Source organism: Armigeres subalbatus, chromosome 3, assembly GCF_024139115.2.
Source record: "Armigeres subalbatus isolate Guangzhou_Male chromosome 3, GZ_Asu_2, whole genome shotgun sequence".
Classification (NCBI taxonomy): domain Eukaryota; kingdom Metazoa; phylum Arthropoda; class Insecta; order Diptera; family Culicidae; genus Armigeres; species Armigeres subalbatus.
Window position 1 is genome coordinate 393,738,741 of NC_085141.1, and position 141,612 is coordinate 393,880,352.

At 41.5% G+C, this 141,612-nt stretch overlaps 6 protein-coding genes and 3 long non-coding RNA genes across 15 annotated transcripts; 4 read left to right on the plus strand and 5 right to left on the minus strand.

Moving 5' to 3' along the window:
- Positions 1–23,414: 23,414 nt before the first annotated feature.
- Positions 23,415–24,103, minus strand: LOC134223949 (uncharacterized). Its single transcript, XR_009982782.1, has 2 exons — positions 23,799–24,103; positions 23,415–23,717 (listed from the first exon to the last, which is right to left on the minus strand). It is a non-coding gene; the product is annotated as an uncharacterized LOC134223949 (long non-coding RNA).
- A 3,934-nt stretch (positions 24,104–28,037) lies between these two features.
- Positions 28,038–30,456, minus strand: LOC134226816 (F-box and leucine-rich repeat protein 13-like). 2 transcript variants are annotated; one of them, XM_062707826.1, is made up of 4 exons: positions 30,078–30,456; positions 28,810–30,015; positions 28,555–28,755; positions 28,038–28,502 (listed from the first exon to the last, which is right to left on the minus strand). In XM_062707826.1, the coding sequence occupies exons 1-4, from the start codon at positions 30,213–30,215 to the stop codon at positions 28,173–28,175; spliced, it is 1,875 nt and encodes a 624-aa protein (XP_062563810.1). In that variant the 5' UTR covers positions 30,216–30,456; the 3' UTR covers positions 28,038–28,172. The 2 variants fall into 2 exon arrangements, with proteins under 2 accessions (XP_062563810.1, XP_062563811.1); XM_062707827.1 differs by having other exon boundaries at positions 28,367–28,502; positions 28,559–28,755.
- Positions 30,457–30,605: 149 nt separating this feature from the next.
- LOC134226814 (F-box and leucine-rich repeat protein 13-like) lies at positions 30,606–50,789 on the plus strand. 3 transcript variants are annotated; one of them, XM_062707824.1, is made up of 5 exons: positions 46,849–47,099; positions 47,172–48,380; positions 49,966–50,169; positions 50,235–50,441; positions 50,507–50,789. In XM_062707824.1, the coding sequence occupies exons 1-5, from the start codon at positions 47,043–47,045 to the stop codon at positions 50,597–50,599; spliced, it is 1,770 nt and encodes a 589-aa protein (XP_062563808.1). In that variant the 5' UTR covers positions 46,849–47,042; the 3' UTR covers positions 50,600–50,789. The 3 variants fall into 3 exon arrangements, with proteins under 3 accessions (XP_062563807.1, XP_062563808.1, XP_062563809.1); XM_062707825.1 differs by lacking the exons at positions 46,849–47,099; positions 47,172–48,380 and adding exons at positions 48,432–48,644; positions 48,702–49,898; XM_062707823.1 differs by lacking the exons at positions 46,849–47,099; positions 47,172–48,380 and adding an exon at positions 30,606–32,334.
- A 325-nt stretch (positions 50,790–51,114) lies between these two features.
- LOC134226825 (F-box and leucine-rich repeat protein 13-like) lies at positions 51,115–66,304 on the plus strand. Of its 2 annotated transcripts, none has more exons than XM_062707847.1 (4): positions 51,115–51,368; positions 51,441–52,949; positions 65,810–66,016; positions 66,104–66,304. In XM_062707847.1, the coding sequence occupies exons 1-4, from the start codon at positions 51,270–51,272 to the stop codon at positions 66,188–66,190; spliced, it is 1,902 nt and encodes a 633-aa protein (XP_062563831.1). In that variant the 5' UTR covers positions 51,115–51,269; the 3' UTR covers positions 66,191–66,304. The 2 variants fall into 2 exon arrangements, with proteins under 2 accessions (XP_062563831.1, XP_062563832.1); XM_062707848.1 differs by having other exon boundaries at positions 51,116–51,368; positions 66,093–66,297.
- Positions 66,305–66,537: 233 nt separating this feature from the next.
- On the plus strand, positions 66,538–93,706 carry LOC134226824 (F-box/LRR-repeat protein fbxl-1-like). Of its 2 annotated transcripts, none has more exons than XM_062707845.1 (5): positions 66,538–66,964; positions 67,028–68,221; positions 68,579–68,782; positions 68,841–69,133; positions 93,562–93,706. In XM_062707845.1, the coding sequence occupies exons 1-5, from the start codon at positions 66,743–66,745 to the stop codon at positions 93,584–93,586; spliced, it is 1,938 nt and encodes a 645-aa protein (XP_062563829.1). In that variant the 5' UTR covers positions 66,538–66,742; the 3' UTR covers positions 93,587–93,706. The 2 variants fall into 2 exon arrangements, 1 of the variants encoding a protein (XP_062563829.1); XR_009983565.1 differs by having other exon boundaries at positions 66,544–66,964; positions 68,841–69,220; positions 93,562–93,689.
- LOC134226827 (small ribosomal subunit protein mS31) lies at positions 93,673–102,360 on the minus strand. The gene is made up of 3 exons (XM_062707849.1): positions 102,205–102,360; positions 101,547–102,139; positions 93,673–94,270 (listed from the first exon to the last, which is right to left on the minus strand). Exons 1-3 carry the CDS (start codon positions 102,234–102,236, stop codon positions 93,726–93,728), a joined length of 1,170 nt encoding a protein of 389 aa, XP_062563833.1. The 5' UTR covers positions 102,237–102,360; the 3' UTR covers positions 93,673–93,725.
- Positions 102,361–112,905: 10,545 nt separating this feature from the next.
- LOC134226819 (E3 ubiquitin-protein ligase mind-bomb) lies at positions 112,906–133,247 on the plus strand. The gene is made up of 5 exons (XM_062707831.1): positions 112,906–113,406; positions 128,645–129,745; positions 130,135–131,199; positions 131,273–132,247; positions 132,452–133,247. The coding sequence occupies exons 1-5, from the start codon at positions 113,257–113,259 to the stop codon at positions 132,590–132,592; spliced, it is 3,432 nt and encodes a 1,143-aa protein (XP_062563815.1). The 5' UTR covers positions 112,906–113,256; the 3' UTR covers positions 132,593–133,247.
- LOC134223951 (uncharacterized) lies at positions 122,656–123,783 on the minus strand. The gene is made up of 4 exons (XR_009982783.1): positions 123,537–123,783; positions 123,338–123,468; positions 123,170–123,272; positions 122,656–123,111 (listed from the first exon to the last, which is right to left on the minus strand). It is a non-coding gene; the product is annotated as an uncharacterized LOC134223951 (long non-coding RNA).
- Positions 133,248–136,930: 3,683 nt separating the features above from the next.
- LOC134223952 (uncharacterized) lies at positions 136,931–138,697 on the minus strand. Of its 2 annotated transcripts, XR_009982784.1 has the most exons (4): positions 138,575–138,697; positions 138,083–138,137; positions 137,372–137,477; positions 136,931–137,285 (listed from the first exon to the last, which is right to left on the minus strand). It is a non-coding gene; the product is annotated as an uncharacterized LOC134223952 (long non-coding RNA). The 2 variants fall into 2 exon arrangements; XR_009982785.1 differs by having other exon boundaries at positions 136,931–137,477.
- Positions 138,698–141,612: the final 2,915 nt, after the last annotated feature.

A 141,612-nucleotide genomic window follows, 5' to 3' on the forward strand; every position in this document is an offset into this window, starting at 1 on the left:
TTCTAGTTACGCTCCTGGCTCATCACAGTCGTCACATTTTCACGTTGTGATTGATCAATGGTTCTCCCAAGAATTGATGTAACTCAATGTACCGACTGCCAAATGCGACCCACAATAGGGGAAGGGTCGTTTGGGCGAAACCCAATCGGCCGAAAACCATTTGGCCGAATGCCACTAGGCCGAAAGTTGTTTGGCCGAATATACCATTTGGCCGAACATACCATCAGGCCGAATGTCATTTGGCCGAATGGGTCATTTGGCCGAAAGCCCAAGCAGCACAAGTCTAATGAAACTGGTTACAGCAACCTAATTGTGACTAAATCGGGTCACTGATAAGCTACTGTGATCTATGTACAACATGTGTGCTGCCCGGGAGGGTCGTTTGGCCAAAAGGGTTGTTCGGCCGAAAGAGTCGTTTAGCCGAAAGGGTCATTTTGGCCGAAAGGGTCATTTGGCCGAAAGGGTCATTTGGCCGAAAGGGTCATTTGGCCGAAAGGGTCATTTGGCCGAAAGGGTCGTTTGGCCGAAAGGATCATTTGGCCGAAAGGGTCGTTTGGCCGAAAGGGTCATTTGGCCGAAAGGGTCGTTTGGCCGAAAGGGTCATTTGGCTGAATAGGACATTTGGCCGAATAGGTCATTTGGCCGAATAGTTCATTTGAAAAGTGAGAAATTAAGAATGAGAAAAGAGACGTCTCTCTTCTCAATCCTCATTTCTCACTTCTCGCTTCAAAAGTGAGAAGCGTGAAGTGAGTAGTGAGACGTCTCATTACTCACTTCGCGCTCCTTTTTTACAGTGAGAAGTAGTAAATGAGGAGTGAGAAGTGAGACGTCTCAGTTCTCAATCCTCATTTCTCACTTCTCACTGTGATAAATTAGGAGCGCGAAGTAAGTAGTGAAACGTCTCACTACTCACTTCGCGCTTCTCACTTTTGAAGCGAGAAGTGATAAATGAATGAATGATAAATATTTATTATTCTCTTCTCACTGTAAAAAGTGAGAAGCGCGAAATGAGTAGTGAGACGTCTCACTACCCACTTCGCACCATTCACTTTTCACAGTGAGAAGTGAGAAATGGGGAGTGAGAAGTGAGACGGTCGTTTGGCCGAAATAGTCGTTCGGCTGAAAGGGTCGTTTGGCCGAATGGGTCATTTGGCCGAAAGAGTCGTTTGGCCGAAAGGGTCATTTTGGCCGAAAGGGTCATTTGGCCGAAAGGGAGATTTGGCCGAAAGGGTCTTTTGGCCGGAAGGGTCGTTTGGCCGAAAGGGTCATTTCGCCGAAAGGATCGTTTGACCGAAAGGGTCGTTTGGCCGAAAGGGTCATTTGGCCGAAAGGGTCGTTTGGCCGAAAGGGTCATTTGGCGAATAGGTCATTTGGCCGAATAGTAAAGAGTAAAGAGTAAATTGTAGGAGATTGCGACTGGTAGAATGGATATTTTGACGTTAGCTTTCTCAGTCTAATTTAATTAAGACGGCTAGTTTGGCATAGCCCGACGTTTCGGTCCCGTGTATAGGACGTTTTTCAAGGTAACGTCAAGTTGTGTATGCGTTGTGTCTATGTGCAGTGAATATTGTCTTCTAATAATTTTTAATATCAAATGTTTAATTCAACTACAAGAAGCTCCAACAGCCCAGTTAGGACATTCATTCCATATGTAACGAGAGTCGGCCGACAGCTTATCCCTTGAAAAAGGTTCAATACACGGGACCGAAACGTCGGGCTATGCCAAACTAGCCGTCTTAATTAAATTAGACTGAGAAAGCCAACGTCAAATATGTAAAGAGTAAAGAGACGTCTCTCTTCTCTCTCCTCATTTCTCACTTCTCGCTGTGAGACGCGCGAAGTGAATAGTGAGACGTCTCATTACTCACTTACATTACGCTCCTTTTTTTTACAGTGAGAAGTAGTAAATGAGGAGTGAGAAGTGAGACGTCTCACTTCTCAATCATCATTTATCACTTCTCACTGTGATAAAATAGGAGCGCGAAGTAAGTAGTGAAACGTCTCACTACTCACTTCGCGCTTCTCACTTTTTTCAGCGAGAAGTGAGAAATGGGGAGTGAGAAGTGAGACGTCTTACTGAACTGTACTGCCCATGATCGCATATTTGTAACATCTGCATTTCGGTTGAATTTGTAAATCGTTTGTCAAGTAAAAGAATCGAAGTCTGAACTTATTTCAGAAACTTCTTCTAAGGAGGAGGCTCCACGCCGTCTTGTACATGCCGGATCGGTAGCGAATACTATCTTTGCAGCGTTGCTGTCCGGCATTCTTGCAACATTCCCTGCCCATCGTACCCTTCCGGCCTTAGCTACCTTCTGGATGCTGGGTTCACCGTAGAGCTGGACCAGGTCGTGGTTCATTCTTTGTCGCCACACACCGCCAAAGATGGTCCTAAGCACCCATCTCTCGAATGCTCCGAGTGATTGCAAGTTCTCCTCGAGCATGGTCCAGATTTCATGTCTGTAGAGGACTTACTTCTTACTTCTTACTTCTTACTTCTTACTTCTTACTTCTTACTTCTTACTTCTTACTTCTTAATTCTTACTTCTTACTTCTTACTTCTCACGTCTTACTTACTTCTTCTTCTTCTTACTTCTTACTTCTTACTTCTTACTTCTTACTTCTTCTTCTTACTTCTTACTTCTTCTTCTTACTTCTTCTTCTTCTTCTTCTTCTTACTTCTTCTTACTTCTTCTTCTTCTTCTTACTTCTTACTTCTTCTTCTTCTTCTTCTTCTTCTTCTTCTTCTTCTTCTTCTTCTTCCTCTTCTTCTTCTTCTTCTTCTTCTTCTTCTTCTTCTTCTTCTTCTTCTTCTTCTTCTTCTTCTTCTTCTTCCACTTCTTCTTCTTCTTCTTCTTCTTCTTCTTCTTCTTCTTCTTCTTCTTCTTCTTCTTCTTCTTCTTCTTCTTCTTACTTCTTCTTCCTTCTTCTTCTTTTTCCTTCTTCTTCCTTCTTCTTCTTCTTCCTTCTTCTTCTTCTTCTTACTTCTTCTTCTTCTTCTTCTTACTTCTTACTTCTTCTTCTTCTTCTTACTTCTTACTTCTTACTTCTTACTTTTTACTTTTCACTTCTCATTTCTTACTTCTTACTTCTTGCTTCTTACTTCTTACTTCTTACTTCTTACTTCTTACTTCTTACTTCTTACTTCTTACTTCTTACTTCTTACTTCTTACTTCTTACTTCTTACTTCTTACTTCTTACTTCTTACTTCTTACTTCTTACTTCTTACTTCTTACTTCTTCCTTTCATTTTTCAAAAACCGTTCAATTTTGGAAATTACCTTTCGAATATCCTACCTAATATCAATGCGGCCTAATGAACGATCTAATTGGTCAAAACTGGTCATACGCGTAAGCGCGTAACTATACATAATTAGATTAATTGCTTTTGGCAAACTTTGGAAAAGCATCACGCAGTACCCATATTAGAGGTTGTACACTAATTACGTAAGCATTTAGCAATAAGTACTTATATAATACATGTGCCATATTAATAAATATTTATATGAGTGATAAAACAGTAGAATTTACGTTAATAATTTTTCAATTTGTCAGCGCTTGGTTTCAAACCAAATGGCGTTTAATTAAAAAAATATCAAAATTACGTAACGCTCATAAAAAGGGGGAGAGTAAATGTGATTTATTTGAAGGCTTCTACCTTGTAAGCTAAGGACTATATCATTCCATTCTTATAGAAGGTTGTGAAATGTTGCACAACTATTAGAAATGGTTTATTGCTGATGTACAATGTGTTCAAGAGTCAAATTCCTAAACGAGAAGCGGAAAGCATCCATCTATCGGTGGCGACTTGTCCTGCTGGTGGAAATTCCAATGTGCATAAAAAAATCCGAGATTTAAACAGAATGGGGAAAAAATCAAAATGAGAAAGTTATAAGTGATGAGAAACAACAGTGGATTTTTTTAAAGCAGTTAAGGAATTGACTGAAGTGATAAAACGAGAAAATAATGCAAAAAAATTAATATCGTGATTGAAATATCCAGATATGTTATGCGATTGTTTTTGGTTTAAAGCTTACAAAGTAGGTTCAATCCCAGGCTCGTTGCTATTAAAACATGTAGCAAAGACTCGTGAATATCAGCTGGTTCAGATTAACAGTATGGGAGAACAGTGCGAAATGATATAACTCATATAATATGTTGCAGGACATTTATGAATGCATATTACCGTTTGAATTCATAATTAGTTATCCATTATTGAGCTCCAGTGGAAAAAATAACCAAAATCTCTTCATGTTCACTCAAATTTAACGATTTGCGATTCTTCCACCTCACCCGTAAGATTGTAGTTCATCCATTAGGAAAAAAAACGAACAACCTATTATTTTAGGGTAAGGCGATATAATGCGCTCCACCTGGCCAAAACGCCCCCCTTTGATTTCTAGGAAACTGTAACTAATTAAGGGTCAAAATCAGTTGGTACTGTTGTGTACTCTACCTGTACTCGCAATGCATATTGATATTGTGCTCACATATACATAAGCAGTGATATACTCGGCTGAGCCGAGAAGCTATCAATATGAGGATTAATAAATATACTTCAGTCTGATTTATAAGTTGAAACTATGCGGTTCATTTCATTTCACCACCTAATACGCTACCCTTACATATCACGGTTTGAGTCTCCCGCCTTCGGCAAAGAATCTCCATTAGCTCCTAAAAGCGGACATAAAAGGTAGGGGTAATGACGGCTTTGGCAGGTTTTGTTCTATTATTGGCAGGGGTGTTTTTTATGACTGATTATGCTCAAATTTGGCCCAAACATTCTTTGCATATCAAAGAATATTGTGGCCAAATTTCATAAAATTCGGTCGACAAAAACCCCCCTGCCATTAATAGAACAAAACCTGCCAAAGCCGCCTGTTCCCCTACCTATAAATATTTGTAAACTCATCATACTATGTGAATGTGGAAGTATTTTTGTATTACCTAATAAAAATAATAGCAAACTACAAAAAGTGACAATTTTGATGTAACTTTTCATGTTTGTTTGCTTAACATTCTGGAGCGACGCTAGCATTATATAAAATTGCTTCCATCTTCAAAAAATGTAACATTTTTCGAAAATATGTTTCACTGGTCAAAACGCCCCAGTGTAGGCAGAACGATATGCCCTTACCAACTGGACACAAGCGCGGCGAGCTTGCAACAGTTGCTTCCAAATTATATGGAAAATATTGAAATGTATTTCGAACCTGCTCAAATGGACTTATGTTGTTTTTTCAATGTCAAGCGCATAAGGATTTGTAACCTTTTTATTATGGGATTGATAAAATACTAATGAAGGGATATGAAACGTCTTTGGTTAAGGTGGGGCGTGTTGCCCAGGCTCTTTTTGAAATCCTTTTTTTCACGAATTTTCAAAAAAGCTTTATTACGTGTTATCTGTAATATTTTTATATGACTACTCACGGACAATGCATTTGCGACTTCCTGGACTATCCAATAACAAAAAGTTTGCATAAATTGCTTTGAAAAGTAAAAAGGTGTTGGTGTTGCCTTAGGGGCATATTTTACCGTCTTACCCTACATGCAATTGGGCCATTTTATCTCACCATTCGGCGTTTTGCCCCAGGCCTATTTTTAAAATATTTTTAAATGCGTTAGAAAGTCATAAAAACCTTATTGTTTTAAATAGGAAATCATTGTGAAATGTAGCTGGATTTGTAAATCTTGCACCAACACGTTAATATGGTTCGGTATTCTTGTTTATATTGGTGAAAACATCGAAAAAGCTTAAGAGGTGAATTTTGGACCGTTCTCCGCTACATCTTGATGGAAATTTTCTTGGACACTATCCTTGCCAGCCAAAGATTTAGAAAAAAATATAACTATAGAAAGCATTTTCAATCGTTTCGTAAACCCTATCATACCACACAACCTGCTCACAAACGATCACAAAGCCACACCTCTTTCAATGAACATAGCCGCTGTCATCTCCAGTGCACTAAAACCGTGTGCAAGAAAGAGAACACTCCATTCACCGCTACGCACAGGCAGCAGCAGCGCAATCAATATGAATGGCACCATAAAACCATTATGGCTGGCTCTCCGCAGTCGCCGCCGGGACGGTCATGTTTGTGGCTTCTGTTTTCCTACAATCATTCGCTAGATTTTCGTTCGGTGTACTGGCCCTATAGGAGCAATGGAATGTTTTTTACTTGGATAAACAGTGCGCAAGTTTTTGCGTTATTCCAACGTTGTAATAACCTGATATTTATGACTGAATGATTTGTAATCTACAACTTCCCAACGGTCCTTTGCATCTGTTTTTGTACTCAACCAAACAGAGCACCGTTATTATATGACTGTTTTATGAAACTAAATGAATATTAAAAAGCATATAGTGTTTCAGAGGTGAAGATGTGGTTGATTATGTGTCCAAAAAAAAATCAACAAAAATCCTCGATGAAAAAAAACTGTGGTGGAGGAGATTTCAACGCGTAACAAGCGACGAACCGCGCAATAATGCATAACCAACCGCCGACAAAAGGCCATCACAAACATCACCTCGTTTCAAACCGTATTTGCACAATTTCGTTCGAGCTATCAAACAGAAGTAATGCAGTGCATTGAATTGAATTTGTTTTTCTAAGGATTTTCTCTTTTTACCGAAAAAAAAGTCATATTAGGAGAACCAACAAAACCAACAGCGTACCCCTTCATCTAATGGACAGCACAATCACGACGAACGGAACGGAACGCTAGTTGATTTTTGTTCAAACATGATACTGTTTCTTAAAATTTCCTAATTTTTACCGCAAACATTTGATGTCACGAAAGCACGTCGCCTTGTTGCGCTGCCTCCACTCAAGCGAGGAATTCGTTGCCCTCCACTTCGACGGCCATTCCGCAGTCCGGTATTTGATCGATCTTGCTGGTAAAAAAAACTGATTTTTGAATCCTAACATAATGCTTTGAGAAACATGTTTGTTGAAGTTTTCATCACTGATAAGATTTTCATACTAATCTTTCCTGTTACAAGTCGCTGAAGAAGTGCAAACACTGACATTCGTCGTTTGTATATCATCAGCGATGGTTACGGTAAAAATCAAAATAATCAGTTTGATCTGCATCAGCTGTAAATGGAAGTGAAGCACTCTACTGTTGAGCACTTGTCTAAAACTAACTGTTTCAATTCGTATAGTTGAAGCTAGAACCACATTGGTCTAGATTGCGCAATGCGCATCCGCCAGAAGATGAGAAGGAGAAAACGACTTAGTAGCGATGGTTTAACTGGTGGTATAATCGCCTACCCCCGCTTTATGACAATTCACATCTACTCAGTGAGAGAACAATAACCTTAAAAAAGTACGGCGCCTAAGCTGTTGAAAGACAGCAAATATGAATCCACAATATCCTCCCAAGCTCTACATCAATTATATCTGGATCACAAATAATTAGCTACTGATTTTAATTTAAATTAACATATCTTACAGATATTAGTTCTAAACATAAGATCATTTCAACATAAGAAAGGCGACATCGCCGCTGTAGTTGTTTTAATTCACTATTTAAAATTCCAGCAATAATGCCGCAATAAACATTTTCGAAAAAACAGACAGAAGGTTTAATAAATAGTTAGTAACTTTAGGTTTCTAGTGATGTAAAAAAATCATATTTGGTTGTAATGTGTCTTCATACTCCCCATATCTCATAACAAAATGTCCTTCAGCAACAATAAATATTTAATATTTCCCAGTCATATAGAGACTGCTCAAGAGCCGCTTTAGGTCCAACATGGCTGAACAATTTCATCCAGCCACATAGAGCAGATGCCCCACCGGGCAGCATCTTCGTCATGAGATCGCCGCCGCACATGCCGAGTTCGACTACGCTTACCCAGATAGACCGTATCGGCTCACTTGAACAACGCTCAACCGGACCGGCATCAACGATCTTCGACCACACGCTAGCTAGTGGACCGTTCCATCATCTCGACGATGGACAGTTCGTGACACACAGTGGTGATCAAGCGCGGTCGAGTCGAGTTTTTTTTTTGCTTTGCCTCTGTGGAACCTTGAAGTACGGCTCGGTGAGGTGAAAACGCGTTCATTCCAGATTTGTTTGAGTAAATAATAACAACAGTAATAGCAGACAGTAACGAAAAATGGTGTTCCACCGAATCAGTGTACCAACCCATCCATGGGGCTTCGTGCGCGTTCCTTTTTTTCTTAATTGTTATTTTGTGGAAAATTAAACAAAAGTGGTCGATTTTTACGATCCACGATGGCCGCGCTTGGACATGGTTGGATAACGCACGGGTTACCGCGCGAGTGAAATCAAATATTGAAGTCATATGAACCTTTATGCGACGCGGGTCCAGCCAGCAACTGACGATCAACGGATGACGAATGGTAAACAGAGCGAAGAATTTTATTTTTTGGGGCAAATAAAATGTGAAATGCCGATCATGGATAATGAATGTTAGGGAAGATTCGATTAGAACTATTCGGTTCAATTCAAACATTAGAGAAACTCTTTGAAATAAAAACGATACTCGGCAAATGTATTAAACTTAGTGATGAGTGGGAAGAAATATATTTATACAAACGTAATTACAAACAAAACTTATCTTGTAACATCAATCATTAATTGTATGATTGCCTTAAACAAAGGAAAATATTGGAGAGTTAAATTTAATAAAGTAAGTCGACTATGCAGATTGTAGGTACGTTGACTAATACACATAAGCTGCAACGGAAAGTTGTGGCGCTTGTAATAGCAATGCTACATTTACGTCATTTAGGGGTAATGTACTAATCAACTGTTCAAATCCAGATTTGTTTGCTCTTGGAATATGTCTCAGGAGGTCTAGTAGTATACTTTTCAATTTCGATTTTTAATTAACTGCATTGTCTATGATGCTGCTTTACCGTCGGTGCTACTCCTAGCTTATCGTATTTCTCTACGGACAAGCAGTACAAAGCTGCACTTTCGTCGAATGATGTCCCGAGCAAAGTCTGAAAACATTATGAGAGCATATAGAAAACATATTTTGATATTGATATCAAATTGAAATCATAATTTGTTTTCAAATATAAATCATCATGACTGATTACATATTTTGATCTCATTTTGCTGTTGATTTCTAAATTGTATGATCTGACATCAAACTGTGTACTTATTTTGTTATCGGAACCAATATCAAAATTAGTTTTCGATTTGCTGTCATCGATAGCAGGAATAGTTTTTGATTTGATGTCACAGTAAGATTTTTCTGCTATAGATTTTGATCTTTTAACCGTTAAAACGACCAAAAGGATATCAACCTGAGTAATCAAAATTAAGCGATTTCACAATAACAAAATTAGTTATCGATTTGCTCTCAAGCTTTGCTCAGGATGCCACTTTCAATTTCTGCATGTAAATGATGTCTTCGGATAGGAAACATTATTGACTCCCTGCGCATAGTGTAGTCATTGCACACAAGATAGATACTCATGCATTGGCGAGCATAGAAAATTTTCAAATAATAAATATGAAAAAGCTAAAATACTAAGTTGAAAAAAAGCCAAATTCCAGTTGAATGGCCCCTCAAAATGAAAATAATTGTTTCGAAGCCATTTTCGGTCTTCGATTCGTTGCTTCCTGAAATAAATTCACTAAAACTGTTGAATCGCCGATCAAGAAAAGCCCACACTGTTATTTGAAAAGCTTTTATTCTTGTAATTAGGGGCAGCAGGGCTATGTCCAAGGGCTTGACGATCCCTCCCCAGGCCATCTGCGAGTTATTGGGGCTTGCCTAGGATGTGGTGGGGTTTGACAGTGGGCCCTGTTAAACCTCTATAAAAGCTGCATGTATCCGCAAGTAGGCCCCACCAAAGCGACCGTGTGCCGCTCAAAGCGCACAAGCCCAAGTCCTGGTGTTAGGTGGGACGCTAAACAGCCCTGACACGACGGCCCTCCGACGAGACAGGAGGTTTGCGCTGGCCCAATAAGCCGCCTAGAAAACCAATCATTACGAACAATATAAGAGATAATGCGACTCGATATAATCGGCAAAGACCTAGGCGACGAATACAGGATCACGATTGGAAGCTTGGAACATGGAATTGCAAGTCGCTAGGTTTCGCAGGTTGCGACAGGATGATCTACGATGAATTACATCCCCGCAACTTCGACGTCGTGGCGCTGCAGGAGATTTGCTGGACAGGACAGAAAGTGTGGAAAAGCGGGCATCGAACGGCTACCTTCTACCAAAGCTGTGGCACCACCAACGAGCTGGGAACCGGCTTCATAGTGCTGGGTAAGATGCGCCAACGCGTGATTGGGTGGCAGCCAATCAACGCAAGAATGTGCAAGCTGAGGATTAAAGGCCGTTTCTTCAACTATAGCATCATCAACGTGCACTGTCCACACGAAGGGAGACCCGACGACGAGAAAGAAGCGTTCTACGCACAGCTGGAGCAGACATACGATGGATGCCCACTGCGGGACGTTAAAATCGTCATCGGTGACATGAACGCACAGGTTGGAAGGAAGGGAATGTATAGACCGATCATCGGACCGGAAAGTCTGCACACCGTATCGAATGACAACGGCCAACGATGCATAAACTTCGCAGCCTCCCGCGGAATGGTAGTCCGAAGCACCTTCTTTCCCCGCAAAAATATCCACAAGGCCACATGGAGATCACCTAACCAAGAAACGGAAAACCAAATCGACCACGTTCTAATCGACGGTAAATTCTTCTCCGACATCACGAACGTCCGCACTTACCGCAGTGCGAATATTGAATCCGACCACTACCTCGTTGCAGTATGCCTGCGCTCAAAACTCTCGACGGTGTACAACACGCGTCGAAGTCGGACGCCGTGGTTTAACATTGGGCGGCTACAAGATGGTAGACTAGCCCAAGAATACGCGCAGCAGCTGGAAGTGGCACTTCCAACGGAAGAGCAGCTAGGCGCAGCGTCTCTTGAAGATGGCTGGAGAGATATTCGATCCGCCATTGGAAGCACCGCTACCGCTGTACTTGGCACGGTGCCCCGGATCAGAAGAAACGACTGGTATGACGGCGAATGTGAGCAGTTAGTGGAAGAGAAGAATGCAGCATGGGCGAGATTGCTGCAACACCGCACGAGGGCGAACGAGGCACGATATAAACAGGCGCGGAACAGACAAAACTCGATTTTCCGGAGGAAAAAGCGCCAGCAGGAAGATCGAGACCGTGAAGAAACGGAGCAACTGTACCGCGCTAATAACACACGAAAGTTCTATGAGAAGTTAAACCGTTCACGTAAGGGCCACGTGCCACAGCCTGATATGTGTAAGGACATAAACGGGAACGTTCTTACGAACGAGCGTGAGGTGATCCAAAGGTGGCGGCAGCACTACGAAGAACACCTGAATGGCGATGTGGCAGACGAAGATGGCGATATGGTGATGGACCTGGGAGAACGCGTGCAGGACATAATTCTACCGGCTCCGGATCTCCAGGAAATCCAGGAGGAGATTGGCCGGCCGAAGAACAACAAAGCCCCTGGGGTTGACCAACTACCAGGAGAACTTTTTAAACACGGTGGTGAGGCACTGGCTAGAGCGCTGCACTGGGTCATTACCAAGATTTGGGAGGAGGAAGTTTTGCCGCAGGAGTGGATGGAAGGTGTCGTGTGTCCATCTACAAAAGGGCGATAAGCTGGATTGTAGCAACTACCGCGCAATCACATTGCTGAACGCCGCCTACAAGGTACTCTCCCAAATTTTATGCCGTCGACTAGCACCAACTGCAAGGGAGTTCGTGGGGCAGTACCAGGCGGGTTTTATGGGCGAACGCTCCACCACGGACCAGGTGTTCGCCATTCGCCAAGTACTGCAGAAATGCCGCGAATACAACGTGCCCACACATCATCTATTCATCGACTTCAAAGCCGCATATGATACAATCGATCGGGACCAGCTATGGCAGCTAATGCACGAACACGGTTTTCCGGATAAATTGACACGGTTGATCAAAGCGACGATGGATCGGGTGATGTGCGTAGTTCGAGTTTCAGGGGCATTCTCGAGTCCCTTCGAAACCCGCAGAGGGTTACGGCAAGGGGTAATACGAAGAGCAGGGATTACCACGAGTGGTACGATTTTCAATAAGTCCGTCCAGCTATTTGGTTTTGCGGACGACATAGATATTATGGCACGTAACTTTGAGAAGATGGAGGAAGCCTACATCAGACTGAAGAGGGAAGCTAAGCGGATCGGACTAGTCATCAACACGTCGAAGACGAAGTACATGATAGGAAGAGGTTCAAGAGAAGACAATGTAGGCCACTCACCGCGAGTTTGCATCGGTGGGGACGAAATCGATGTGGTAGAAGAATTTGTGTACTTGTGACTCACTGGTAACTGCCGAAAATGACACCAGCAGAGAAATTCGGAGACGCATAGTGGCTGGAAATCGTACGTACTTTGGACTCCGCAAGACGCTCCGATCGAATAGAGTTCGCCGCCGTACCAAACTGACAATCTACAAAACGCTAATTAGACCGGTAGTCCTCTAGGGACACGAGACCTGGACGATGCTCGTGGAGGACCAACGCGCACTTGGAGTTTTCGAAAGGAAAGTGCTGCGTACCATCTATGGTGGGGTGCAGATGGCGGACGGTACGTGGAGGAGGCGAATGAATCACGAATTGCATCAGCTGTTGGGAGAACCATCCATCGTTCACACCGCGAAAATCGGACGACTGCGATGGGCCGGGCACGTAGCCAGAATGTCGGACAGTAACCCGGTGAAAATGGTTCTCGACAACGATCCGACGGGCACAAGAAGGCGAGGTGCGCAGCGGGCAAGGTGGATCGATCAGGTGGAAGATGACTTGCGGACCCTCCGTAGACTGCGTGGTTGGCGACGTGTATAGCCATGGACCGAGCCGAATGGAGAAGACTCTTATATACCGCACAGGCCACTTCGGCCTTAGTCTGATTAAATAATAATAATAATTATTATTTTTGTAAAGTGCTACAAATTTGCAAATTTATTCTAATTTTTCTTAATCTTGTACTAGTTTAAGGTTGTTGCTTGCTTACAATTCAGTGCCCGGTGTCTTTATAGCCTGTCCGCTTTGGCTCTAGCACGTCGCAACCTTCTATTAGCCCGGGCCGGATTTAGCCAAAAGGGGGTCTCGGGGACGATAGTGTGTGGGGGCCCCAAAATGTACAAACGCCAACCCCCCTCTCTTCCCCGAAGCTCTTCTAAATCCGGCCCCTAAATCCGGCTCCCTGGGAACTTCTAAATTCCTCCGGAAAGTTATCCACAAATTCCTCTGAAAATCGTTTGAAAATCCTTCTCCTGTAATTGTAATTTCTCCTTATCTAGAAACCCCCAACTAATTTTTTTTCAGGAAATTCAAGAGGAAGTTTCTTGAAGATTTCTTTTCTTCCCTTCAAGTTTTATTTCTAGACATTTCTACGGCTATTCTTCCAGGAAAATCTCCGGCATTTCCTTCAGGAATGCATTCTAGAGTTCCTCCAAGAATACATTACGGAATTTCCTCCCTAAAATTCCACTAGAAGTTTCTTCAGTAATTTATGACGGAAATCCTCCGATTTTGCTCCATAATTTCATCTGCTAATCTATAAAAAATTTCTTCGGAAATTCTTCTAGAAACTGCTTCGGGCATTCCTCCAGGAACTCTTCCTTAAATTCCTCCGGGATAACTTCCAGGAATTTTTCCGGGAATACCTCTATAAATTCAATAACGATATTAGAAATTACATTCTGGAATTCTTTCCGCAATTATTTCAGAATATTCTTCAAGAATTCCTCTAGAAATTTCTTTAGGAATTTCTCCATGAATTCGTCCAAGTATTTCTCCGAAAATTCTTCCCTTCCTTCAGGAATTTCTCCGGGATTTTTCCGGGAATTTGTCCTAGAATTCTTTCCGGACTTCACTCGGAATTTACTCCAGAATTTCATTCGAAAATTGATTTGAGAGTTCCTCCAAGATATATTCCAAGAGTTCTTCCAGGAATTTCTTCAGAACAAACAAAGATCAGCAATTCATCTGGAAATACTTTCCGGATTTCATCTGGGAATTACTGCAATAATTCCTCCTGGTATTTTTCGGGAATTTCTTCAGATATTTCTCCAGAAATTCCTTCATGATCTTCTCCAATCATTATTTCAGTACTACCTTGTGAGAATTCCTCCGAAAGTTCTTGTGGGAGTTCCTCCGGGAGCTCCTCCAGGAGTTTTTCCAAAAGTTCCTCTGGTAATCACTCCAAGAACTTCACAGGGGATTCCTGGAGGATAATTGGCAGGAATTTCAAGGGAAATTGGAATTTGGAAGTTCCTCTAGAAATTCAACTCCGGGTATTCCACCGGCTGTTCCTCAAATTCCTCCAGGAGTTCCACTAGTAGTTCTTCCGGAAATTCATTTCAAACTTTCTTTCAGGAATTCATTTAGGCTTTCTTTGGGAATTTATCTACAAATTCCTTCAGAAGTTCCTCGAAAATTCCTCTGGGAGTTCTTCCGAATTACTCCAGGAGTTCCTTCTCAAAGGAACACCCGGAGGAACTGCCAGTGAAACTCCCGAAGAAATGCTCATAAAATTGCTAACGGATCTCCCGGAGGAATTCACGTAGGAACTTCCGGAGGAGCTCCCTGTAAGAACTCCCGGATGAATTTCAGGAGAAACTCCTAGAAAAATTCTTAGAGGCCCTCCGGAGGAACTCCCAGAAAAACTATAGGAAGAACTTCGGGAGGAATTTCCAGCTAAATTTCTGAAGAAAGCCTAAATGATTTCCTGAAAAAAGCCTGAATGATCTCCTGGAAGAGCTACTGGTGGAACACCCGGAGGAATTTCTGAAGAAACTCCCGGGAGAATTTTTAAATGAACCCCCGGAGGAACTGCCAGTGAATCTACCAGAAGACTTCTCGGAAAAAAATCTTGGGGAATTCATCTTATAGACAAATCTCGTCTAGCTGAAACCTTTGTAGGGGTATGTAGCAGGACCATCATCATCATCAGAGGACCTCCCGGAGAATTCCTTGAGGAGCTTTTGGAGGAATTTCTGTATAATTCCCGGCGGAAATTCTGGAGAAATTACCGGCAGAATTTTCAGAGAGCCCCCGTAGGAACTGCCGATAGAACTACCGGAATAATTTTCGGAGATAATCCTGGAGGAATTCTTGGAGGATCTGCCGGTTGAACTCTGGAAGAACTCCTGGAGGAACTCCCGGAGGAATTTCCGAAGTAACTTCTGGAGGATGTCCAGTGAAAATCTTGAAGTTTCCACCGGAATTCTTTCATGATTTCTTTAAGAATTAATCTAGCAATTCCTCCAAAAATTCCATTGTTGATTTTATTTTCGGTATAATTTCTGTATAAATTTTCGGTGGAATTCCTGGAGAAATTCTTTGAAATTTTCACAAGAAATTATTTGAAACTTTCACGGAAAAAAATATGGAATTTACACAGGAAGTTCGAAGATTTTTCGCGAAATTCTCAGGAATGTTTATTAGAAATTCTTCGGAATTTCCACGGAATATTCTTAGGAATTCCAAGGTACAATTTTTCAGATTTTTTTTTTTGTGAAAAACAGCACGAAAGAATTATCTGAAGGATTCCCTGCAGAACTTATAAAGGAATTTGTGGAGGATTTCTTGGAGTAAATAATGGTGGAATTTTTGGTCAACTCCCGGCGAAATTGATGGTGGTATTCCTGAAGACATTGCCGAAGAAATTGCTGGAGGCATTCCTGAAGAATCCGGGCGTGAATGCGTCACGTTTTTTGGCATTACGTTTTAGTACAAAAGGCTGACTTCAACGCTGACGCGCAACGCGCTCTTGTGATTCAGCCTTTACTGTTGGTTGTGGATTTGGTTTCAAAGTGTTTGGAGCTTAGAAGGAAAAGTACCAAGCACTAATATTCCCCTAATCGAAATCCACCGATCAGGTGGCAGGTAAACGACTCAACACTGATGTGTGTTGTGTGGAATTTCTACGACAACCCACAGCTGCTCAAGTGAACTGGAAACGGTGCGGGATCCAAATATCACGTAAAATTGGTTGATACAGCAATCAGGACGCCTCCACCTCGTGCTTTTTGACTGTTGAGGGGCGATCATCATTCATTTATTTAGTTAACATCTAAACAGATAACACTGAATCAACAATTTGACGCCACAATGCACGGTTCGAGGCCGCATCTCTCCATCCTCGGATACGCCCCACGCTCGCCAAGTCGTTCTGCACCTGGTCTGCCCATCTCGCTAGCTGCGCTCCACGCCGTCTCGTACCTGCCGGATCGGAAGCGAACACCATCTTTGCAGGGTTGCTGTCCGGCATTCTTGCAACATGTCCTGCCCATCGTACCCTTCCGGCTTTAGCTACCTTCTGGATACTGGGTTCGCCGTAGAGTTGGGCGAGCTCATGGTTCATTCTTCGCCGCCACACACCGTCTTCTTGCACACCGCCAAAGATGGTCCTAAGCACCCGTCTCTCGAATACTCCGAGTGCTTGCAAGTCCTCCTCGAGCATTGTCCATGTTTCATGTCCGTAGATGACAACCGGTCTTATAAGCGTCTTGTACATGACAAATTTGGTGCGGTGGCGAATCTTTTTCGACCGCAGTTTCTTCTGGAGCCCGTAGTAGGCCCGACTTCCACAGATGATGCGCCTTCGTATTTCACGACTAACGTTGTTGTCAGCCGTTAGCAAGGATCCGAGGTAGACGTATTCCTCGACCACCTCGAAGGTATCCCCGTCTATCGTAACACTGCTTCCCAGGCGGGCCTGTCGCGCTCGGTTCCGCCCACAAGCATGTACTTTGTCTTTGACGCATTCACCACCAGTCCAACTTTTGTTGCTTCACGTTTCAGGCGGGTGTACAGTTCTGCCACCTTTGCGAATGTTCGGCCGACAATGTCCATGTCACCAGCGAAGCAAATTAATTGACTGGATCTGTTGAACATCGTCACACGGCTGTTACACCTGGCTCTCCGCATGACACCTCCTAGCGCAATGTTGAACCCCAGGCACGAAAGTCCATCACCTTGTCTTAGTCCCCGGCGCGATTCGAACGAACTGGAGTGTTCGCCCGAAATCTTCACAGTTTTGCACACCATCCACCGTTGCTTTGATCAGTCTGGTAAGCTTCCATTCTCGTCCATAATTTTCCATAGCTCTACGCGGTCTATACTGTCGTATGCCGCCTTGAAATCAACGAACAGATGGTGCGTTGGGACCTGGTATTCACGGCATTTTTGAAGGATTTGCCGTACAGTAAAGATCTGGTCCGTTATCGAGCGGCCGTCAACGAAGCCGGCTTGATAACTTCCCACAAACTCATTCACTAATGGTGACAGACGACGGAAGATGATCTGAGATATCACTTTGTAGGCGGCATTAAGGATGGTGATCGCTCGAAAGTTCTCACACTCCAGTTTGTCGCCTTTCTTGTAGATGGGGCATATAACATCCACTCCTCCGGCAGCTGTTCGGTTTCCCAGATTCTGACTATCAGTTTGTGCAGGCAAGTGGCCAGCTTTTCCGAGGCCATCTTGATGAGCTCAGCTCCGATACCATCCTTACCAGCTGCTTTATTGGTCTTTAGCTGTTGAATGGCATCCTTAACTTCCGTCAAGCTGGGGGCTGGTTGGCTTCCAGCGTCCGCTGAACTGACGTAGTTATCTCCTCCTCTGCCTTGACTTTCACTGCCTGTACTCTCAGCGCCATTCAAATGTTCCTCGTAGTGCTGCTTCCACCTTTCGATCACCACATGTTTGTCCATCAAGATGCTCCCATCCTTATTCCTGCATATCTCGGCTCGCGGCACGAAGCCTTTGTGGCATGCGTTGAGCTTCTGATAGAATTTGCGTGTTTCTTGAGAACGGCACAGCTGTTCCATCTCCTACCACTCCGCTTCTTCCAGGCGGCATTTCTTCTCCTGAAAATATCTGCTGTCTCCACTTCCATCTATAACGTTCCACGTTCTTCCGGGTACCTTGCTGCAGCGCGACCGCACGCGCTACGTCCTCTCCTCCATAATCTGGCTGCACTCTTCGTCGAACCAATCGTTCCGTCGACTTCGACCAATATACCCGACGTTGTTCTCCGCTGCGTCGTTAATGGCTGCTTTGACTGTATTCCAGCAGTCCTCAAGAGGGGCCCCATCGAGCTCACCCTCTTCCGGCAACGCTGCCTCGAGATGCTGCGCGTATGCAGTGGCGACATCAGGTTGCTTCAGTCGCTCTAGGTCGTACCGCGGCGGTCGTCGGTACCGAACATTGTTGATGACGGATAGTTTTGGGCGCAGTTTAACCATCACCAGATAGTGGTCAGAGTCGATGTTAGCGCCACGATATGTCCTGACGTCGATAATGTCGGAGAAGTGCCGTCCATCAATCAGAACGTGGTCGATTTGTGATTCTGTCTGCAGTGGTGATCTCCAGGTGTACCGATACGGGAGGCTGTGTTGGAAGTAGGTGCTGCGAATGGCCATATTCTTGGAGGGCGATCAATCAGTCCTCAATACGGTATATCGCGATCCGAAAAGCTGAGTTGAGCCTAGGCGCTCGCCCAACCAAGTCTCTGTCAGCACCATTACGTCGCCCTCACCCTCCCACACCGCCAACACAAATAATTGATTTTGTTCTCAGTCCTCGAACGTTCTGGTAGTAAATTCGAAGACCATTCGAAAGTCGCTTCCTGAAGCTAGAAACCGAAGAAATTTCAGGCACTGCATGTTCTGAATTGACAATGTACTCGCCTGAGGTTGCAGCCCGGAAGCCCCTAACCCATCACCGACCACAGGACCGAGGCGATGACGATGGCTTGTGGCAGCACGTAGCGCGACTGGGTCGGTGTTTCGGGGCTTATCAGGTATCAGGTATCAGAACGTCGGCTCAGGAGGCACGTTCCCTTCAATTTGGGAGATTTGTGCCATCGCCTTCACTGGCCTTTCTCATCATTTACCTGACGGAAAAGGAAGTGAAAAGGGGAAAGGAAGAGGATGTGAAGTTGGAAAGGAGAATGGAACCATTTTAAGGAAACCCAATTATGTAGGATCACACGCATTCAGCTAGGGACTAAAGAGAGGTGTCACAAAAACACAGAGGACGTAACAATGGACGAACGTCAAAGACGAAACACAGAGTGCACTGTGAAAAACGCATAATGCGAATCCATGTAGGTGACAATCACAAAGTACATTGTAAAAATCGCATAATGCGAATCCATATAGGTGGCAATTTGTTGAAAACTAAGTAAAACACATATTCATAACCCCACTCTTATTTAACCTCACGTTGAGATTGAACAAGAGTAACCGAAGCCGAACGTCAAGGACGAGACACATAGTACACTGTGAAAAACGCATAATGCGAATCCATATAAGTAACATACACAAAGTACATTGTAAAAAAAACGCATAATGCGAATCCATATAGGTGACAATTTGTTTGAAAAAAAACTTAATAAAAAAAAACATTTTCATAACCCCACCCTTATTCAACCTCAAGTTGAGATTAAACAAGAGTAGCTGAAGCCGAACGTCAAAGACGAAACACAGATTACATTTTGAAAAACGCATAATACGAATCCATATAGGTGACAAACACAAAGTACATTGTAAAAAAAACGCATAATGCGACTCCATATAGGTGAAAATTTGTTGAAAAACTAAGTAAAAACATATTCATAATCCCACCCTTATTCAACTTCAAGTTTAGATTAAACAAGAGTAGCTGAAGCCGAACGTCAAAGACGAAACACAGAGTACACTGTGAAAGGCGCATAATGCGAATCCATATAGGTGACAAACACAAAGTACATTGTAAAAAAAAAAAAATGCATGATGCGACTCCATATAGGTGGAAGTTTGTTGAAAAACTAAGTAAAACACATATTCATAACCCCACACTCACGTTGAGATTGAACAAGAGTAGCCAAAGCCGAACGGCAAAGACGAGACACAGAGTACACTGTGAAAAACGCATAATGCGAATCCATATAGGTGGCAATTTGTTGAAAACTAAGTAAAACACATATTCATAACCCCACTCTTATTTAACCTCACGTTGAGATTGAACAAGAGTAGCCGAAGCTCAACGTCAAGGACGAGACACAGAGTACACTGTGAAAAAACGCATAATGCGCATCCATATAGGTAACATACACAAAGCACATTGTAAAAAACGCATAATGCGAATCCATATAGGTGGCAATTTGTTGAAAACTAATTAAAACACATATTCATAACCCTACTCTTATTTAACCTCACGATGAGGTTGAATAAGAGTAGCCGATTATCTCGGAGAAGTAAAAAATCAGAAGTGTTATGTACAAGACACAACCGCCCAACGTAAACTACGTAAGGCAGTTTTGTTCATTGAGGATTATAGTATACTATCATGCATGAATATTTTTAGAAAATTGATTTGATTACTTATGTCACTGGTTTCCAACAAAACTAGCGTATCTTAAGATATGAAAATTGTTGGATACGACAATTGTTTAAAAAATTTACTATGAAAACCCAAATTCAGTCCTCAGTGGTAATGATGCCTTTCTTGGATCCGAATTGCCTACATTTGGGTTTTGAAGCATTTGATGAAATATTTCTATAGAAGAAGCCCTAGGAAGCATTCTCTCTTTTCCGTTTGCAACATTTATTATTCAGAAACATTCCAATCATAGGCATATCTTGTTTTCCGTGCATCACTAGAAATCATAAAATGTCAATCATGTACCAAAACCCAATTAATTTGGTTGTGGTGCGCGCGAGTAGTAAACGTTGCGGACAGGAAAAGATAGTGTGTGTTATTACATTCTAACTCCTACTGTCAGGCAGTGTTGGTAAAATCTCAAAATCTTAAATCTCATCGGCGATTCAAACCATGCGTGAGTCAAATCCCATCAGAATTATGACCGAGAGATTTGCTCATGATTTGAATCGCAATTTTCATCATTGCATGATATTTACGTGTTCTTCATTGTTGAATGCATTGAATTAACTATTTTTCGTCTAAAACAATGGCTAATAATTATATATAAACAAAACATACGTCTCGATTGCGTTTCGACGCTTTTAAGAACGAAATCATTTTTCGGTGAGTGAGCGAAGCGATGCGATTCTGCCCGAGAAACTCAAGCGCGATGCTTCCCCTACAGAATCGCAGGCGAGTTAGCTCGTGCATGAAACCTCGATGTTTCAGATATGAGTATGATTCTACCATTATGGATAACATATTCGTGCAAACATTTTATTAATATCATTGCAAGACTTTTGAATCAGGGAACAAGAAGGTGATAGCTCTATTGTATCTCATATAGCCTGTTTCAAGAGCGTATGCGTTCTGAAGCTTTTGTCGTATACAATAAGTACCGCATTATTGCATCCACGTATTATAAAATATCTTAAGTGCATTCACACTTCCTGAATCAAAGTTAAATCCTTCTGATTCAGGTGGGCATTTAATTGGACAAAATATTATTAGGCCGATATAAATATTTTTTAAATATGTCTCACCCACATTGTTATTTTGCTCAAAAATAACAACTTCAGGTAACAACAAAAAAAAAATTCCGGTAAATTTTGAGAACTTTCAATAAAGAATTGATTTATTCTCTGATTAATTCTCGAGTTATGCAGAAATTTTTGGTTCATTTGTATGGGAGCCCCCCTTTCCAGAAGGGGGAGGCGTTGCAAACCACCACAGAAACATGTCTTCTCTTCCAAAACCTCCACACCTCAGATTTGTTTCCATTTGCTTGATCTCGAGTTATGATGAAATTGGTGTTTCATTTGTATATGAGCCAGGTTTCAAAGAGGAGAGGGGTCTCTAACCATCTTAAGAACCTTCCCCGGCCCCAAAAACCTCTGCATTCAAATTTTCATGCCGCTAGATTCAGTTGAAGATAAGAAGATTACCTCCTCCCCCTTGACATTGCGGAGACCATAATTTTGAATAAATATGTGTAACGGCCTTATTAGTTTTCAGTTTGCAAAAAAAATGCATTTTCCAAAGTCGTTTTTTAATATAAATTGATTGCATTACTAGCAAGGGCATTGGCATTGATAACAATTGATCGTCTCATGCCTGCACAAACATGCCCCTATCTGGATCACTTTTTATACACCATGCACTACATTACGCATTTTTGTTACATTTGTTTCGACCGCGGTCACTGGTCCGGCTCCATTGTTCTACTTTTTGTGCGAAACACCGCACAAAAAGGAGAGTCCAAAAGCCAACCGCACTGAACGGCGACGGCCGTAACGAGACTCTTGCGGACAAGAAAAGAGGGTGCTGCCAAAATGATCCGATACCCTATTTTAACATTCATAACCCAAAGTTTCAATATAATTGTCAAATTGGTAGAGAATTTCCGAATCGATTGATATATAAATCTCAAAAATCCATCGGAAGATAAAGGTGCTATTAAAGTTCAAAATCTTACATGATTTCGTGACGGTCTCGAATTTGGAAATTTTCATTTTACACCCTGTATCCGAGTCTTCCCCTTAGACGTAGTTTACGTCAAAAGTCAACTACGCCATAGCTCCGGTTAGCACAGCGAGGGCTCAATACTGTGAAGGGTGCCCTGGTGCTTCACAGGCTCCGTTAGCGGTTAGGTTCTTATTAGACCCCTAACCACCATTCATTCTTAGGCACGGTAAGCATAAAGCCGCACCACACCGAAAATTAGGGTCACCTGTATGGTGGACTTTTACCACTGGAACAGGCAATCCGTAATGTTATTCTTAGGGTCTGTTCAAATATTACGTAACGCGAAAAACGTTGTTTCAAGGAACCCCCACCCCCTCGTAACGAGCTGTAACAAAATTTAGAACTACCCCACCCTATGCGTAACGCGTAACAAATACTTTTTTAAATCTTGTTTTTGGTACAATGTGTACCGCGATACAATGAATTATTATTTTTTGTGTATTTTATGCTATTTTGAAGACTATTTTTTGAAAAATTTAAATATTTTTTCTCAGTTGTTACGCGTAACAATTTCTCAAAGAACCCCACCCTATATTTTTGCGTAACAAATCGTAACAAAAAAATAAAACAACCCCCACCCCCTATTGCGTTACGTAATATTTGAACAGACCCTTAGCCAGATAACCAGCTGCCGACACCACACGGCTATCTACACTGAACCAAAACATCATCATATCAGTGTCTGACAGCTGATTCGCTCGCGCCCCTTAACGAAATGCAGTCGGAGATCGGATGACGATCGTATGGTGGAATCCAACGATGAATGACTCACAGACGAATGACAGTAATACGTGAATAAAACTACGGTCATCCAATGCGAAACTGGTTACCATTCGGTTACCACATACATATCAGTTACTGTTCATCTTATTATTGAATCGCAGTTAGCAAGATAGAAAATTCAAGGATTGGATTAAAACAAAAGCCAAACTGAAATATTATTTATAACACACATGTTGTTTATTTGTATCTATCACAATCAATAGGGTTTGTTGTACAATTGCTGCTCTCGTTACCGAGCTCGTCAATGCCACTAAAGGGGGGTAAAAAAATCCATCGTTTGCACCGGTTGTAGTTCCTGCATTTGGTTGGTGTTCCTGCCGACTGCGTTCCTCGGATACATTTTTCTTTCTGCGAACAACCGGATACATTTCTCGGCAACACACCTACAGCTTATAATTTTGAAGGCCGCCATCAGCATAATCGGGATGAAATCCAAATCTTGTTAGATTTGCGGGAGCATCTACATATATAGAAGTTCATTTTCAATTAACGATATTCAGCATTTATCATACATTCGAAAAATATCTTATTAGTTTCTTACCTGGTCGTCGTATTTTTCAGGCCGATAATTATGCAGAACGTATAGATATCCGATATTTCAAATGTCTTTGCCACCAACGAAATTCTTCCATCTCCCAGTTGCAATTCGCAAACGTTTATGACAAATGGCGTCGTAATCGATTACTACCAGTTCCATTGGAAAACATATCGTGGAATATTCAGTTCATCATCAAATGATTTGCGTTGTGGGGCAAGCTTGAAACATTTAGCGCTTGTTTTCCGGATGAATTTCTGACATTTTGGCATCATATGATAAAAGGATGGACGATAATTCAGAACCCGTATGAAAATTAGTACATTTTGTCATTCGCTTTGATTTGTCATACGTTTTCGGTAGTAGTCATTATACCGACAAGGGTAATGCCGAATCAGTCAATTCAAGGAGGATGATTTGGTTCAGTGTACACACTCAGTTTTTATTTCTGTAGCTCAGCAAAAATCCGCACAGCCGTGCGCCAGCAAAATAAATAACTGATATTCCGGCAAAAATAGCGTTTGTTAGCTGATTTTCGGCAAATTATTTGCTGATTATCAGCAATTTTGACAGAAATCTCGGCAAAAAAACATGTTTGCTGGGGCACGGCTGTGCGATTCTCGGTAAAAGTTCAACATTTTGCTGAGATCCCAGTAAAAAAAATTAAGTGTGTAGGCTGTTCGTGGAGAGAAGTTGACATTGACTTTACGTCAACTCTCAATGTGGCCGAACAGCCTACACAAATAATCGATTTTGTTCTCAGTCCTCGAACGTTCTGGTAGTAAATTCGGAGACCATTCGAAAGTCGCTTCCTGAAGCTAGAAACCGAAGAAATTTCAGGCACTGCGTGTTCTGAATTGACAATGTACTCGCCTGAGGTTGCAGGCCGGAAGCCCCCTAACCCATCACCGACCACAGGACCGAGGCGATGACGATGGCTTGTGGCAGCATGGAGCGCGACTGGGTTGGGGGGGCTTCCTCAGTGCCTGTGGTGAGTGCCGCCGGAACCGACGAGTAAGCTGCAGCTGAGATGACAGATACACATCGACGGCTAGAAGGTGAGGTTTGGTCAGGTACCGGAAGCTCTGAAATACAACTATACTTGCCTGGAGTTGCAGGCCGGAAGCCTGCGTTGCCATCACCAACTGCAGGACCGGGACGACGACGAAGGTGAATGTTAGTGGAGAGCGCGACTGAGTTGGGAGGCGTTTAACAAATTTGGATGTAATTTAATTGTGCACACATCATTTAAAGTTTCTATGGAAATTACTGTGAAAATCGACCCTTATGTGAAATACCGTTATATAAACTCATTATTTTTTTATACTTTATTTGGTTTCAATACGGCATCTCCGACATGGATGTGATCAGGAGTAGAAAAAATCGATCATTGTCGTTGATCTGGGATCCTTTTAAGGAAGTTTTATATACAGGGGTAGACAAAAAGTTTGAGATAGGTAAAATTTGGTTGAAATTCCAATCAGCATAACTTTGCGTAGAAAAATCCGATTTTGCTAAAACCGGGACCATCGGACGCGGAAACTCTTCTAGTATACTGTCCTAATGCAAAACCTCAGACTAGCCCGCCAGCCACCGGAGATGTTCCGGTGGCATTTTGTCAATGCTTGTCATTTTATGTGACGTTTACTTCAATCATGTTTTATTTTTTCTCCAAAAACTAGAACTAATATGCCGACCAATGCTGGCTGTTCCGTAAAACAGTTACAGGAAAATGATGAAATGATAACAGATCAGAATAATTCAAATATGGGTATCTATTTTCATGGCTTTGCAAGACGATGATTACAGAAATATTTCTAGGGTGATAGTATCCATTGCCTTCTTATAGCAGGTTCCAGGGGCCTTTGAGGAGGGGCCGGTTTTTAAACCATATAAAACCATGCATATACATTAGGGTGGCTTTAATACACTTTTTAAATTTTTTGTTGGGCCGCCCTCTTATTCGGTTCTATTTGATACCCTGATGCTCTGGACAAAATTTCAGCCAAATCGGTTAACGTTTGGGCGGTGTTAAACTCGTTGGAAGTTTATATGGAAAAATGTATGCAGAAACATCCAAAAACAGTGATTTGCAGCTAGACGGCACAATTTACGATCAAGAACCATGATACCATTCAGTTCTTGTAGAATTAAATACAGAATGTTATGCTGAAAACCGCGAGAAGATTAGAGTTTATTAGTCAAAGATATTAACATTTAGGGGTAGGGGTGAATTTATTTCTTTTCAAAGGTAAAAGAAACGAAATTTGCTCAAACATCAATGCAGAGAAATGCTAATAACTTAGCCGGACAAACTTTAATCTTCTCGTGGTTTTCTACATAACATTCTGTATTAAATTCTTCAAGATCTGAATGAGTATCATAGTTCTTCATCGTAAGTTATGCCGTTCACCTGCAATTCACTGTTTTGAATGTTTCTGCATACATTTTTGCATATAAACTTCAACGAGTTTAGCACCGCCTAAACGTTGACCGATTTGGCTGAATTTTTCCAGAGCATCAGGGCATCAAATAGAACCGTATAAGAGGGCAGCCCATAAAAAAATTGTAAAAAGTTTTTCCTATACTAACTTGAGCCACCCTAATATACATATGGGTGTTTAAATTCATATTTTTCCAAGAAGATGAATATGAAATTTATAAGATAAACTTTAAAGATAAATATTTAAAGATAAATTTTGAGGACCGTAAGACTTAGTGGCCAATTTGTAACAGGTTCCGGGTGTTCTGCGAAAGTGACATCTGTTTAAGGTGCATGGCCAACCCCGTACCGTTTTCACTGAAATGGCCATATCTCATTCTATGTATACCTGACGGATTTTTGATCTACAGTCAGTATTGATCAGCATATTAGTTCTAGTTTCTGGAGAAAGTACAAAATATGATGGAAGTAAACGTTACATGAAATGACAAGCAGAAGAAAAAATGCATATTTAACATGCTTCAGAAAACCCGGAACATCTCCGGCGGCCAAGGGCTAATCTGAGGTTTTATACTAGGCATAGTATACTAGAAGAGATTCCGCGTCCAATAGTCCCAGTTTTATCAAAATCGGATTATTCTACGCAAAGTTATGCTGATTTGAACTTCGACAAAATTTGAACTATCTAAACCTTTTTGTCTAACCCCTACCTTCGAGCAATATTCATAAATTGAATAACAAAATATAAATAACAGGCACATTACACCGATATATTTTCCTTCTTTTGAAATAGAAGCAACCACTCAATATATAGGGGAACGGTTTGCCACTTCATCTCATAGCTCCTATTTCCATCCCATCAAAAACAAAAGAAATGGAAAGGAATTTGTTTTGTTTATTATTTTGTGATTTTTTCAGCAGTGAGCACGCACGTTGACAAAAAGAAGCGACGAATTTGGTGGCGTATTTCTTTGTTTAGCGATGAGATGGACAGTTCCCCTATATGTATTATTTAGTTATCATTAATAGCCAAACCTTGTTTAATGATATATGCTGCAGGAATTGACTTCTGTTTTTCAAGGTCGTATATCCAACAATCGTCCAAGTCCATATGTAACTCGTTTCGCTATCATGACCATGATTTACGGAATTACATAGAAATCACTTAGTTCTGGCCGGCCAATTTCATGCAGAAACGTAGTGCAACGAAAAGTAAACGAAAACAATGATTGATCCCGACCATGGGGTTTTATTTTATAAATCAGATAAAGTCATGAACGGAAGTTTACTCTGGGTAAACAAAACCTGTGCCTGTGCGGTCCAGTCTATCGCTTTAGAAGGTATCCATCATTTTACCGGACTAATTGCCCCATCAAGGACTTCCCACCGACAGCCCAACCGAGTGCAATAGAACAGCCCTCTATCCATTGATTATGCGCTTTGAATTTTCCTTACCCTTTCACGACCTTTTTCAACCACACACAAACTCCGCCAGACCAAGAGGTGGACACTGCACTAGAGCAAAATGACCAAACAGCCATAGGCGCAATGGTCCATCAGTCGGAAGCCGCTTGATTAGTCCACTTCGTGCTCAACATTTTTTTTTCTTTTCCAAGATCAAAGCCCAGATGCCGCCGCAACCACCTCGCCTGTCCGGTGGAGAATCCCGCTGCTCGCTCAATGAGAGGTGAAGGAAAAATGGGATTATCTCCGAGTGCAAAGAAAGGTCGATTTCGACGGACGGCAATAGCTGGTAGTCGTCGGCAGCGTTGCAACCTCGGAGGAACAACACAGAGAGTAAATTTATATGATTTAATAATTTTATTGCACACATCTCCGGCGTTTTTTGGTTTTGTTTTCTTTCTACAAATTTTACCTTGGATTTTTTTGTTTAACATATCTTTGCATTCGGCCGGTGTAGTCTACCGTTTATTCTTCTATTTACTGTCGGAAGCGGTTTCTTCCCGCTCGTTGGCCAGTACGTGTCTCAGTGTTCTGATGGTGACCAAACTAGCTTCTGCCTCGGCGGAGATTTTGTAGCAGCCGCGAATGTTCAGGTGCTTCAATGTGGTGCAGTGTTTGACCAGGTGATCAATAGCAAGATCGGTAATTTCGGCACAGTTTTGTAGTTTCAGAGTAGTCAAGCGGGTGCAGGTCTTCGACAGTATTTCTACGCACCGATCGTTCACGTTTTGACATTCGCTAAAATCGATCATTTCGAGTGAAGGACAATTCGAAGCTAGCTTTTCCACGCCATAATCTGATATCTAAAAATAATGGAAGTTAGAATATTGAATTTCAATACAATGCGATAAGTACCGGCAAGCGATTTAAAATAAGCTCCTTTAACTCTTGAAATTGAAATCTAATCCTTAATGAGTAGTTCGTAACTCGATAGCATCCGGAGAGATTCAATGAACGTAGCCTTTTCAGATCAGCGATCGAGAAGGTCATCTCGAGATCCCAGATGGCAATCGCGCACTCGGGCAGATCTACTCCTGTTAGACCAGCATCCGTTAGCTAGAATAAACTCGATTAAAATATCAATGTTTATGCATGATAATCAGGGTTCACCTTAGCACAGCAATCCAAATTCAATTCCTGCAATCCTGTCATATGATAGAAAATGTATTGTATCGATCGATCGTTGATACAATTAGAGCAACCTCCGAGATCGAGTACACTTAAGTTGTTCAACTCGAAAGAAATCTTCATGAAGACAATCTCTCCAATGTTTGTCAGTAATCCTAGATACAGTTTTCTTAAGCGCCGCTGTCTGTTGTGAGTCAACAATCCGCCCATAATCCCCGTATCGCTAATTCTTTCGCAATTCGTCAAATCTATATGCTTCAATCTATCTAAATTCTTGATAGCCATGATGCCATAATCCGTAATCATCCAACAACGATTTAAGATCAATGTCTCCAACATGGGCATGGATTTACAAATCTCAATCAAGCATGAATCATGCAACGCTAACGATCTCGACAAATCTAGATACGTCACATTCGTCTGCAACCGTATCAAGTCGATGATCCCCGCATCAGTCGATGGCACCTTGTCACACACCATCAGACTCAAGCTGTTCAACCGTAACTCCTTGATATCCGCCAAATGACGCAAGAATAGATTATCGATTGGTGTATCGCCAATGTAAAAGTGACGAATCTCGTGCTGGTGATCCGCCAGGAAACGCAACACGTGCCCAAGCATCCGCACACGATGCGCCGCGTCAATTCCCTTGAAACAGTTCGACACGTCTAGTGAATCGAGATTGGGCGCCATGCCAACGATGAAATCGAAATGATGCGGCTCAATTTTGCTATTGCTGGCGAGACCGATGTGACGAAGCTGCGGCATCGCCGGGCACAACATAACCGTGACGTTCTCGATTACCTTCCACGAGCGGAACAGGTCCGGACAGTTTTCGATGTTTAAACGCTTCAGTTGATAGGTGTATCGAAGAATCGATAACAGTTTCTGCTTCCACAAGACACAGTTGTCGAAGGTTAACTCTTCGATGGACTCACCGAACTCGGCCCAAAAATCACTTCGGTTTCCGAAAGCGATCTTTGTTAGCTTAACGTTGGGGAAGTACCGGCATGCGGATAAGAGGCTACGCACTGGTTCGATGTTGTCTTCGAACTCTATTTCATGAATGTGTAGACAAGTTGAGCGCATAAAGTACGGATGCTTTAGTCCCTCATAAAAGCCTTTACAAGCTTCCGCCAGAGCGTTACGATCACTTGCATTGAGATACTTGAGCAACTCCACCATTATCTACAATGTGTAAATGAAATTAATCAAAACCGTTGGATTCTATGAATAAAAAGAAAACAAACCTCAAACGGAAGATATTCAAAGTAGGGTTCAAACCAAAAGATATACCCATCTTCGAACCATTTGTACATGTTTCGGCCAACGACGACATCTGTTTCGTGTGTTCGTTTTACAACCAGTTTGCGAATAAACAAAGACATCTTGAAAATTGATCTTCCTTTCCAAGTTTGTTTACAATTGCGTTTGCTTTGCTCAGCAATCAAAACAGCGTAGCCTTTAACGAGTCGTGATTTGTGTAGCGCACACGACGAATCTTGGCGACAAACTGATCAATTGCAGTTCAAGATCATAGCTGAAGAGCGCCAATTACGAGAAATACAAAGTAACTCAACATAGTCTAACTTCTGTCTGAGAAGTTCGATGAACCGCTCAACGAGAGTTACAGAAGATTGCTGAAACATCTTCCATTGAGCAGTAGCTCATCAATGCTATGCGATCGTTTAAATCCGAAATCCACTAAACTTCGATCAGCGAATCCCGAACGTAAACACGAATTCAACAAGCTTATAGTGTCATAAATTAACGTTAACTGAAAGTGGCATAGCTCTATTCAGTTTACTCGCCGCTCTGATCAGGATGGCAACTAAGAACAATCATCTGATTAAACTACGAGAGATGAAAGAACTTATGGACTTAATAAATCCACCACCAGTGTACATTGAGAAAAGGCCAGAGTTTCGAAAAAAGAAACCTGAAGACGAAGAACCGAGATCGTCCCGTGCGATGCTATGGAGAACCAAGAAAATCATAGACTACACCAATCCGCTTGAGGACATTGTTATGCGAAAACCTCAACCAAAACCAGAGCCCTCAAAGGCTGCTAAGCCACCACGGAGTTCTAAGAGCAAGAAAACGAAAAAAGTTGAAGATCGCCCTGTGGAGGAATCACCGGTTGAGAGAAGAGTCAGTATCATCGAATGCATGCCAACAATCACATGGAATTTTGACCAGGGGAAACCGAAAGATAAAGTCGAAATTCCAAAATGGATGGAACCTTTCGATACGACTGGTCTATTTGAGGCACGTTACGACATTCTACCAATGGAATTGATCATAATTATTTTTAAACAAATTACCAACCGTGATCGGCTTGCAGCCGGTGAAACTTGCCGGCGCTGGAACGAGGCTTCCCATTACTACGAACCGTTCCTTAATCAGACCTATTACCACTTCGACCGAGTTGAGTTTGGTGATCATGTCGCTCCGTTCAAATACTTCAGCAAGGGCTTCCGTTATTACCCGCGTTTGGTGTTCACACAAGTTGAATTTAACAAGCATAGTGATTTCTGGGAATTACATGGGCTTTGGATAACTGAGTTAACGCTTCGATGCTGCATAATTCGGAAAAAGAAGTTCTTATCGATCATGCGGAATCTACTCAATCTACGCCGTCTCGAGCTGATGCAGTGCGATGAATTGTTCAAAAACTGGACCATCGAATACAATACTTCAGAGCCAATGTTTCCATTTTTCCTATTTTGTCTCAAACACCTTTCTCTTTCCGGCTGTGACTACTTCAACGAGTTTCACTTCGAGCGTTTCATCACCATGGCTCCGAATTTACAGTCGATTGACGTTTCAAACTGTTTCATAAACCTATATCTTTCGAAAAGGATCACTATGCTTGATCGCGTGATGAAACTAATCAGCCGGAATCGACATCACATGAAATGCCTCAATCTCACCGACACTCCTTGTGTGGATGATTTCACGTGGCACTGCTTATGCGATATCGAAGAGCTCCGCCTCACCCACTTCACTATGGCCTATAGTGAACGGGTTCCGCTCAAGGATCCCGGCATCATACGGTTCTTTACCATCCAGAGCGGACTCACACACCTGGACCTAACGTCCTCCATCGGACTGAACGACGACTGCATGCAGATCATCATCACAACATGTTTGCTGCTGCATACCCTAAAGATCCGTCGCTGTTGGCTACTCAGCGATGACGGTGTTGTCGATATGCACACGCTCCAGCATTTGCGGGTTCTCGACATCTCCAGCTGCGAGAGAATAAGCGACTTCGGCATCAACACCTTCATCGTTGGCAAGCGCCATCGAGAAATGCACGAACTGTATCTTTCGCTTCTCAACAACCTCTCGGAATCGACCCTTTACTACATCATGGTGACCTTCCGAAATGTGCAGATCTTAGATCTGGACAGCACGTCCAACTGTGTCTCGGACGAAACAATCCAATATATAATATGCTATCTGTGGAATCTACAGCATCTCAACGTTATCGCATGTACAAAGGTAAGAAGAAATGTGTTCCAATCGATTTCGTAACCATGTTTTCATGATTTATTTTTGGTGTTGGTTTCATTTTTATCCAATCGAAATTAAAACGTTTGATGCAACCACGATGCACCAGCTCATTCAATGCCAAATCATTGCCATAGAAGGGAATGGTCGGGATTATCTTTATTGGTGTGCATTGTTTGCTGAAAAGGTATTTGCAGTGATCCCACATAACATCATCCGGTCAACCACTTAATGGTTTTCTAGGCACAGACAAACAGATAAAACATTCCAAAAGTAGGATATCTACCGTTCTAAAATATTGTGCATTGTATAGCAAATAATAAAATGGAGGTTAATCAGCGGAAAAATGTTCCATATAGTTTACCAATAGTTGGTTTTATGCTTCAAGAATTGCATTCATTGATTGTCATTAAGTTTGTTCTGTGATACACTTTTACTAACAAAACAACCAATCGATTGCATCAATCGTACTTTCATATACCTACGTGTGATATGACGCCTTTCAAGTATATCGTAAGCGTGCTCGTTTTCTTGGCAACCATCACCGACGGTCGACGGTGATTACTCGCGATGGCGTTTCCTAGTTGTCTCGACTAGGGGAGGAAAATAGATATTTTCGAGGTGTGGGCATTGATTTTACAATAAGATCAAAATGAACTAACCAATTTACCTCATAAGTCGTGCATAGTGCTGCATAGTTTTGCAATCAATTTTAATCAATTCAAAATTTATTTGAGGTAAAACCCAATTTGCTGCGAGTTGTGCCAATTATTGTAGTAAACAAAACATTTAGTCAACTTGTTTGTGTCATAGCTGGAGATAAGAATGCAATATTTAGTAATTGTCACAATAAAGTTATAAATGTACCTTATAATGTGCGAAAGCTTGAAATTATGATTAGATTTGGTTTTCCTAGACTTTGACAGATCTTGATCTTGGTCATCGGATCCCAAAGATATGATCCTGACATCGTTTGAATCTATAAAATGTAAAATAAAAAAAACCGATAAAAAGAATAAATTGCCTATGCGAAAAGTGAAAAAAAATTTCACCGTTAGGTGGATAGCACAATATTCACATTTGATTATACTTATTTCAAGAATCTACGTCGAACGCAATTTTCGCGCGTAAGTAGTATAAGTGCAAAAAAGATATTTTTATTATTCACGTTTTACAATTAGTATTTTGCCCAAAACTTCTGATCTCATAGTCCGACCTGTCCTATGTTTAACAGGAAACAATAGGATAGGATTTTGAATACAAGATGTTGCAAGCATGTCGGTTTGGAGTAAAAGTGGACGAAATTTTTTACGCGTTTTTAACGTTAGGATATATATTTTGGCTACAACTTCTGGTTCCATAGTCCAATGTAGCCAATTTTCATTAGAAAACAATGGAGTAGGATTCCCCGTCGAATGCAACCTGTTGCGAGTCAAGGAGTCGATCAAAACTGTTGTCCACAGTTCTGTTGTTCACAGAGGGGAGGAGGGGATCAAAGATTTCGTGACAGTGCATACACTCGGTATGCAGACCAGCATAACGGATGGGAAATGTTGACATCATAATTGAATGACCCCAAATCGGTTGAGGATAAGTGCGAGAATAAGTCCCTAATAGGCTTTGGTTGTTTTCCTCGGACCCGGAGATGTTCAGTTAATGCAGATCTGGGGCCACGATTCTCCTCACACGCCCACACGACATGATCAATGTCCTGATAATCCTCGCCGCAACAGAGAGATTGCTTTCCGAGAGCCCCACTCTGAAAAGATGTGCGTTGAAAGTGTAGTGATTGGACATTAGACGACACATGGTTCGATTGAAGTCTCGTCCTATATTCAATTTTTTGAACGCTTCGACACCTGTGGGCGAATTGAATCCAGCCATCTACCCAGCTCAATATTTGTCCATTTCTGCTGCCAGCTGATCAAGGTTTCCTGACGAACTAATGAGAAAAATTCATCGAAGGTGATTTGCCGATCGTAAATATCACCTTCCATAGCACCCACCTTAGCCAAAAAGTCCGCTTTTTCATTTCCCGGGATCGAGCAATGAGAAGGGACCCAAGCCATGGTGATTATGAATTACAGTTTCGATAGAGCACTCAAAGCTTTCGTTATCCCCTTTAGGAGATACGCTGGTGCTTCACCAGTTTCATTGACCGAACAGCCTCCAATGAACTTAGACTGTCGGTGAAGATGAAAAAGTGGTCAGGAGGTAGGGATGCGATTTGTTCGAGTGAATAGTGTATAGCTGCTAGCTCAGCAGTATACACGGAACTCAAAGAGCCTCTTGTGAGTTTAAAGTAGGCGCTATGAAAAACGTTGAAAACACCGAAACCAGTGGAGTCATCCATTTTTGACCCGTCAGTGAAAAAGCTTCTCTCCTCGCTAGCGTGCTCGTATTTGCTTGCAAATAATGGAGATATGGCCTCCGCTCGAAGAAAGTCTGGTATTCCATGAACCTCCTGCTTCATGGACAGATCAAAAGTAACAGAGGAACTGTAAGAGTCTAAGAAGTTAGCACGATTGGTGTCAACCGAAGATGGGCTTACCTCCAGCCATATGGTATATGACCCAGTGGTAAATACTCATGAATCGAAATTGAGGGTTTTGTTCGAGCAGCTTCTCGAAGTTGTCAATGACCAATGGATTGAGAACCTCACAGCGGATGAGGAACCGGAGCGATAATTCCGCGAAACGATCTGTCAGAGGCAGTACTCCCGCAAGTACTTCCAGACTTCCCGCAAGTACTTCCAGACTCATCGTATGAGTCGAGTTCATACAACCCAACGCGATACGGAGACAGCGGTACTGAATCCGTTGAAGCTTCAGCATGTGTGTTTTAGCCGCGGACTGGAAGCAGAAACTACCGTATTCGAGAACCGACAGAATGGTTGTTCGGTACAACGTGATAATATCTTCGGGATGCGCTCCCTACCAAGTTCCCGTTATCGTTCGCATGAAGTTGATTCTTTTCTGGCATTTTTGTGTCAGATACACAATGTGCTTCCCAAAGGTACATTTAGAGTCGAACCAGACCCCGAGGTATTTAGAAGACATGCTATGAGTGATTGCCTTACCCATCAGTAGGAGCGGAAACTTTGCCGGCTTATGTTTTTGAAAAGACAACCATCTCAGTTTTCTCCGGAGAGAATCGATACCCAACTTTAAAGCCCAAGTAGACAAATTGTCCAGAGTATCTTGCAACGGTCCTTGCAGATCAGCAGGTTGGCCCCGAAACGAATACAACACAATCATCTGCAAGCTGTCTTAACGAGCAATTTGGCATGAGACATTCATCAATGTCGCTGACGTAAAAATGGTAAAGAAGAGGACTTAAACATGGGCCCTGAGGGAGACCCATGTAGCTAATTTGTGAAGTTGCCGAGTCAGCATGAGAAAAACTCATACGCTTCTCTGACAACAAATTCTACAAATAGTTGTTCAAAATTGGTGAAAGTCCACACTCATGGAGTTTGTCGGATAAGACATCGACGCAAACTGAATCAAAAGCCCCCTTAATGTCCAAAAACAATGAGCCCATTTGCTCTGTTTTAGCGAAGGTAAGCTGAATTTCTGAAAAAGCAACGCAAGATAGTCGTTCGTTCCCTTACCCCTGAGGAAACCAAATTGTGTATCTGACAACAAACCATTCGATTCAATCCATTCGTCTAGCCGGAAGAGAATCATCTTCGCTTCAGCTTCCGAAGACAGGACTACATCGCGATGGGGCGATACGAATTACAATCCGACACGGGTTTTCCAGGCTTTTGGATGGCTATCACCCTCACTTGCCTCCAATCATCCAGAACAATGTTGCACTCCAGTAACTGGTTGAACAAGCTCAATAGGCGCCTTTTCGCGACGTCTGGGAGGTTTTTGAGCAAATTGAACCTGATTCTATCCATCCCTGGAGCAGAATTGTTACATGAAACGAGAGCAAGCGAGAATTCAATCATCGAAAAGGGCCGATCCATATTATCCCTGTCAGCAAAAGCATCACGTGACACTGGCTTCACCGGGACCGAATGCGGACAAACTTTCTTTTCAAAATCGAGTCCCCACCGCGACGAGCTTTCACGATCTTCGTTTACGGACGACGCGTTGCACATTCTTCTCCTGACGGTCCACAGAGTTTTCATGGAGGTCTCGCGCGATAAACCTTCAACAAAAGTGCGCCAATATTCACGTTTCTTCACTTTGACCAGCTTCTTGAACTGGATCTCGAGCGCGATGTACCGTTTGTGAAGAACGATCGATCCGTGTTTCCGAAATTCTTTAAACACGTTGGATTTCTCACGATGGAGCTGTGTACACGCTGTGTCCCACCACGGATTATGTGGTTTCCTACGAAACGAAGCTCCTGGCACCGGCTGGCGTTGTGCATGGAAAGCGCTGTCAATAACCAACTGAGATAGAAACTGGTACTCTTCCCGAGGTGGAAGTGCTTCTATCGATTGTGTGCCATCAATGATGGCCTCCCAATATTTCTTCCAATCGACGTGCTTCGTGAGCTCATATGAGAGGTCGATAGAAATAGATTGATTACCATTGGTAATTAAAACTTCGATCGGCAAATGATCACTACCATGGGGTTGTTGGACCACCTTCCTACGATGTCCAACGATAATGAGCTCGAACAAATGGAAAGATCTAGACGGCTATCTCTTGCTGGAGGAGCCACTCGTGTAACTTCTCCTGTATTCAAAATTGACATATTGAAGTCGTCGCAGAGGTCGTATATCATTGATGAACGGTTGTCGTCGTACAGTTCCCCCAGAGTCAAAATCTCCCAAGAGCAACCGTGGCTCGAGCATAACCGAGCAGATGTGCGAGAGATATCTACGAGATATCGCGGTGTTTGGAGGAAGATATATCGAGGCGATACTGAGGTCTTTTCCTCGAATAGTCACCTGACATGTGACAGCTTCGGTGCCTGACATCGGAGCAAAATCGACCCTATAGAGGGAGTGCTGTTTTTGATCCCTAAAAGCACCCCTCCATATGGATTTGCCCGATCGCGGCGAATGATGTTAAAATCGGTAAAATGAAAGTTTACATCTGATGTTAGCCATGTTTCATATTAAGCAAAAGCATCGCATTGTAATTTGTTAACTAGAAGTTTAAAAATATCTAATTTTGGATGAATACTTCGACAGTTCCACTGTAGAATCGGAATCACATGCGCCTTATTGACGAAATTAGTCATCGAAGAATACGAATGACTCGAGAAGGGGCATATTTGAAGCCAGCTGCTTCAGGAGAGGAGTCAGAATAGGAAGAACAGCTTTGACCATGTTCTTCACGTGGTCGAAAGCATCAAAAAATATGAGGATGAACTCCACGATGCCAGAAAGTGTAAACATTGGAGCGCTTCGGAGGTTGTTGTGCTCGCTCTCTATGCTCTCTTTCTGGCTGAGAAATCGCATAAAAATGGGGCATCTGGGATTTTGAGGAGGGCTGTTTCCTAGAGCTTTTCGAGGGACGCTGGCTTTGTTTCTCTTACTCTGTTTCTCGTTGAGCCAGCTTTGAAAACCAAAGGCCCCATTTGTTCCAACTTCAGGTCAGAGCTACCTTTGATCGTCCAAAGGAAAGAGACGAGTAGATGGTGTCAGATACAACTGGTGAAACTTGGCCTTCCTCAGCATTTCCAGGCGTAGCTACGTCGAGAACGCTGCTGAAGAGAACGCTTCTGGTGGATTCGGTGGAGGGCCTTCGTTGCAATAGACACATTTCGGTGGCGTCTTGCACGCGCCATCCACATGCTTCTGTCCGCACGGTGCACAACGAGCAATTAACACAATTCAACATCTTCGGTACATACAGCCGAACAGGTAGACGAAGTTTGCCAATCACTACGTAGTCAGGCAGTGCGGACCCGGAGAAGGTAGACGCAGAAAAGAATCAGACGGTGAATAAATCCGCTTTCCTCTCCCTCCTGCGACACCGGAATACATTTTGCTTACCCGCAATCCAGTATCCGCAACAGGAGGCAAAGAAGCGTTCTTGAAACGACCAGAAACCTTGTTTTCAAATCGTCGCATGTCATACTTCCTTCCGTTACCACCCCCGTGATTTAACAAACTACTGACAGTAAACAGCCCTTATATTCGAGAGTGAAAAGCTCACAGCTTGCAATCTCGTTGGCCTGTTTGCGATCACTGACCGTGACGCGAAGCTTACTGGACCCAACCAGGTCAATGGTCATGACAGACGAGAATCGCATTTGCAGATCGTTGTTGATCTGACTTATCTTGAACCGCTTGCCCTTGGGTCGGAAGAAAACAACATACGGCCCACTAGAGTCGGGAGGGCAGGCCCTAAGAGGCCGAAGGGTCCGTGGGGAAACATTGGTGTTGCTAGTGTCCATATTATTTAGAGCATCGGAAGCCAGCAAGATAGAGAGAGAGAGACCACTCTAGCACTTGAGATACGATAAAAAAAAACCTGATAGGTGAAGTTGTTTCGGTTTCGGTTTCGGTGAATCCGTCAATCTCGGAAGTGCATCTTAAGCTTCTTCTTCCATAGCACTAATAGGCCTGATTTTCAACTTCAATTAACTTTGCATTAAGTATGTGTCTTGTGTGGCAAATACAATAGATATAGGTACTACGCTCAGGCTGTCGAGAATGTTCCCCACACGAAAACAGCCTAGATTGGATCGATCTCGCCATCTCCAGGATTCACACTTGTTTGCATAGGCTGGAGACTGGAGGGGTTCACCTTGAGGCTGGAGGGCAGTTCAAATTTCAAAATGTTCCGAAATTCCAACTCCCATATGTCTATTAGCATCATTTTGATAATATAGGAGTCTGGCCAAAATTTCAGGCCAATTCGGTGGCCATTTTAGGGGTGGCGCAGAAGTCAATTTATGTTTATATGGAAATTTGTATGGGAAAAATTTAAAATTTAATTTCAAGTCTCCCTACAATTTGTCAAATTATGATGAATTCAAAAGAAACATCCCCAACCTCCTTTTTTGGAATCTATAAAAGGGACCTCCAGAATAACACATTAGTTATGAGTGGATTGAACAGTTCTATTAACAAGTGTGAATATGAGATAAATGGCTAAAATGATGTAATTAGCCTCAACATTAGCAGTAAAATATAAATCAAAATTAAATAGGTTATTCACTGGTTGAGCTCAATAGACTCCAAAAATGGAGTTGGGATGTTTATTTGAATTCATCACGATTCAAAAAGAGTTGTAGGGGATTTGAATAAATTTTTAAGTTTTTTCCATACAAATTTCCATATAAACATAAATTGACCTTTCTAACCACCCCTAAATGGCCACCGAATTGCCTGAAATTTTGCCAGGACTCCCTATATTATCAAAATGATGCCTAATATGACATATAGAGTTGGAATTTTCGAACATTTTTGAAATTTGAACTGCCCTACGGAGACCTCAAGCCAGTATAGACGTCAAATCAATGCAACTAACAGGGCTTTGAGCTGGTGCAGTTCGTTTTTTGCCCTAACTTTGCAGCACATGCTGATTTCTCTCTAAGCTTGGGGCGTTTGACGGCAGCTTCTCGCTTGCGTCCATTGATGCCAGTAAAGGGGCTCTGAATCTTTCTCGCTGGTGCAGTGGATGCGCTTTGCGAATCTTTCTTCTGCTCTTCTTTGCTGATTCCTAGGTAGTAAACGCAAAGTCCGACGCAACAAATGGTTTCATTTTTCCTAGGAATCAACTCCCCGTGAAACGGGAAATGAAATATTAACTTCCCGGGATTTCACGGGATCCCGGAAAATAAAACTATTATAGGAAATTCAAAATTGTAGCTTAAATTTTGTCGTAAAGTATGACTTGAAAAAATAAATACATTCGACCTAAAGGGATTGATTCTTGCAAACAATGTCATTGAATTGTTGAAAAGTCTGAGAATGTTTTCTGTTCAGTTCGAAAAGCCCGATGCTTATCTTTACTTTGCAAACTGTTCGCTTCATGCCATGGGTATCAGTTGGCAGAAAAACATCTCTCGTTCAAGAGTAAAATAATCTGTGTCCCGATGAGCTTCGCTATGTGCTATATTTCCATAATATTCACATTCATCCTTAATATGGTGGAAAAGACGGTTTTGAGAGGAATCGTTCTATTATTGCCGAAGTATTTCTAGCATCAACCATTCTAAAAAACAATACAAACAATCTTCTGGTCAAGTTTGATTTCCATTTTAAATTTAAGGTATTAAAAGCAATATTTGAAAATATTTTCACGAATAAGCTGTCCCAGAATACTAAAATCAGACGATGGCTTAATGGTGGTACCGTACTATCAAGATTAAATGATTATTTCAATCAAACTTTGTTTATAATTCCGCACTTTTGAGGGCGGAGCAGGGGCTGATACAAACGGGCGCAGAACAGACAAAACTCGATTTTCCGGAGGAAAAAAGCGCCAACAGAGAAGATCGAGACGCGTGAAAGAGACGGAGGAACTTTGTACCGCGCTAATAACGCACGAAAGTTCTGCCAGAAGTTGAACTTCGTTCACGTAAGGGCCACGTGCCACAGCCCGATATGCTGTAAGGACGCAAACGGGAACCTTCTTACGAACGAGCGGTGAGGTGATCCAAAGAGTGGCGGCAGCACTACGAAGAAGCACCTGAATGGCGATATGGCGAGACAACGAGGTGGCAGTATGGTAATGAACGACTACGAGCACGCGCGCAGGACATGCGACTTCGGCTCCGAATCTCAAGAAATCAGGGGAGGAGATCGGCCCGGCTGAAAACAACAAAGCCCCTGGCGTTGACCAACTACCAGGAGAGCTTTTTTAAACACGGTGGTGAAGCACTGGCTGAAAGCGCTGCACTTGGTGATTACCAAGGTTTGGGAGGATGAGTTTCTGCCGCAGGGAGTGGATGGAAGGTGTCACGTGTGTCCCATCTACAAAAGGGCGATAAGCTGGATTGCTTAGCAACTTCTGCGCAATCCACATTTGCTGAACGCCGCCTACAAAGTACTCTCCCCAAATTTTATGCCGTCGACTAACACCAATTGCAAGAGAGTTCGTGGGGCACTACCAGGCAGGGTTTTATGGGTGAACGCTCTACCACAGACTGGGTGTTCTGCTAACCATACGTCGGAAGTAGTGCAGAAATGCCGCGAATACAACGTGCCCACTAGAGCTGATTCAAAATTTGACTTTTTCGCTCCCTATGCTTAAACGATGACATTTGCTGTTTATTAATCTTCCTAGAATTTTTATTTGAAGTTTGGGATGTAATCAGACTGAGCACGCTGTTTGAAGTTTGTATGGAAATTACCCCATAGAAATCGCCACTTGGTGAAAAAACTGTTCCGTGTTTGCGACCAATTAAACTATTCAAATGTCTTCCAACACACAGACTTCATCGAATACTTCTAAGCTAAGAGTGCCAGTTGTTGTTGCGAAGCGATCCTGACTTTATAAGCAAAGTTATAAAGAAACAAAAATGCTCATTATTGATGATTGATGTTATTCTTTTACGTAACTGTTAAATTGAATTTACCACGATTCAGCAGTATTTCCGAAATAACATATCTTACCAAGCATAGAATCGTTTCACAACAAGAGACGATCAGTTTCATTGCAAAATTTTTCTGTGTTGGCAACGTAGTCATATATTTTTATAGCTCAATGAAGCATTTCCGTTACGGAACGTTTTTCCACAAAAAGTTACTGTTTTTATAACGTATTTTTAATACTGAAACTTGAAACTGCGCATTACTCAGTCTAGCTACATGGAAATTAGCTAAAAATTTAGGAGCATTAATAAAACAGCAAATGTCATCGTTTAAGCATAGAGGGGGCAGAAAAAAGTCAAGAATTTGAATCACTCCTAGTGCCCACACATCATCTATTTACCTTGCATCGACTTCAAAGCCGCATATGATACAATCGATCGGGACTGTGCAACTATGGCAGATAATGCACGAAAAACGGATTTCCGGATAAACTGATACGGTTGATCAAGGGCGACGATGGATCGGGTGATGTGCGTAGTTCGAGTTTCAGGGGCATTCTCGAGTCCTTCGAAACCCGTAGAGGGTTACGGCAACGCGTGATGGTCTTTCGTGTCTGCTATTCAACGCATCGCTTTGGAGAGTAATACGAAGGGCGGTGATTGACACAGTGGCAATACAGTTTTCACGAAGTCCGTCCAGTTATCTGGTTTCGCCGAAGCGACATTGATATCATGGCACGTAACTTTGAGAGGATGGAGGAAGCCTACCATCAGACTGAGAAAAGCGAAGCTAAACGGATTGGACTAGTCATCAACACGTCGAAGACGAAGTACATGATAGGAAGAGACTCCAAGAGAGGTCAATGTGAGCCACCCACCACGAGTTTCTATCGAGGTGGTGACGAAATCGAGGTGGTTAAGAAGGAATTCGTGTACTTGGGCTCACTGGTGACCGCTGATAACGATACCAGCGAGAGAAATTCCGGAGACGCATAGTGGCTTTCGGAAATCGTAACGTACTTTGGACTCCGCAAGACGCTCCGATCGAATAGAGTTCGCCGCTGTCGTACCAAACTGACTATCTGGCACAAAACGCTTATAAGACCGGTAGTTCTCTACGGACACAGAGAACCTGGACGATAAAGCTCGTGGAGGACCAACGCGCACTGGGAGTTTTCGAAGGAAAAGTGTTGCGTACCATCTATGGCGGGTTGTGCAGATGGCGGACGCAGTACGTAGGAGGAGAGCGAATGAACCACAGAGTTGCATCAGCTGTTGGGAGAACCATCCATCGTTCACACCGCGAAAAATCAGGAAGACTGCGGTGGGCCGGGCATCGTAGGCCAGAATGTTCGGACAGTTAATCCGGTGAAAATGTTTCTCGACAACGATCCGATTTGGGAACAAGAGGCAAGGTGCACAGCGGGCAAGGTGGATCCGATCAGGTGGAGGACGACTTGCGGACCCTCACGCAGACTGCGTAAGGTTGCGCGAATGATGCAGCCATGAAACCGAGCTGAATGGGAGAAGTTCTTTTATGTGCAGCAAGGCAGCTGCCACTCCGGCCTTTGAAATTCATTCGATGATAATCGTGTTGAAATAATTGTTTATAATTCCGAAGAGCATCAAAAACACATAAAATTACGGCTAGTTTTTGTAGTTAGACAGTTGTAATGACCTCACATTAAGGACAAGCCTCCCAGAATCCAAAACTAAAAGCACTTGCATTTTCAAGAAAACCAGCACAAGCTGACCCAGCAGAGCGCGTGTTGTGACCTGCTCGTGAAAAATCCATACCTTCTTCTTTTTATTGACATTACACCCCCTAAATGGATATTGCCTCCTCGCACGATGATACTTTTTTGCACAAGGAAAATAAAAACACGGGTTTATTTATTTTAGGAAAAGAACGATTCTATCGAATATTGCGATAATATAACATGGAATTGGGATTTTCCATACAAAAACATACGGTGATCACTAATGGTCTGGTCATCAAACAAAAGTGGACTAAGTTAGACAAATGAGATATGTAACCAATGGTGTGTAGATTCGATCCAACACTCATCAGGCCGCATAAACATCAGCAGCGTAGGATAGTTCCGCTACTCAACACCAGGTGTACGCAGGACATGGGAAGGCCATGGTGGTGTGGTGTAATGGGGACATCAATAGGGCGAAAATGTGATGAGGGGAAAATGTAACGGCCAAGCCTTTTCGCGCGAACGACCACCATCGCTAAATGGCAATTAGCTTGCAACTTTTGCTAGAGAAAGACGTGAGTCGATTAGCTATCCGGAAAACTTAAACCAAGTTAAACTCGAAGATCTGTGAAAAAAGTGAATTGGGAAACATAGGAGGAAATATTCAGATATGGTTTAAACCTGACCATCGATCGTCCCTCATCACTAACCGCCACAAATTACCCAAACGCCCTCTCCAATAGGATCCCTTTTTGGCTGAACATTAGTGCACCCACATCAGCCTACGTGAACTCGGCCGTGAAGTGTTCTTGGAACCATAAGGCAAACAGCATATCGGTGGACCGCTAGCGTCTGAAGCTCGACCCTACACGCTCTGGGCCAGATTTGCCATTCTGGTACGTCCGTGGTACAACTGTCCAGACACCGCCATTTTGTGGATATTACCAACGCTGCAGGCATTCCGTGACTGGGTTCGAGGAGACAATTTTATTTATTTATTACCAGACTAAGCCGGAGACAGAGCCGGAGTGGCCTGTGCAGTACATAAAAGTCTTCTCCATTCAGCTCAGTCCATGGCTGCACGTCGCCAACCACGCAGTCTGCGGAAAGGATCCGCAAATCGTCCTCCACCTGATCGATCCACCTTACCCGCTGTGCACCTCGCCTTCTTGTTCCCACCAGCCCACCGCAGTCTTCCGTCTGTCCGACATTCTGGCTACGTGCCCGGCCCACCGTAGTCGTCCAAATTTCGCGGTGTGAACGATGGATTGATATCCCAACAGCTGCTGCAACTCATGGTTTATTCGTCTCCTCCACATACCGTCCGCCATCTGCACCCCACCATAGATGGTACGCAGCACTATCCTTTCGAAAACTCCAAGTGCGCGTTGGTCCTCCACGAGCATCGTCCAGGTCTCGTGTCCGTAGAGGACTACCGGTCTAATGAGCGTTTTGTAGATTGTCAGTTTGGTACGGCGGCGAACTCTATTCGATCGGAGCGTCTCCGAATTTCTCTGCTAGTATCATTTTCGGCGGTCACCAGTGAGCCCAAGTACACAAATTCTTCTACCACCTCGATTTCGTCACCACCGATGCAAACTCGCGGTGGGTGGCTCACATTGTCTTCTCTTGAACCTCTTCCTATCATGTACTTCGTCTTCGACGTGTTGATGACTAGTCCGATCCGCTTGGCTTCCCTCTTCAGTCTGATGTAGGCTTCCTCCATCTTCTCAAATTTACGTGCCATAATATCCCGAGCAACACAAGTTAGACAAAGATAGTTGCAGCAACTTTATTGTGACCAAATCTGGTCACTTATGAGTTGCAGTAACCTATGTGATACATGTGTGTTGCTAGGGATCTATGTCGTCGGCGAAGCCAATTAGCTGGACTCAATAAGTTGTACCACTCGTGTTAATCTCTGCTCTGTATTACCAAAGCAATGTTGAATAGCAGACACGAAAGACCATCACCTTGCCGTAACCCTCTGCGGGTTTCGAAGGGACTCGAGAATGCCCCTGAAACTCGAACTACGCACATCACCAGATCCATCGTCGCTTTGATCAACCGTGTCAGTTTATCCAGAAATCCGTGTTCGTGCATTAGCTGCCATAGCTGGTCCCGATCGACTGTATCATATGCGGCTTTGAAGTCGATGAATAAATGATGTATGGTTGTATTCGCGGCATTTCTGCAGCCGCGGAGACAAGCCAGCATCAAAACCTTGAGAAGAATTCGGTTTTAATGTTTAATTGGAAGTTTCCTGTATTTTCTTGGCCACGATAATCAAGCGCTTATGCCGACCCAGAGGCAATTGAATAAGTGTGGTCTCATTAGTGCTGGGAGCTGGGACTGACTGAAAATATGGTTTTAGAATACGATTGATTGTTTTGTTAACTGCAGAAGGATGCTCCGAAAAATACCATTTTTACATGATAAAAAGCTTATAAGATGCTTTAAAATGAAGCCAGCAAACAGCCAAGATCTTTTGTGGTAGACATTTTTTTCCGAAAACGTCAAAATCTGTCTGGAAAATCGTCGAATCAAGCCATTATTGGGCGTATGGGTAAGGAAGGCCCTTCAAAAAATCCCAATACCCAATTTTACTCGTGATTTACACATGAGAAAATATCAAAATATCCTAAAAGCCCGTCGTATAGTATAATGAATATATTTGCTGAAGGAATGAGGAAAACCTATCCAGCCGTTTTCATTTTTGTATACAAGATGAAGATTTAAAATAATCCCATCTCAGAGATCGCATTATTTATCAAAGTAAATCCAGATAATGTATTCTAACTAACACAATACCATTACCCCAAGACAATCGTGGAGGTACAGAGGTGTTCTCGGTCTCTAGTAGTAACCAGAATCGAACTAACAATTTTTCCTTTCCTGTGAGACCGTAAGGACATACTCGGCGCCTTTATTGACTGAGAATATGTGAGCTTCCGAATCGTGCACACTGGAGTCGCTTTTTACGCGGCTCGTTTGTAACCCACCTGTTTTACGTGAATTAATTAATGTATGTGGTTTTTACGGATTTTGGGAATTAGGTGATTTTTAATGCGGACACCTTAAACGATTCACAACAGTATCTGTTCCCACGTCAGGGGCACGTAATCATCGCTTGAATACCAACAAGGGACTCTGAGCAAAACTGTACGGCATGAGTCAGAAGCTCGAACCGTGGGACCGCAAAGCTCTCATCTTCAGAGGGAGCACGCTCATACTTGCCGATATACTGAAAGGCCGCCGACTCATCATCGTGGCACATCAAACGGTTGATGAGAGCCTGTCATAATAGTATACGTCGTATGAACATAAGCAACAATGTTTTACATGCCGAGGAAAAGAAGAGTATGTAGATGTACACTGATATATTTAGCTGCATACTACCAAGAAGTACGTTCGTATGCCGAACGACATAAAACATGCGTTCAATTAATCCAATTCCAAACAAAAACCACCGCAGTACAATCCCGTCAACTGGCCCGTCCTGATGTTCAATGCAATTAGTGCGCTGAAATCAATCGGGAAATGAAACTGATTGAACCAGAGCCAATCGAATCGGACTTTGGCAATCTCCCAATCGAAGTGAGTCCTAACTATGGTCACCACACTTCACCATCCATTACATAGAACTAATTGCACTTCTTTCGAACGCAGCTGTTGGTGACGATTTTCAAGTACCTTTCTCCGGGAGATCGCGGTGCCGCCAGTTACACCTGCTCGAAATGGTACGAAGCGTCCAAGTATCTTGGCTTCGCCCGACAGATGGTGCTCCACCTGGTCGGGATCGAGTTTGACGACGGGAAGCCACCGATCGCCGATTTACTGCAGAGCCCGCACGTGTATCCGGTTCTGAAGTTGACACGCGTCAGGCTACAGCAGTCGGTTTACAGTCAGTTCTGGAAGGACTTCGGCCCGGCGATCAGCGAGATCACCTTCGAGAAGTGTATGATCTGGCGCGAACGCATCATCAAGGTGCTGAAGCATATGAAGAACCTGAAAACGGCTCGCTTTGTGGAGTGCGATCTGCTGAGGGACGATCTGTTCAAGGAATGGAAGTTTATGGAAAATGGACTGCTGGGGAACCAATTCGATAGTGTTGAAACGTTGAGCCTGGCGAAGAATAACTTCACGGAGCTGCAGTTCGGAGCGATAGTGGAGATGATGCCCAACTTGACGGTGTTGGATTTGTCCAACTGTTTCAGCTACGTGGACTCGGTCAGCAAGATGGCTATGTTGAAATGCATATCACGCTTCGTATGCGAAAGACAGTGCACCTTGAAGGGTTTGATCATGAAAGGAATTTTGCTGGATGACATTTTTCTGCGAGAATTGAACAAAGCAAAGGAACTACGATTGGAGAGTTTCAGTATGCGGTATTCGGAAAAGATGCCTCTGAGGGACCCGGCGATCATCAGATTTCTTCGACATCAACCAGAGATGAAGATGTTGGACTTCACACAATCGAACGGAATAACAGATTACTGTTTAGAGCAGATTGTGCACCACATGAAGAAGCTGAAAGGCCTCAACCTTAGCAATTGTTGGAATGTCGGTGACTATGGAGTGGCGCAGATCTTTCGGTTGCAAAAGCTGGAGAAACTTGATCTATCCCAGTGTCGAATTACGAAGAAATGGATTATTGACGGTGGCGCGTATTGCAATAGAAAACTGCTGAAGGAACTTCATCTCGAGCAGATTGCTACTCTGGATGATGATTGCGTCGTGAAGATTGTTGCCAATTTCAATTATCTGACGGTTTTAAACATCGGTGGATCTTCATCTTGCATGACTGATTGGTCTGCGCAGTACATCTTTTACAATCTCAACAATCTTGAAATTGCCAACTTTGAGAGAAGCACAAAGGTATTGTTTATATTTACTACGTAGCTAACTATTTGCTCGTCGCAACAAATTCTACCACCCTAAAGCGACGACAGTGAAAATAATTTCACTGCCAGAGGCGATTTCAATTTAAGCCGCCTTGATCGTGATTGCATCAACTATTTGTTAATTGATCGGCTAGTGAATCGAACCATATTCAGTATTATTCAATCCTTTTTAGATAATTAGTATTACAAAATGACATTCAAGTGTGTTGAACCTGATTTCACGATGCTTCCAACAGAAGTATGTTAATCGGAGTAAACTTCATCATAAATATTCTAAAAATGTTACACTTTACAGCTATTGGTGAAGATCTTCAAGTATCTACCAGTTGCTGATCGCACGGATGCCAGCTTAACGTGTTGGCGATGGTATGAAGTTTCCAAATATCTGGGGTTTGTCCAGAAGAAGTGCTTGCATTTGATTGGTATAGAGTTTGATGACTTCACATCGCCTGTAGCAGATCTACTCCGCAGCTGTTTCTATTTTCCAGTTCTCAAGTTAACTCGTGTGAAGCTGAACGCCTACAGCAAATTCTGGGCCAAATTTGGTCCATTCGTCCAAGAGATCACCTTTGAAAAGTGCATGATTTGGCGGGAACGGATAATTTCGGTGTTGAAGTATATGCCAAACTTGCGGATAGCGCGATTCGTCGAGTGCGACCTGCTGCGAGACGATCTTTTCTTGAACTGGAAGTTCTTTGAAAATGGGGTGGTGAAGATCTATTTCCCGAGCATAGAACATCTCAGCCTTGCAAATAATACCTTCAGCAAGCTTCAGTTCAACGTCATGGTGGACATGATGCCAAACTTGACTAAAGTAGATTTGTCCAACTGTTGCCGAAACATCGACGCAATACGAAAGACTCAGCTACTGAATTGTATTTTGACTTTCATCCAGCATCGACAAAATGAGCTGAAAAGCCTTAATCTGAGTGGTGTTCCTGTAGATGACATATTTCTACGAGGTGTGGTCAGGGCACAAGGGCTCATGCTGCAAGAGCTCACCTTCACATATCTCGAAAAGATTCCACAGAAGTTGCCTGCTATTATCGATCTTTTTCAAATGCAGACTGAGATTCGCATTATCGATCTTTCGGAGTCTACGGGGATCACTGATTACTGCATAGATCAAATAGTGCGTAATATGCCAGACCTAAGGGTAGTAAAGTTAGCTGGCTGTTGCGGTGTATCTGATTATGGAGTTACAAAACTATTCAAATTACATCATCTGGAAGTGTTAGATCTTTCCAAATGTCGAATATCGAGAAGGGGGATTCTTGATGGAGCAACTTCCAAAATTCCTCTTAAAGAACTTTATTTAGAGCTGTTGAGTCCTCTAGATGATGAATGTATTGTGAAAATCTGTACAAGTTTTACCAATCTTAAAATACTTAACATAGGTGGATCGGCATCTTGTATGACTTATTATGCACTGCAACATATTTTCTATAATCTGAATCATCTTGAACAACTTAATCTTGAGAGAAGTACAAAGGTTAACAACTTGCGCATGTGATCATTTTGTCATACTCAAGTAACCAATTATCCATTTTCCATTATAGCTTACAGATGCTGGGTTTACCGGAATTGATCTGCCGCACAAGACATTTGCCATCTGGGATATTGAAGAAACGTTTTCAATCGAGAGACTGAAGAAGCTAAAAGTACTAAAAGTTTCCGGATGTTATAAACTGACGGACTTCTCCCTGAGATATGCGTTTCGCTTTATGGAACTGAAGGAGCTCAGTCTATCCAGGTGCCATCAGGTTAGGCGGTTTATCAAACTGAAAGCGAATTTTTGTTATTTTATTTATGCGTTTTATTTCCTCAGCTCTCCAAGCAAGGCATCGAGAAACTTGTGGAAAATTGTCCCGCCCTGGAGTATCTGGATCTTAGTGAGTGTCCCAATATCAACGATCAGTGCGTCGAGCTGATCGCACAACACCTGAAACGGCTCAGCACTTTAAAACTCGCAAATTGTCCTCTGATTAGCGAAGTCGGATTGAGTTATCTTTCTCAGTACTGCAAAAATCTGAAGGTTTGTATCACATGGAAATTCTCATAAAGTCCGGATATTCATTACAACTTTTTCTTTATTACCAGTACCTATACGTGAGAGGATGCTTTAAACTACCGCCGGATATCTCAGAACGCCTGGCTAACATCACAACACTTAGACAAGTGTACAAATCATAGACGTGATTAGACGTGATAGACGCGAATTAAATAAAAATTATTATTGAGCTAAACCGAGCATAAAAATAAAAAATGTTATTTGTAAAATTTCAATATTTCCAGCTTCCTATTCAATAGTGTTACGTATTTAAATTTATCATCAATTTTAAACTTTATTGAGTAACAACTAAATAAATTGTAAAAAAGAACATCACAAACTATTTCCAGTTTTTGAATTTGTCCGAAATTCACTCCATGTCAAACTCCCAGGTCAAAACGAAACATCGCGATTTTCTAAGCACCGCCACCTATCGGTTATTTATATTCATGCCCCTGAAAGTATGCAGTGAAAGAGTAGCACAGTGCGACCATAATGCAACAATGTACCTATTTTTGGCGCAAAACTCACATGACTAACTATACTGCATAAAACAACAACAGCCATCGACGTTCTCTCCTCTAATTTGGCACGCAAAACACAAACAAAGACCCGTGTCACAATCTTCGTGGAACTCACTTCCCTGCGATCGGTTGGTTAACCGAATTCCATCGTATTTTTTTAAACTTTCGACTATGTTTTCTCTCTCGGTTATATCACTCTGCTTTTCGCTACCATCAAATCAAGTTCAGTATCCTTCCTACAGCAGTGCTTGCTTCAATCCATAGAAGTCATAACATCCAGAACGGAAAAATGATGGACTTCTTCATAGCCAGTAATCACAATGAGAAAGCCTCGAAACCAGAAAATCCAGAACCAGCACAGACAGGTTTCAACGAACTACCCATGGAGGTAAGTCTTTCCAAACCTACCTTCTACCAAATCAAAAATGCCATATTTCATGTACTCTTCGCCAACTTTCAGCTGCTACTCAAGATCATGAAAATGATCTCCTTGGATGACCGCATCGCCGCTGGGGTAACCTGCCGTCGATGGTTGGAGGCTTCCCATTACTACACTCCATTCAACGAGAAACTCATTTATCGTTTTTCCAACATTCACTTCTCCGATTATGAACCTCCCATACAACATTTCCTAAACGGATTCAGAATCTTCCCACGGATTGAGGCCACATCGGTGACTTTCATTGGCAACAGTGACTTCTGGCCCGACTTTGGCGAATTTATTCTGGAGCTGACGCTGAAGAACTGCTTGATTCGTGACATAGAACTTGTTTGGGTTCTCCAACATGTACCAAACCTTCGAAAGCTGAAAATCGAGTCCTGTGACGAACTGTTCAGAATGTGGCAGTTCGACAAAAAGTTCCGCTGCTGTGAATCGAGCTTCGTTTTGGAAAATCTCTACGATGTGTCCCTTGCGAACAACGACTTCATGGATGAAATGCACTTCAACTGGATCATGACAATCGCACCCAACATCACCCAGTTGGACATATCCAATTGTTTTAAAATGGTTACTGCTCAAAGGCGCGTGGCAATGGTTGATCATGTGATGCGTTTTATCAACAAAAGTCGTTTCCAACTGGAAGCGTTGAAATTCAGCGGAACGCTCTCCATCGATGACATCTGCCTCAGCACCTTAGCCATGCTGGAAGGGCTACGCCTAGAAAGTCTCAGCTTGACGTTTTGCGATAAGATTCCACCGGCAATCATCGACCTTCTAAGACGACAACCTGACCTGAAGATCAACCAAGCTCTACAGTTCAAATTCACCAGCAAGAAAACTGTCAAAACCATGAAAACCCCCGGCTTCATTAGCTTCCTCACTAGCCAACCGGACCTCGTCCACCTGGACCTTTCACAATCTCTGGGTGTCACGGACGAAATCATGGAACTGATCACCAGCTATCTACCTAAATTGAAGACGCTGAAGCTACGCCGCTGCATTTTGATCACCGACGAAGGCATTATGGACATTGTCAAGCTGGAACACCTGGAAGTGCTAGACCTTTCCAACTGTGAAAAGATCTCCGATCGTGCCATGTTCCACGGAGTGATCGGGCGTAAGATAAAAAACCTGAAAGAGCTATACCTCTGTGAACTGCCCAGTCTCAGCGATTACTCGCTGATCCAGGTGACGTTGAACTTCGAACTGATTGAAATCCTGGACCTCAGCAGTTCTCCGAATGCGGCCACGGATGCCACCTTGCAGTACATCAACTTCTATCTGGTGCACCTCAGACAGCTGATCCTGTACTGCTGCACCAAGGTGACGGACGCCGGATTCACGGGAATCGATTTACCGTACAAGCCGTTGGAAATTTGGGACATATCCGAGTCGTTTTCAATCGATAGATTGTTTAAACTGCGAGTGCTGAATCTTAGCGGCTGTTACAGGATAACGGATGTGTTGCTGCAGAAGGGACTTATGTTTGGTGAACTGAAGGAGCTGCACCTGGCGAGATGTTCATTGGTAAGTAGCAGGGACGTTCAGGTTAAATCATTCCAAGCAGAGCATAAAATATTCGCCCTCACGAAGCAACTTCAGGCCGAGGTTTAACAATCGTCGCTTGAGTATTAGAAGCATAAAGACAAGATAAATACATACAGGTGTTGCCGTATGCAAATTTCATTATTCAGCCATCTTGGATTTTTGTACGGAACACCCACCGAGTTTTGCACTGAAATAGTAGTTTGTGCAACAAGTTGCAAATAGATTATTTTTTCAGCACGAGTTGTACCTTTATACTACGTGTGCTGAAAAAATCGAGTTTTGCAACGAGTTGCACACGCTTTTTCTTGCAATGACGAAAAATGGACAAATTAAATAAATCTTTACCAAAATTGTACAGTCTAATTTACTCCACATGATCATTCTTGCCAATAAATTATGTTGTTGCAGAGAACAATCAGATTCCATGTTACCGTGCCACATTGCATAGTTCGATAAGCCGTGAAGCGATAGATGTACTTGCCTTTGGAAATTTTTGATGTCATGTCCATCAAACTATTTCATGTATTACGCGACGCAGAGAATACACTATTTGAACACTTACCCAAGCTCATTCAGCAAAATGTAGTCATGTAACTACTTTTCCGATGTTGGTTTTTCATTATAGCATCCAAATGAGTGGAATTTTCAAAACGACTTATCTGCTTTTGTATTATTTAGAATCTGATAGCACTCCCACGCAAACCAACACCACCAATACTACCGTCATACGCATATTTGTCCCATGTTTGCTGAGATTTCCTATATACATGGGACAGTTATGCGTAGAACGGCAGAATAGGTAGGTGAAGGTTTCCGCTACCTGTTGATGGTGTTGGTTTGCGTGGGAGAGCTATCAGATTCGTCAAATCGTCGTTTAAATCTTTGTTTACAAAAGCAGACAAGTCGTTTTGTCATTTGTCTTGAATTGGTCAACAGGATAATTCTGTTTTCTTATTTCATCATTTGATTAAAAGAAGGCAGATTTCATTTGAAAACATTGACTGATTTTGAAACAGGAACCAAACCCACTATTTCGCCAAAACGTCTATTTCTAAAGAAGGAAAAACAACCACCGATGTCTGATTCCGGACAAACATATATTTTTGAAGACGGGGTCACATTCACCATTCAGACGGAAACACATAAATCATTGCTTTTCACTGGGCCAACCATGATTTCGATGAATAGTTGAGTTGATCGATAACTAAACAATACCACTCACCCACACCCTCCCCTTTTCCATACTTAATCCACTATCGTCGTCTCCTAATATGAAGAATGTGTGTTCCAAATTTGGCTGAAATCGGTTAAGGGGAGATCAGAAGTTACACTGAGGTGATTGAGAGCTGAACAATGCCAGTCCCTCCACAACCTCCTCCTTTTCTAAATATCATCCCTAACCCCTATCTACGTCTTCTTAAGAAAAAGAATGGGTGTTCCAAATTTGGTTGAAATCGGGCAAGACCATAGGGGGTTGGGAGTTACACTGAATTGCTCGTTTTATAAAGACAACTTCTTCCCCTTACCCTCCTTCTTCTACCAATGACCATTACACCCCCTTTGTTATCTTCTCCTTAGGATAGAGAATTTGTGTACCAAATTTGATTGAAATCGGTACAGGTGTTCAGAAGTTACACTGAATTGCTCGTTTCCTGAACAATATCTCTCCCTCCAGACCCCTCCCCTCTTTTCCAAATTTCATTTCCCATATGATCGGCTCCTCATAGTGAATATGTGTACAAAATTTGGTTACAATCGGTCCTGGGGGTAGGGAGTTACACTGAATTGTTGGTTTTCCAAAGACATACATACTAGCATATACATACAACATATACATACTAGCCATGCATAAATCCTAGTAACCAAATCGTTTTAACTAGATCGACGGAGAAAGGAATAAGCGACGGCTGCCCAAAAAGATGTTCTTCTCATTTATGTTCTCTATACAAGCTTCCATATTGGCGATCATCTTTTGCAGATTTCGTGGTAGCGTTTTCGCCGAACCTTTGTAAAATTAAAAATATAGTGCGATAAAAACCATTTTAATCATTTTAATAACAACTATCAGCTTACCGGTGCTTATCTAGAATTATAAGTTGTCTTATCCTGCTTTAATGATTCCAGTCGAATTCCGATTCGTATGGGTTTAAAGTTTTATTTTTATGACTTGATAGGAGCGAAAGTAAACAAACTCAAACAATTAAAAAAAATAGTTTGAATCAACCTAATGTTTTAGTTATTTCATCTCCAATAAAATTATTATGTTGATTCAACCCGTTTCTTCGTTTATATCAACCTCAAATTTAAGTTTGTTTTTATTTGTGTACAAGAAAAAGTTATCACCAGGTTATTGGTAAAAACAACCTATTTTTTAGCCAAAACCAACTAAAATATCAGCTTCAAATAAACATAATCAAAGGTTTATTTGAATTAAAATGTTAGTTTGAAACAATCGAAGAAGGATATTTATTTTGAACAAAAGATTATGTTTTAAACAACCAATTTTGACGTGATAGCAAACAAAATTTTAGTTTGTAATTCAACCATCAAGTTGGTTGTTTTAAACTAGGGTGATTATTCTCCGTGAAGCCTTTTGCTTATCATGGCGCCTTCTACGCCACCCCCCAATGGCCGTTCAGTTTTCCGCGATTCTGCAACTGGTGGTGAATAGCGGAACTATGTGTGGTGTGGCTGCATCCTTTCCAGTGGGTGATGGGTGGTTGTGATGCTTAGCACATATTCAAATTTCTTCTCGGTTTTGTTTAACATATATTTATTACACGGAATAAAAACGCGTAAATCTCACACATCTCGAAACGACAGACACACCACTGGTTACAATAGAGAATGTGTGTACCAAATTTGGTTCAAATCGGTCAAGGGGTTCATGATTTAATCTGAATTGCCCGTTTTCTGAACAATACCCCTCCCTCCAGAACCCTCCCTCTTTCCCAAATTACCCTCCCATATGATCGTCTCCTCATAGTGAATATGTGTACAAAATTTGGTTGAAATCGGTCCTGGGAGTTGAAAGTTACACAGTATTGCTTGTTTTCTAAACAAAACCCCTCCCCCTTTTCCAAATGACCATCCCATTCCCTTTGTTAACTTCTCCTGGGTATAGAGAATGTTTGTACCAAATTTGATTGAAATATTTGATATAGAAGAAGAAGATTGTGAAACATAATAAATTCTCAGTGATATTTATTCGGAAATTCACAGTGCAAAGCCAAATATTAAAACATATGTTTAGAAGTGAGGTGACAAAGAAGGCCGATAAGCTGCACAAAAAACAATATTTTAGCAAAAACCATCCTTAAATATATGATAAAGTACTTTGCGTTGACAGTACGAGCCATTTTCAGGAATTGCTTAAAAAATCTTTAATTTTTGGACAGAATAATTTTTCCAAGAATGTTCGGCTTGAAATTCAGCATTCACGAAACTGAAATTTTATCATATCTATGTTGTCGAATCGTTTACCTTTTTCATAAAAGTAACGAGCAAGTATAAACCAAAAGTTTTCTAAGGAATCAGGGCTCGGAGAACAGGCTAATCCCTTGAACTATCCAAATATTTATCTAAAACCCTTTTTTCAGTCAATTCAAAGTTGTGATCTTTTGCATTATCAAACAGGAAAGTTAGTTATAGGCCCATGAAAGACTAACCGTGTTTGATTAAGCTTATCTCTAGCATTTAGATATAATCTTCCGACTAAATCCTTGTTTATTAAATTATTTGGTGCTAGGGTAACCGCACCCTTAGTGGAGGTAGAAACAATAATGAAGGTAGTGAGTTTTGAAAGAGATTGTTCATAGTTACATATATAAATAACAATGAATTCCTTTGATGCGTCGTTATTAAACTAACTTATCCTGACATTTTAATTGAAAAACTAGTGAAAACAATCATTTTCCCTAATAAAATTGACTTTTTTGTTCATATAGTGGAACAACTGTACTGCCGCTAACCGCAAGTCGAGTACATCTGTATATGGGGCTCCATATATAGATGTGCTAGACGTGCGGTTAGCGGCAGTGTACCAATAGTGGCGAGTCTCAAATCAATGGATAGCAACACTACGGGAACCAAATTTTTGTTTTTTGTTTTTTTTGTCTTTATTATCGAGACTTTCATCCTGAGGCTGGCTCGTCTCGAAACCAAAGTTAATTTTTACCACCACTTAAGGAACAGTGTACCCATTAGTGGTGCAACAATTTTTTTATAGTTCCTGATGTCAAGGACAAGCCAGCTGCGACACAACAAAGCTAAAATAATAAAAATGGCAGTAGTGCGATGTTTCAGTATTAAGTGGTGTGCCCTTAAAATCGCCAGGATTCCGGGAGACTGGTCTCTAAATAGGCGTAAGGCAAGGCAATTTCGTTTTCGATTTTTTAATAATATTTTCTTAGGTGCCACAATCACACAGGGTACCCTGCATCAGATGGAGTAATGCACACATATAAGTATAGCATCTACACCTTAGGGTCTGTCTCATTTGGAGAATTAAACTTAAAAGTGACACTTCGAAAATTAGAAAATCACCCAGGCCTAAGAATGGTTGGTGCTATCCAACAATTCCAATAAGACATCGATGCTAAATGATTCGATATATGTCAGTAGTATGCACTCTTCCAGAGACCAGGTTTTCGCCATATGCCAGGCACAGAGAAACAGACGTCTCACCTAGAACAAAATGCAATCAAAATCATCGCCACGGAAACGTTGTCGCTTAATTCTAAAATCCCTGTGTGTGGCCAAGCGGCAACTAGATGGCGGTCAAACAAAAGCAAAATCGATGGAATCGCCATTGGTGTCCGGTCGACCACCTACAAAAAAATAAATATCCACTGTGGATAATCGGACGACTGCGGATGGCCGGGCACGTAGCCAGAATGTCGGACAGTCTCCCGATGAAAACGGTTCTCGACAACGACATCTGACAGCAATTTGCTGAAGCTTCACACGCTTGCAAAGCTTTTTATGTTGGATGTATGACAAGCTGCAGGCAATTAGGCGACTGGAAATATTTCAACTAACGGCTACATTGGTGCATACCTTATAGAATAATAGCGTGCGGTATTGCGTTTCATTATACCTGCGTGGGAATGTTCAAATCGCACTACAATCTGAAAAGACAATCATGGGAGCCTTGCCGAAATTAATTATTGGTACTTATTCGATGGACACCCAGCTTGGTAACTACGGTTAAAATCTACGTAGAATCAAAAAGACGATCTACGGATCCCAGTTGCTCTCAAAACCAATGAATGTAACGGATCAAACCACATCCATCCAAAGTATCGATGAGCTCAACTTAGACGTCGCTTTAGACGAGCCGGTTAACAGATCTAGAATCGATGAAGAGACCTCCTTCTGAGCAGTCCTAGTAGATGAGATCAATAGTTCCATCGGTCACATTCCGGAAAAGTTTGTTGTTGGGTTCTGATCGTTCGCCGTCAAAGAAATCACGAATCAACGCCTCAACTCCTTCTCCCACTACCAATACTGTCCCAGCTCTCATTCAGCTTCCGGTGTTGGCCGAAAGAATCCATGTTCGACCATTCGAACCCAACCCTCTCAACGCAGTCGAGTCCCTCCTGCCAGTGACCAACAGCCGTCCCGGTCCTGCGTCTATGTTGGGATATGAGGTCTTTCGATTGCCGTCTCCAGGCAAGTACAATAAGCGTTCAATCGTTACCCTACCTGATAGTGTCCAGGGGCCCTCCTTAGCCGTGCGGTAAGACGCGCGGCTACAAAGCAAGACCATGCTGAGTGTGGCTGGGTTCGATTCCCGGTGCCGGTGTAGGCAATTTTCGGATTGAAAATTGTCTCGACTTCCCTGGGCATAAAAGTATCATCGTGTTAGCCTCATGATATACGAATGCAAAAATGGTAACTTGGCTTAGAAACCTCGCAGTTAATAACTGTGGAAGTGCTTAATGAACACTAAGCTGCGAGGCGGCTCTGTCCCAGTGTGGGGATGTAATGCCAATAAGAAGAAGAAGAAGACCTGATAGTGTTCCGATTTCAAGGGCTTCATCGTCCAAATATTCGAGTTCCGACGTCAACATATACTACCAAAATGTTGAGGGGTGAATAGTCTTATAGAAGACTACCATCTAGCCTAGCCGCTCTGGACGACTGCTACGACATCATCGTTCTTTTTGAGACATGGCTGGATTATAGAACGCGAGGTATTCCGATGTGACCGCAACTCAAACATCAGCGCGAAAACTATTCCCGAGTAGCACAATTTAGGCCGATTTGGTTGCAACAACTCATATATGACTGGATTTGGTCGTACATACGTGACAGCAACTCGTTTATGGAAAATGTGCTGCTTGGGTAGGAGAGGGAGTGCTTGTCGCTGTTAGTACGAGACAAAAGCGAAAGCCATCGGGGATGACGCTTGGAATTCCGCCCCTCGAGCAGGTTTGGGTATCCGTTGCGCTTAAAAACCGATCAAAATGGACGGAGCTCCCCTGTCCAGGGTCATCACGGAAGTGATGACAGTCACAAGGAGATCGGAGGCCAGAAAATGGAGGTGATTACAGACGAGAAGTCCGTGCTGGCCCTCTGCAACATGGTTGTAGAGGCAAAGCAGGAGTGGAAGTCCTTTCTGCATGCAAGTAAGGAGGCGGAACGAATGGCGGCAGAGTTGGCAGTGAGCCAAGCGGTGGATGCCTGGAAGGAAGCCGATTCGAAGATTCGAGTCCTTACTGAAGAAAAGCAGCTGGCAGAAAGCCAAATTGCAAAACTCCACAGACGCATGGCTGTCATTGGAGCAACTCCAAAGCTAAGTAAGGTCAGTATGGCAACAGAACTGAAGGGAGCTAGAAGACTACTAAGATCCGAAGGAAGAAGGTTGAGCAGGTTGCCGACCCTAAGGAACGACGGAAACCAGTCCCTCCTTCTACGAGGACTACCGAAGTTCGCTGGGAGAAAGGCCTGCCCTGGAAGGAAGTTGTGAACCCCGAAAGGGCGAAGAAGGAGCGAAAAGCGGCAGAGGAGGCGAAGGCGCCATTGGCTAAGAAGGAAAATGCCCGTAGGGGAAAAGGCACACCATCCAATGGTCATGGCAGGAAGGACAGAGGCGAAGTAATTATCGTCGAGGCTGATGGTAAGAGCTATGCTGACGTTCCGAAGGCTTTGCGGGGCGATAAAAAGAATCCGTAGAACATCGTAGAACGCAAAAGGGCGAGATGATCCTCGTCTTGAAGCGGGATGCTGCGCGGAAGGATTCCGCGTATAAAAATTTGGCAGAAGAGGTGCTGGGTGATGCGGTTCAAGCACTGCTACAACAGTCGGTGCACGAGAATAAAAATGATGTTGCCTTGCTGTCCGACCCGTAGCGCATCCCTGCTAAACATAGCAGTTGGGTTACTGATAAGTCCGGAATAGTGACTATCTGGACTTGCGGGAGGTACCCCATCCAATGTCATCTCCTGATGATGAGGGTTTCGTTATAGCAAAGGTAATCGGAGTTTACTTTTGTAGCTGTTACTATCCTCCTAGATGGAGCATAGAGTAGTATACTAGGGTGTTAGATAATCTTGTAGCGAGACTAACTGGTCTTAAACCATTACTTGTAGCAGGTGACTTCAACGCCTGGGCAGTGAATTGGGCCTCTCGGGTCACTAACGCTAGAGGTCATATCCTGCTAGAGTCTCTAGCGATACTGAACGTAGTCCTGCTGAACGAGGGCCAACCGTCTACGTTCAGAGGACCAAATGGCGAGTAATGTATCGATATGATCTTCTACAGCGCAGGATGGACGGTGGAGTCTTTTTTTTTTCTTCCTAAACAATGGAGGGGGAATCTGCTCAACAGACATCCTGTGTTGACCAGGAAGTGCGGGGTTAGGGATCACCGAGGGAGGCAGGACTACATCCCCGACCCGCTAAACCGTTTCCATTGCCGCCAAGCCCATAGTCCCTTCGGTACAACCAGAAAGTAATGCTTCAAAGGGGGGCCAGTGCACAACGCACTCTCGAGGTTAGCTGCGTGTCCTTGCAGCACCGAACATCGTAACTCGCTTTTTAAGAAGAACACCATGGTATCGTGCCAGCACGTTGCCGGCTTTCCAGGTGGCCTTACCACGCCCTATGTCCTCGGAAGGTGGGAAGGGACGACTTCGCGCCTGCTTCCCTCTGCACGACTGGTATCAAGAATGATGATGCCGCGTGCACCCCAAATTGACCTTTCTGCGATAGGGCATATTCGCCAGCACACAGAGGGACTTGCCGGCGCGGTGCCTACGCCTGCCCCAGCCTTGACGAGGACCCCTTTCCGTCCTCGGGCTCGGAACCCGTCCGGTTGACCGACGCCGCGAAAGCGACCTTACCATGTTGTTCTTGGCGCGGCCACTTGTTCGATAAAAGGATCGAGTTCGACCACAGAGCATGACCACCGGTATGTGTAGCTCCGAGACGATTTGGGCGATAGCCGATAAAACGGCGTTCCAGCCAACTTCATCTTTACACATCCTCCGAACTAGGTTGTCCGGGGTAGTGTCCAGACCACATGTGGCAAGCTTGTGGTCACGCATTGCGCGAAAACGTGAGCACACGAACAACACGTGTTCCGCCGTTTCCTCTAAACCTGCGCACACCAAACACTCGGGCGAGGCCGAGCAAGCCAGCTGCGTTACCTTCACTGTGATTTTGCAGCACGCTTAAACGCCGGGCACATCGAACATGGGGTGCTTGCTGTTCACAGCTTTGCTGGAACAAATCAAACAATTGGGAGGGGTCGTGCAGCATTGTGCCTTATGTCCCTCCAATCCGCAGCGTCGGCAGAGATTGCTTCTGTCAGGGCCTTTGCAGTCCCATTGCTTGTGGCCCGGTTCCAAGCACTTGAAGCAAACTTCGGGTTGCTCGTATATGCCCACAGGGCATACCGACCATCCCACCTTGACGCTTCCTAACTTGACTACCTTGGAGGCGTCCGCTGCAGATAGCCGAACCAATGCTACCTGCGTCCCTGCCGGACCTTTCCGTAGCCGAACGGCTGCGGTGGGCGTCTCCACTTCACACTGTCGCCGCAGTGCCGTGACGAGCTCTTCGACTTCGGTGATCTCGTTTAGGTCTTTAACCCTTAGATTCACCTCCGTAGTGAGTGCCCTCACCTTGACCGTCTCGCCTAGAACTTCCTCCGCCAACTTCTTGTAGGCGGCGCCCTTTTGCGAGACGCCTCGCTTCAGCTCGAGGATCATCTCACCCATCCGGGTACGTCTTATTCGACGTACGTCAGCGCCGAGTTCACCGAGCTTGACGTCACTCCTCATCGCCTTCAAAACGTCCGAGTACTTAGCCTCGTCCGCCGTGATGACTAGGGCATCGCCCCTGGAGCGATTGGCGCCTACCCTAGACTTCTTGCTACCCTCATTCGCCTGGGCCTTCTTTTCGGCCCTTCTCGTCTTCTGTTTCCTCTTGTTCTTGACCAGGGTCCAGGAGGCGTCATCCCCCTCTATTTCTCTGGTCTGGTGCGGCTGAGAACTTTCAGCCTGCCGTAACCCCTTACCACCGTCTTTCCTGAGTGGACGGACCTTTCCAGGTCCTTCCTCCCCCGGTTTTGGAGGTACCTGGCCGGGGCTCAGCTTCCCAGCCCCACTACCCTTGTTCGGGGTAGTAACCCTCCGCGTTTTGGAGCGGCCCCCAGGGAGCTCATACCCTAAAGACTGTCACCCCCGTTTTTGTGTCTGCTCCGTTGGAGCAGTCACCCCCGATGTGCCCGCGAATACTTGAGCCTCAGTCTGGTTAGACTTTGGCACCACCGTCTTCACTGGCACGCCCTCGGTCGATTCGACCTTGCTCGAGTCCGCGAGTCCTTGGGCCTTAGTCTGGGTAGACCTCGACTCCACGGATTTCACGGGTTTACCCTTGGCCGTCCCGACCGCCCTCTCCAGCTTGGCGTCCAACACCGACTTTTGAAGTTTCAGCAAGCTCCTCTTGAGGTCCTTATTGATAGTATGCTTCGATGACGCAAAGTCGATGATGGTGTCTAGCTGTTCCGTCGCCACCTCGAAGCCCGAAAGCCCATCGTGTATGCGGTTCATCGCCCCCACAAGCCATGGGCCGTCCATAACCTCTACCGGCGTAGCTGAGGAGAAGGTTAAGTGACCCACGCTGGCGCTGCGCACCGAGCTGCCGACTATTGCCTCTGGCCTCCTAGGCGGAGACCTGAGCAACCCACCTCTTGCGAAGGGGTTGTCGCCTACACTACTGCCACTAATTGAAGAATTGACTTGGTTTTCCATTTTGGTCCCACGAGTTGCTCGGGAAAAGAAGTCCACCACGCCAGAGCCCAGCATGACGCGGTAAGGGACAATTACTGTGGAGGGTGCTCAGGTACCCCACAGGCTCCGTTAGAGGCCTAGCTCATTATTTCACCCCCCCTGGCCATGCATCCCCTCGGCACGGGTCGCTTAACGCCTTGGGATTAGGGGTTAGGGACGATGGTCCCTTTGGTCGCACCCCCTCACTCTAGCTGATGTCAGAAGGACAACAGTGCCCAGGCTGCACTACCAGCTAAGTACAAAACCCTTAGCTGGCGGTCGATTGTCATCGGAAGACCCGTGGAAGCGTGATATTGGAACTTGTGAGGACCAGAGCTGTGTAGGTCGCTCCTTCCCAGATGTCAACTCACCATTTCGCAGCCCGAGTGAGTAACAGAGTGAATGAATGAATAAGAGCGAGTGATTGAGTAAATAAGAATGATCTTGTGAGCAAAAGTGAGTGAGCGAGCAAGAGTGAGTGAGTAAGTAAAAAGTGAATGGTGAGCGAGTTAGAGTAAGTAAGTGGTAAGAATGAGCGTATGAGTAAGAGTGAAAGGGTGAATGAGTAAGTAAGAGTGAGTGAGTGAATAAGAGAGAGTGAGGGATTAAGAGAAGTACTGCAATTTATCAATTTCAATGAGAGATGTCACGCGGTGTTTACATATCTGCCCCTCTCATTCTCTATAGAAACGCGAAAAATGAAGGCATGCTACAAAAATCTCTCCAATTTTTATTCCGTGACAGGAAATGAAAGTTTGCAATATCTGCTTTTTTATTGTGTTTATTGCTGTTTTAAACTCGTTGGTTTCAAGGAATATGATTAATTTATCGTCCAGTTATTGTTCTCTGCATATATCTTTTAAAATAATTTTGACATTTTAATTTAAAACAAAATATAACATCCTTTCATGACTGCTTTTCATGCAAAATTGATCAAAAAACCCACAATTCTTTCATTTGGTCGTTAGAAATATAAAAAAACGCTTTATTCTCTGTCTTATGACGATCACGACCTTTTGCAGTACTGATTATAGAGTAAGTGAGTCAGTAGGAGTATCTGTGAGTGTGAAAAATGATACTGGAAAGCTACAGAATCGAAATATTACTGGGGTACTGGCCTTTCGGGGTAATGGATTTCTGGATAGTGTGCCATTCGGGGTAATGGTTTTCGAGGTACTGTCCCATTCAGGGTAGTGGCCTTCGGGGTAATGGCATTCGGAGTACTGGCATTCGGGGTACTGGGGTGGAGTCACACTCAGACAGACATCATCTAAATTCGTCGTGGTCGGTTAATTGGGGTTAAAAGGGGCCCTCCTTAGCCGTGCGGTAGGATGCGCGGCTACAAAGCAAGACCATGCTGAGGAGGGCTGGGTTCGATTCCCGGTGCCGGTCTTGACAATTTTCGGATTGGAAATTGTCTCGACTTCCCTGGGCATAAAAGAATCATCGTGTTAGCCTCATGATATACAAATGCAAAAATGGTACCATGACTTAGAAACCACGCAGTTATTGACTGCGGAAGTGCTTAATGAACACTAAGCTGCGAGGCGGGAATGTCCCAGTTAAGGATGTAATGCCAATGAAGAAGAAGGTTAATTGGTATATAACACTATGGGTTACCGGACCTACTATCACAATATCGTCTTTGAAGTGAATAAATAGCCTTTCCGTTACACCTTGGTGTACGAGAAAGCCAAAACCTTATCCGTTCCTAATCAACACGAAATTGTACCTACTTTATATGCCCCTTACAAACCTAAATACAGTGAACTACAAAAGCTGTTTTCTCCTGTTTGGTTCCCGTGACAGGGGGTTGAAAATGACCAATTTTTCCGTTACGTAATTAATGGATCTTCCCTAGGCAATGTCTCCACACAGCTCCTAGTTTCTGTTATGTACGTGGAGGCGCATGGTTCATCGTAGGGTTGATGATGGTTTGTTTTTGAGGGATATTAACTCAGGCGGTCATTCATCCCTAGAATCGTAGGGTAGTCTCTCGAAGATGTCCAGCCCCGTAAATCGTCAGATTCATTCATTTATTGCTTACATCTAAACACATAACACTGAAACAACAATTTGACGCCACAATACACGGATCGAGACCACATCTCTCCCATCTATCGAATGGGCCCTACGCTTGCCAAGTCGTTCTGTCCCTGGTCAGATGATTCATATAAAAATGGAAAATTTTAGTTTTTCAAATCCTCCTGTCTAGGTACATATAATGTCTATTTTAACAACAATGAATATGAAGAAATACCGAGAAGTCGTTTTGACTCGTGACTACATTTCTCATTAGCTAGCAGTGTTGGAAAAAGGTATAAATCTCACAATTCAGGCAGTCTTCACATAGAACGTTTGCATGTGTGAACAATTTGCGCCTTGATTGAATGTGGTACTCCAAATGGGTTTTGGGCAAAACGATGAGATTCTGCAAGGAATGCTCAAGCGCGACATGTTTCGTGCAACAGAATCGACTATTTCAGATAGAATATATAAATATGTTGTACCACTACTCACTTCTTTTGTTCACTTCTCACTACTGCCTACATATCCACAGATCACGGAGGAAGGCATAGCCGAAATGGTACTCAACAACAAATCCATCGAGTATCTGGACCTGAGCGAATGTCCCAACATCAACGATCGCTGCATCGAGCTGATCACCGCCAACCTGAAGCGCCTGAAAACGCTCAAAGTCAACAAGTGTCCGCTACTGACGGATGACTGTCTGTGCATCATAAGCCTCAACTGCCACTATCTGAAGGTATCAAACAATACTCTTCTCCGTCTACCGTGTTGTGTGTGTGATCCTGTAAGGTAAAATTTTAACCGTTTTCAAGTTCTTTTACAGCACGTTTCAATGAACGGTTGCTTCAAGCTCAGCAGAGTCGAAGAACGGCTATCCCGGATACCGACAATGAAAGTGGTGAACAGCTAGTACAACTGCAAGTAGATCAACATTGTAAACTATCGATTACCCATGCTTGTTAGATATAGTAAAAGAATAAAAGCACGCTTCTAAATTTAACCCACAAGTGTAGTAGGTAATTGTGTTTTCAATTTCACAGATGCAATGACGATGGTGGCGTTTGTCTAGCCAACCGCAACCAATGAAGATCAAGATCGAACCCTTGTTTTGTTTTCAATCACATCACATTTACATCGATCGTTGACTCGATCGTCAGTAAACAACTCGAACTACCATATGTCGGAACTTTTACCGTCCAACCAAGAGCGCAAACTCGGGAACATCCTCTTTTGAAAACATGGCTTTCTTGCAACGGGAAAGTTATTCACTTGAAAAACAGTGATCACTATGCCATCTATGACTTCCACTGCACGAGCATGATATGACGTTTTGATATTCATTAACAGTGCTAGTCTAATTTTAGTTGGAAATGCTGATTTCAAACTTTCGAGTACAAGTGATCGGACGTGAATTTGTGTCTTGGGGTTTATCTAGTCAAGTTAACTAACTCGCAGTTAAAAAATGGAGATGATGATCGAAAGTTATTTCAATTTGCATTACTATGGGTATGGAAAAGAAGAATATTATTCCGATTGTGAAGATGTTGATACTGAAAGTGAACCAGAAGAACCTCCCGAAGAGGAGGAACTGGTAAACCGTGAGTTTCCTTTCGATGACGACGTATTTTATATCAACCTCAAAGCTCCTAGAGCCAGAACTGGCTGGGACAATCTTCCAATGGAAGTAAGATGTTCAAACGAAGCATAATGTACTGACACAATAATTTTAAAGAACTAAACGTTACAGATTCTGATCCGCATCTTCAGTTTCATCAGACCGAGCGATCGCAATTCAGCTGCGCTCACGTGTCACCGTTGGTTTGAAGCATTGCGCCACCCATTGTTTCTCGGCGCCACATGCTTCCATTTTGAACGAATCGAAGTTTCCGACAGCAAATCGCCCATCCAAATCTTCTTGGATAGCTTTCGGCACTTTAGCAATATCAAGCTAACCCGGGTCGAGTTCAGCGGTCAAAGCGAATTCTGGAACTACTTTGGAGAGCACATCAGGGAGATAACGTTCGACAACTGCGCACTTACAAAACCGAAACTGTCGAACATCTTGGGCTGCATGCCAAATCTAGAACGCTTAAATATAGTCGATTGCGACGAGTTGTTCAAAAGTTGGAATCCTGTGATCTTTCAAAAGATCAGTCCGATCTGTAGGCGCCTGAAGCACCTCGGTCTTCGAAAAATCAGTGCCTTGAACGAAGACCATCTGAACTATTTGGTAGCAATGGCTCCTCACATGACTTCCTTAGAAATTTCCAAATGCCTGAGAGACATGGAAGCTGTCCAGCGAGTCAAAATTCTATCCCACATTCTACGCATCCTCAATAACTATAAACACCAGATGCGATCGGTAAACTTCAGCTACACCATGTACGATGATCTATTCCTGAAGCAGTTTGCCGAAATTGAAAACATGTCTCTGAGTAACATCAGCTTGTCATTCTTCGAGAGAGCACCAATCAAGGATCCTGCAATAATCGACGTTTTGAGGAAACATACCAATCTGGTTCACTTGGATTTGACGTCGTTCCTGAATCTGACCGACTTTGCTCTGATCGAAATTGCTGACTCGATGCCCCTGCTTAGCACATTGAAACTGAACGGTTGTTGGCTTCTGACCGATTTTGGAATATCGGCCATCAGAAAATTACGCAAACTTGTCATACTGGATCTGTCGGATTGTGATCGTGTTACGGATGATGGATTTCTGAAAGCGATTGTCGATAAGGATAGGGCAAATATGAAGGAGCTGCACCTGAGCATGCTTCCGGGCATAACGGAGAATGTGATCCTGAAGATTTGCCTGACGTTGGCTAATCTGACGGTGTTGGATTTCTGTGGGTCGGATTGCATCAACGACACATCGCTGCAATTTGTGTTTTGCTATTTGCGACTGGTTCGGGTGCTGCGATTAAATGGATGTGTGAAGGTTTGTGTTTATTTGGTTGGTACTCAAAAATATTTGTTCGAAATTTTCGGGGGAGGGGATTTATGCAACAATATCTGACTCATGTTCAATTCCAAATAAAGAAGAAAAAAGTCCAACGGACTTGGGTTAACATAAGCAAGCGAGGTGCGCAACAAACAAGGTGGATAAATTAGCAAAGAATAAATCCTTTATGTACTGCACAGGCCACTCTGGCCTTACTAGGAAATAATAAATATTAATAATTGCTTGTGTCTACATAAATGATTTTCGCGAGTAACTGGAGATTCGGAAAATCCAGGAATTATCCAGTTTTGTTTTCTGATATCTCACGTGCAATTTTCCGTCATAAAACATCAGATTACAGATGCCGGCCTCACCGGGCTGGACCTGCAGCGTGCTGCTATTGAAATATGGGACGAACAGCAAACGTTTTCGATCGATATGCTCCACGGACTACAAGAGCTTCAGATATCCGGATGCTTCAAAGTGACGGACATCAGCCTTACCCGTTGCTTCAAGCTGCTTGAACTACAGCAAATCAATCTGTCCCATTGTGTTAACGTGAGTAGTTTTTTATATGTTCCATCTAAATGTAAACGTTGATCCACCTTTCTCACAGATTTCAGATGAAGGCATCATTGCCATGGCTATGGGCTGCCCCTCGCTAGAGGTGATAGATCTAAGTGACTGTTACCGCATATGCGACCCGTCCATCGAAGCACTGACCAAGTATCTGATACGCCTGACCAGCGTGAAACTCGTTCGTCTACCGCAGCTGACCACCGAGAGTATCTACTCGATTCTTGCCAACTGCAAACGACTGAAGAACATAAACCTTCGAGGATGTTGCAAGTTGCCACGCAGTGCCATCGATCTACTGGCCAAGATGAAGTGCCTCCGAGATGTGCCCAAGTATTAGACCTTTTTTCCGTTCCATGTTCGTCCGTTGTTGTCCGTTTTGCGTTTGATGTTGAACGTGGTCTTCGCGTCTGTAACATGGTGAGATGTCTTATTGTACATATATGTGTATAAAAGAAGTTCCAAATCATCACTTCTTTGAACAAAACATACTGCTTTTTTAACATCTTGATTTTATTAGGATGATGGTTGATTTTTTTGTCAAGAATAAGGAATAATAAGAATTATAAGGGCGGACTTTTTCCCCTCTATTGGGTCAATCTGGGAAACATACAGAACTTTGATGAAACAAATAATATATTTTCCGCAATAGATGGTAGTATCATCATCATCACCACCAAGAATAAGAAACTGGAAAGTCGAAGTCCTTCGTCGCAGCTAAACATTGGACTACCCGCAGTAGCTCTATACACCGCAAAATGTTCCGGTCGAATAGAGTTCGCCGCCGTACCCAACTGATTATACACAAAACGCTTAGAACGGTAGTCTTCTATTGACACGAGATCTGGACGATGCTCGCGGCAGAGATTGTCTAAATACTCAGAGCGATGCGAAAAATGTTCGTGCAGCACCCACCCTCAGGTGCGCGACTCTCAAATTGCGAGCTGTAGAGCCGAAGGTGCGCGGGCTCTCGCTGCTGTGTGCGAGTCAAAGGCTGCACTACCCTTTCGGGTAGAACGGGTAGTGCACATTGTGCATTTCGAATTCGTCGCTAATCTATGAACGACAAATATTTTTAATTGTTTTTGCAACATTAAAAAGTTATGTATTTGTAGATAATTGGACCTCATTTCTACAGTTTCTTCTTAAAAAATAATCCAAAAATCATAGATGACTCCAATTAAAAATTCATTTAGGCCAGCGTTTCTCAACCTTTTTCTTGAGAGGTACCCCTTCGAATTTTTGCATTAGTTAAAGTACCCCCTCTCGAAATAAGGCTTCCAATCCTCTTGAAAAATAATTCCGAGCCCTTTGAAAGGAAGCTCCTTTCAGCTTTTGAATTCCTTCAAAGTAGGCTTCCGCGCCTCTTAATTAGAGGCTTTTGAGCCTCTTGTAGTGAGGCTTCCGAGCCTTTTGAAGCCGGATTTCGAGCCACTCAAAAGGAGTCTTCCTTTGCATCTTAAAAGGACGCTTCCAAGCCTCTTAAAAGAAGAATTCCGAGCCTCTTGAAAGGAGGCTTCCGAACCACTTGAAAAGAAACTTCCGAGCCTCTTGAAAGGAGGCTTACGAGCCTTTTGAAAGAAGGCAACCTAACCTCTTGAATGGAGACTTCCGAGCCTCACGAAAGGAGCCTTCCGAGCCTCTTTAAAGGAGGCTTCTGAGCCTCTTGAAAGGGGGCTTCCGAGCCTCTTGAAAGAAGGCTTCCGAGCCTCATGAAAGGATCTTGAAAGGAAGCTTCTGAGCCTCTTGAAAGCAGGCTTTTGAGCCTCTAGAAAAGGAGGTTTTTGAGCCACTTGAAAGGAGCCTTTTGAGTAGGCTGACCATACGTACCGTATTTAACGGGACAGTTTTTTAGACCTTATTGTGCTGTCCCGTCGTAAGCTAGAAAATCCTTAATTTGTCCCGTTTTTCATTGATTGTTCCAAAGTGCTCCAAAATATTATTCAAACAAATTCAATATTTTGATTTTAGATTTTTTTTTCTTGCAAAGTAGGCAATTCTTTTTTTTTTTCAAATCTGCTTTACCGCATATTTTTCAATCGTTTGATTCTTTTCGAAACATTAAGAATCATTCAAAATCTTTGGGGTTGTTCAAAAATTACGTCCATGGTTTGAGAGGGGAGGGGTCCAGAATTTGTGAAAGTTTGAGACAGGGGGAGAGGGGGGGTCTCGTATTGTGTTACGTCCAACAAGAAAAAGTACCTAATAACATTTTAGAAACAATTTGATTAGCCCAAAAAAATTAAATTTGCTATTAGAGGGAGTTAATTCTTATGGTAGCGAAATTGCATGAGTCCCGCCTTTTTGGAAGCACATGGGTATGAAATCAATGGGCAAGATTCCAGAGGCTACTTTTAGCGTCATTTAAATCAATTACTATCAAAAAGGATTGTGAATTGATTACCTATATTTGACATTCATTCACATACGCCAACCATATTCAGGGAAATAATTAAAATTACATTACATTAATGTTCTTTCCTTGTTAAGATTCTTGTTATTTTTATTCGCAGATTTCCCATAACTCTTTTCGTACTTGTCTTCTGATATTTTTTTTTCTTAAAATTATTTCTGCTTTTCTCTCCAATGCCCAGACCGGTTTTAAGGCTGATTTACAGTGCGGAAAACGTGTAACGAGATTTGGTCCTCCATGCATTTTTAAAGGGGCGGGATTTACGGGATTTGACAATTACGGGATTTGTTATTTTCAATTGCTCATGCTCAGATTCGGAAAAGATTTTTGATATTGGCCTGTAATAAAATAACGCATGTTTAAGAGCGGATTAGAATAAAAAATTTAAATTCCACATTTGTTTTTTAATGTTGGTGTAAAGATATGTTGGTGAATCATTCACTCTGAATTTTTCTCGAACTTCTTACATGGAAAATGAAAATTAAGCCCATAAGCCCATAAGATCTTGAATTTTGTCACAAGGTTTTTTGATATGTCCCGTTTTGTAAGTGCGTTTGTCCCGTTTTTTCTACGAAATAATCTGGTCAGCCTACTTCTGAGCCTCTTGGAAGGGAGCTTTTGAGCCACTTACAAGGAGGCTTCTGTGCCTGGAAGGAGGTTTTTGAGCCACTTAAAAGGAGTCTTTCTTTGCATCTTAAAAGGAGGCTTTTGAGCCTCTAAAAAAGAAGGCTTTTGAGCTTCTTGGAAGGAGGATTCCGAGTCTCTTGAAAGGAGGCTTCCGAGCCCCTTGAAAGAAGGATTTCGAGCCTCTTGAAATGACGCTTCCGAGTATTTTAGAAGGAGGCTTTTGAGCCTCTTGAAAGGATGCTTTTGAGTCTCTTGAAGGGAGCCTTCCGAACCTCTTGGAAGGAGGCCTGTGAGCCTCTTGAAAGGAGGCTTCTGAGCCTGGAAGGCGGTTTTGAGGCACTTAAAAGGAGTCTTCCTTTGCATTTTAAAAGGACGCTTCCAAGCCTCTTGAATGAAGAATTCCGAGCCTCTTGAATGGAGGCTTCCGAACCACTTGAAAGTAGACTTCCGAGCCTCTTGAAAGGAGGCAACCTAACCACTTGAAAGGAGGCTTCCGAACCTCTTGAAAAGAGGCTTCCGAGCCCCTTGAAAGGGGGCTTCCGAGCCTCTTAAAAAAGCCTTCCGAGCTTCTTGAGAGGAGGCTTCCGAGCCTCTTGAAAGGATCTTGAAAGGAGGCTACCGCGTCTCTTGAAAGGAGGCTTCCGAGCCTCTTAAAAGGAGGCTTCCAAGCCTCTTAAAAGGAGGCTTCCGAGCCTCTCAAAAGGAGGCTTCCGAGCCTCTTAAAAGGAGGTTTACGAGCCTCTTGAAAGGAGGCTTACGAGCCTCTTGAAAGGAAGCTTACGAGCCTCTTGAAAGGAGGCAACCTATCCACTTGAAAGGAGGCTTCTGAAGTGCCCAGGAGGATTCCAAGCCTCTTGAAAGGAGGCCTTCAAGCTGCTTGGAAGAAGGCTTCCGAGATGCGTAGAAGGGTGCTTCTAATCCTCTTGCAACGAAGCAACCGAGCACTAGTGAAAAAAAAATCATTTTGTTCATTCGACGTTTTGCACGTTCGATCTTTTGATCCGCAGCCTTTCATACATTGTGCTGGTTGTAGAAGGCAGAATCCAATTGGAATTTATTGATAGCATTGCATATTATGTACAATATAATCTTTTGAAATAAAAATACACAATTATCAAAACTGTACCAATGAGTTTTGATTGGAATTGTAATACGTCCGCCATTACGCATTTTTGTCCTAGGTACCCCCTAGGGCCAGCGAAGGTACCCCCAGGGGTACATGTACCCCAGGTTGAGAACCGCTGATTTAGGCGATCAGAGATAAATGTAATTTAGGAATTTCCGTTTTAAAATCACTGCAGTGCGATATACAATTGCAGATTGTTCGCTACAGTTCTTGTTATTTGTTTGACAATATTTTCCATTCTATATAAAGTGCGGTAGGTAGAAATAAAAAAAAATCAAATTACATTAACCATTGATAAAAAGAGTTCATTTGAAATACTTAAAAATCTCTAGAAAAATGTGTTTTAATAGCCGGTTGATGATTTTCTCAATTATTTTTTTTTTTTGCACAGTAGCATGATAGTAGGCGTCAAAATGATCAATATTGAAATAGCGAATTAATATGATGGAGCCCTGCAGAATAATTATAAAATGCATTGGAGTTATTTACAAGCAAATTTTTATGCACGAATGTTGGAAATAAAGTGGTTACGTGGTGTTTAGAAAAGCATGAAAGATGCGTAAAACCACTGAAAGTGATTTCCGTTCAAATAGTGTTAACTTACCTTTTTTTTGGGTTTTACGTAAAAACTAACTTCAGCGTAAAAAAGTTGATTTATTTTTTTATTATTCACACAAAGAGATTCTTGGAAACTTGAAAAATGCGTTTCTGGTGGAACATTTTGAAAAGTTTTCGAGGTAAATGAATACTAAACATCGATCAACATACCTCTATAGATATAAGAATTGATATAAAAATGATTGAAATGTATTTAGAGAAATCATATAAAAACTACAGAATACCAAAGCGTGTAATAATCACCGCTTAGATGTCGAAAATCATGCCAAAGCAGAACCGAAAAAGTGCAGTTAGAGTGCTGCTCTGTGCACGACTCTTTTAGAGCCCCGAGCACGATCCGCACTTACTCGTCTCTCTCGATCTTAACGGGCATGCTCCTAACAACGCGTGCTGTACGCAAAGAGTTTCGTGCCGCACCATATCCTTGGCTCGCGGAGGATCAACGCGCACTTAGAGTTCTCAAAAGGAAAAAGCTGCGTGCCATCTATGGGGCCACGTGCCACGAGTTGCATCGGCTGTTGGAAGAACCCCCCATCGTTCACACCGTGAAAATTGGGCTACTGCGGTGGGCCGAGCACGCAGCCAGAATGTCGGACAATAATCCAGCGAAAATGATTCTCGATAACGATCCGACGGGAACCAGAAAACGAGGTGCACAGCGAGCAAGGTGGATCGATCGGGTGGAAGATGATTTCCGGATCCCTCCGTAAATAAAGTAATGAAAAATCCAAAATTGTACTCAGCCCTAAAGAAGAAAAAAAACCTTCTTCAAACCACCACACCCAATGTGGAAGATGTTCTCAATTTGTCCGAATTCGGTTCATTCCTTATGGTGGCTGTTTTTTGCGGAGGCAAATGTGCACTACTCTCCAGCTAAGACTCTCCAGTAACCACTTCTCCAACGAGGCCATTTATTCAATCGCATGATCCCCGACAACATCAGCAAACATTTCCAACATGATTCGTAGACATTTTCGTTGCACCATTGTCAAGAGGCTGCAGTTCCCGCCGGACAACAAAAATGTTGAGTTTGCAGACGATGTAACTGTGTGGGTGCGAGAAAGACCTTCCATTTCAATGTATAATGAACTCAATATTTGTCATCCACCCCTGCGCATAAGGCACTCAATGAGTGCTACCGCAACAGCGTCTTTCAGACAGACAGCCTTAACCAAGATGAATACACCACTAGGTGTTCCAATCTGCCAAATTCACGATTCAGCCATCTTGGATTTTAGTATGGGAGAGCCAGCCGATTTGTTTATGTTTTGCACCGAAAATGAATTTTTCACCCCCGCCTTCTTCTCGTCCATAAATTGGGCAGACTGCAACACCTAGCTGTGTATTCATCTTGGCCTTAACTGTCTCCTCTCTTTCGAGTGCTGACCGCCATACAGGTAAGATGTGCGACAGCGTCTACTTAGATGGATCCTTTTCGGCTTCCATTTTGGATATTCACAGTAACATTGACTGTGCAAAGGCACGGCGGGGTTCGTAGAAAAAGTTTGTTCTGAGCGACACACTCAAATTGCATAGCGTTGCAAACCTCTGCGCCATAACATGAAGATAATCTTAGTCTGTGCCAGGGGTGATTTGGAGTTAGAACCTCGAAACAACCCCCCCCCCCCCCCACAAAGTCATAATTTTTATAATTTTTAGAAGAAAATTTTTGTTTTATTAAAAAAAATCTGAATAGGACATACAGTTAATATTGCCTGATTTTAATATTACCAAGCGGAATTTTGCATGAAGCAAATTTCGAAGCAAAATTCCACTTCTACTTACGGAAATTGACGTATCAAGCCACGATGCATAGGCGGGGCTATAGCCCCTTCATCTATTTACTCTATTTGTAGCTATTTGTAACCACCAGGCAACTGGAGATAAATCACACTCATCAATATTCTCTTTTCTCAAACACGTGCTTTCTGTTGTAGCCCACAGTATCGAAGTATGTTTGTTTACCATCCAATGATTGCTACAAATTGATAGCGTTTGATTATTGCGTCTAAGTATAGTAGCGCTCGCCTTTTCTCGCATACTCAAAGGACAATATGTGACGGATCGCCGTCAGGTTCTCACCGATAGGCAGTGGATATTTTTCCATGTTTCATTAATATTCTATCTATCTCAAACGAAAAAAAAATGAAAAATTCCTCCAGGGATGCCGGCAGGAATCCTCTAAGCATTCCGATGAAAACCCTTTAGTGATTCTGACGGGAATGTTCCAGGGATTTCGACGAGAATCTCCAGAGAGTTTGACGGGAATCCTCCAAGCATACCGAAAGGAACCTCCAACGATTCTGAAGGCAATCCACAGGAATGTTCCAGGGAGTCCGAAGGTAATGTTCCATAGATTCCAAATCTTCACGGGATTCGGACGGCAATGATTCAAGAATTCTAACAGGAATATTCCAGTGATTCCAATGGGAATGTTCCAGGGATTCTAATAATAATCTTTTATAAATCCTCCATCCTTCAGGAATTCTGTCGGAAATATACCAGGAATTTGATCGGGAATGTGTAAGGGATTCCAACGGGAAAGTTCCAGGGATTCGGACTGGAATGTTCCAGATAATCCGACGGAAATGTTTCAGGAATTTCAATGAGAATCTTCTAGATTCCGATGGAAATTTTCCAGGAATTCCAACGTGATTGTCCAGGGATTTTAAAGGCAATGTTGCAGCGATGTAGAAGCAAATCGTTGAAGAATTCCAAAGCGATCTGTCGGGTGATCCCGGAGCAAATTGTCGAGGGACGCCGAATTAATCCTCCAGGGATGCCGTAAAGAATCCTCCAGGGATATTGAAGAACATCGTTGAGTTGAGGAACTGCGAAGTAAAACTTCGAGGGATTCTGAAGGAAATCATCGATGGATTTCGGAGCAAACCGTCGATGTATTCCGAAGTGAATCGTCGAATGATTCTGAAACAATTCGTCGAGGGATTTCAAAGCAAATCGTCAAAGGAATTCCGATCGTCGAGGGATTCCGAGGCAAAACGTCGAGAGACTCCAATAAATATCGTTGTAATTCCGTAATTCCGAAGCAAAACTCCGAACGATTCCGAAACAAATTTTCAAACGACTCCGGAGGAATTCCGAAGCAATGATGGATTATGACGGGTATCCTCCACAGATTTCCAAGGGTATCCCTCAACGCAACGATACCGAAAGGAATTCCTCTGGATTCTGGTTGGAATACTTCGATGATTCTGAAAGGAGAATGAGAATTCTTCTCGGATTCTGATGAGAATTTATCTCGTATGCTGATAGGAATTGTGAAGATTATCAAGCTACTAGGCAAAAGCGGAAATCATCTAATAAACTGTCACTCCTGCCCGTGTTTGTTAACCATATGTCTTTGACTGATGACGAAGTACCACGATTGCTTTGATTGATATTTTGGTGGCTCTCCGTTGTTGTTCATATCAAGCTTACTTTGATGCTTTGAAATCAATTGGATATTGCCTTTTCATAATTAACGCAAGTGCAATTTCACTGCCACATAGGAATCTTTCTCAGAAATGAGAAACAAGCTCATTTGTCTTCCACTCATGACATTACGATCACCCTATATGGAAGATAACTCTTTTGTCTTCAAAATTTTTCATTATTTCATTATGCTATATGGTCGGGGTTCAGCCAAAACGCACCAAGCGCCAACGAAAAATTACCGATTTTTTTGCTCAAACTTTCGTTTAGCAGATTTAATTGATCGTAAATCGTATCGGATATCCCTCAACCCCATAACTGAGGATATCCTACTGCAAATGTACGTTTAAAGTGATATGAAACTATTTCCGTTGTCCTTTTACGAACAAAATATCACAAGTCAGTCGAAAAGCCGCTTGGTGCGGTTTGGCTGAACCCCGACCATATATGTTTCAAATTAATAAAATCCTAGAGGGGGCTAATTTTTATCGGAGACGCTCAGGTCTCAGGTCGGTGGAGAGGAGAGCACATTAGCACGAGAAGTGGTAGGCACTGCACAGAGGCGACCCAGGATGGGTTGGTTCGATGTGGAGTGTCAGAGAGTGACAGACGAGAAGAACGTTGCCAGAAGCCGGATGTTGGTGTCGGGTACCGGATCGAATAGAGACCGGTACAAGGAAGCAAGAGCAGCCGAAAAACGAACGCACCGCGGGAGGAAAAAAAAAGTATGGAGAAAAAGTGATTACAAGGCGCAGGAAAAAATGGAGCAGAATGATATGCCGAGGTTTTATGAGACTGTCAATGGCGTGCGGAGAAAGACAGCGCCATCTCCCGTCATGTGCAACGACCAATAACACAGATAAAACAGATAAAACCGCAGTGGCTGTCAGGTTGAAGCAACACTTCTAGACTTTGTTGAATAGTGGAAGTGACGGTGCATCGCTGAACAGAATAAACATTAGCGACGATGGACAAGCTGTGGAGTCGCCTACACTAGATGAGGTTAGAAAAGCTATTAAAGAGCTGAAGAACAATAAGGCTGCGGGGAAGGACCAGCTCCCTTCTGAACTTCTCGAACATGGCAGTGAGCAGCTTTATGAAGTACTGAACCATATTATATCGAAAATATGGGAACACGAGGAATTGCCTGCTAGCTATTTTTTTTTTTTTTGCAAGGGAGAATGCATTTACACACTAACCCAGCACACGTGCATTGTAGTTGCCAAACTACCACACGGAAGTGTGCTGGAGTGTCGCGGACTCGACCGTACCGGTAATACCGACTAAACTCCCTTGGGCTCCGCCATCGTTTCCCCCAGGAACTACCTCCCAGTACTACTTCTGGGGGATGGACGTACTAAACGTACTCGCTTATTCTCGCTCACACAGGCACCCGTCCCATGCGAGTCTTACTTGGGTGCTCGCCTTATCGCAACCCTCTAACACACCCTACATGCTCTGTCGCACCCTGTGAGTCTGACTTGTATGCTCACCTCTATCATGCCATGTGGGTCTGACTTGTGTGCCCACCCTTCTCATGCCATGTGGGTCTGACTTGTATGCCCACCTTTATCATACCATGTGAGTCTGACTTGGATGCTCACCTCGTTCATTCAGTTCGCACTAACACATACTACTCTAGTCATTCGACCTAACTCTCGCTCTGGCATCCCTTATGGGACATTTTACTTAGGTTCCCACTTCTGACATACCATGTGAGTCTGACTTGGGTGCTCACCTCGCTCATACCATATGAGACTAGCTCAACTCAAACATACCGTGTGAGACTGATTTGTGTGCTCATTCCTTTCATACCATGTGAGACTGCTTGGATGCTCACCCACACTCCTCTGCCACGCCGCGAGGTATCAGTAGTCATAGGAACCAACATTCGTGCGCTACTCCCAGCGCGGCGTGTGCAGTCCATACATACACCTATTCATTCACACTTCTGCCATGCTTCGAGGTTACGATCTCGGTTGCCACCCGCTGCGCCATTACCTCTGCATGGGCAGACCATTCACACACTTCTCCGCGTTCGGCACTTTTCGCTCTAACTAACCAATCACAAGTTAGTACTGCTTGTCGATTGCTGCTCGGCGTGCCAGATTCTCTGCAAGCTGCAGGCAATCTGAGTGGTTGCAGTCGAGACTGCGTTCCACTTCTCCACAGCTTGACACATCCTCTGGATAAGGTTATCCGGAGTCGTGCCCCGGCCGCAAACGTCTATCATTGCTCTTCTTTCGACGTTGAAACAAGGACATACAAACAGTATGTGCTTTGCAGTTTCGTCAACACCTGGGCAGTCAGGGCAGACGAAGACCTCCGCATGCCCAAACCTGTGGTGGTACTGTCGGAAACAGCCATGGCCTGACAGGAATTGTGTCAGATGGAAGTGAACTTCCCCATGTGGTCTCCCCACCCAGCTTGATATGTTAGGAATCAGCCGGTGGGTCCACCTACCTTTAGAGGAGTTATCCCACTCGCCATCTGGCAACCGAAGTCACCCTAGTACGCTCGCGGGCTTCTCTGGTGCCACGTAGCTCAAAACACTCAACGTCTTCCCGGATGACCAGCTTGACTGACATCATACTCGCTATCACGCAGGATGCGTCGTGCGATACCGTGCGGAAGGCCGATATCACCCTGAGACACATCAAGCGGTAGGTGCTCTCCAGTTTCTGCAGGTAGCTGGTTACCCCCAGTGATTGTGCCCAGGACGGGCCGCCGTACCTAAGGATAGATGCAGCAACGCCTGCCAGTAGCCTACGTCTACTGGCGCACACCTTGGAGCTGTTGGACATCATCCTCGATAATGCCGCCACAGCAGGCGAAGCCTTCTTGCACGCATATTCGACATGGCTACCGAAGTTAAGCTTGTCGTCTATGATGACCCCAAGAATCTCCAGACACCGCTTTGAAGTGATCGCGTGATCTCCCACGTGTACAACTGCATGTTGTGCCGTCTTACGGTTGCTGACGATAACCACCTCCGTCTTATGTTGAGCGAGCTCAAGGCCTCTCGCACTCATCCAGTCCGCCACAGTGATGATCGCGTGTTCTGCGGTTAGTTCTACTTCGGGGATCAACTCCCCGTAGACCTCTAGGGTTGCATCGTCAGCAAAGCCGATCTTCACACCAGGAGGGAACTTTAGCTTCAGAACCCCGTCATACATGAGGTTCAGAGGCGCATCCACGTTCCAAGTCGTGGGTAGGACAAATACGAGAAATTACTATTTAGGCGTTGAAAAATCGATGCAAATTTTACATGAAATCAACTCTTAATATCAAAAATCTTGACTCCCGATCAGAATCTTCCTAAAAGTTGTGAAATTTTCGTTGGTCTTCAGGACAAACATTGTATTTCCAAATAGCAGGATTGATCATTTCACAGTTGCCTGTTGCTCTTTTAATTAAAAAGATGATGATTACAGTCGATCACTCTCAATGTCCATTAAAAAATGGCAAGTTGTATCGATTCGGGAGCTATACTCCATTGTAAGTGCTTTAAAACAGCCTTACTTGCGGGGGATACTGGTTCTGATTATCTATTTCAATTTTCTTTATACAGTTGTGCGAAAAAATATGGTCCTCAACGGAAAATTAGCGAGAACGAAGCGTTTTATCATAACTTTTCGGTGGGTCTGCCTATCCAAATCTGTTTTTCATGACATACAATGATTCATAAATGTTTCTGCCTCTCTCGTTGTTTGTTATCTATTAAGAGTTATTTTTGCAAACCCTGCGTACTCCACATACCACCGAATCCATCTTTTTCGATAGAAACGACGCGGACTACAAGTGCACGACGATCCGTCAAGCACAAATTATTTAACTTCATTGTATAGTGATTCAAGACAAAAACAACCCACATATTGCCCGCCCGGTGACTTCTCCACTCTGGCAGTAAATTAGCTCAAGAACTGCCCATGACATAAAGATGGCAAATTTCTGGAGAATACTAAACTAATTTTTGCTTTAGAAGTGTTTCCAAAATTATTGTTGAACATATTTTCTCAGCCATGAAATTAGGAATTTTTGAATTTTGTTCATTCGAACTTTTGTTCCTTGCATCTTTTGCCTATACGACCTCTACTTATTTCCCCCTTTTTGTCTCCCATCTTTCCTGTCTCACTGCCCATTCTGGAATGCTTCTGATTTTTGGAAATCTTTAAAAGCTTCCAGCAGAGGTTATGGATCCCACAAATTTCTGCAAATCTTCAATGGTTTCAAGCAATTATTAATAATCTTTGAGGTTTATTAATTTTCAAAATTTGTCATGAACCTTGGCGATTCAATATCAAGAGATCGTACCTCTTGCGAACCATATTCCATGCGGGCTTAGGGATTATTGTGATTCCATAGATTCCAATAAACCCTTCCAGGCTTCTTTTTCCCGAGGACTATGACTATAATAAAATGCTGATATGTTGTAAAATTTGAAATAATCACATCTTCATATTCCTAAAACTTTTGTTTATCCTCCAAAAACTATTAGATACTTTTGGAATTAAAACGTAATTCCTGGGCTCGTAAGGAACAATCAGTGGACTATTTTTTGGATCTTAGAAACCTCTATGATCACGGTTTATAGTCTTTATAACTTTGGAACTGCATTTGTTAACACACAAGTCTTGCAAGACGATGCCTTCATACAAAAACTACATACCGTAAACTGTCTAACGTTTGATCAAATTTTTAAGACTTGGGAAATCAGACCTACCAGACAGCATTGCAACTAAATAGTTACCTAGGTGATATGTTCTTACCATGATCATGGGTAGGACAATGCCTTGACTGTCCCACCCAGGAATATTCATGCGTAGGACATGTTCTACTTGTCCTACCCACTCCCGGCGCCACTGATGAGGTTCCATTGTACCGGGCCCAGGATTGACCCTTGCGGGACTCCTGCGGTAATAGGAACACTTTTCTGACCGGCATCGATCTCGTATAGCAGCACACGGTTCTGGAAGTAGCTTTCCAAGATCCGATACAGTCCCACCGGCAGGCTAAGCCGGTGTAACGAGAGCGCGATGACATCCCAGCTTGCGCTATTGAATGCGTTCTTCACGTCCAGTGCCACCAACGCACAGTATCGAATTCCTCGCCTTTTCCGTTGGATCGCCACCTCTGCAGTTTTTAGCACTGAGTTGATAGCGTCCGCCGTGTACTGTGGCCTTCGGCAGCAGTACCAACTTCTGCCTTTTCATCTCTCAGGGAAACGACACTCATCCAGGCATCTCTGCATAGCTAGCCTGAACATGTTCGGGTTCGCTATGATCGCTGCCTTGAGTGCACTGTTTGGAACTCCATCAGGCCCTGGAGCTTTGTTCATCGCAAGGGTATTAGCCACTGCGAGTAACTCTTCGTTCGTCACCGGAGCCACCATTTCGGCCACACTCCCAGCGCCTTGCAGCGCAGGAGGAGGCCAGGGACTTGTGGCTCGGGACGGGAAGAGTACTTCGATAATCCTCGTCAACCGGTCCGGTGACCGTTCGGGGGGTGAAGAGCCCCCTTTGGTCTTGGCCATAACGATCCTATAGGCGTCACCCCACGGATTCGCGTTGGCACCCTCGCACAGGTTGTCGAAGCACGCTCTCTTGCTGCTCTTAATGGCCTTGTTAAGGGCCAGTCTCGCAGCTCGAAACACTTCCCGGCGGACCGCTCTTTCCTCCTCGGTGCGAGCTCGTTGCGTCCTACGTCTCGGCATAGTAGTGTCGCACGCGCGTGATAGGACAGGTACCAGCTGGCTAGCTGGTTGGACGGCCTCATTTGCCTTCTCTTTAAGAAAGGGCACAGACTGGAGTGTGCCAATTACCGAGTAATAACCCTCTTTAATTCGGCGTACACAATTATGTCCCGTATTCTGTTCAGAAAATTGAGTCCGCTTGAAGAGTCATTCGTTGTCGAATACAAAGCAGGTTTTCGTGTGGGCCGATTAACGACGGATCAAATGTTTACCCTGAGACAAATCCTTGAGAAATTCCTGGAGTACAACTTGCAGACACATCATCTGTTTATTGATTTCAAGGCGGCGTACGATTCAGTGAAGGAATTATGGCAAATTATGCTAGAACATGGTTTTCCGGCTGAAACTGATTCGTTTAACGTTGGACGGTTCGAAATCAAGTGTAAGGGTTGCGGATGAAATATCGACGTCATTTGTTACCTTAGATGAATTAAAGCAGGGTGATGCACTCTCGAATCTACATACTGTTCAATATATCTGGTGTGCAAAGAAACGGTATGATTATTACATATGTTCCTGGGATTTGCGGACAATATCGATATTATCGGGATTGATCGTCGTGCCGTGAAAGAGACTTTTGTGCCGAGGATTGGACTCACGATCAATACCAGCAAGTAAAGTAAATGGTCACAGGCAATCAACGTGGGTTTATTAGTGTTGGTATGAGGCTCAGTGTGCACTGGATTGGTACGCAGGCAACAACGCAACGATCATGATAAAGAAGGTACGCTAGATTTGGAAATATGTAAAAACATACGAGCATTCTTGTTTTCTATCCGCTAGATCCCCATGTGCTCCATTAGGGTAACCGTACCCTTAGTGGAGGTAGATGGGTTTTAATGAGATTTATCATAATTAAACACTTCACGATGATTTCAGTTGATGAGTCGATGAGTTTTAAAGTTCCTGTTAAATGTAACTTATCCTAAAATTTCACTTGAAAAGCTATTGAAAACAATGATTTTCCTTAATAAAATTGACTCCCTTGCACCTATTATAGTGGTGAAACTGTACCAGTAGTGGCGAGTCTCATAAGAAATCAATGGATAGCACCACTATGGGAACCAAAATTAATGTTTACTTCCACTAAAGAAACAGTGTACCAATTAGTGGTGCATGCAATATTTTTAATTGTTGATGTTAAATGACATCAATCTCATTTATGTTAGCAAATTTATTAGTTTATCTATAGGCTAAGATATTGAAGCTGTAAATTTTCAATAATTATCAATTGAATTTTTTTTGAGGATCTCTATTGGTACCGTTACCCACTCCATAGATAAAAAATGTGTAGCATTCCGTCGCTTGAATTTGTTTTCCTAAAGGATACAAGTTGCTTTGTTAGGTCAGTGCTCTTGAAACGTTTTCAACACGAACACGTGTCTGGTGTTCAGAATGCATCTTTGTCCTATATCGATACTGCCGTAATCTGAAAAAGTAACGTATGCGCCAAATTACAACCTACCGTGATGTACCCTAATTTCGCACACTTGAGGCCCAAGTCAGTCGAGCATCTGCGGACCAACCGCAAATTCAAAATTTCTTGGATGAACATCACAAGAAATGAACTTGCTACCAATACATAGACATAGTAGTATAATGAATGATTGAAAAGTATTGTTATCCTGTATAAAAAGTGTATTTATAATAATTCATATTTATAGAAATACTAAACTTATACCGAAAACAACTTTAGCAGGAGCTCGGGCGGTAAATACTAAGGCAATGGCTTCGTATAAAATATTCTAAATGATATGAAGTAACAAACATCAAAAGACATTCGTTCAAATATAGGGGAGTAGTAACAAAATAACGAGTACATATTTTCTTCAAATAATTGAGCCAGGTCTCCAATACTTCATATCAAGATCCCAATACCATCCGAACAAAAACAAAGGATATGAAACGGAAAATGATGCATACTATTCACATATATGTACTTGTGTTTTTGTTGCTAACGAGTACAAATGATAAAAAGAGCTTACAAAATTCACTTAGGTATCCTGTTTGGGAGAAGAGTGGCAATAGGAGCTTGGGATGTATAATGGAGCAGTTCGTTCTTATCACGTTCCTCTTTTGGAATCAACAACTAAATCACATGAATGCGCAGATCCACCCTAACCTTTGAACGAATGAACGTTCTTGCCTAGATCACATTTCCTTAGAACCATTCGTTTGTATGTATAGGTGTGATTGAAAAATATGGTCTGGTTACACCTAGAATTACTCAATGTTCAATATACAATATTCTACACTGAAAATAATATAAACGTTCATACTACTGGTTTAACACATGAATCTGCACTTATTGAAAAGTATGTGAATGTAACGTGTATTTCCAGTCGCATATGTCAAAAAATGCAACGCGTGATATTATTGGAAAACAACATGAATTGAAATGCGAAACACGTTAAATTTATATAGATTGCTCTCGTTTATGAAATGAAGGAAATGGTTTCAGGATTTAATCTAAACAAGAAGCAAATCGTAGATAAACATTAATAAAACACTGCATATAATAGTTTTTACGAATCATTTATTGACCATCTCATTGAACAATAAAAAATAGTTATTTTTGTACACTCCGACAGTTGTAAACAGTAGCTTCCATGATGTAATGCAGCGAAAAAGCGGGAGCGGCAGCAGTTTGTTGGCAATTATGAGCTAGCTGGTCAAACATACCTTTTCCGTATGGTCGTCTGCATGTCTGAGTAGATGCTGACCTGTGAAATAGATTATTCTTCAACATATTTTCAAAAAATACGAACGGAAGCTTAAACTTACCTTATACTATATAATATAGCCTCCTTTGTTATGATTCAGCATTACTAGAGCATCACTAAAATTTTGTTCAAACTAGGTTACTTCAGGCAGGCGCCATGATGTCAATTTCTTAATTCGATCGTCAACTAGATTGATGTTCCTAACACGTTAAATTTGGCAGTGATAACTAGTGGTGTGGATTCAACTTCCTTTCTTAAAAGTATAACGTGTTTTACTATTGAAAATTCACAGTGATAAAACACGTTAGACTCACGTTTGAAAGAACATTATTCAAGCGTGTAGATTATTTTCAGTGTATGTTTTATATATCAATAAAATCTTAAGAGAATAATGATTCTCATGGTACATATTATAAAACTCATCAAAATATTTCATAGCACACTTTTTGGATTTCCAAATCGTGCGCCTACATTCCTCGCATAAATGCTGCGCACTGGGGAAAGTAGAAATAGAAAAACAAAATGACATACAGCAGCAGCCACGGGGATGACAACAGAGGACCGACATCCAATTTTTTTACTATGGATTTTGACAGGTTTGCCTGTTCGTTCTTTTTGGGGATAAATTTATCCCCAGTGTAAATTATCCAATACTTATTTATTTTGCATTAGTATGTGCGCGAATTTTGAATGTTTACGTTTTACAGAAGAATATGAGGCAATACGCCCATACCACTCAATAATCCAACATGATACAGTCTTGAGAAAATAGAGACAAAATTAACGAACTATAAATTAAACTATTTTACACTCGATTCCATGCTTTAAACATAAGAATGTTCAACTTATTTGCTCTATTCTTCAGAATACTACTTTTTGAAGTTACTGTCTACGCCATCTTTGTCACATCTTTCTGAGCCACCAATACGAGTACACTGCGAATGCAACATAAACAATTCCGGTGGTGAAAATGATATAAAACGAACAAAGGCATAGACAGTAACTTGTGCAAGTAGTATTCTAAGAATAGAGCAAATAAGTTAACATTCTTATGTTTAAAGCATGGAATCGAGTGTAAATAGTTTTAATTTTGATAGTTCGTTAATTTTGTCTCTATTTTCTCATGACTGTATCATGTTGATTATTGAGTGGAAAGTATTGCCTCATATTCTTCTGTAAAACGTAAACATTCAAAATTCGCGCACATAACTAAAAAAAATAATTTATTTTTAAAAGGTAAGCAGTACGGGGTTGGACTTTTCTTCTACTGTGCATTAAGTGTATTATCACAAAATAAAATTCCGAATAAAAATATTGTGTTTATTATACAGTAGAAGAAAGTCCAACCCCGTACTGCTTACCGTTCTTAATTAAATTGCTTTTAGAATTTTTGAGAAGAGTTTTAAAACTTCTTCGTATGGTTTCCCGTGAAGATTTATTTCGATTATCATCTTCTGCTTCTTCTTCTTCATGCAACATCAAAACGCCAATTGGGATAATTTTACACTGGGGGATAAATTTATCCCCCAAAAAAGAACGAACAGGCAAACCTGTCAAAATCCATAGTAAAAAAAATGGATGTCGGTCCTCTGGCAGCAGCTGACCAAGCATAGGTTCATTTTACTACCTACATTCTATGGTCGCTGCAAGAAATGAAATTATTTAAATATTTTGTATTTATTGCTATAAAAGATTCATGAGAAAATACTTGAAACACAGAAACCAAAACCTTATGTTCACTTTGAATATTCTTTTGTTTTTTAAGCAACTAAGGATTCTTGATTCTAGTAATATTTCAGAACTCTTCTGGGGTTCTCAATCATAAAATTCTTGCCAGAGTTTTAAAAGCTACGATTGAAACTGAGAAAAATTAGCTGAGTATTAGTTTTTTTTCGAATACTTCCAACAATACAAGACACAGCAAAGTAGGGGAACGATATGGGTGCTGAATTTCTTTGATTTGCGATTAGAAGAATGTATGTATGTTCAGTGAAATGGACAACAGAAAACAATTCCCCTTTCGATATAGTACAGTATGCTTATCTAAGAGACTAAATGTGCTCATATAGATTTGGATTTATTTAATTGTTTCCACATTATTTTTAGAAAAATATATTCAAATAGAAGTCGAATACTCGATTATTTGCAGCTATTGAAATACTATTTTTTTATTAGCTCTAGTAACTCCTCGCAAATATATTCAGGTATTCCTTCAAAACTCCATTTTATTGTTTGAGTTTTTGGGCTATTTAAAAAAGTCTATTCCTGGAATCTCGAGAAGAGTGTTTCAAGTTATTTGCATCTTTTTCAGGATTCTGGGAGGAATTTCCTGAGAAATGTCCCCAAGAATCCCTTTTGAATTTTCTCCTAACATTACTTCGGAAATACCTCCAGAAAAACTTTCAAATATTTTTCGGGGTTGTTCATAAGATACCCCAATAATTCCTTTGAACATTTGCAAGCAATTTAAAAAAAAATCTTCAGGTATGTCTTTGGAAATTTCTTCAGGAATTCTTCTGGAAGTTTCTTCAGGAATTCCCCAGAAAGTTTCCCCAAAAAATCCTTATCTCCCTCAAATAATTACTGCATACATTTATTTAGGGAACTTTATTAGAAACTTCTTTTATGATCCTCCGGGTATTTTTTTAGTCTACCAGAAATTTCTTCAGAAAGTTCAAAAGAAAATTTTGAAAAATTCCTTTAGGAATTTATTAGCAAACTCATTTAAAAACTCCACAGGAAATACCTTCAGGAATTACTCGTTGAAAATTTTGAATAAGTTTTACCAAAAATTTCTTTGCATTAGGTTATTTATGCGATATTTTTTCAGTAGGGGAACTGGGGGTAGGACGCCCACGTTAAGGAAAATGCCATTTTTATCAATGAAAACCACCATTTCAGCCAGTTTTCATCAGCGCATACTAAAGAACAGCATATCTGCGACTGACTACCGATGACAGATATCTAATTGTACATTTTATTGCACAGAAATTTGATTTTTAAAAAGCACCCGAAAAATATTGATTTTGAAACCATGCGGGGTGAGATGCGCCAGTGGATGGGTTAAAACGCGCATGTGTTTATCGTACTGATTTTCATTTTAATTGCCTACATTAAGGCAATTAACCGAATGTTTCAGCTCTTTCGGTCATACGAAATGAGCATGAGCGTACTGCCCCACACCGACCTCAGAAGTTTGAAGGCCCATCAAATCGTTTTAAGACCAATTTTGACGACGATTTCGTGTGGAACATAAAGAACACGAGTAAGCAGCATGGCTCATGGCTCAATTTTCAATTTACCAATGAATAACAGCGATAGAAAGACTAAATTTCACCGAGCTAGAATTGCATCAAAACGCGTGTTTCAAAATCATTTTTTCGAGTTTTTCATGTGTAACTAGAGAAAAATCATGAAATATATGTATCCAATGGCAATATTTTTCATTGATTCATCGTATGGACTATTTAAAATAATCACAATGGGGATATTTAACCTTATTCAGGGGTGGCGCGTTTTAACCCCTATGGGCGTGTTACCCCCACTTCCCCTATTTCCTTCGGAAACTGTCAATTCTTTTAGGAATTCCTAACATAATCACCCTAAAACTTCATCACAGAGTTGTTGGACACATCTTTTAAGAAATATCTTCCGAAATTTTGCTAGAAACACCGTCAATACATTCACCAAGAAATTCAGTATCACTTCTTCACAAAAAATGATAATTATTTTGAAGGGAATTTTGAAGGGACAAGTGTTTTTGGAATCCCGATAATCTTGTTCAAATATGATATAATAAAGATTTAATTTGATCAGGCGCGCCACGGATGCGCCACTGACTTGGGCCTTAAGATCTGTCAAAGTTCAAACGTTCATTAAAAAACATGTAGTGGCCATTCGGAAACATTTGCTACTGCATCACGTAGTAGAAGGATTCTAGATTCTCAAAAAAATGTTACTTGCAAATTTTGCCCCTTTTTAAAAAAAAATTGGGGTATGAATCTGAGACCGTTGTATGCTCTTTATTTCGCGCAAGAAAATAGGATAGTTCCTAATTTCGCGCAAAAGTGTTCCTAACTTCGCTCATGTTTGGAATTGAATATCGATATTGGTTTGGTGAAATATAATCAATTGTCCAATAGAAGCATGCATCCATTGTTCAAAATATGCAGATAACTGTTCAGACAGCCGTCAGTGACCCATTATTTAGTCGAAATGGTATGTACCTATATTTCGACCCATATTTTAAGAAAAAGGCATTGTATGAGCAATGTTTAGCTGGTGTATAAAAAAGTTTAAATTTTCGAGACGTCATGAAGGAAAGTCTTAAATTCCGCTATCGCTTACATAGAACATCTTCAAATATGTGTTTTATACAAGACATCTTCAATATTATATACATTATCGAAAAAGCTGCTGTAGTTTTATCATAAGTTAAGCATCATTTTACACATCGCACATTTTAGCATCATTTTACACATCGGATTTGATAGCTATTGCAGGCACTGATCTATAAGATTTTTCAAGTCAACATTAGACGATGTCGGTGGTTATCCGCCTGAAAATTAGCTAAAAAGCGTATGAGAATGAACTCTTCAGGTTCTATTCAGTGTAAAACTGTCCTGTGCATTATATAGCTTTTGTTTCATTAGAATGTTGCAAATGAAACTAGGCGACAACAATAAACGAAATTAGTCACCATAATTACTCTCATTAATTTCGCGCACAAAGCGAAAGTCTAATGTCGAATTCGTTTTTAAACCTGGGTCAGTGCCAGCCCGAACCCTGAATAAAAAAACATTTTTAGTTCCATCTGTCATTGGATATGTTGGTGTGCGTAGCATCGTGTTTGTTTTGATTCGAAACATATGATCCAGGACATCCAGTGCACTGGCAGTGCGTTGGCCTTGACTAATCAGATCATGATAAATAAATATGTTTAAGTGCGTGTACTGATTTTTGCGGATAGTGAAATTTACTTTTGGGTGGATATAAATAGGGAAACTGCTCCTGTAATTCATCTCATGGCTCGGATATTCATCCCATCGAAAACAAAGCAATGGAAAGGAATCTGGATTGTTTATTATTTTTGTGATTTTTTTCAGCATTGAGCACGCATGTTGGCTCGAAAAAGCGACGAAATTGGTGCTGTGTTTCTTTGTTTCCCGATGCGATGAATATATGTTCAGTGAGATGGAGATCGGAGCAGTTCCCCTATTTAATTATATTCAATAATCCCGTGCACATTTTTATACCAAGAATTCCGTATAGAATTCATGTAAAAGAGATTTTCAATTTTACAAAAATTCATCTATTTCTGCAAAAGTGTTTTTTTTTGGAGAACACTCAGAAGCATGTAATAAAAATTCTCCAGGATTCGCTCATTTTTTTTCCTCGCTACCTCTCCTGATAAGCCCTCACACCTCGGGAAAATTTTCCGCCGGATTATGGGCCCCGTGCATTTTTAATTTTCAAGAAACTCCCGGAGGAATTGCTCAAGGTACTTCCGGGGAAATTTATGTACGAAATTTGCGGAGCAATTCCTGAAGGAAACTTGGAGTAAGTTTCTGTATTCCAGAAGGAATTATATTGTAGGAATTTCCAAATTAATTCCTGGAGCACATTCCAGAGAAAATCCTGGAACAGTAGTCAAAGATATTCCTAGAAGAATTTCCAAAGGAATTCATCTCGAAAGGATCCCTTGGAAAAAAAATGGAGGAATGCCAGAAAGATATCGCCAAAAATTCAAGAAAGAATTTACTGAACGAATTACTGAAAGAATTTCTGAAGTAATTTCTGGCAGAATTCTCGAAGAAAATTCTGAAACCCACGAAAGAGTTTTTGGAAGAATTTCAAAAGAAATTCTGCCCAAGAAATAATTCTATATATTTTTATTTATAATTATTTTTATTTTTTTGATAATTCTTAGCGGATTTTGTGAACGGGTTTCAAGGGGAATTTCCAAACTACATAACTTTATCCACCGACCTAATTTAGGACACCATCTGTCAGGAAAACCTGAATGAACTTATGAATACATAACTTCCCTAACAATTATTTTAAAATTGAATCTAGACACCAGTACCGGATTAATTTCATTTAAAACTACAATAACAAATATCACAAAACTCCAAAAAAAAAGATTTTCAGCGCGCATTTTATTTTAATAAACAGACACTTTCGTTTCTCCCTTCTGCTTGTTTATTCCTGCTTGTTGGAACTGGTTCCAACCTAGGTTGGAACTTTTTAAAAACGAATTCGACATAAATAAACACAAAATACATAAAATTTCACACTTTTCAATAGTAATGACGAATAAACATATCCAACAGAGCATTATGGATACAAATATTTCCAAATAGTATCCAGTTTTGTATACAGTATACAGTAAAATCATTTGTTTATGTACTTGGGTCATGTTCTTCGTCGCTGTGCTAAGCACAAGCAAATATGGCGGTCGATGAGAGGACCACTGTTGAAATTGAAATAAAATTATTTGGTATACATAAATAATTCTATTTGGTGTACTAAACCAAGTTTGTTTTTCATTTTTTTTTCGTGACAAACATTCAACAACAATGATATTTGGTAATCCTCCAGATTTTTTAATTTTGACTGGCACCTAAACATTTAAAAAAATAAATGATTTTATAATGCGCGAAGTTGGGGCGCGCGCGAAATTAGGGCACATCACGGTACATGTTTTCCATTCTTCTGTTAAAGAGTTTGATGAGTACAACTCGGTAACACCATTTTTGGAAAAAGGCGTGTACATCACTTTGCCAGATTACGGCAGGATATCTCTCTATCTCGTTGTATTCTTAAGAATTTTGTCATAATTGTATATATTGTCATATTTTTTTGTTCAGGATTCACTCTCCCTATGTCGATGTATTCAAATTTTTAGGCTACTCGTTTTCCATAGCAACGTGCTTTTTTGGTCTAGGTATCCATTTCTTCAAAGTTTTTCCATTTGTAAATGTCTTCCTATCTCGATGGTCCTTTCAATATCGAGTCGGGAAGTGAAGAGGCGATTGTAACAGGTTATGAATCTTGATCTAAGTAGGCTAGGTGTACCAGTTGTGGCTATAGCTCCAGTTGTCGCACTAGTGCTTTATATGCCAAATGGCCAATCGAATCACCGCAAACCAAGTTCAAATCGATAAAGCATATTCATATGATACGATAACACCTTTGATTTCCTCCCAAACAAGCAAAGCATAATTGTAAAAATTGATTTTGCTTAATTTTTGACGTCCTTTGCACCAGTTGTGGCACTAGTGGTCCCTATTTGGCCAGTCCCATAAGAAAACAATGGGATTTGCCAAATAAGGAACCAAAATTAAGAATAATGCCACAACTGGTGCATGCGTTCCTATTATGGATTAATCAATTTTGAGGATAATAAAAAATTTTATTGTGGTTTTCACAGCGGTACTAAGGAGCAGGAAGTCAAATCTTTCGCTTGATATATAAAGTCCACCCACATGCCTTTTACTTTTTTTTTTTAAAATAGTTGTTCTTATGTATGGCGACAATTGGTACACCCACCCTATCATATTCATAGGAATATGATTGGAAAGAGATATTTTTCATTACTTTTTTTATTTGAATCAGTTTTAACAAGTTTTCCTAGTGTAGTGTGATAGATAATATGATCAGAGGACAAGCGGCTGTAGTGGATTTACCCGATGCAGTCATTCTCATAAGATCGTCGGCACGACAAACATTCATCAAATATAAAATAATAAAAATTGTATTATTATTATTATTATGCCATTTTAGAATTGAAATATTTTTCAAAATATTAATAACAGAAACTAAAAAAATGATGTCAATCACCTTTCTTCTTAGATACCTTCCTTAAATAAATTCTACCACTAATTAAGGGGGATTATTCAGTTAATCAAGTCTCACGCAATTTTCATCATTAGGCGAAAGAATTAAATTATTGTGACAGATTCTATTAGAACATTAATAATAAATATTATATGTTTTTGTGTCTCATCATCGCATAATGACATAGAAAACAAAATAAAAGATAAAAACATCTAATATATCTTCTTACAGCTGCCAGCAGTTTGCTTTGGAATAAATAACTATTACGCTTAGCCCTCATTCATCAGCCGCCACCCATGGATTGGATAGTTGTGATAGGTTACTAATGCAAATATAGAAATATACACTTTGAACTCAACACAATTTATTCAACTAATTTCAAATGCTTCGAACTACTACTTTTCCAGCTTGTTTTCGCTACTCGTTGCTTGCTGTTGAACTATGACCTGCTTCAACAGATCCTTTTTTTGCTCGAAATAATCCCTAAACCATAGAATGTGTTCTCTCTTCTCTTGAGCCGTGATGAAGTAATTTTTCGATAATCCAACGCACACCAGTTCCATAAAGTGTCGAATGGGTCCTCGCTTCGGGCACCACGGTTCCAAATGTTCCTCCAGGAAGATATGCTCTGTGAAGGATACCTTTGCCTCATCGTCCAAGCCTTGCTCGTTGTCAATTGGGAATTTCCACAGCTTTCCTTGCTCCGTCCAAAGTGCCATCTTTTGGAAGTAGTTGGCCGGTGGATGGGTAACTGCCAACCGCAATTCACGATCTTGTAGCTTCTTCCAGGTGGGCAACATATCCGGGCTCTCTTTCAACGAAGTCGTATCGGTGAAAATGTTCAATGATTCTCCCTCGAACAGTTTAACACTGGCTCCAGTGGGCTGGATAGGTTCAAACGACCTTTTCTTGGAACGTGACTGCGGTATTCCCAACAATTCTGGAAAAAATGAAATTGATACACATTTCATCACAGAGAATTGAATTGTTTAACAAAATGTAACCCAGCTTTTCACGTTCGGTATAGACAGTCATTTTGACGTGTAAATCTGGAAGGAGGTCCTTCGTAGGTTGGTTGGTTTAGGCACCAATCTAGCGTAATGAGGGTCGTGGGCTCGAGTCCCATCGAAGGGATGTATTGGTTACCTCCAATACATGTTTCAAATTAAAATCTTCCACATAATGTACATATTCACATCTGAGTTTTCAGAACATTGTAAATTAATGTCCAAATCGGGTAGTTTAATACCCGGAAAATAGGCAATTAACTTTGATTGAAGTGTAAATCTGAATAGAGGCGATAAAGATTACAATGGCGGTGGAAGTGCCTGGATTTTCAGTCCCGGTCTAGTATATGAGATTATCGATGTGGACCTTTTCACGTCTTCCCTGTTCATGAGTTTTTCATCCTGCTAGCCTTGTAAGCTTAGGGGCCCTCCTTAGCCGTGCGGTAAGACGCGCGGCTACAAAGCAAGACCATGCTGAGGGTGGCTGGGTTCGATTACCGGTGCCGATCTAGGCAATTTTCGGATTGGAAATTGTCTCGACTTCCCTGGGCATAAAAGTATCATCGTGCTAGCCTCATAATATACGAATGCAAAAATGGTAACCTGGCTTAGAAACCTCGCAGTTAATAACTGTGGAAATGCTTAATGATCACTAAGCTGCGAGGCGGCTCTGTCCCAGTGTGGGGATGTAATGCCAATAAGAAGAAGAAGAAGCCTTGTAAGCTCATGATATACAAATGCCAGAGGGGTAACTTCGGTTAAGCAACTTTGCAGTTAACAACAGCTGGTCAGTGGTCAGGGGTTCTCACAAACCACACCAAGCGCCGTTTTGAACGACCTGTGATAGATTTTTTTTATCCGTGAAAGAAAAATAGAAATTAATTCACGATGATGCAAAACCGTCGTTCGAAGCGGATCACAAAAGCGAAAGTTGAAAGCCAAGCGTCAAGTGTAGTGAAGCATCTAAACCGCGTGTGCGAAAAATTTTCATAACCTTAAATTTCTAGTGATTTTTTAAATACTCGTTTAATTAATAATTTTCATTTGTAATATTAGTAAATAGTTTAGGAGAGTAAGATTTCGTTCAATAAGTGTTAGGAAATAAGTAGTGAATAGAAATTAAAAAGAAAAACCGATATTTTTTGATAAGCTAGGTTAAACAAAAAGAGTGGTGGACCCCAAGCACATGCTTGGTTGACACCAAACATGGCTTCCGCACCAACAGACAACCCAAAACTTCCCCCTGACAAAGGTAAGGATTGGATGGATACAAATTTACCCCACACTGATGAAGAAGAATCTTTTGAAGGATTCATCGAACATGAGCAACAAACACAAACACAAAAAGAAAACCAACAAAGGAAAAGACGAGAAACCAACACACATCAAGAAAAACAAGTCAAACAACTCAAAAAATCACAAACACAACACTACACAAGATCACAAACACAAATCCAAAACAAAAGACAGTGAACAAACAAACACCAACAAAAACCACAAAAACGACAAGAAAACTAACAATTCGAAAAATACAAACCAAAGCGAACAAACAATGTTGATCAAAAACACACAACACGATGTTTTATTCGTCGAAACTATCTCAATCAAAGAAAGGTGGAACCTACTCGAGCCAATGGAGGTGGGTAAATTCTTTCATGAGGTAGGGTTTGACCAGTTCGCCGAATTGTAACGAGCAAGGCAAAACAGATTCGAACTTATTTACAAACACAAGACGCAGAAAATATACTAAACATCCCTACAAAAACACTAAAAAAACAACAGCTACAAATCTTTATTCCTAGAATGCTTCAAACAACAGGCATACTTAAAAACGTTTCAGTCTCACCGAAAAAGAAATTTATTAGAGCACGATCTCAGACAAAAGAATCATAAGAATCGAAAAAATAAAACGTCGAAAGACCCCCGAGACACACAATCTAGTTTAATCGACACAAGGTCAATTAAAATCACATTTGAAGGACCAGAACTACCAAGAACAGTTTCAATTTATGGGGTTTGTGAAAAACCCGAAATCTACATTTACCCAGTTAGGATCTGTACCTCTTGTTGGAGACTAGGGCACAAGCAAACGGCTTGTAAAAGCAAAAAAACATGTATCACCTGCGGCAAATACATAACAGACGAACACACACATTGTGATGAAAACCAAAAGAAAAACTGTAGAAACTGTGGAGGAAATCATCTCCCTACACACAAAGAATGTCCCGAACGTCTAAGAATGGAACACATAAACGTAACCATGACCGTAAACAAAATGACCTTCCAGGAAGCCGAACAGTTTTATCCGAAACCAAGCATTAAGACTTCCAACAACTTTGCCTTACTAGAGTCTGCCGTTGAATTCCCACAATTGGAACAACCAAGTACGACAAACGCAACATTCAGACGAGTTAATCAGAAGAGCACACCCAACCTTGACTACAGAACTTTGATACAAAACATTGCAAAAAAGACCATCAAGAAAACCCAAAAAACAGAGAACAGAAATACACAGAAACACATTCCCGACAGTAGAAAACTACCCTGAACAGGTTCAAGTGATAAAAACAACCCACACAAAGTTACAGAAACAGAAAAAATACAAACTGAACAAGAAAATTTGACCAGACAGCTACAACAAATTCTAGAAAAGATTACAGACAAAACTAGTGACAATAAAATAGAATCAGACATTCTTCTGATCGAAATAGCTTCTATAATACAAAATATATAATGACAATTTACCAAATCTCACCATAGTAAGTGAAACCATTTTTGTTAGACACATTCATGGACTATAGCTTCCAAGGTGATTTAAACATATCTCAAATAAACATTCACAGCATACGACCACTACACAAAAGAGAAACAATAAAAACATACTTAAAATTAAAAACATACATATACTCTTACTCCAAGAGACTTGGCTAAAGCCAGATGAGAAATTTAAATTTCTCAACTATAATTTCATAAACAACTGTAGACCAGATGGCTACGGAGGTACAGGTATTTTAATACATCCTACTCTAATATACGAAGAAATCATAATGAACGACATAGATTTAGAACTAACTGCAGTAAAAATTAAAAACATAAAACAAACAATCATATTTATATCACTATACATACCACCTGACACTCCAATAACAGAAATTAAAGAACCACTAGAAAAACTTTTCCAATATATGACGCACAGTACAATACCAATATTCTTAGGAGAAGATTTCAACGCCCATCACCCAATATGGGACAACGTATCAAATAAAACGGATAGGAGAGGTGAACTCATATGTGAGTTATTCGAAAATAACGATGTAACATTCTTAAACACAGGAGAAACAACTAGATGGGAAGATATTAATTCCATATCTTCGGCAATAGATCTAACGATCACAACACCGGACATAGCACCATTAATTAATTGGGAAACAAGTACAGAAGATATAGGATCAGATCACAAATTAATAGAATGTAGAATCACACTTTTCAACAAATTCATAAATAATTCAAAAAGAACAATAGTTAGTAAAAAAAATGCAATAGAAAACCTTAATCAAATAGACCCAAAAACACTAAACAACATTGAAGATCTTAACAAAGCAATAAACCAAGCATTACAAAAGCAACATACACAATACACCCTAACAGTAAAAACAAATTAAACCATACTGATCACAACATTAAAAGTTATATGAAATAAAAAATAAAAAACATATAGAGTTTAGAAATAATCTCACACTAGCAAATAAACATGAATTCAAAAAAGCAGAACGAAATTTTAAAAAAGCACTTAAAAGCCAGGTTATTGAATATAGGAAGAAAATGTTAGACGGGATAAACGAACAGACGAAAGTAAATGAAATGTGGAAAATAGTTAGATGCGTTAGTGGAAACTTCAAACACAAAGACAATTCAGAAATAATAAGCAACAAAGACCTAGCTACTAAATTCATGGAACTAAACTTTAAAGAAGAAGTGGATACTAATCAAATTATGTTTACAAACTATGACGTAGAAGAAGAAACATATCTAGCACCCTTAAGCATCAAACACATGATAACCACTGTGAAAGAACGGAAGGACTCATCCGCTCCAGGACAAAACAAACTATCATACTATTTCTTAAAACAGATTAATCTCAATTTACTCACAAAATACTGGAAATAACAAACCAAGTATGGTTGGATGAAAAATACCAGAAGAGTGGTTAATAATAAAAATAATACCAATTCTGAAGCAAGGAAAAGATAAACTCAAAAGAAACATCATACAGACCAATAGCATTAATTAATATAAATTTAAAATTATTAATAATGAAGTTAAAAAAGACTAAACATATTTATAGAGCAACACGAACTAATGCCTAAATTATCATATGGCTTTAGAGAAGGGTATTCCGCAATAAACTGTATTAACCATATCAATACATTAATCACAGAAACTAAAAGACAAAAGGAAATAGCTGCAACTATTTTCTTAGACCTAACAAAAGGCATTCGATTCGGTGGACATAAACATACTATTAGAACAATTAAACAGGCTAAGAATCCCGAGAAAAATAACTAACTGGTTAAATCTATACCTAAAACAGAAAAATAATTATAGAGACTTCACAAGGAGAAGTAAAGAAAAACACCAATCAAGGATTACCACAGGGTTGTCCACTTTCGCCCATATTATTCAATCTTTACACTCGAACGCTTCATGACATAACTACAGACAAAACAGTATTCATTCAATATGCAGATGATTTTTCAATAACCATTATAGGTGAAACATTGGAAGAAGTAGAATTAACGTCTAACATCATTTTGAAAAAAATTGAAGAAGAGCTTTTAACATTGAAAATCAATGTTAATCCCGATAAATCTGCAGTAGTACTATACAACTGTAAATTCAACGACAAAGTTAATGTAAAAATAGGTGACAAACGAATAGAACAGAAAGAACAATATAAAATGGTTAGGCTATTTCCTAGATAATAAGCTTTCCCATAAAAAACCCATAAACTTTGTAAAACAATAAAAATTGAAAAAAAGATTTAACATAATTAAAATGATCTGCAAAAAGAATGAAGATGCGCACCCAAAAACGGCATTGAAAATTAACAAAGCTATCATAAGATCTCAAATTGATTATGGACTTACACTTTATGGTGGAACGGCTAAAAACAAATTTAATGAAACTAAATTCAACCTTCAATTCATCACTACGCACTTGTTTGAGACTTCTAAAGTCAACACAATCAACGTTCTTTACTCGGAATCTGGTGAAATTCCTATACACCTTCGAGCTAAATGGTTAGCCAAAAAAGAAGGCCATTAAAACATTCTCTCTCAATAAAACCTATTACACAACTAACATCAAAATTTTTAGAAATAGACGAACTACCAAAAAACTACACATTTTTAGAATACATAACATTTCAAAATAATTATCTGATTGCATTAACTCACAATCGTACACTAACATACAACAGAAATAATAAAATAGAGAACACAATACAGATAGAAATACCGGGAATAAAAACTAATAACATGAACAGCGAAACAATTAAAAAATTAACAATAAGCCATCTAAACGAAAAATATAGTCAATGCGAAAAAATTTACACGGATGGATCAAAAAACGACTGAAGCTTTGTGGTATGAGGGATATGGTATGAATCAAATAACGAAGAATTGAAAAGTAGAGTCAACAATTCTATGACTATCACGAATGTCGAGAATGATGGCTATCAATACGGCCATAGATACAATTAACACAAAAGAACACCAAAATTTGTTATATGCTCAGATTCAAAATCAGCCTTGATAAACATAAAAAACAGAAATATAAAAGATAATTTTATTACATACGACATAATACAAAAATTGAGCAAAACAAACAAAAGTATATACCTGCAATGGGTACCAGGTCACAAAAGGAATCCTAGGGAATGACCAGCCATGCAGACAGGCTCGCCAAAGAGGGTTGTAATAGTGAACAGATGATTTACACACAAAATTCCAATGAATGATACAATGAATTTAGCAAAACAAGAAACACTAGACGACTGGATACAAGAATACACAACAATATCGACACAAAAGGCATTAAACACTAGCAACTTACTTCCAAAAACCAACATTTAAACCATGGTTCGATAAATTTGAATTAGACACAACACAAATTGTAACGATAGGAAGACTAAGAACATACCATACTCTAACAAAAGAAAAACTATATATGTGGAACCTTGCTCAAGATGATAAATGTGACGAGTGTGGGGTAAAGGAGGATTCAGAACATATCCTTCTACACTGTGAAAAATACGTACAATCTAGAACAAAATACAAAAATACTAACACAACACAGAAACATCGACAGTTTACTTAACCAAGCTTAAAATTAAAAGAATATCGAGAAATATCAAAATTCTTAAAAGAAAATAATCACAAGCTTTGAAACTAACATCTTGGAGAACGATTTTTTACTTTTATAAACGCTTAACTTAGCTTAATCACCGATTAAAAAAGGATCGGTGCCATTTATTAATAACTCGAGGAAAAACAAAATCATTAGAAATCGCGATCGAATTAACAAATGGGCGATGGCTATGCCCTAAACGTATATGCTTCACGACTTGACAACCCTTGGCAGTATAGACTGGAAACGTCAGTCTCGCCACCCCGCAAAGAAGAAGAAGAAGAAGAAATTAATTCATATCAATTCATGCGTACACTGGGGTCGCTTTTTAGGCGGTTTGTTTTTGCATGTTTTTAGACTTTGGATTTAATGAAACATTGAGTTAATCATACGTTTCTTAAAGGATATTCCAAGCTATGAGGTTGAGGAATGTCTGATACAGTTTGTAATCAACCGGAACTGATAAACGTAGACGTGGTCAAAAAATTAATAAAAATAGTTATTGTTTTATTGGTGCTTGGTACGATTTAGAAGAGCCCCGGTCAAATGTGAAAGTTCCTAATAAACAGTAAGTTGCGAAACGGCAGTGTCTCCGTAGGGGATAAAATGCCAATAAAAAAGAGCGGCGCTACGTGCGCGTTTTCTTAATAACGTAAGTTCTCTACCCTCTGAGGCGAGTTGAATGAAAACCAAACACTTTCATTTTCAAATTCACCTAAAATATAAATGAGCGCAGACCAAACCTTCAAAAAACTGCATTTGCAACAATCATGAAGAATCACGTCAGAATAAATAACATACCTTGTCCCCTTGATCCTTTCCGCTCGATAGCATTTCTCACCGCTTTGCTCCTGGTGAGCTGCACTCCCTTGCCCTTCTGTGATCCTTCCTTGTCCACCTGCATTCCCGTAATAATATCGCTCAGACTAGCACTAGCCGAGCCACCTTCAGCCCCACTGGGCTCTCCACCCAACAACTTCGTTAACAGTTCGGATTCCGTTTTCTTAGTGTCTCCGCCGAAAGACTTTGCCACCCTACTGGTCGCTGTGGCTAAATCTTTCGGTTTTTCGTCGTCCGAATCGGAGTCGGAATCTGAATCCGAGTCCTGTTCTCTCTGATTAGCTTTCTTTCCTTTCCTGTTGTCGCGCTTTGGGCCCGGAGGCGTAGCCACCTGAACCTTCTTCACCAGCTGCACCTCACTATCGGTGGACATCAACGACAGCAGTTCATTCAGTCGGTTCAAGGTGGCTTTGGATTTTGTGTCTTGTTGTGGGGGGTGGCCCTTTCCTGCTTCAGCTGGCTTAGTTTTTTTGTCATCTTCCCCATCATTCTGTCCAGCATCAGACGAGAACCCGCTGTTGACAATCAGCCGAACACTGGAATTCTTATGTAATCTTGAATGGATTTGAGATAAACGATTATTTGCCGAACTACGATCGTAAATAGTTGAACTGCTTACCGATGGAATCCTGAGCGTACTAATTGAAGCATTTCTACCAATAGTTATGCTAAATTACCTAAAAAATACTTGAAAAAATCGTTCCAGCCGGTGAAAACTTGCAGTAACAAAATCTCGTGGTTTTGTTTACATTCACGATTCACAATCAATCCGACGGGTTTTGAGAATGGATAAAAATCCGTCTGTCAAGTGTGTGATTTTTTTTCAAACATAACATTTGAAAAGGACCGATAATTAAAAGGTGCATACGTTTGTTCGCCAATAGGTACACCAATGAGCTAGACTTTAGTCTAGCTCCTTGACTATAGACGAATCCAAGTAAAAATAAGAAGAAGACACACGACGGTGTTAACTTTGACAGAGCAGCATAGGAAGATCATTTTAAAATGCTTATAATAAATTCTAGACAAATTATAATTAAAATCTGATTGATGTATGATACGGAAAAAGTTCCGAACTGTATGATAGATACATTTTTGGAAAATATACAAAAAAAATGAGATAAGCTTTCGAACACAGAGAAACAGACGTCTCACTTAGAACAAAATGCAATTAAAATCATCGTCACGAAAACATTGTCGCCCAATGCTAAAATCACGATGAGTGGCCAAGCGGCAAGCAGTTGGCGGTAGTGCGTAAACGTCAAACACAAGCAAAATCGATGGAAGCGCCATCGGTGGCCGATTGACCACCTACAAAAAATTAAATCAACCGTTAAAAAGGTGAACGATGGAACATGTGTTGAGTGAGACGTCTGTTTATCTGTGTTTCGAATAAGTACTTCAGAACTTTTTCCGTATCGTATTTTAATTACAATTTGTCTAGAATTTATTATAAGCATTTTAAAATGATCTTCCTATGCTGTGCAGTAAGATCTGTCAAAGTTAGTTAACACCGTCGTGTGTCTTCTTCTTATTTTTACTTGGATTCGTCTATACATACCGTGTTACTTTTCCTATCTTTTTGTCTCTTTCTAGCATTGTCACCTCGTTACCTGGGTGGTGCGAATAGAATCGATTTGGTTGTCAAACTGATTGTTGTCAAACCTATTGTTCCGGAGCCAAACATTGAAGATTGTGGTTATGTTCGTTTATTGAGATCCTATATTGAGAAGTATTGTTATTATTTGGGAAAAAATAAAAATAAGGTTAGATTGAGTTTTATATTATTCGTAACAAATATTTTCACATTATATTTCGAGTTGAAAATTAGTAAAAATGCAATTAAAAAGCACTCGTTACGAAATTTCTCGAGATTCAACAGCTGATTGGAGCAGGAATGTATGTAAACCATCAATGAAGTCAGTAAGGAGTCTCGCGCGAGGTCTCGCGCATTTATTACTGGTCTTCACGCAACATGGAAAGAGAAATTCGACGAGCGGGAAATGTTTGACAGCCAAGTAACTGCAAAATAATTTTGCTTATGGGATTGATATCAAAACATCCCTCCACTCGCTTGAGAGCAGAAAAGCGGGACCCAGCTCGTTACTTTGGAGCGGCGTATTTCGGTTTTCAGTTGTTTGATGTAACTGTAAATGTACACGTAAAAAGAATTTAATGCTATTTATTATTGAGATTTCTAATACCTTTTTGCCAAAGCAGGCGCTTAATGATATGTATAAGAAAAAATCAGATTAATCCACCTAGCGGTGATGAAGCCTTTCTCGTGCATATTAAAATGTATTGAAAAATCACTTTAAAAAGGTCAAAAAAAGCTCTTTGGGTGAATAGATCACATTTTTTCGATCATTTTAATATTTTTGCCTTGCCACCATTCAAAAACAATTGTTTTTTGATTTTTTCAAGGGGGACCTGTAGGGAAAAAACAATGATTTTCAATAATTCCGAAAAGCAATGAAGTCAATTCCATTTTCAATAGCAAACAATTCCCTGTCAGATGCAACTTGTTGCGAGAGTAAATCAACGGATAATTCTAAGTTCTAAAACGTGTCTACAAAATTTGTACACATATACACATACATACACAAAAAAAACAGACATCACCTCAGTTTGTCGAGCTGAGTAGATCAGTATATAACACTTTCTTGGGTCTCCGGGCCTTCTATCAAAAGTTTTTGGAACGATCGTATATCCTTTCGGTACAACTTTGTTGTACGAGAAAGGAAAAATACATATGTTACGATATGCGATCGTGGGTAAATACACCAGGTTTTTTTACACGGTTGGAATTCATTTATTTCTCGGTTAACTCGAACTTTCACAGCTTTTAAAATACCACCTGAGGATTTTTCTTTGATTTTTGTGAATTTTTTCGTGGGTCTACTAATGGTTTCATTGACACTGAAGGTATTAAACGACTAAAACCAAACCGTGTAAAAAAACTTGGGTGTAGTACAATAATTAGCGCAGCCTTTTGTTTTAAAAAATACATTTATAAAATACAATATGGATTAACTGTCCAGACAAGCGCGTCGAAAGTTGATTTAGGGGCGATTACGACGTAGTGTTTTTTCACCAATGTAATATTAAAGTTCAATAAAACTAGTTGTATGTCATACATTGATTTTGCATGCCTTTGTGTAATAATTGTACAAGTACATTTGTGAAAATTAACAACACAATTCACATAAATATCAATGGAAAAAAGCCGCATAATATGGAAATAATGAGGTGTATGAAAACGAACGTTATGTTCAAAATCCCAAATGCCCAAACTACACCATCATTCCACCCAAAACCACCCAACCCAATAAGCAGTTAGCCTCAATGACACGCCCGAATAGAAAATACAATAGAATTACATTAAAATATCAAAAAATTACAATACATTTATTGATGAACATTCTATTCTATTGTATTTCTATTGTACCAATTAAATTGCCTTATTGTTGTTTCAATAAACTTACAATAAAAATCTATTGACAGAAAAATGTTGACAATAGAATAACAATAAATTCTATTGTAATGGCAAAAATTTGTTCGAGAGAAAAAAACGATTTTTTATTGTTACGGTAACTAACAACCCTATTTTTATTGTAGAACTGCCATTTACAATAGGATTTATGGTGGGAAACAATATTCTTAATTGTTATTCTATTGCTTGACTGTAATAGATATTATTGTAATTTCAATAAAATTTATCGTATTATTGTTACAATAATTTCTATTGTAATTCTAATTGGACTTTTTTATTCAGGCGCCTCTTCTTTCCTTCCAAAGCAGGAAAAAAATGGCAGCAAACGTAACGAGCGCACGAGAAAGCATGTACGAATGCGATTTTTATTTCCAACGATGAAATTTTTACAACTGTGTTGATGCGAGCGGATAAAGTCATCGGCTTCGGTCTCTATAGCGCGTGTGTTAGTTTTCGTGTTCCACATTTGAAGCTTTGGAAAGCTTTGCTTGAGAGGTTAGCATCATCAATGAAGCACGAAAGAGGCTTAACACAAACTTTAATGCTGTCAGTATACACGGTGCGAAATTTATTCATTGAATGTGGAAAGGCTACACACTTAATTTTGTTTTCCTCAATATTGTGCGGTTACTTGCTGAGTTTTTTACTTTAATTAAACTGTTTTTTTTAATCTACAGATTATATTCAACTTCAACACCATACTTGCTAAATGGACACGGTCGGTTAAAGTGGCTGGTCCTTATTGCCTGATTTTCTCAAAATTGCACACGGCGAACCTTTCATGAAAGGTACCGCCGCGCTTTCTACTACCCGTTTACTTGATTCTTATGGATGAATAGCATTGCGGTGTATCGTTTGTCGCGGCCGTACCTTTCGACAGTCATTCGCCCCGTGAAGTTTTATTGCAAGTACTCATTTGGGAACATTACAAACGCCGCGCAGTGTATCATATCAGAAAATCTGACAATAAAGTGTTCGTGAAAGTAGTCGTTAGATTTATTCGCTGTTGGTTTGAGCGAGACAGAGTATATGACAAAAATCAACCAGCAACTTGCGGTTTTGGTTCAGAAATGAACGTTTGTCAGCAATGGAATAATCCATCTAGATTTTCTACTAGATGGCTTTTGCTGTACTATAAATCTCGCATAACTTTTCAAAAGGGCCTAAGTAACATTTTTTAATGAATTAATTTGAGTACTGCAATCAACAGAACAACATGAAAACTATTGATTGCAGTGTTCAAATTAATTCATGAAAAATATTGCCAAATGCTTTTGAAAAAGTTAACAAATTCATGAAAAATATGTTACGTAGGTCCTTTCGAAAAGTTATGCGAGAAATGTAATAGAAATGCATGAACCAAAATAGGTCTTTTTGGGAACTTGCAAGTGTTATTACTTTTAAGTTGAATTTTTGTCAATTTATTGGTCAATACTTAAAAGGTGCTGTAAAAGAAAAGTGCATACTTAGGTTTTTCCAAATCTGATGCAGACTATCTTTTGAAAAGGTCAAACTTGCTTTACTGATGTTTTCAAATGGATATAATCGATAAACGACGCTTCCTACAAAAAAGTGTTGTATGGGTGACTGTCAAAAATCATTTCAAACTTTCTAATAAAACTTTTTGAAAAACTCTAAATAGAACCCTACACTAAAAAAATCAATTTAAAAATAAAAGTCAATTTGCAAAAAAGCGCTCTTTTGATTTGGAAGAAATTTTTGTCTCAAGATAGGTGATTATATTCCTACCAACCGTCCATACATCGCAAAGCCGGGCACTTTTAAGGGAAAAAGTTTTCTAACAAAAACTTTCTTGACAGAATTGATTTTTCAGTGTCTTTAAGGGGTGGATTTAACATATGTATACATATATATACTCTTATTAAGTATTCCTGTACAGTCAGGCAGAGTACAATGTTTTTGGTCGTAACTGGTCGCAACTTCAAAGAAGCTAATAATGGAATATAATATTTTTTTGAAGATGTAAACCCAATATTACTCTTAATTTAAAAACAAACTATATTTAGTGACTAAATTAGACAATGTATCTTAAAATAGATTTGCTTGAGGGTTCTATAACGATGGCTTTCATTGGTTTAGTTTCAGATGAAAATACACTGAAAATAATTCCGACAAGAAAAAGTTTTTGTTAGAAAAACTGTTTTTCATAAGAGTGCTTAGCTTGCGATGTATGGACAGTTGTTGTAGGGAACATAATCACCTATCTTGAGACAAAATTTCATTTAAATAAAAGAGCATTTTTTCATAAATCGACTTTAAAATTTTAAACTGATTTTTTTCAGTGTAGGCTCAATTTGGATTGTTTCCGATATTTTCACTAGAAATTTTGACTGATTTTTGCGATGGTCACTTATACAACACTTTTTGTGGGATGCGTCGTTTTTCTATTATATCCATTTGAAAATATTAGCAAAAAAATTTCGCATTTCGAAAATATTAGATTAAATTTGGAAAAAACATTTTTGTTTTCATTTTGGGATCATCTGATGATTTTTCATTTCTCATTTTTCATTTCTTACTTCTTACTTTTCACTTCTCACTTCGCACTTCTCGTCTCACTTTTCACTTCTCACTGCTCCACATCAGCCCATAGAAAGGGAAAGAAATGGCCAAATGACGCTTAACTTTTAAAAAGAACATATGTCACCTTTTTTCATGAATTAATTTGTGTACCGCAATCAAAAGCTATCATATTGGTCTGTTGATCGCAATATTAAAATTCATTCATGAAAATATGTTTTTAGGTCATTTTGAAAAAATAAACTATAATTTTCAGTGTATACATGAAATCTTAAAATAGGTACTTTTTAACTCATTAAAGGGTTTCTATGTTTCTTTGTGATTTTTTTTCTTCCGTGTATAAATAAATTGTGTCTTGGGAAGACATAACCTAGAAAATCGATAGCTTATTTATTTACAGAAACAATGATGTCTCATAACTCTTTGAATATTTACTATTTTTGAGCCCGTGCCATCATTATGAAATTCAATAGCGAACAAGGAAGAAAACATTCCCCATCAGATATGCAACTTGTTGAAGCAAAATCGATTCAGGTTTAGTACTAGAAAAATTGTCTAATGTTTTAATGTGCACACACATACGCACACACACACACGGACAGACAGACATTTGCTCAGTTTGTCGAGCTGAATCGAATGGTATATAATACTATGGGTCTACAAGCGCTCTATAAAAAAGTACGTTTTGGAGGAATAGAAATGAGCCTTTAGGAAGTACAACTTTGTTGTACGAAAAGGCAAAACATTCAAATAGATTTTCATTCGCGTTATGCGTAACATTTGGTGATGCCCACCTCCCTCACCTTTTAGTGTAACAACAAGTATAACGCAAGTTGGACCTCCCCTACCTCCAAAAGCGTTACGTAATTTGTGAACAGACCCTACACACATAAATTTTGACTATAGCATTTCCCCACATAACGGCTATATGAGTTTGCATATCATATATGTGGAAACACTCATAAACCTTGTTAACTAATAACCTTTATGCGGATTTTCCAATTGCGGGTGGTTATTAACGCACACATCAAATTTAGTTGTAAATTTCTTTAGATTTTTGCCAATAAAAATGTGTGGATTTCTAATTAGTGTAAATATGAAAATGCTTCCGGAAAATTCCGAGGAAATCTGGTGAACATTGAACTTAAAATGTCCATTAAATTAAGAACAATTGTGAAATCCCATTTTGGCAATGACACTAGACTGGAAATGTCTTCCCTCGTAAAGGCTACTTTTTATGCATTTGTCAAAATGTCAAGTATATACATTTTCGAAAACGTGAAAAATACCCCTCAGTAATAATAAATATTATTAAGGATCGCATTTTTTAGATATGAGCAATATTCTCTAAATTGATTTTTAAAGTATTACTCCGAACATTAGTATTCCAATTTTACCGTGTGTATAAAACTTTAAAATGGGTATTTTATATCTCATTATGGGTTTATGTTTTCTGTGTAGCTACTTATTCTTCCGTGTACGATGGAAAAGGCCTTTTCATGTGACATCTTGATGCTGAGCCTGAACTTGTTATAAAACTGAATGCTGTCAGTTTCGAATTGTGCGTCTTGGGGAGAACATAACCTTTTCATCCAAGAGCATTTCATACCGAAATCATCATATGTTATAACTATTTGAATATTTACTATTTTTTGCGAAGTTCAACCGTTTTGAAATTCAATAGTGAACAAAAAAGAAACATTCTCCATCGAATGCAACTTGCTGCAGTAAAATTGAATAAGGTTTAAGTACTGAAAAAAGTTGGCTAATGTTTCAGTGTGCACACACGCTACGCACACACACACACACGGACACACACGGACAGACAGACATTTGCTCAGTTCGTCGAACTGAGTCGATTAGGTATATAACACTATGGGTCTACGAGTCTCTCTATAAAAGTTCGTTTTCGAGGTGAAATGATAGCCTTCTCTCGGTACAACTTTGTTGTACGAGAAGAGCAAAAACACTCTGTATCGCATTAGTCACACATTCCAGAAACTTATACTTTTCATTAACTTATAGATGTTATTAGCTTTTGGTATGGGATCATTCATTAGGTGGCATAATAATAAAGAGTATAAAGTATTTTCGAATGGTTTTTTTCCAAAACAGATAAGGTTATTTTTTTACGTGTATCAGCATGTAGATTGCAAATATAGCACGCACGCCGGTGATACTTTTTCAAAATCATATTTATTGCAGAGTCTATATTAAGCCGACTGAAAATACTTTCAGAAAATTCAAGTGAAACTTTACGTGTCCAGTAAATTCTATATCAAAACTCAGATAAGCCTGATTTTCACGTAGGATGAAAATTTTATCGAAAATCAGGTGAAAATTATAAAGGCCGATACAAATATTTAAATACTATTTTGTACACTTCCCCCCTTTGCATTTATTTGCCAAAAAATAATATTTTGAGGGGGCAACAAAATAAAATTCGGATAATTTTGAGGATTTTCAAAACATTCTTTAACAAATCCGAGGAGTTTTTTTTTTATTTTTTTCATTTTAATATTTATTTTTATTATCCCCCCCTTGACCTTTCGGAGACCAGTAGGACAAAAAGTTAATTAAATATTTGTAACGGCATATTATAATTTTCACCTGATTTTTCGATAAAATTTTCATTCTACGTGAAAATCAGGCTATCTGAAGTTTTGAATATTATGCTTAGCGAGCCAAAATAGAATACTGCGGCTTCCTGCTGGTTGCATCTCAGGTAATCGCAACGGTCACTAAACACAACAGAGTCAATGAAAATCTTACCCACCGTATGCACTTGCGCCATGATAAACACTCTCCATGTACTCAGTGACTCCGGGTTGCCTCTCTCACTAATACAATCGAACACTGCTGTCATTTCGCGAAAAGCACGTGGTTTTGTTTAGAGCGGGAAAATTCTGCCTATCTTTCACACGGCGGCTATCTTGACGTTTACCTTCGCAGTCGAGCCTGCGAGTGTGCATGACCGCCGCAGTATTCTAGAAAAGATAAGCGCGACAATACAGGAAATTTACCGGACACGTAAGTTTTCACCTGAATTTTTCTGAAGTATTTTCATTTACGTGTGCACGTAAAATGTACCTGAAAATTCAGATGGAAACAACGTTTAGATTGTGATAACCCAACATGGCACATCGAAAAAAAAATGGGCTGAATGAAAACTTCAGTTGGCTGTTGGGGTTGATGAAAAGATATTTTAGTTACCAGATTAAAGATTGTCGCTGTCGTCGCTGTCCGGAACACCTTTTGCTGACGAGGATTGGGTAGCTAAATGTCAAAGAAGGAAAATCCATAAGATTTGACAGCCGGTACCCAACATGTTCCGAACAGCAGCAGCAGAACAAAGGGAACCAAGCGACAATCTTTTATTTCTCTGGTACTTTTTTCAAACGACGTATGTCGCAAATTGTAAACAAACCCGTTTTCAACAGCATATGGTATAAAATTCATCTAAAAATGTGTATCGAAGTTTTCCGAAGAGTAATGGCGTACGCCAGCGTGCCTGGCAGGTTAATCTCTGATTTGTCGTTTCTGGAGGTCAACTGCACCCACCATTTGGGCATTTTGATCAATGTGGTATATAGAAGAAGGCTTGAATTCACTGAATCAGCACCTTCTTATATGCAACATTGGTCAGAAGATGCTCAGGCAATAGTGCAGTTACTCAGACACGTCAAATCAGGAAGACTGAAAAGCAAGCTGGCGGCCATTACCCACAGTGCGGAAAACTGGATATCTTCAAAAGCTACATGAAAATGTGTTATTAAAAATGTAAATCATTTTTTTTGCAAAAAAATGGTGTAACATCATTGTTGAAAATATGGCACATACACCGCTTAGCAGAAAATGTACTTTTTAAAAGTATTTTCGAACAACTAAATAGTTTAAAATGTGCACACTTATTCACGGCTTGCTTGTTCGGTATTTTTTTTTACTGACTCGAATTGCAAAACACAAAAAATACCGAAAAAAATGTATTTTTTCAAATTATTTACTGAAGTTCAGTTATGAATTTATTGAATTACCGAAAACTGTAAATGTCATTACCGAGTTTTTCATATTAGATTGCTTTAACTGAATTGAATTATAAAAGTCGGTAGAAATGAATACGGACAATTCAGTATTTTTAATTATTACCGACTTTTTCTTCAAAAGAAAATGTCAAATACAATTATCAAATACCTTGTGGGATTGACCTGTCCGAAATTTTCATGTTCCTCCCAACTTCACCAAGCCGAGCACCGAAATGAAAAAAAGTGTGTTTGTAATGTAGGCCGTTCCCAAGGCCGTTCAGAAGGATTCAACGCTCCCAAAAACAAATCGACAAAGAACCGTGTAGGATGTAGGTATCAGAAACCGAAGAGAGGATTGTACTGCAGGAAGTTGTACAGTAATCCGCATTCTGGAATATAAAGCAGTGTTCCACAATCATAATCATCTTGTTCAGCGCAACGAATCAAGCCATCGCGATGCATCGCAACGTGGTTTTGCTAAGTCGGCTGCTACGTTTTTCTCTACCGGTTGTGCAGAGAACCAAAACCTGGCGATAATAATGACAAAACTATCAGGCTTTGAGATTACTCTCGGAAGATTTTTCACACAGCGTTGTTGAAGTCATCGAAACAGTCATACCAGGTCAATACCAATCCAAAGAATGTTTTGGATTTCTGCCCAAATTATAAAATAAAACACGCGGGAAAGGAGGCAATTTCAAATAGCATATTCACAAATATTTATAACATCTTTCTGGATAATCTGCAATGTTTTTTCCCCAATGTTTTGAAAAATAATTTAACTGAAAATTTCGGTAAATCAAAGTAGACAAAAAGATTACTGAAAAGTCGGTATTAAAGTTTACTGACTAATACGGTAATTTTTGACATTTGAAATATTTATAACTTTACCGACTTTTCAGTTACATTGAAAATTACCGAGTTAAGTCAGCTGTACAAAAAGTAAAATTTGACCGACTTCGGTAATTGAAACTGACTGTGAAGCGGCAAATCACAATCTACACATAACTCTTCAAATTGGTGAAATCGGCAATATATAACTAAAATATCTTTTTGGTTGATAGCATCTTTGCAAATGTTACACGAAATGATAGAAATTCTGAAGGGCCCATTTGACATCTCCGCACTTTTTGTTTTTGTTTTCGTGTTGTTTTGCGTGTTGAACGAAATGGCGCCATTGGCAGTTGCGTGAGGGCAAGTGAGACGCAATTAAAGTTTGCTGCAATGCTTGCGGAGAAACTTTGTAACGCTCCATCAGTTCCGTCAGTCGTCGTCGTCGTCGTCAGTTTTCCGTCTGTCGTTGCTCGTTCATGTTCGTGTGTGCTGTGTACCTGGTTTGAAATTTTTATTAAGCAGAGAAAATACAGTGAATAAATTTGTCAGAAGTCAGCAGGTAGTGGAAAAGAATCAAAAAAGGTGATTGCAATTGATCTCGGGCGGAGTAACAGCTAACGAGTTAGGCGTTCAAGAACCGGTGATCTGTACCTGGCTGTAAAACCGCAGAAAAAGGGCTGGCTGGGGATCTGCCCCGTGTGTGTTTTTGATGGTGAAAAAGTGCCCCCTTGTGCATATGTGATTTCAAGAGGCAATATCGAAGAAATTCAAAATAGGGAAAATGGCCTGCGCCAGCACTGCGACGACGGGTAGCACCATGGAAGCGGTTGCTCCGACGAATGTCTCTGTCGCTACCCGTCCAACGCGATTCACCATGGAGGGCGTCGGATCCCGGGTTATTCGCGGACCGGACTGGAAATGGGGAAAACAGGTGAGCTGAAGTAAAACTTCTGGACGGTCTGTGATTGCAGTCAAAAGGAAGCCATTTTTGTGTAGTTTGAACGACGAATAGCGCACGGCAGTGGATATCGAAGGCAACAACCTTGAAAACAGTCGATGGTAGGGTAGTCGGCGGCTGCTAGCAATAAGAGACTGTCGAGAGTAAATTCCGATAGAGTCTGTGGAGGCTCGAATTCTGAATTGCTAAACCTTTCTGATGAATCATCGTACCTGATCAATCGTTGCATGGGTTCGCGGTAAGCGGGGTATGGAAGGAATGATTTTTATTAATGGAAAATTGCCACTAACTCGAGAGGCTGGCACATATGTACATTGTTACATGTTCGGGTTATCTTCGAGAAAGCTCATACATTTTGTTGTTGCTTTTGTTTTGTTATTTACCTAAATCTCACGACTTTTATAGCTGTTGAATAAGCGCACAAGCGAGCACGTCATACAGTCAGCTAATCGCAACTCTATGTTGCTTCTTGATTGCATGTACGCTAGGGCTGACGTCAACGACTAAATAATTATATTCTTGGCTACTGTCAATCAAGTGGACTATTATGCTACAAAATGTATGAAACTTTAAATTGCTTAAAATTTTAATAGTAACAAAACTCATGATTTATTATGTATTGTTGTTAACGATGTGAATATCCTAGCTTTGAAACGTTTTTCAACACAAATCGTTGTCTGCAACTGAAATTGCCTCGCATAGAGCTTACCTTTTCAAGTTTCTCTTTTACATGCAAAGGAAATGTGCAATAGGCAAGAAAACAGAAAACATTATGTTCAAAAAGGAAATTACATTTATGCGTGTGTTTGAATCGAACTTTGCATGGATTATCCGTCCATTTGAGAGTAGGATTTGTTGTGGGCCTTAATCTGTTTGATGTCTGCATTCGCTGTTTGATTTTGATCGTCTGCTTACCCGGATAAGCGTGCCAAGCTATGAAGTTTAATGATGGGCGCAAAAATAGTGAAAGTATCGGCTAGACTGATTGAGTTTCGGCTCAAAATTAAGTTGGAAGAAAAACCCTCCCATCAGATAGATATGTAAACTGCTTGCAATAGATGGGCCCTGAGATGAGGCTTGCAAAGAAGATTATTCTTTCTACTTGTTTTGAGTCTAATTCTTGTTTCCATTACTGTGTTAGTGGATTGTACAAGTAGGCTATGAAAGGTTGATGGAATAATAAATCTGATTATTGATGCGTCACACACATCTGGCGACGAGTAATAAAGCTCAAATAACAAATTCCGCAATTCATTATCAAAACCCATTAAGAGGACTTTACGAATACGAGCGATCATCAACAAGAAGGAAAGGATCCTACAACGCTGGACTTACAACGCTGACACCGATCGATGAGCCGCTAAAAAAAGTTTCGGTTCCATTTGATCAACACATCACCAACCAGCTCCGGGCAGCAGGGACTATGTCCAAGGGCTTGACGATCCCTCCCCAGGCCATCTGCGAGTTGTGGGGCTTGCCTAGGATGTGGTGGGGTTTGACAGTGGGCCCTGTTAAACCTCTATAAAAAGCTGCATGTATCCGCAAGTAGGCCCCACCAAAGTGACCGTGTGCCGCTCAAAGCACAAGCCCAGAGTCCTGGTGTTAGGTGGGACGCTAAACAGCCCTGACACGACGGCCCTCCGACGAGACAGGAGGTTTGCGCTGGCCCAATAAGCCGCCTAGAAACCAATCATTACGAACAATATAAGAGATAATGCGACTCGATATAATCGGCAAAGACCTAGGCGACGAATACAGGATCACGATTGGAAGCTTGGAACATGGAATTGCAAGTCGCTAGGTTTTGCAGGTTGCGACATGATGATATACGATGAATTACATCCTCACAACTTCAACGTTGTAGCGCTGCAGGAAATTTGTTGGACAGGACAGAAAGTGTGGAAAATCGGGCATCGAGCAGCTGCTTTCTACCAAAGCTGTGGTACCACAAACGATCTGGGAACCGGCTTCATAGTGCTGGGCAAGATGCACCAACGCGTGATTGGGTGGCAGCCAATTAACGCAAGGATGTGCAAGCTGAAGATAAAAGGCCGATTTTTTAACTATAGCATCATCAACGTGTCCAGCCCACACGAAGAGATCCGACGACGAGAAAGAAGCGTTCTACGCACAGCTGGAGCAGACATACGATGGATGCCACTGCGGGACGTCAAAATCGTCATCGGTGACATGAACGCACAGGTAGGAAGGGAGGAAATGTATAGACCGGTCATCGGACCGGATAGTCTGCACACCGTATCGAATGACAACGGCCAACGATGCATAAACTTCGCAGCCTCCCGCGGAATGGTAGTCCGAAGCACCTTCTTTCCCCGCAAAAATATCCACAAGGCCACATGGAGATCACCTAACCAAGAAACGGAAAACCAAATCGACCACGTTCTAATCGACGGTAAATTCTTCTCCGACATCACGAACGTCCGCACTTACCGCAGTGCGAATATTGAATCCGACCACTACCTCGTTGCAGTATGCCTGCGCTCAAAACTCTCGACGGTGTACAACACGCGTCGAAGTCGGACGCCGCAGCTTAACATTGGGCGGCTACAAGATGGTGGACTAGCCCAAGAATACGCGCAGCAGCTGGAAGTGGCACTCTCAACGGAAGGGCAGCTAGGCGCAGCGCCTCTTGAAGATGGCTGGAGAGATATTCGATCCGCCATTGGTAGCACCCACCAACCGCTGCACTTGGCACGGTGCCCCGGATCAGAAGAAACGACTGGTATGACGGCGAATGTGAGCAGTTAGTGGAAGAGAAGAATGCAGCATGGGCGAGATTGCTGCAACACCGCACGAGGGCGAACGAGGCACGATATAAACAGGCGCGGAACAGACAAAACTCGATTTTCCGGAGGAAAAAGCGCCAGCAGGAAGATCGAGACCGTGAAGAAACGGAGCAACTGTACCGCGCTAATAACACACGAAAGTTCTATGAGAAGTTAAACCGTTCACGTAAGGGCCACGTGCCACAGCCTGATATGTGTAAGGACATAAACAGGAACCTTCTTACGAACGAGCGTGAGGTGATCCAAAGGTGGCGGCAGCACTACGAAGAACACCTGAATGGCGATGTGGCAGTCGAAGATGGCGGTATGGTGATGGACCTGGGAGAACGCGCGCAGGACATAATTCTACCGGCTCCGGATCTCCAGGAAATCCAGGAGGAGATTGGCCGGCTGAAGAACAACAAAGCCCCTGGGGTTGACCAACTACCAGGAGAGCTATTTAAATACGGTGGTGAGGCACTGGCTAGAGCGCTGCACTGGGTCATTACCAAGATTTGGGAGGAGGAAGTTTTGCCGCAGGAGTGGATGGAAGGTGTCGTGTGTCCCATCTAAAAAAGGGCGATAAGCTGGATTGTAGCAACTACCGCGCAATCACATTGCTGAACGCCGCCTACAAGGTACTCTCTCAAATTTTATGCCGTCGACTAGCACCAACTGCAAGGGAGTTCGTGGGGCAGTACCAGGCGGGTTTTATGGGCGAACGCTCCACCACGGACCAGGTGTTCGCCATTCGCCAAGTACTGCAGAAATGCCGCGAATACAACGTGCCCACACATCATCTATTCATCGACTTCCAAGCCGCATATGATACAATCGATCAGGACCAGCTATGGCAGATAATGCACGGATTTCCGGATAAACTGACACGGTTTATCAAAGCGACGATGGATCGGGTGATGTGCGTAGTTCGAGTTTCAGGTGCATTCTCGAGTCCCTTCGAAACCCGCAGAGGGTTACGGCAAGGTGATGGTCTTTCGTGTTTGCTATTCAACATCGCTTTGGAAGGGTAATACGAAGAGCAGGGATTAACACGAGTGGTACAATTTTCAATAAGTCCGTCCAGCTATTTGGTTTCGCCGACGACATAGATATTATGGCACGTAACTTTGAGAAGATGGAGGAAGCCTACATCAGACTGAAGAGGGAAGCTAAGCGAATCGGACTAGTCATCAACACGTCGAAGACGAAGTACATGATAGGAAGAGGTTCAAGAGAAGACAATGTGAGCCACCCACCGCGAGTTTGCATCGGTGGTGGTGGAAATCGAGGTGGTAGAAGAATTTGTGTACTTGGGCTCACTGGTGACTGCCGAAAATGACACCAGCAGAGAAATTCGGAGACGCATAGTGGCTGGAAATCGTACGTACTTTGGACTCCGCAAGACGCTCCGATCGAATAGAGTTCGCCGCCGTACCAAACTGACAATCTACAAAACGCTAATTAGACCGGTTGTCCTCTACGGACACGAGACCTGGACGATGCTCGTGGAGGACCAACGCGCACTTGGAGTTTTCGAAAGGAAAGTGCTGCGTACCATCTATGGTGGGGTGCAGATGGCGGACGGTACGTGGAGGAGGCGAATGAACCACGAATTGCATCAGCTGTTGGGAGAACCATCCATCGTTCACACCGCGAAAATCGGACGACTGCGATGGGCCGGGCACGTAGCCAGAATGTCGGACAGTAACCCGGTGAAAATGGTTCTCGACAACGATCCGACGGGCACAAGAAGGCGAGGTGCGCAGCGGGCAAGGTGGATCGATCAGGTGGAAGATGACTTGCGGACCCTCCGTAGACTGCGTGGTTGGCGACGTGTAGCCATGGACCGAGCCGAATGGAGAAGACTTTTATATACCGCACAGGCCACTTCGGCCTTAGTCTGATTAAATAATAATAATCACCAACCAGCTACTCCCTCGACTAAGGAAATTGGGTGTCGATCTAATATTCTTCAGTAGAAGCTCAAGTCTTTATTGGGTTCAACGAAGGATAAAATAGAAATCTCGCTTAACTTTTCAAAGGGACCTAAGTAGCATTTTTTTTCACGAATTAATTTGAATAGCGCAATCAACAGAACAATTTAAAAGCTTTTAATTGCAATACTCAAATTAATTCATGAAAAAAGTTTACTTAGGTCTTTTTGAAAAGGTAAGCGAGAAATGTTGAATAAGACAGGCGTTTATAAAATAAATTGTTCCCAATTTGAAAAAATCCATGTAGGGCAAACAAAGCATCAAGAAACATATGGTGGAAGTCAATAAGGCGAAAAAAGAAAACGATAAGGGATTACATTACGAATTTAGATCTTAGGTAGCAGAGCATGTGTATAAGGAAAATCACCCAATTACGGCATCAAATACTAAAAGCTTAAGAAATGTCTCTTCCTCGTGAAAACTTGATGTAGCTGAGAGTTTGGAAATCTACCGACAGGTACAAACAGCGCTGTTGAATAAGGATCAGGGAAACGGCAGCTCTTGGCTCTTCAAGTTTCTACCTAAGCAATAAGGTAATTAGTTGTATAGGTAAATAAAGTAGTAAAATAAGATTAGATTAGGTACCTAGCGTAGTATAAATCAAGACAAAATTTTCAAAACGACTTATCTGCTTTTGTAAACAAAGATTCAAACGTCGATTTGGCATATCTGATAGCACTCTCACGCAAACCAACACTATTAATAGGTTCGTGAAGGTTTTGGCTACCTGCTGATGGTGTTGGTTTGCGGAAATGCTATCAGATTCGTCAAATTGACGTTTGAATCTTTGCTTACAAAAGCAGATAAGTCGTTTTAAAAATTTTGTTTTGAAATAGTGTAAGCTGCGATTGTTTTCTTCAAGTCGAGTCAAGTACGAGACACTGAAGACGGTCTCACAGTTGAGGTCGAAATACGTATCTGTAAAGATAACAAAACGTAGTGGAATTAAATGGAAAGTACTAAGCTCGTACATATAATATTGGACATTTCGTGCGCTCCAGAAATGTTCCAGAAAATTGTGGAGCACATTTTCTTAATTACCTCGACGACATATTTTTTTTGGGTGAATCAGAGATCGAGGAACATGACAAAACGTTAAGAAATGTACTTAAAGTACTAAAAAATCGGGAGATTTTTTATGCTTGAATTTCTTAGACATCTTATGTCCCCAGATGGAGTTTTTACAACTATTAGTAAGCTTGAAGTTTTCCAAAAATCAGGGAGCCAATTTCTGCAGAAGAAGTCAGAAGTTTCTTAGGCCTTGTAACATATGTCGGACGGTTTATTCCAAATTTAGCCACTATCACGAAATTACTCCGTCATCAATTAATTCGTAAAGAAAACAAGTTTATTTGAACAGAAAAACACAAGCAAAGTATTGAAAAAGCACAAACGTTGTCATTTTTCTTTAATACTTTAAGATCAACAGCAGTCGCAGACGCCTCACCAGTAACTTTAAAAGCAGTACTCATCAAATGAGAAGGGAAAACTGATTCGGATCCTCGGTATTACACCCCGGAAATAATTTTAAGGCACTCGCTGATTTTCATACAAAATAGTCATGTTTGAGGACCAAAATCTCGATTTCTAGCGATTAGATTGAGGACATATTTGGCATCCCAGCCTGAAATAACTTAAATTTTCAATTAATAATGGTTTTTTGTATGCATGTTTGCTCAAAATGCATGTTTCAGTTGGAAATAATTATCAAGCCACTCCACTTGTATGGAGCTCCATATAAAAGTGATGGTTTTATAAACTCCAACAGAATTGTACTTTGATCGAAGATCAAAGATACCGTCAATTGATGACATTGAAACCAGTTCACAATCATCGGATTATCGTGACCAGGACAAATTGAATACAGTGCTGTGCCCTTATTCCGTTCACCTAAGACATAGATCTGTGCGCCGATTGAAAATTTACTGGCGGCGGCGTAATAGATCATTTTCAGTCAGCGGCGGCGGCGTGGCGGCGTCACGCCGTTGGTGATCGGCGTCGTTGGCGCGGAGGCGTGGGTCGGCGTGAACTGATTTCAATCTTCAAAAATTCTCCAGAATTTCCTCAACGAGTTTGTCGGGAAGTTTATCAAGGAATTCTTCTGGGCATTCCATCAGATATTGCTCCTCCATGAAGTTTTTCCAGGAATTCTTTCCGAAGTGCCTCTAGCAATTCTTCCGGAAGTTCCTCCAGGAATTCCTCCGGAAGTGTTTGGATTAAGTAATCCAGCAAAAATATCAATGTCACGCGTAAACTGAACAGAACTGCACGATTTTACAAACGCTTTCACATGTCACAGAACGCTTGCCTCGTCACTTCTCTAAACTCCAACTCGTCGCGTCTCTTCTATTCTCGTTCACTATGGCATCGGATTACTGTTAAGTGGAACCGCTTGCTGAGCAAGACTCCAGCTAGGATGGTGGCTAACTACATACTATACATAGGAAGCTTAGGCGCCACCTCGTTAGAGGACTTCACGCTCAGGTACTAATATTAGACCGGTTTTAGACCCACCGAAAATCCTTTCGGCTGTAACTTTTTTTCCTTTCAACATTGTTTTCGCAACTTTCCCCAAAAAAAGCGGAACTTGTTCAAATTATAGGGACTTTATAGATTTCCATGATTGGCAACTTGGTTCCAGAGTTATTCCAGATTCAAAATAGGTGCTAGCTTTTGGTCATTTTCCAGAACGCATACTTCGGAAATGATTATTTAGATGTTTCGATTAAAAACAATGCATTAACTATGCCAAATTTGATCGGTTTAAAATATGGCCTGTATTTCGAATTCTGGAAGCTCCGCCGGAACCTGATACAGGGTCCCTTTACGGAAATAGGCGAATGCCATCATGCGACACATCGAACTTCATGATTTCATAAGTTATGGCAATCTATGGTAGTTTTGTACTTTCTGGGCCATATTTGAACCGATTGTAAGTAGTTCCGTAACACCGGGTAGACACCTTAACGTGGTGTGTTGGTGCCGTAGCGCTGTTACGTTGTTATGGGAGCTACATAGCAACACAAGTAGCTTGTTAGGAAAAATAATTTTCACGCTCATTCCTACCTTGAACACCTGGTGTTTGAAATCCTCCCAGCAACCGAATACACCTGTAGCATACATGTTGCTGTACCAGTTGAGAGCATCGTCCAACAGCAATTAATGTTTGACGCTTTTCAGCAGCAGATCATCTGCGATCTCTTCTGATGCGGCGAATGTTTCCACCCGTTGCAGGAATGTATTCAGCGATGAGCCATCCTTTTCCCCCTTGTAGCGGAACGGCCAGTTGTGAATTGCTTTCAGCGTCCTTCTTTCCTCGAAGAGCGGCCTCGGAACATTATCTTGCCAACCTTGGTTTCGATACGGAGCGCGGTTTTGCCATCGCTGATTCAGGTTGCGCAGCAGCTCATTGCGCAGCTGATTGTACTCCTGGAAGTGTGAATCCTCCCTAACGTCTGGCTCACGCATGCTGGATTCTTTCTGTAGGCTATATCTGCTACTCTGGACTGTTGGACGTTGACTCGCGTTCCTGTAACCTCTTCCTCGATTGACTCGTTGGACTTCTAGGGATACTGCTCCGTGTTCACTGCCCTGCACATTTGGACTATTTCGCGTTGGAAGTGCTGCTAACGGATCGGTCATTGTTGGCGTCGATCTGGATTGTTGTCTAACTTCCTCGGTTTGGATGACGAAATCTTGATTTTCTTCATTTGACTCTTGGATCTCCGTTCTCGTCGAATCCTCGAAATTTTGCTCCGGGCGATGTGGAAGTCTGCATCGTTCCTTTGGGAACAGCATCAGTGTTTTTCGCACTATCACTGTTCACTTTTGTTCTCACCTGTTTCTTCGTTCTTCCCAATGCGTCGTCTGTATCCTCCAACGAAAACTGCACCAATAGCGACAAAGTTGCATGTGTTTCACTGTGATTAGCCGGAGGATCTACGATGGCTAATCGATCGCGATAATGAATTAAACGCGATCGTATTCCACGCACTGCTGGAAGATCACCGCGCTTGAAGGCTCCGTCGAGTTCCAAAACTATTTTGCTTACTTCCGATTGACATTGACTGATATTGTCGACAGCTTCCACAGGCTTGCTGGATCCATGATCCTTAAGGTCTAAAATTAGCCAACTAATAAAATAAGTGTAGGTTCTTAACGTGTTACTAAACAGAAATTGTGCCACAAACTCAACACAAATTTCCAAAAACTCAAAAATCTACAAACCACAAATTAAATGGTTCGTTTTGTTGGGCGCCAGTGTTGTGAAACGACCTCTGCGGGGATCAAAAGCATTGGTCGGCTCGGCTAACTAACATCGAACGCCACAAAATAAGCTCAACAACGAAACAACGAGCTAGCATGCCCTTTCTTAGGAATAAATCATTGCCCTAACTCCTATTCTCAGCCCTAGCTAAACCATGGTTTTTACTCACGCTACAGAGACACACGTCCGTGCCACCTTCCTAATGCCACAATTCCTGAGCCTCTCGCCACACGCAATCCGGCTCCGCGACTCGGCTGTCGATGTATGGCATGCACTTACAAGCCGCCCTCGTCTCTGCCCACAATCGGCAGCCTACGTGGCTCACGCAATTCCGTGCGACCCTCAGTAGCGACCCTCATCGCTTCTCTCGACGCCCTTATAGCACCTCTGCACCCTACTGGATTGCTCGCCCGGAAGTCGTGTTCGCCTCCAAAAATTATTCGCTGGCTTGGCAAACGGCCTAAATACCGAAGAACTGATTCCGAGGTTAGCACTCCGACATCCAATGGACGGTCGCCGGAAATTGGTCACTTCGACGAAACTTCAGCTATGCTAAGGAAATCCAGTTACGCAAAAGAACGACGACGAAAATCAGCTGCTCCGCTGAAACTTCAGCTACGCCAAAGAAGCCCTGTGAATCGAGGAAATTCCTTAAATCTTGCCTTGTCTCGGATGCAGCGAATACTCACTTCTCGTGAAGGCTTCTCCGAACTCAGTGTTCCGTTCTAGATGACAAAACTTTTCCGACCAGTTGCCGGATTGATCAGTCCCGGTGGCCTTCGGCTCACTTAGCTGCATCGAAGAGGAAAATCTACGGTTACTGTGAATTCCTTTGTGGTCTTTATTATGACTCTTACCGATACGCAAACTTTCCTCCGGCTGGTCTTTATCCGAACTTGTCCGTCGAGCTGATTTTTCTGCGACAGGGATCTTGCTCACCGTTTTCGCTTGCCAGGACCGGAGTGATAAATAACACGGTCCGATTTTCCTGTTAATGCAACGAGAATTATGACATTTCTCAATGATCACTTTCCGTATGGTTATGGTTATGGTTACCTGATCTTTTCGCTTTTTACTCGACGAGTGAGTGGGGTTGGCGACCGGAATGTGCTCGCTTCGAGACCCGTCCTCGTGGGACACTTTCTGTGCTTCGTTTTCCGCTTTCTGATGGCGACAATCGGACCGAAAAGAAAATGATTCGAGTCCGAGTCCGATAGACGCGGTGCTGTGCACACTGTTTACGATTAAACAATTTTTCGGTACGAACGACACTCACAGCACCTTTTTCTCGTCGGTCCACTCGAACGGAAAAAACGCTGCCAATACGATGTAAAGGCAGTCGGAAAACTGATGCTTTCAGTCGCTGTGTCTGTTTCTCGGTTCAGCCACTTGGTGATGACGCAGAGTGACGTTTGTATATGATGCGATCGCGGATGCGTTCCATTCAAATTGGCGGTTGATGTACAGGGCAATCTCAATTTTTTAAACAGCTTACTGCATTTTGAGTTTGTTGGTACTTGTAGCTTTGTGAGGCAACATCCAAATTGAGAACAAAGTAAACCTTACGTAACACACCGTACACCGTACGTTACGCTTAATAAACTTTTATTCCGTTAAAAAATCCTGACTTCATTCGGAGTTCCGACTCGTCTCTCAGAAGGTTATGGCCCCACCGCAAAAAACGTGACCTGCAACATCCCGTTATTTCGAGGAATTGGAGCAGATTTTCGAGAACTGGAGCTATTGAGTGAAGGTATACCTCGACCGGAGTGGCTCCGGTAGTAGCAGAAGATAAAGCCAAGTTCAAAGAAAAAGACCGGATTGCAAAAGCGTTGCTGTGGGGGTGTCTATCGGACGAGCGCCTCGAAATCGTTCGAGAGAAGTCGACCACGAAGGATATGTGGGCCAGCTTAGAGACGACATATACAAAGAAATCCGTGGCAAGTCAAACAATCATTCGGAGGTAGTTGCTCGTTTAAAGATGAAGGAAGGCACCGTGATGAACTTGGAGGCCTTGGAGAATGTAGCGGAAAAAAGAATTAAACTTGGATCTCGTCAAGCAACGTCTGTTGGCCGAGGAAAGCAAACGATCCGATCGGCAAGGTGATTCCTTTGAAGACAAGTCTGCAGCTTTTACCAGTGACTCGAAGAAGAAGAGGCCAGGACGCATCGTATTCAAGCTCGATTCCGGGTGCAGTGACAACTTGATATGCGACAAGACCGTATTCACTAGTCTGAAGAATTTGTCTAATCAAGCTAGGCGTTTAATGGAACGAGAATTAGGGCCAACCGGCCGTTGGAGCGTATCCACTCGTATGTATGCGGACTCATTGATCCACCAGCATGGGATGGTTCTTTGTGAGTTTCATCGATGACTACACTCATTTCTCCATGATTCACTTGTTGAAGGAAAGTCTGGCGTGTTCGAGAAATTCAAATAATTCGAAGCGAGTGTTACGGCCATGTTCGGGATGTCCATTTCGAGCATGACTGTGGATCAAGGAACGGAGTACTGTTCTGCAAATCAAATGGAGTACTACAAGCAAAAAGGGATCCAACTGGAGGCTACGGTTGCTTATAGTCCCCGACAAAATGGTGTAGCGGAGAGGTTCAACCGAACCTTGATTGAGAAAGTTCGCTCCGTGCTCATTCATTTGAAGGCGCCGAAGCGTTTGTGGTCAGAAGCAGCTCTGGCATGCGTTTACTTGATGAACCGAAGTCCAACAAGCGTGCTGCCTTCTGTTGCCACCCCTGTGAGAAAATTCGTGTGTTCGGCTGTGCGAGTTTCGTTTGGATCCCGAAGCAGAAAAGACGTAACTTAGATGCCACTAGTAAAGAGATGATAATGGTTGGGTATGCTCCCAATGGATACCGTGTGTTGGACCCAGTTACAATTGCTTGAGACATCAAGTTCGATGAATCAAGCTTCCCCTAAGATAAGATGAAGCATGAAGATGATATGTCTTTCACTGTTCATCTTTCCCTCGAGCAAGAGGGGGAATACAACCAGCCAAGCTTTAAAAACGAGAGCGCCGTCGATGAATTAGCCCCTCAGTATAATCAAGCCTAAAATGAATCTGAAATCAGTCAAAATGAAGAGTTAAGTAATGATGTTGATGATCCAGAAAACGCGCTCCCTTCGCCCACAGAAGACACAAAATTCCCAGTGAATTGTTGTCGAGGCATAGCGGACGGGAGCGCAGGCTCACCGTTAAGTTATACGATTACTTTATCGGCTATAGTGCTGTTTCTGGTGAATTGATATCCCCAGATGTACCCGAATCATATGATGAGCTAACCGAACGACCATACGAGATGAATTACGTTCCATGGAGGAGTACAAGGTCTGGCGATTTTCAAGTTGTCCCAAGGGAGTGAAACCTCCGAATGCAAAATGGGTGTTCCGGCTGAAAGATAATGCTACCGGAAATTAAGCGAAGTATGAAGCAAGGCTGGTCGTTGAAGATTTTTGCAGAAGGGTGGCGTTGACTACAAGGAAACGTTTGCTTCAGTTGCAAGACTTGCCACTATCAGAACTGTACTCGCAGGTCGCAGCTAGTGTTCTGCAAGGATTCCACTTCCATCAAAAGGACGCCAAGACAGCGTTCCTGTATGGAGAGCTGAAAGAAGAATTATACATGGTGATTCCGGATGGCGTCGCAACTCCTCCCAATACAGTGTGCCGTTTGTTCAAATCACTGTATGGATTGAAGCAATCTCCAAGGTGCTGGAACAAAAAGTTCAACCACCGTCTATTGAATTTGGGATTCCAGCTATCACAACATGACTACTGCCTGTATGTACGTATACAACCAGGAGATGAAGTCTACATTATACTCTGTGTGGACGACTAATAGCTGGGAAAAAGCTGGAAACGATAGAGAAACTGAAGAAAGCAAAGTTCGACGTCTTCCATGACAGACTGCGGAGAAGTCAATCGTTTCTTGGGTATAAAGCTGGAGTACGACCGGACGATAAATTCAATGAGCCTTTGTCAGGAAGCGAACATCGAAAAACTGTTGGTGCGCTACAATATGCTGGATTGTAACCCTACCAAGACGCCTATGGATAAGAGCCTGCGTGCTTCGCGAGATGGTGAAACAACCAAGGAACCATACCACGAGCTTATGGGTATAATCATGTACATAATGCTGTGCAGTGCACCAGACCTGATCTCTGTTATCCCGTCGGATTCCTGGGCCGTCAAAACAAAATCCAACAATAACTGATTGGCAGTGCATCGAGCGTGTTGTACGATACCTGAAAGGGACGAAAGCGAAGCATCTGATTCTGAAATACGTTCGTGATGACTCAGCTGAACCGTTAGTCGGATATGCTGACACCGACTGGGCATCGGATGCAGAAGACAGGAAGTCAATCAGCGGTTATTTGTTGTTGTAGCTTGTTAGGAAAAATAATTTCCACGTTCATTCCTACCTCGAACACCGTATTGTTAAGAACGTTACGCTTAATAAACTTTTATTCCGTTAAAACATTCTGACTTCATTCGGAGTTCCAACTCGTCTCTCAAGATGGTGTGTTACGGAGTAAGATTTACCATGGTCGCATTGCCAGCTTCAGGCAAATCCTGATCCAACAGATACCCTCCCCAATATCCAACTCCGTGGTAATTATGAGGGTGTCACTAAGTCGGACGCCCTCTTAAGTAAGTACCAAATCAACATTTCCTTCCTCTCCCTTCCTTCCTTCTTATTGGCATGACATCCCCACACTGGGACAAAGCCGCCTCGCAGCTTAGTGTTCATTAAGCACTTCCACAGTTATTAACTGCGAGGTTTCTAAGCCAAGTTACCATTTTTGCATTCGTATATCATGAGGCTAGCACGATGATACTTTTATGCCCAGGGATGTCGAGACAATTTCCAAGCCGAAAATTGCCTAGACCGGCACCGGGAATCGAACCCAGCCACCCTCAGCATGGTCTTGCTTTGTAGCCGCGCGTCTTACCGCCCGGCTAAGGAGGGCCCCTAGTCCCCTCTCCCTAGTTAAGGTGAAAATGGACGTGGTCAGGAGTAGTAATCCTCATGCTGTTGTTAATTTTATCATAGTTTGGAATCAAGGACCCCTCCCCTTCTTGATTTAGGATAGCATTCTAGATATGGATTTCAAAAAAAAAAACCCAACTTAATTCACCGAGTGGTGACACTGCCTTTCTCGAATTTAGCCAAGACACCAACCTTATATGGCGCTTACATAGTTCGATACCATTTTCTTAATAACTTTTAAACGCAATGGTCGATCGTTATCAAATTCAATAGTGATCAACTAGAGTTTGTCCCCCGTCGAATGCAACTTGTTGCGAGAAAATCGGTTAAGAATTACTACATGAAAAAGTGGCTAATGTTTTTCGGTTTTCGTGTGCACACACACACACACACATACACACGGACAGACAGACATTTGTTCAGCTCGACGAGCTGAGTCGATTGGTATATAACATCATGGGTCTTCGAGACTTCTATAAAAAGTTCGATTTTGGAGTGAAATGATAGCCTTTCGGTACAACTTTGTTGTACGAGAAAGGCAAAACATGAGTATCACTAGTGTCCAATCTACGAATTACACCATAACAACAATCCTCATGCTAATATATTAACCGATTGGAACTGGTAAACGGTTATTCCGAGTACCGGTTAAGAGGTCAATTTTTGGGAAATAAGCAAACCCCATCGTGCGGCATATCAAAATTCATGATTTAAAAGTTATGCTAATGCTTCTACTGACGGCGTCTACTTGCTCCAACAATTAGCATCAGTTTATTTTTGGTCATTATGCACCATCTATTGTTCTTTCATTCTGCTTTGATGGTTCTCAGAATAAAAATATTCATCTGGCTCTGTAAGTGCATGTAATGACACCCATTTGACCAGAGCAGTACTATACTTATTGCAGACTAGGCACAACTCGTAATCTGATTCCCACCCTACAAGCTGCCAATCAGCTGATAAAAAACTGAATCGTCATACATTAATCGGAGGCACCACAAAGCGGCACGGTCTTTTTACTTGCTTCACTACCGTGAATACCAAGATTATGTTAGTAAACAAGCAATCAATAATTATCTATACACATCTATTATTACCTTCCGGTTTGCCCATCCAAGCCCTTTCTAATCGGTGTTTACTTCTCGTGTGTTGTTTCAGGATGGCGGCGAAGGCCACGTTGGGACGGTGCGCAATTTCGAATCCCAGGAGGAGGTGGTCGTTGTCTGGGACAACGGAACCGCCGCTAACTACCGGTGCGCTGGTGCGTACGACCTACGCATCCTAGATAGTGCTCCGACCGGTATCAAGCACGAGGGTACCATGTGCGACACATGCCGACAAACGCCCATCTTCGGCATACGCTGGAAGTGTGCCGAATGCAACAACTACGACCTGTGCTCGATCTGCTACCACGGAGATAAGCACCATTCGAGGCATCGGTTCCATCGGATTTCGACACCAGGTGGCGAGAAGACGCTTTTGGAACCGCGACGCAAAGCGAAGAAGATTGCCGTGCGGGGGATATTTCCGGGGGCACGAGTAGTTCGGGGCGTCGATTGGCAGTGGGAAGATCAGGATGGTGGCAATGGACGACGGGGAAAGGTTAATGAGATTCAGGACTGGTCGTCAGCTTCGCCACGTTCGGCCGCATATGTAGTGTGGGACAATGGTGCGAAGAATTTGTATCGTGTGGGGTTCGAAGGTATGGCGGATTTGAAGGTGGTAAACGATTCTAAAGGAAACACCGTGTATCGCGACCATCTACCGTTGCTGGGAGAGTTTGGTCCGGGACGAGGGCCGCATAGTTTTCAGATAGGGGATCAGGTGACAGTGGATTTAGAAATCGAGATTGTACAATCGCTGCAGCATGGCCATGGAGGCTGGACCGATGGAATGTATGAATGTTTGAACACAACCGGTACGGTTGTCGGGATCGATGAGGATCACGATATTGTTGTGGCGTATCCAAGCTCACACCGATGGACGTTCAACCCAACGGTACTGACAATCGTTTCGTCGCCTGCATCGATGTTGAGCGAAAACCAGTTGCAACAATTCGCTGTGGGTGATTTTGTCAAGATTTGTAGTGATCTGGAAAGGATCAAAATACTGCAAAGAGGTCACGGAGAATGGGCTGAAGCTATGTTCCCCACCCTAGGAAAGGTTGGTCGTGTACAGCAGGTTTACCATGACAACGATCTGAAGGTGGAAGTTTGCAATACTTCATGGACCTATAATCCGCTGGGAGTTACGAAAGTGGTGAGTGGCTTATTCTAAAACATTTTTCATTTTGATAAGAAAATTATTTTGAGCTTTTTAGTGGAATCTCTTCTCTTGTCATAAGACGAGTTAATACAATCCCATTGAATTTCACTGAAGACGGCCTTACATTTGAGGTCGAAATACGTATCTGTCAAGATACAATTAAGTGGTGGAATTCAATGGGATTGTATTAACTCGTCTTATGACAAGTGATTTTTTCATTTCTTATTCCATAATCCATATTCTACAATCATAATAACATTTTGTATTCAGTTATATCTAGCTTCATTCTTTGATTAAGTATCTTTAAAGTTCCTTCTCTACTTTTGTTTTTTTATTTATTTTGTTTCATATTATCTTTGGTCTCAAAAATTCCATTTTTTTAGGCCTCTTCGTCGGATGGTTCGACGGCTGTGACTACCAACGGAGAGCGACTCTCGGCAATTTTGAAAAAGTTATTCGAACCTCACGCATCTGGGGACACAACTGAAGAGCTCGTTAAGGCAGCTGCGAATGGCGATGTGGCTAAGGTTGAGGAGTTCCTGTCTGGTGGGACTTCTTCACAGAATGTTGCTTCATCATCCACCAGCTCCCAGGAATCATCTCAGGTGGTGAAGGTAGACGTAAACGGAGTCTTCGCTGGTCACACTGCTTTGCAAGCAGCTAGCCAGAATGGTCACCTGGAGGTGATTCAAGTTCTACTTCGTTACAATGCGGATGTAGAGATTGAAGATAAAGACGGGGACCGTGCTGTTCACCATGCTGCATTTGGTGACGAACCAGGAGTTATGGGATTGTTAGCGAAGGCCGGGGCTGATCAGAACGCCCGAAACAAGCGAAGACAGACTGCGCTCCATATTGCGGTTAATAAGGGCCACTTCAATGTCGTCAAAACGCTACTGGAGTTAAGCTGTCATCCTAGTCTTCAGGATTCAGAAGGTGATACGCCTCTTCATGACGCAATATCAAAAGAGCACGACAACATGCTTTCTTTGTTATTGGATTATGGGGCGGATATCACGCTAACCAACAATAATGGCTTCAACGCTTTGCATCACGCTGCACTGAAGGGTAATCCCAGTGCCATGAAAATTCTACTAACGAAAACCAATCGCCTATGGATCGTAGAGGAAAAGAAGGAAGATGGCTACACCGCTTTACACCTAGCTGCGTTGAACAATCACGTGGAGATAGCAGAACTGCTTGTTAAAATGGGAAAAGCCAACATGGATTGTCAGAACGTTAATCTGCAAACGGCCCTACACTTAGCCGTCGAACGGCAACACGTACAAATAGTGAAACTGCTTGTCCGTGAAGGGGCCAATCTTAACATTCCCGATAAAGACGGCGATACGCCCTTACATGAAGCTCTGAGGCATCACACTTTGTCCCAACTGCGACAGCTCCAGGATGTCGAAGGGTTCGGAAAGATTCTTATGGGACTGAGAAACGTAAGTATACTTAACGCTATGCACCATTACAATATTGGATTGGTCATCATTAAGTTTATCCTTCTCGTTCCAGAACACCGATAAGAAAGCATCGGCCTCGATCGCCTGCTTTCTAGCTGCCAATGGAGCGGATCTAACGATAAAGAATCGTAAACTACAAACGCCGTTGGATCTCTGTCCAGATCCGAACCTCTGTAAAACCCTAATCAAGTGCTACAACGAGCGTAAAACCGACGACATGGACATGACGGCCGCTGGCGGCACTGCTCTGCCTGGAGCAAACTTGATGCGCAACGGAGCAGCGGCACCTCTGGCAAGTGCAGCCACTGCTCCGAGCTCTTCCTCTCTGGTGACTGCTCCCACTCCGGGAATTTCATCGTCCGGAGTATCGGTGGATGCCAATCTACTGAACGATCTGAATAAGATGTCCATTCAGCCAACAGTTGGTGGACAAAACACCGTTGCGGGTTCAAACGGTAGTCCCCTGGATGAATGCTTGCTCTGTTCAGATCAAAAGCGGGACACTGTGTTCAAACCGTGCGGACATGTGGTGTGCTGTGACAATTGCAGTCCTAGGATAAAGAAATGTTTGATTTGTCGCGAAGCGGTTTCAGAGCGCGAGAAGATTGGCGAGTGTTTGGTTTGTTCCGACCGGAAGGCTTCGGTGTTCTTCAAACCATGTGGCCACATGGTGGCCTGTGACAATTGCGCGCAAATAATGAAGAAATGCGTTCAGTGTAGGATGCAGCTAGAGCAGAAAGTACCGCTATCGGTATGCAGCGGAGGGCCTGGAAATGTTGTCACGGTACAGTGTCAGCGCGATGAAAAGAAAGAAGGCAACCAAACCGTGCTACAGGGTATCAATAAGAGTGGACATGGTGTTGCCATGAACAACACAATGTCTCCAAATGTTAGCGGAGTGAGTGGTACTCCAACGTCACTTACCACGATGAACAACATTGGCGCAGGGAACGTGGCGCCGAACAATCTAAACCTGGCAGACGACGTTCAAAAATTGCAACAACAGCTGCAAGAGTTCAGAGAACAGGTATGTTGCCAATGATGCAATCATATTTCCCTTAATCTGTTTTCAGACAATTGTACGTTAGAAAACTTCAAATCCCTTGCCCATATTCCTGTTATCGATAAACATTTCCAGCATTATTTTAATACCGTTGTCAATTTTGTTTATGTTCTATTGAAAATCAAAAGGTTGCCATACTTACTCCAGATTTCAATCTCTTCCTCACAGGCAATGTGTCCAGTGTGTTTCGACCGCAACAAAAACATGGTGTTCCTGTGCGGCCATGGTACGTGTCAGTTGTGTGGCGATCAAATCGAAGGTTGCCCAATCTGTCGCAAAACGGTGGAGAAGCGAATTTTGATGTTTTAATTCCTATTCCTAACTGTGCCGCACAACCTTTCTCTCAAACAAGTAGATGTTCCATGAATTCTCCCTACTTGGCCGCAGAGGCATTTTACGAAAATCAAAATTCTATTACCTAAGTTTATGTTATTAATAGGTTTTTGAAATGTGTCAATCCGGAATCAAAACTCATTCTATGTAATAGTCGAAGCGATATATATTATATTTTTTACGTTTTAACGTTAACATTTTAAGGGTTTTATTTTATCGCACATTAGTAGTTATAGATTATTATTTTTCAATCGGATTTGTTGAAACTGCCTACGGCAGTAATAAGCACGAGCTCGAAATGCTTTCGTCTCATCTGAGATGGGGTATAGCTTCATGATAGTTGTAGTAAAATATCATCCATAAACTAATATTTAATCCCGAGAAATTACAAAATTTCATTGATGATTGTACACAACTATTAGGTACATCTACTTGGAACATTATACAAAATCAAAATAGTTACGAAAATATATTTTTAACAAATATTCTTTTAATTGGCCCAGTATAACAATGATTTAGCCTAATTTTGTTCCGAAATTTGGACACAATTATTCTCAGCATTACCCAATAGCAACACTCCTCTCATACCTACCTACTTATTATTTCAAAATAAAACATTTAAATGCATAAAGCTTTTTGTAGTGTCAGTTTTATTTTGATAGAAAGTGAAAGAAATCATTTATGATGTGGGCGACAAAATGTGCATTCAGAGATGGTATAGTGAATTTTGAAGTTCAGGATTTGTTTATAACGACCACGAGCTTGTCATCCACCCCTCGGACTCCCAGTCCAAGGGGGAGCATGAGACATGGAGACAAAATAAATTTAGTAATCTAGATTGGTTGCCGATAGTACTGGTCCCACGACCCATATACTCAATCTGTAGCAAGAACCAGGTTCAAGAAAGCGGAACCCACCGCCGAAGTAAACGAGCCATTCCCAAACCAAAAGAGGAGTTGTAATCTCACATCGAGAAAATGGAATGATTATTATTATTATTGTCTTTATTAATGAGGTTTTCGGCCCTAGACCGGTTCACCTAAAAAATGGAATGATTAATTTAGTGTACTGACATTTTATTTGCTTTTACTATTATAACTGGGTTTTATACTGGTGATGGGGTTTTTCTCAAGACCACAAGACTGATATACGTCTGATTTAGATTCTAGTCACAGAACAACTGAAATGTATTTCACCTATTCATGTACAACTCTACTCGGTACCTATATCTCCTATCTACAATTCAGCTCTCTTCGCTCAGACTCTCTTCTTGATCGGGTTTGTCTGTTTTACCTCCAGTCGGATGACTAATAGCCATTACAGCTTCTTATCCCTTAAGAATTTTATTTCATCATTAAATTCAAATTACATTTACTGTTTTTATCGAACGCACTTCATGCCTGATTACCTTTTTATTTAATTTAAAATCGATAGCACTAATTCATGCTGAGTAGATACTAATTTTTACTTCATCATTTTACTTAAATTATTATTTCCGACAGCTTGTTATTTTTTTCTTAATAATAAACGTATTCTTCCTTCTTCCTCTTCTTAATTTTTCTTTTCGAACGGCGTAACTTGCTCTGCTTCTCTTGAGACGCTGAACAACGATCTCCGCCTGAGAAAATGAGAGAATCAGCTGCGAATCCATAAAAATCGGAACTCGAGTCCGACGAAACATCGACGTCTTCTTCGAAATCATCAGGCTTTCTTTTCCCAGTTCTGATGCTGTTACTGATAGGCTCGAAAATACTGTTGGTTCGGTGAGTAAAGCAGTCGCTATCTGTATTCTCTCCTTGGAAAACCAAAACCTTCGTTGTTTTCCGGCGAGAAACTGGCAGAGCTTTAAGCTGGCGCTTGGAAGCCAAAACTAACTTGCTCCCCAAAGATACTTTTTAAATCAGTAACTGTCTTTTCCTCCTTCAACACGTTGACAGCAGTTGCTGTTGTCGCAGGGCTAGTAAAAGTTTCTCTCCATCCCGAATAAAACTCGTCCAGCCAGGTCCGTCCCATGAGAGGTACAAAATCGCTTTGACATTTCAACACAACTAAATACAGCCTCTGCTGATTGTTTCCTAATTTGACTAAAACTTCAACCTTACCCAGAACCTTCAATCTATTACCGTCAATTATGTACTACTAAACGCTTATTGCAAACATGCATAGGAAGGTGGCTAAATTTTTTTACAAATAATTGTTCGGAGATGACTGATTCCGCAGAACCACAATCTATCTCCATAGACAGTCGTCTATTTTCAACAACCACCTCCACATGACATGGATCGTTTATTTTATTAATTGATGAGATCATCATGCAGCGCATATCATCCTCAGAATCTGAAATCACGTCCGATTCGATGTCCTTTTTTAATCGCTTGAACAACCCTGATGTACTAGAGGAAGATGGCTTTGGTGAGTCTGCAAAGTTTACACTGGATTTTGCTTTAGGTGAATTGACTCGCTTTAGTTTATAGCAATACTTTCTAATGTGCCCTACTTTTTTGCAATACGAGCATAAATATGTTTGTCTACTGTAATCTCGACTGGTGTCATTTCCTCTTCTTCCATTAAACTTTCCTCTGTACTTATTTCTGTATGAAAACGATCTATCTCTACTGTTGCTGCGGCTTCTGTCTCTATATTTAGGTTTTGGCGGAGTCGGAAGCTCAGAACGTCGTCCTAAACGCGCAACTACGCCCAATCTCTTATCGTCGTCCTTTTTAATATAATTTGCTCCTTCTGCAACCCACTCCTGATTTACTATAATTTTTTCCGCTTTGGCCGCAGTAAGATCATCCTCAGCAAATAAACGTTTTTGCAACTGCCTATCATTGATTCCAATTACTAAAACATCTCTAATTGCTCGAAATCACAATCCTCCGCTAAATGTTTCACATCTAAAACAAAATCGATAGACTTTTCGTATTGTCCTTGCTTGCGGGTCCAAAATTTATAACTGTGTATGACTTCGGATTCCTTCCTATCATAGCGCTTTTTTAACTCCTCAACCATATCTTTATATGCCAAATCTTTGAAATTTTGCCCTGGAAACAGAAGTTTTAATTGCGAGTACACTTCTGTCCCACAAACAGCCAGAAACGAAGCCTTGTACCTATCCTCCGTGTAATTATTATGCACAAACAACCATTCTAACTGTTCTACGTATTGGGCGAAAGGGATGGTACCAGGGATAAATGGATCGCAAGTCGTTGTTAAAGACATCCTGCACAAGCTTTAAAACTTAATGCAAATCCAGTTGGCAAGCTCGCAAAATCTTTCGACAGCGACGAACAGCAGCACAACCAAACTTGAAATCCTTCTCCAAAGTTTGATCTCGATCCTCTGTTATAATCGGTAATGCTGTACACCCAAAGCTTATAAAAAAAACGATGCACACTATCACCTCCAGCGCTGATAAAAGCTTCCAGGTAATTCACTCACTATGATCAGCCGTAGAAACGCTCTTCTTGAAATTCTCCGGCGTTGCCGAAAGTTAAAAGCTTGGTGATAATTTCACAGGGGGGTTTCTCACTTTGCTCACTTTTCAACTAAAGACAAAGTTCTTTTTGGCGTACTCACTGTAGTATAACAATGTGGCGGTCGATAAACTTGGTGAATAAAACGTAAGCACACAAAAGATGGCACGAACAAAAGGCGCATTTAATATGCCACGGGTAATAACGTGCTTCTACAGTTGCTTAGAAAACTTCACTGTTACTTAGTTCCACCTATAAAACGACCTCTCACCTTAAAATGTCTTACAAACCGATGTCACAAACTACTTTTAAAAATATAAAATCATGCTACACGGGTTACTGCCGAAATCGTTGCTTCCTTGAAAACGGAAATGCCAAGTTATCTGCACTCAATGTTCTAAAAAATCTTTTAAAAAACTGCGCTTTAGGTAAATTGGACCCTCGTCGCCACTTATTATAACTGGGTTTTAACTGGTGATGGGGGTTTTCTCAAGACCACAAGACTGATATACGTCTGATTTAGATTCTAGTCACAGAACAACTGAAATGTTCAATCAAAGGTAATTGCCTATTTCCGGGGATTAAACCACCCGACTTGGACGTTAATTTACAATGTTATGAAAACTCATATGTGAATATGTACGTTATGTGGAAGATATTGATTTGGAAAATGTATTGGAGGTAACCACTTTCCCTTCGATGGGACTCGAACCCACTGTCCCATCGAAGGGAAAGTGGTTACCTCCAATACATTTTCCAAATCAATATCTTCCACATAACGTACATACTACATATTCACATATGAGTTTTCATAACAACTGAAATGTATTTACCTATTCATGTACAACTCTACTCGGTACCTATATCTCCTATCTACAATTCAGCTCTCTTCGCTCAGACTCTCTTCTTGATCGGGTTTGTCTGTTTTACCTCCAGTCAGATGACTAACAGCCATTACATTTACTTAGCCTGGTTTGCCCATATCCTAAGTTCTGTTGTGGTGTCGTGACAGTGTGAAGGTGTATCCCGCGAAGTCTGCAAAACGGATGCATGCTGTCCGGACAGAATGGGAATAAGCTACTGGCACCTTGCCAGCCACCCCGCTGCTTAGCACGCCATTGACTACACACCACGTCAACACCAGGTTGATGACGACATGCACTGCCATACTATTGCCTGGGTAAAAAAAAAGCCTGGTTCAGGCATCACAGGAAGAGATTAACATCGTCTCTTACGTCACACAATATTGTCGGATCTTGTAGATATCCGTCCATCTTACCGATCTCAAAGAATAATTGCACTACTGCCGATACATTACTATGCACTAAGCATACACTGAGGATACTGGTCGTAAGAACATCATACGTTTCTCCTTTGAAATTTCGCTATGACGATTAAAGGTTGCATGAAGAAGAAGAAGTCGAAGGATGATATCTGAAAAATATTGCATGGGGAAGCATACGGGAAGTTTTTTAAAACTCTTCTCAAAAATTCTAGGAGCAATTTAATTAAAAACGGTCAGCAGTACGGGGTTGGACTTTCCTTCTACTGCATAATTAACGCAATTTTTCGATTTAAAATTTTATTTTATGATATCATACTTGATATACAGTATAAGAAAAGTCCAACCCCGTACTGCTTTCCGTTTTTAATTAAATTGCTCCTAGAATTTTTGAGAAGAGTTTTAAAAAAATGTCCGTATACTTCCCCGTGCAATATTTTTCTAATATCATCCTTCGACTTCTTCTTCTTCATGCAACCTTTAATCGCCAATTGATTTTCATACACTGAGGATACTGACCGTAAGATTTTCATACGACCAAACTTATGAGAATGTTTCATACGAATTGAACGATGAAAATCGTAGGATCCTTTTTCGATCAATTTTAACCCAATAAAGAGTTAAAATTGATCGAAAAAGGATCCTACGATTTTCATAGTTCAATTCGTATGAAACATTCTCATAAGTTTGTTCGTATGAAAATCTTACGGCCAGTATCCTCAGTGTAGCTATCATGTCTTGCCAACTCAGGCTGCTTCATTTTCTACGGAGACAATCAACAGATATAATAAGGCATTTTATGAGACGTTTCGCGGTGGCCCGTTTATTTACTTCTAATGTTTTGTTTTGGTATGTTTCTGCGTGAACATTTCCGTTAGGTCCGAACACAAAATAATGTTTGTAACGTTTTACTTTTCATTCGTGTTTTCTTCAGCATTTCATGCTTAGTATGCAATGGCATGAATTGTCTAACGATACATTTTAAGAATCATATGAAAACTATGTTCTAAAAACCCTGGTAGACGAAAAGTAAAACAGGCAGAATTGATGATGGGACCCATCGGAATGTTCGGCGCGAAATTACCAAACAAACGGGCTCCCACTGATTGTCAAAGTAGATAAACACGAGAAAAACAGCTGTTTCGATCTGTCTCATAAAATGCCTTATAGGCCGAGCGATTCACACGAAGTTAAACTCACATCAGTACTCGAAAGATGGATTCACTTTTTACTATTTTGTAGGTATATCTATTCATTACACTGTAGATATGGTTCAATTGCTGTCCAATCGAAAACTGTTCCCTGTCCACTGTTGCATCTAGGCAGAGGCGCATCCACGTTCCAAGTCGTGGGTAGGACAAATACGAGAAATGACTATTTAGGCAACAGTTATAGTGTTGAAAAATCGATGCAAATTTTACATGAAATCAACTCTGAATATCAAAAATCTTGACTCCCGGGCAGAATCCTCACAAAAGTTGTGAAATTTTCGTTGGTCTTCAGGACAAACATTGTATTTCCAAATAGCAGGATTGTTCATTTCACAGTTGCCAGTTGCTCTTTTAAGTAGATCACTCTCAATGTCCATTAAAAATGGCAAGTTGTAACGATTCGGGAGCTATACTCCATTGTAAGTGCTTTAAAACAGCCTTACTTGCGGGGGATACTGGTTCTGATTATCTATTTCAATTTTCTTTATACAGTTGTGCGAAAAAATATGGTCCTCAACGGAAAATGAGCGAGAACGAAGCGTTTTATCATAACTTTTCGGTGGGTCTGCCTATCCAATTCTGTTTTTCATGACTTACAATGATTCATAAATGTTTCTGCCTCTCTCGTTGTTTGTTATCTATTAAGAGTTATTTTTGCAAACCATGCGTACTCCACATACCACCGAATCCATCTTTTTCGATAGAAACGACGCGGACTACAAGTGCACGACGATCCGTCAAGCACAAATTATTTAAATTCATTGTATAGTGATTCAAGACAAAAACAACCCACATATTGCCCGCCCGGTGACTTCTCCACTCTGGCAGTAAATTAGCTCAAGAACTGCCCATGGCATAAAGATGGCAAATTTCTAGAGAATACTAAACTAATTTTTGCTTTAGAAGTGTTTCCAAAATTATTGTTGAAAATATTTTCTCAGCCATGAAATTTTGATTTTTTGAATTTTGTTCATTCGAACTTTTGTTCCTTGCATCTTTTGCCTATACGACCTCTACTTATTTCCCCCTTTTTGTCTCCCATCTTCTTGTCTCACTGCCCATTCTGGAATGCTTCTGATTTTTGAAAATCTTTACAAGCTTCCAGCAGAGGTTATGGATCCCACAAATTTCTGCAAATCTTTAATGGTTTCAAGCAATTATTAATAATCTTTGAGGTTTATTAATTTTCAAAATTGAACCTTGAAGATTCAATATCAAGAGATCGTACCTCTTGCGAACCATATTCCATGCGGGCTTAGGGATTATTGTGATTCCATATATTCCAATAAACCCTTCCAGGCTTCTTTTTCCCGAGGACTATGACTATAATAAAATGCTGAAAATGTTGTAAAATTTGAAATAATCACATCTTCATATTCCTAAAACTTTTGTTTATCCTCCAAAAACTATTAGATACTTTTGGAATTAAAACGTAATTCCTGGGCTCGTTAAGAACAATCAGTGGACTATTTTTTTGGATCTTAGAAACCTCTATGATCACGGTTTATAGTCTGGATAACTTTGGAACTGCATTTGTTAACACACAAGTCTTGCAAGACGATGCCTTCATACAAAAACTACATACCGTAAACTGTCTAACGTTTGATCAAATTTTTAAGACTTGGGAAATCAGACCTACCAGACAGCATTGCAACTAAATAGTTACCTAGGTGATATGTTCTTACCATGATCATGGGTAGGACAATGCCTTGACTGTCCCACCCAGGAATATTCATGCGTAGGACATGTCCTACTTGTCCTACCCACTCCCGGCGCCACTGCATCTAGGTTTGTATCAGTATGATGTGAACTCATGAGTGATCCAAAGAGAAAGCGACTCCAAGATTGGCGTTCACATTAACGGGAGACTTTCCTTAATCTCTTATCATACTGGAAGAGCAAGGGTTCCTGACACAGATAGTTGGCTTTTATGGCATTTTCTCGTATTGATCGGATTTAGGTGTGAGAATTAGATGGTGCGGCGCACATAAGCAGCTTGCTGATGAGCAACGAGCGAGTGGATCCAAACGGCCGCGTCACGACGATACCGACCCCTCGTTGATTAACGACAGGTTGCTTGAGAAGAATAAGTATGCAGGCTTACCGGTCGAGCAAGTACCCGCCTAGGCACCTCGACAAAAGGATGTCACCATGCTTCGCACGTTCGCACCATCTGTTCGTTGATTTCAAGGCGGCATACGACAGTATAGACCGCGTAGAGCTATGGAAAATTATGGACAAGAACAGCTTTCCTGGGAAGCTTACCAGACTGATCAAAGCAACGGTGGATGGTGTGCAAAACTGTATGAAGATTTCGGGCGAACACTCCAGTTCGTTCGAATCGCGCCGGGGACTAAGACAAGGTGATGGACTTTCATGCCTGTTGTTCAACATTGCGCTAGTAGGTGTCATGCGGAGAGCCGGGTGTAACAGCCGGGGTACGATTTTCAACAGATCCAGTCAATTTATTTGTTTCGCGGATGACATGGACATTGTCCGAACATTTGCAAAGGTGGCAGAACTGTACACCCGCCTGAAACGTGAAGCAACAAAAGTTGGACTGGTGGTGAATGCGTCAAAGACAAATTACATGCTTGTGGGCGCCCGGGAAGCAGTGTTACGATAGACGGGGATACCTTCGATGTGGTCGAGGAATTCGTCTACCTCGGATCCTTGCTAACGGCTGACAACAACGTTAGTCGTGAAATACGAAGGCCCATCATCTGTAGAAGTAGGGCCTACTACGGGCTCCAGAAGAAACTGCGGTCGAAAAAGATTCGCCACCGCACCAAATTTGTCATGTACAAGACGCTTATAAGACCGGTTGTCATCTACGGGCATGAAACATGGACAATGGAGGACTTGCAAGCACTCGGAGTATTCGAGAGACGGGTGCTTAGGACCATCTTTGGCGGTGTGCAAGAAGACGGTGTGTGGCGGCGAAGAATGAACCATGAGCTCGCCCAACTCTACGGCGAACCCAGTATCCAGAAGGTAGCTAAAGCCGGAAGGGTACGATGGGCAGGA

Bases quoted from the DNA above. Each gene is read 5' to 3' on its own strand.
- LOC134226816 (XM_062707826.1), bottom strand. From the start codon at position 30,215: ATGTCTTTGTTTATTCGCAAACTGGTTGTAAAACGAACACACGAAACA. The intron at 28,756-28,809 runs GTGAACCCTGAT...AGTTTATTCTAG, and splicing joins ATTTGGATTGCTGTGCTAAG to CTAACGGATGCTGGTCTAAC. The intron at 28,503-28,554 runs GTACTTATCGCA...CATTATTTTTAG, and splicing joins TTATTTTAAATCGCTTGCCG to ATATCAGATTATGGCGTGGA.
- LOC134226814 (XM_062707823.1), top strand. From the start codon at position 30,652: ATGGCAACTAAGAACAATCATCTGATTAAACTACGAGAGATGAAAGAA. The intron at 50,170-50,234 runs GTTAGGCGGTTT...TTATTTCCTCAG, and splicing joins GTCTATCCAGGTGCCATCAG to CTCTCCAAGCAAGGCATCGA. The intron at 50,442-50,506 runs GTTTGTATCACA...CTTTATTACCAG, and splicing joins AGTACTGCAAAAATCTGAAG to TACCTATACGTGAGAGGATG.
- LOC134226827 (XM_062707849.1), bottom strand. From the start codon at position 102,236: ATGCTTCAATTAGTACGCTCAGGATTCCATCG. The intron at 102,140-102,204 runs GTAAGCAGTTCA...AATCCATTCAAG, and splicing joins GTACGCTCAGGATTCCATCG to ATTACATAAGAATTCCAGTG. The intron at 94,271-101,546 runs GTATGTTATTTA...CATTTTTTCCAG, and splicing joins GAAAGGATCAAGGGGACAAG to AATTGTTGGGAATACCGCAG.
- LOC134226819 (XM_062707831.1), top strand. From the start codon at position 113,257: ATGGCCTGCGCCAGCACTGCGACGACGGGTAGCACCATGGAAGCGGTT. The intron at 131,200-131,272 runs GTAAGTATACTT...TTCTCGTTCCAG, and splicing joins TTCTTATGGGACTGAGAAAC to AACACCGATAAGAAAGCATC. The intron at 132,248-132,451 runs GTATGTTGCCAA...TCTTCCTCACAG, and splicing joins TGCAAGAGTTCAGAGAACAG to GCAATGTGTCCAGTGTGTTT.
- LOC134226824 (XM_062707845.1), top strand. From the start codon at position 66,743: ATGGAGATGATGATCGAAAGTTATTTCAATTTGCATTACTATGGGTAT. The intron at 66,965-67,027 runs GTAAGATGTTCA...TAAACGTTACAG, and splicing joins GGGACAATCTTCCAATGGAA to ATTCTGATCCGCATCTTCAG. The intron at 68,222-68,578 runs GTTTGTGTTTAT...ATAAAACATCAG, and splicing joins GATTAAATGGATGTGTGAAG to ATTACAGATGCCGGCCTCAC.
- LOC134226825 (XM_062707847.1), top strand. From the start codon at position 51,270: ATGATGGACTTCTTCATAGCCAGTAATCACAATGAGAAAGCCTCGAAA. The intron at 52,950-65,809 runs GTAAGTAGCAGG...ACATATCCACAG, and splicing joins ACCTGGCGAGATGTTCATTG to ATCACGGAGGAAGGCATAGC. The intron at 66,017-66,103 runs GTATCAAACAAT...GTTCTTTTACAG, and splicing joins TCAACTGCCACTATCTGAAG to CACGTTTCAATGAACGGTTG.